Below are 122,930 nucleotides of genomic sequence, written 5' to 3'. Positions count from 1 at the left end.
ATCTTGTGTGTTAGAGTGACAGTCAATTTGCATATTACATCTTTATTATATAGGATTGTTATACAAAAGCTTTCAGCCAGTCCCTTGAAAGTCCCTGGTTCCTTCCATCTCTGATTTTCTCACTCTGCCCAACTACTATGTGTGTGTCTCTTGCTGCAAGACTTACATGTGAGAACAGACAGAGGGGAGGACAACCCACATGAGCCACCAACTTGATCAGCTGGGCATTTCCTGGTGGAGAAAATCAGGGCTTCCTTTCCCTTCTCTGCCCTCAAATTCACCCTGTGGCCTGCCTCCCAACACTTTTGGAGTACAGCCCTGTGGCCCCACTACCATCGTGGCAGGCACCACATAGGTAGGAAGTAGGGTCTTCTGGATAGGATGGGTGAATGAGGTTTGGGTGTGGAGCTGAGTATGGAAAAGGGAGTGGAGTTAACGTATTGTAATAGACAGCTTCTCACATCTAGGTTACAGTATCTGCAAACCTGTCAGTTTGACCCCACCCACACAGCCCACATCCTGTTGACTCTTTTATTTTTATTTTATTTTTTCAATAAAACTTCTTCAGTTCAGGCCCACCTTTCCCTTCCTTAGATCCCTGTCCTTTCTGAGGCCTCACCCCACCCTTCCCCATATTGCACCAATCTTCCCTGCTCGCACACACCTCTCCACCCTGCATCAAAATGGCCTGTTTTTTAAGTTTTTAACTGTATTAAAGATAATCAAAAGATAAGTTTTTAAATTCAAACTGCACAAAGGTGTGAAAAATCTGTCTCTCTCTCCCTCAAAATTCCCTGTTCCCCTCCCCAATTTTTAATGTCTCCTTCTGATGGTATTCTCTGTATATAAGAGCACACAGGTGCCGGTGTGGGTCAGGTGGTTGGAGAGTCGTCCACTACACCAAAAGGTCTTGGGTTCAATTCCCAGTCCAGGCACATACTTAGGTTTCGGGTTCAGCCCTCAGCCCCATCGTTGGGGCATGTGCGGGAGACAACCAATCGATGTTTCTCTCTCTCTCCCTCCCCCTCTCTCTAAAAAAGTCAGTGAACATGGCCTCGGGTGAGAATGAAAAAAAAAAAAAGCACACAGGTACATCTTACGTACACAGATGGGATTACATTGCACACAGTCTACACTTGCCTTGAACTCAGACACCTCATGAATGGTTAAATAATGTATTAAAGAGCTCTGATATCAAAAACACTTCACTGTCCCCCAGTAGCCCATCTTCCAAAGGACAGGCAGGGATTAGATGGTGTACCTCTCCCTGCTGAAAATTCATCAGTGTCTAGACTAGAAACCAGTTCACAAAGCCCTGCATGACCCTCTCTGCACCAAGTTCACTTTCTGTCTTCCACATCCCGCCTCCACTCTGCTGGAGCGCACTGATGTCGCTGTTCCCTGAAAAAGACAAGTCTGTGCCTCCCCATCTCAGGACATTTGTACCAGCTACCTACCCACTTTTCCCAGCGTGCCCTGGCCCCAGGACCTTCCACTGGCTCACTCCTTCCTATCAGGCAACAGCTCAGAAGTCCCCTCACAGAAAGGCTTCCCTGACCCATCACTGTCACATCCTTCTGTTTGTTTGTTTGTTTGTTTTTGGTAGCACTTAATATAACCTAAGATCATTTTCTGCATTTGTTGTTGTCTGTTTTCCCATTTAAAAATGTGAGCGGCTTCTGAGGTCAGGGACGTCTGTCGGCACTGTCCGTTTCTGAGTCCCCAGAGCCTAGCACACAGTAGGTTGGACAGGTGACTCAGTCTGTGCTGCTACACTCAGTGCCATCCTCCAGGAAACACACCTCTCCTGACCGTTAGCTTGCTTCCCACCCTGAGCTGTCACAACGGACCCCCTCCAACCTCAGAACTAAGTGCACTGAAAATGTTTACTGCTGCCCTGGCCAGGGAGCTCAGCTGGTTGGAGTATGGAACCTATACTTCCAGGTTGAGGGTTCCATCCTAGGGGCACATTCAAGGGTCAACCAGTGAATCATGGATTGGTGGAACGACGGATGGATGTCTCTCTCTCCCTTCCTCTAAAATCAATCAATAAAAATTTTAAAAATGTTTTTATTGATTTGATAGAGAGGAAAGGAGAGGGGGAGAGGGAGATATCGATGTGAGAGAAACTTTGATTGTTTGTCTCCTGTAGGCACCCCCACGGGGGATCAAACCTACAACCTAGGCATGTGCCCTGACCCGGAATCAAACCAGTGTGACCTTTCCGTGCATGGGACGACGCTCAACCAACTGAGCACACCGGCCAGGGCAATAAATAAAATTTAAAAAAAAATGTTGACGACTATTGCCAACTTCCTTCAAAGAGGGTGCCCAGTCAACACCACCTCTTCAAAAAGGAGAAGCGTTGTTTATCGCCATTCGAGGGCTGGTGATGGTACGGAATGGGATGGAGATACCCATTTTACAGACGAGTACACGGGCCAGGAAAGGTTTTAATCCTGGATCTCAGCGCACTGACTGTTAACATCGCCCTCAATTTGCAAATCCGCTCCGGGGCTGTTCTGTGGTCCGAGAGGACCCAGATCGCAGGCCCCGCCCCTTCACGGAGCGCCCTGCCCAGGTCCCGCCCATGCTCTCGCGAGAGCTGGGAGGCGGATAATGGCGCCGACGTTAGCGTGAGCTCGCGGCCGCCCAGGGAGCCGCCGCAGCCTCAGTCGGAGCCGCAGGAGCTGCGGGAACAAAAGGCCTAGCCGGGCCCAGGATGGTGAGCGCGGCGCCGGGGACGCGGGTGCGGCGAGCAGCGGGGACTGGAGGGGAGTGGTCCTGTCGCGCACACACCCTCCGGCCAACCCCGCCCCCACATCCGGGTACTCTCCCCGTCACTAGTCATTTGGCTATCACCCTACCCCTACTTCCGGGCCTGGTTTCGACTGGGCCACCCACACTGAGCTCGGGCTCCGCCCCCGGTCTTGATGCAACCGGCCCCCAACACCTCCAAGTTCACCTGCACAGCTCCAGGGCGGAGGGTGTGTATATATATGTATATATATCTACGTCCTCAAACAATCCACGTGGCCACTTCCGGCCTCACCAGCATCTTCCTAACTCCACTCTGTTCAGAGCCTCGCCTTCACAGCCTTTGTCCCGCCTACTCCCTCTAGGCCACGTAGGGGGCCTCCCATCTTCCTAAGTTGGGGAGGAGGGACAGATGTCCACTTCTGCTTTTGGAACACTTCCCAGCTAGCTCCCTGCCCTCCCTTGTGGTAACTCCTTAGGATGGAGCTGACTGGCTCTTGTCTCGGGAGCATTCGCTGCTTCAGGAGTGCACAACGGTCTTTGTGGGGAGGGAGGGTTCCCCTGGCTGGCCCCAGCAGACCCTGGGCCCAGAGGGGTTCTCCCCACTTCTTTTTTCCACCAGGAGGAGGAACCCTCTGTGCCCAGCCCGGACATGCTGATCAATGCGGAGCCCAGCTCCAGTGAGACTGACAAGGAAGTGTCCCCAAGTGTGGCTGCTGCAGCCACCTCCTTCTCCATGGGGGAGGAGTCAGGTCCTGACCAGACAGCCACACCCCCATTGTGGGATCGTGGAGGGTCTGGAGGGGCCCAGCAGGGTGCCTCCTCAGCCCCAGACAGTGGCCAGCCTGGCCCTGGACCTAGCCTTGGCCCAACCAGCACAGTCTCTGGGACCAGTGAGGACCTGCGGCCTCCCAGGCGACGCCCACCACCAGGTGACCTGTGATAGGGCCTAATATGGGGTCACAGGCCCTGGAACCACAGGAGTGAGGAAAACAGAGTATTTCCATACTTGGTGATATCACTGAGTGTGTGCCAGGCTGTGGCTGCTGTGATGAGCCAGGTCAACTCAGCCCCTGCCCTCTGGCAGCTCAGTCCAATGGAGGCGGTAGATGGTAAAGACCCCAGTAGGAAACCATAGGGTAACTCCTGCCTGGTATATGCATGCCTCTCTGGGCAGAGCCCTGGACAGCATGGGGGAGGGCAGGGGAGAGATGGGTGACCTTGCTGTGTACATCCAACAGGAAAGCAGATACCCTGCTCCAGCCTTGGCTGCTGCCTCAGTTTCCCAAGCGTTCGTGACTTGGCACAGCATCTGCGTACCCACTGCCCACCCACACAGTCCCTGGAAGGTAGGGTCAGAGTAGGTGGTGGGAGGCAGGCAGAGTTCCCAGGCTGACCCTTGGCCACCCCACTCCACTCCTCTGTCCTCCACCCCTGCCTTGCCAGGCAAGCTCTTCCGCTGTTCCGCCCTGAACTGCACCGAGACCTTCCCCAGCATGCAGGACCTGGTGGCACACGGCAAGCTGCACTACAAACCCAATCGCTACTTCAAGTGAGACCCTGACCACCCCAACCTCCTTTGGTCCTTGGTGACCAGGCCCTAGGCAGCTCCTGCTCCTGGTGTGGTAGCCAATACCTGGGGTTCGAGCCTTTCTACTTCCCAGTCAGGGGGTGAGTGGGGGAGGGGCCTGGGTCTGAAAGTGGGTGTGGCCTCGGGCAAGACCTGTCCCAGAGAGACTGGTACCTGGAGCAAGTCCCGGGAGGGGTGGGGCTCATGTGGGTGTGGTTCCTCCCAGTCTCTCCTTACCTTCTAAGAGGAAAGCTGATCGCCTAAGTCAAGATTGAGACCTCTTCGTTTTCCCAGGGCTCGGACAGAGTAGGGGGCACTGAGGACAAGCTCCTACCCCGCAGATGGGGAATCTGTGATTTGGGTCTGGGCCCCCTTCCCACGCCCTCGGTAGGCCCCTTCTTGGTCCCCCAGGAGACCCAGCCCAGTCCTGTGTTCGTCCTCAGGTGTGAGAACTGCCTCTTGCGCTTCCGCACGCACCGCTCCCTCTTCAAGCATCTGCATGTTTGCGCTGAGCATGCGCAGAGCCCAGCCCCGCCGCCAGCTCCTGCCCTCGACAAGGAGCCGTCCACGCTCGAGCGCCCCACGGAGTCTGACCCTGCGCTGGGCTTGCAGTACCCGCTACTCGAGCCCCACACGACCCCCGCCCCTGCCCCCACCGGGCCCTTTCTGCCCTACTTGAACCCCGCGTCCTTTGGCCTACACCCCGCGCGCCTGCGTCCCTTCCTGGCTGCCACTCCTGGGCTGCCGGCCTCCAGCGCTGCTGCCTGGAAAAAGAGCCAAGGTGAGTGTGGTGGCGGGGCCGCCAGGAGGGTGGGCTGGGTTTGCTCCATTTATGACCTTGACCCGCCTGTTCACCGCAGGTGCCGGCGGCAGTCCTCGAAGACCCCAGGGCGGCTCCGACGCGCCCGCAGGTGCGTGCAGGTGACCACCAGGGCGGGATGGAGGGGGTTTCTGTCCTGCATCCTCCCAGGCCCAGGAGATGCTGGGAGGCAGCAGTGCCAGCCCCGAAATACAGGATTTTGCCTTTAAAATTACTGGCCCACGCGCCTTCATCTGCACCGGCGTTACCGTGTAAAGCTCGCGCTCTGCGGGGATTCCGGGGATGGGAATGGGGGACACAGAGAAGTCAAGCTCAGTACCCCCAATTTCAGGGGGCACACACCCGGGGGAAATGGATCAGGCAGGACAGACCCTCGGTACCCGCGAGCCGATGGGAATGGATGTCTGAAATGCCCTCGCCCATGACCACCGTCCTCGGTGATGGACCAGACCTCTGGGCTGGGGTCGGGACTGACAGGGTCCCGCCTGCCCGCAGGGCACGCGGCCTCAAGCCGCATTTTGTGGGAGCACACGCGTGGTCGCTACTCGTGCATGCAGTGCACCTTCTCCACAGCCTCGCGGCCCACCATGACCCTTCACCTGGAGGACCACCGCTCCATTGCCCCCGGGGTGGGTAAGGTCGGGGAGCACCAGGGTGGGGAGAGTGGAGGCCCCAGCGGCGAGGGGCGGAGCTGAGGCTCAGCCATTTCCTCCTCTGCCCTACCCAGACCTGGCCCCGTTTGCACCCAAGGTGTCGCTCGCTGCTCTACGAGGGGGAACGTGCAGTTTTCTTGCTCTGAATGCTGAGTAAAGAGTGGGTCATGAGATGCGGGTAGTTGTGTATTTTAGTGGGGCCTGAAATGGATTGGGAGAGGAAATAAAAGAGGCGCAATGAACTGGCCTATGCTGTCTGGGTCGCTTGCCCTCTGATGCTCAGCTGCCTGTCCAGCAGTCTTGGGCACCCCCCCATCTTGAGAAGGGCAGGCCTCCTCTCACGCACGACCCACTTATATCCCACCTTCCCTGTTACCTCAACCCTGGGACCAGCTTCCAGCTCAGTCCTGCCACTGCCTGCTGTCCTGTCACTTCCGGAAACCGGATGGGATGGAAATTTCCGGGTTTGTTTGTTTGTTTATTGTCTTGGGAGTCAGTGGAGAGGACCGGCAGGGAGGCTGGTCCTGAGAAAGTGCTGAGGTTGGCCCAGCTAGAGCCCTCCAGGTCCTTAGGCCAATGATAATCCACAGGGAGGTGACAGGACAGAGGGCAGTGCCAGAGCTCGCAGAGCTGGGCCTTCTATTGCAGGCTAGGACTCAGGCCTCAGCCTTGTCCTGGGTTTTTCCCCCTGCCCCAGCCCTAAGGAGAAGAGTGGGTCAAGGTCAGCCCTGGAGAGCCTGGGTTCCCCCCCCCCCTCCTTATCCCTCCCCATCCTGGTCCTGTTTCCCTTCCTTCATGGGGAGTCAGGCCTGGGCCAGGGTTGGAATTTTGGTGCCACACTGCTGTCTCGGCCCTGCTGTCACTGAAATCTGTGGGCCAAGCTTCCTGGTATGGAAGTCCCAGGTGTTATTGGCAGCCACCACTCAGGCTGGTTCTACCACCTTCCAGCCCCATGGTACTCCTAGCCCAGGCCTCTGCCCTCTACCCTTCCTGGGCACCAGAAGCAATTCCTCCTGCCCTTCTCTCCACCCCCACCCCCTGTCTGAATACCCTGAAACGGTCTCTTCTGATTGTGCCTCTCCCCTTCCTATACCCTTCAGTGGCTCCCTATAGTTCTCTAGATGAAGATCCTGTTCACCTAGTAGCTCACAAGGCCCCCATCGTGAACCTTCCCATTCCCTCCCAGGGCCACACAGACCATCTTCTCCCTTCTCCTCCCTGAATACAGACTGCCTGTGAGCAAGCACATGAGTGAACACCTGCAGTCCCCTGCTGAGATGGTTGTTACTCAGCACCAGCTGTGGAGTTAGATGGAGTCAGGGAAGCGGCTCCAGGGCCCTCTGGGCTCCCCCTTCTCAGCTAGAAGCCTTATAGCCATGACTGGTGGCCCTCAGCTTCCCTACATCTCACTTGTTTCGTCTTATAATGAGTGCCTTGATGCTCATCCCTGGTTCCCTGGTGAGGATTCATAGAGGGACTGAGGAGAGGGGGTGGGGACTTGGGAAATGTTTGCAAGTGATTCACATCTCCAGCCGCCAAGCCCATGGCTACCTCAACCTTTGCAAGAGCCTGGGGAGGAGGTGGGGCAGGGTCAAGAGGCCCATTTTACCGATAGCGAAGGTGAAGGTAGGTGGGTGGGTAAGCTCACTCTCTAGCCAGGCCCAGTTTCAAGTCACTCGCTGATTCTGCACCCTCCTTGGAGCTGGGCACAGTTACTACCAGGCAGCAGGGTCCACATTCCCAAAGCCCTAGTCCCAGGCTTTCCCGTATCTCCAGGGACAGGACTTAGTGATTCTGGTTCCCTAGGACCCCAGGGTACCAGCCCCCCTAGCTTTCCTTCCCCATCAAGTCCCTCATTTAGCCATCCCCAATTCCAGTCTGTCAGGACTTTTCCAGAGAGACCAAGAGCCAATATCTTGGTCCAGTTCCCCCCACACCCACCATACCCAGCCCATCACCCATATAGATGCAGCCACCCCTCCCATGAGAACTAAGGGCCCATAGCTACTACTGCCCCTTTGGAGGCAGTGGGAACTGCCCTGAGGCTGAGAGAGCCGGGTCAGCACTTGGCCTGGGCACCCTGACCACTCCAAAGCCGACTTCCTCCCTCATCCCCTTCCAACTCCTATACTATCTTTTGTCTGCTCACTTGAAAAGTATCACTGCTCCCAGTGTCCCTTCTAGGCTGCTGCAGCCCCTGCCCTCCTGCCTAACCTATGACCCCTCAGAAGGTCCCCCTACCCCACCTCAACTCCAGGATGCCTGAAAGCTGTCCTCTTAGGCCCAGGCATGCCCAGCACGGCACCCAGGAGTGTCAGTCTGAGGGAGAATGAGAGGAGGCCAGCACTCGCCTTGTACAGCTGCCCCCACGGAGGCAGGTGGGCTAGAGACTGCAGGTTCATGTTGAACAGGCTGAGCCACTCCAAGTGTCCATCCACCGCCTGGCAGTTGTCCAGCACCAGTTCGGTCGCTGGTGTTGCTGGTGGATGTCCCCTCAGCTGGGAAAGGGGAGGTAAGATTCCTGACCTGGGCTGAGCACCCCCGTCCAGGGCTCCTGACTCCTTGTGGCCTCAGGACCCACCACCCACGTGCTCAGTCCTCTAGGTCAGTGGTCGGCAAACTCATTAGTCAACAGAGCCAAATATCAACAGTACAAGGATTGAAATTTCTTTTGAGAGCCGAAAACCGACTTCTGCGCATGGGCCACGAAGTTTCAATTCCACTGTACGTGCACGCCCGCACGCGGTATTTTGTGGAAGAGCCACACTCAAGGGGCCAAAGAGCCGCATGTGGCTCGCGAGCCGCAGTTTGCTGACCACTGCTCTAGGTGGCTGCACCAGCTGCCAACCCTCAACCACCCACCACCCACCCACATTAGGGAAGGCAGGTACACTGCTCCTGGCTCTTGCACAAGAACTGGGTGCACCAGCTTCGATTCCCCATGCACGCTCAGAACCCCAGCTCACCTCTCTGGCCCTCAGAGTTCCACACACTTGCCTGACGAACCCCCACCAACACCAATTTCCCAAGGCAGACGCTGGATTAGGTTCCCCAGCTAGCTGCAGGTCCATGTTCAAGGCTTCGTGCCTCCAGAAAGTGCCGAACATACAAAGAGGACTGGGGGTCATGTGCCCTCTGGGGACTGTGCCAGGAGCCTGTGGGCTCTCCCCACAGGGACTCAGCCAGGGAGGGACCCTCTAGAATTCTGTGCTGAAAGTGTCCACACGCCCAGGAGTCTTCCCGGAGCCTGGGGAGTCACTGGCTGTCATTCATTCAATTCTTCAGCTTACCTTATATGCTCTCAGCCAGTCAACCCTGTTCTTTCATTCATCCTTTCCCTCTCACCAAACCTGTGAGGTGGTGGCTGGTCCTGGAGACCCAGAGAGGACCCAAATCTCATCATCCCTGGCTTCCTGTGACCCCTGTTCAGAGGGGGACCCACATCTGGAAATGTGACTAAGAATGCATGTCCCTGTGCAGGGACAGGGATTCACAGACCAAGTTCCAGAATCCTCAGGCTGTACTCTTAAGGCAGACATACAACAGGCAGTCATTTCCAGATGTGCTGCCTGTGGCCTTCATGGCAGGGCAGGGCAGGCAAAAGAAGGGCTCCGGCTGGGAATGCAAGTCCTCAAGACAGAAAGAGCCTCCTTCCCTGTCTCCACTAAATCTTTCTGGATCCTTTTGGAAATGTCCAGGATCACCTGCCAGGTGTGATCTGTAAACTAGCAGCATGGGCCTTACCTGGGATGTTGCGGATACTGAGGCCTCACCACTGACTGGAAGCAGACCCTGCATTTTAATAATGGGGACAGATGGGCAGGTGACTGATGGGCACCGGTGTTTCTCAATTAGCTGCACATTAGAATCACTCAGCAAGTGTCTAGGTGTGGCCACACCCAAACCAATTATGTCAATTTCTGGGTGCTTCTATGTCTTTGTGAATTCCTCAAACAACCCCAATGCATGGCCAAACAGAACCAGGGCTCTGCACTCTCCCAATGAACTGACCTCCAGGGGGCCTTATCTGGCTGGGCCCCCCATCCTAACTGCACTGGTCTTGCCCACTACCTTTACCCCATCTTCCTTGGCCTCCAAGCTGTCTTGATTTTCTTCCCATCCTCTGTCCACTGGGAACCTGGGGTGTCCTCAGACTCCCTCCCTAGGGCCAAAGCCTTGGATACTACTACCCACCTTCAAATCTGCCATCTCAGTGGGCCATCCATGGCCCCATGTAACATGTGCCCCTGCAACAGGGAAGTCTTGCTCAAAGCTGGGAATTGGACCACAGAGAAGTGTTAATATGAGGAAGGCAGGTGAGGTAATGAGCAAAAAGGCTTCACCTGCCCTAGCTGATTTGGCTCAGTGGATAGAGGGGTTCTGGGTTCGATTCCTGTCAAGGGCACATGCCTGGGTTGTGGGCTTGATCCCCAGTAGGGGGCATGCAGGAGGCAACCAATTAATGATTCTCATCATTGATGTTTCTATCTCTCCCTTCCTCTGAAATCAATAAAAATATTTTTATTTACTTTTTAAAAATATTTTTTATTGATTTTTTACAGAGAGGAAGGGAGAGGGATAGAGAGTTAGAAACATCGATCAGCTGCCTCCTACACACCTCCCACCGGGGATGTGCCTGCAACCAAGGTACATGCCCTTGACCGGAATCGAACCTGGGACCCTTTAGTTCACAGGCCGATGCTCTATCCACTGAGCCAAACCTGTTAGGGCTAAAAATGTATATATATTTTAAAAAGACCTCATGCCAAAACTAGTTTGGCTCAGTGGATAGAGCATCGGCCTTCGGACTGAAAGGTCCCAGGTTTGATTCCAGTCAAGGGTATGTACCTTGGTTGCGGGCACATCCCCAATAGGAGGTGTGCAGGAGGCAGCTGATCGATGTTTCTCTCTCATCGATGTTTCTAACTCTCTATCCCTCTCCCGTCCTCTCTGTAAAAAATCAATAATATATATATATATATATATATATTTTTAAAAGTCCTCACCCATCACACTCACTGGACTCCTTGGTCTCCCGCCCAGAGCAGACTGTGCCCCCTCTCCACTGAGAACTCCCCTTCTGGAGGCTCTGGCTGAAATTGGCCTCCGCCTGTCTCTGCTGGCAGGAGGTCTGGCACCAATTAGCCGGGCATGTGGTGGGACTGAGGGGGAGAGACACTGCAGAGAGCCAAGAAACTGGTGACTGTGTTGTGAATGCGCTGACCTCCAATGCATGAAGTGCAGAGACAGTAGCAGGCAGGTCAGGAACTCAAGAAGTGCTGGACAGGAAGGATCTGGAGACAAGCCCGGCTGTCCCCGCCTCCTTTCCTTCCTCCTCTGCCCTCTCCACCTATGGGGCCTGTGGAGCAGAAGCCACAGTCACTTCCTGAAAGCAACAGCCCCAGTTCAGTTCCCACTCTCACCGTAACCCATCACCTGCCTGCCGCCATGGTAAGTGAGTCCCCAAGCCCTGGGAGAGCCCCCACTGGTTGGAGGCAAGGGGTGCCATGGGTGAGAATTGGGGGGCATATTCCAAGAGTACAGTGGCAGAGAAAAGCCACCTGGGAAACAGTTAGGACCAGCACCAAGGCCCAGAGATATGAAGCAGCCGGGACACACAGTCCAAGCTCCAAGGGGCCCAGGCTGTGACTACAATTATAGGGGGATTAGTGGGACTGCTCAGACAACGCCCCCTCGGGTCGGCATGAACAGCAACCTGGTAATGGAGAGGTAGGGTGAGCACACCCAGGGTGAGCACAGGGGTTTCCAGTGGGTGACAAAGTGGGTCTGGCACCCGCTGCTTGCCCCCACCCAGTCACCCAAGGTGTGACCTGGCCCTGTGGGTCACCTGGGAGCCCTTGCTCCAACTCACCAGGTAGGGGCCTTTCACAGAGGCATTTCAAGCCAGAGTAGTGGCCTTTTCTCACATTCTCTGAATAGGAAAGTGAAACATAACCAGGGGGAGAGGCCATGCTTTTCTGACCTTCCCTTCCTTCCCCCAATCTCCTTAACCCCAGGTGATTCCAGGTTTCGGGGAGCCTGTGGCAGGGCCGCCTCTGTGGGACTTGTCATTAGAGCAGGCCTGGCCTAGTTTGTGCATCTGTCTGTGTATAACCAATGGTATGGATGATCAGCACTAGACCTAGGACAGACTGTGTGTGCCATAGATGACAGTGCCTGACCGTGCTTGTGCTTGAGGGTGGGGAGGGGGTCTGCCTACCATTTCTCATGGGCATTATTGACTGAGTGTCCCCGGCCATCACTATGGGCATCTGGGACTGAGAAACCCTGCACCACATTTGCCTCCAGGTTCCCAAGTATCTCTGCATCTATCTATGTGAGTCTGTGACCATCAGATTGGATGTGGCTGAGTATATGCCAGACTTTGTGGCCTCTATGTTCTTTATTTCAACAAATATTTACTGAGCACCTACTGTGTGCTAGGCACTGGGAGGACAGCAACGAAATGAGCCAAGTCACTGCATTTAAAAAGCAATAGAAGTACAAAAAACGAAAGAAAAAGGAAAAAAATAAATCTAAGTGACATAAATATGATGATACATGGTGGCAGGTACTAAAAGAAAAATCGTGCAGGTTGGAGACTCAGGGTTAACAGGCTCCCTCTGGCTGCTGTGGGGGTACTAATCAGAGATGGAGGGTGGGCAGGAGTCTAGGGAGGAGGCAATGGGAAGGTGCATCTAATGGGTGACAGTGCTGCAGACAGTGAGAAGTGGTTGGATTCCGGATGTAATTTGCAATTAAAACAGAAGGAACTGGAGACATGGGGTAAAAGAACAAGGAAGGGGTGTGTGTGTGTCTGTGACCATGTCCATGTTTCTCCATGTTGGTTCTTTACACAACTCCTGTGTGTACCAGACCCTGACTGACTGTGTCCTCTAGGGGAGCCATCAGGACTTCCGGAGCCTTCAAGCAAAGTTCCAGGCCTCTCAGCCTGAGCCCAGTGAACTCCCCCCAAAATCTCCAAAGCCTGAGTTCAAGAAACTCCTCAGAAAGTTTCCACAGCCTGAGCCCACTGAGCAGTCTAAGAAGCCCCCACAGCCCGAGTTCACTGATCTGCCCAGGAAGCCCCCACAGCCCGAGTTCACTAATTTGCCCAGGAAGCCCCCACAGCCCGAGTTCACTGATCTGCCCAGGAAGCCCCCACAGCCCGAGTTCACTAATTTGCCCAGGAAGCCCCCACAGCCCGAGTTCACTGATCTGCCCAGGAAGCCCCCACAGCCCAGGTTCACTGATCTGCCCAAGAAGCCCTCCAAATCTGAGTTCAGTGAACTCTACAAGAAGTTCCCACCACTGGAGGCCACTGTGCTCCCCAGGAAGCCCCTGCAGCATGAGGTCAGTGAGGCCCCTCAGAAGGCCTTACAGCTGGAGCCCAGTGCACTTGCCCAGAAGCCCCAGCAGCCTGACCTCAGCAACCCCACCAGGCCTCCCACAGAACCCAAATTCACTACATTCCCCAGAAAGTCCTGGCAGCCCGAGTCCAATGAGGCTTTCCTGAAGGCCTCACAGCCCGAGTTCAGTAACTTTCCAAAGAAGCCCCCACACCCTGAGTTCAGAAAGCCCCAGCAGCCTCAGATGCCCCCCTGGAAGCCTGAGACCAGTGAGCCCCACCCCAACTTTTCACAGCCTGACTTCAGTGCCTTTCCAAAAAAGACCCCACCACCTCAGCTGAGTAACCTCCCCAGGACGTCCTCAGAGCCCGAGGTCTGTGTGTTTCCCAAGAGACCCCAGCAGTCTGAATTCAAAGCACTTTCTAAGCCCCCAAAGCCCAAGCTGGACAGCCTCCCCAGGACGTCCTCAGAGCCCGAGATCAGCTTATACCCCAGGAAGTTTCCACAATCAGAGGGCCAGGGCCCCCCCCGCAAGTTTTCACAGCCTGAAACCAATGCTCTGCCCAAGAAGCCCCGGCAGGCAGTGTTCTTTGGGGATCACTCTAGAAAGCCCCCACTGCCTGGCTCTGTTTCGGAGAGCTCCCTGCCCAAAGCTGTTGCGGGCTCCAGCCCCAGATTCCCACTCAGCCCAGGGTTTGGAGTGAGGCAACAGAAGTCAGGAGTTCTCATTCATGGTAGAGGGTCAAGGCTGGGCCTCAAACCCGGCCACCCACCACGGCAGAGGCCTCTGCCTCCAGTCAGCAGCCTGGGACCTCCGCCAGCCAAACCCCCGCTGCCCCCGGGCCTCAAGGATGTCCAGAGCTTTCAGAGACCCTCAGCAGCAGTCACAAGTGAGTCGGGACACCCCAGGCTGAAAGGAAGGGGGCAGAGGCTCCCTGGCCGTGCCTGCCTCCTTCCTGCTCTCTTCTTTCCACAGCTCTACAGAAGACCTGCTCTTCTGCTGGAATCCACTTCCAGGCCAGACAGCCTAAGGCTATCCTGCAGTGAGTGTGGAGAATAAGGGGATACATACAGGTGCCAGTCATGGGCCTGAAAGAGGCCCTTATCTCAGGTACCCCTGCAGGGACTCAGAGGAGATCTACGAGCTGTACGATGATGTGGAGCTGACAGACTCCAGCCCCAGCCCCAAGGGCAAAGGTTTGTTGGCAGCGGGCTGGACACAGCCAGCCTGGGCACTGGGGACCTATCTGCTGCAAGGGCCTTTTCTGCCATTCTGTTCCCTGGCAGAGCAGGGGAGCAAGCAGAGAGGAGGAGGGGCTTTCAGAAAGTTCACACCAGTTCCTGATGGGCAGCACAGCATAGTGAAGCCAGGATAGAGGCCAAGAGCCAGTGAACATGATGTAGCCAGGGCAGAGCGGTGGCCCAGGATGGTGAGAGTGGAAGAGTCGGGTAAAAAGCGGCAAGAGGACTTGGCAGTGTATTACACAGGAGCGAGAGGGAGCGAGGGAGCTTGCCTTGGGCCTGGTTGTAGAGGGAAACCGTCCCTGAATCGGGTAAAAGAAAGGTGTCGGGGTCCCTCATAGATCTGTTGTGTTGGAGGTGCCTGAGGACTTGGGCCTGGACACAGGGTATGTCCCTGACACCTCTCTGAGTGCTCTGGGTTCCAAAGGCCCCTTCTCTCTCCCTCCTTCCAAGTCTGCTCCTGGAGAGCAGGAGGCTAGCCTAGCAGGCCCACACCTCCAGCCCAGCAACAGGTTTAATGCCTTCACCAACACTGAATGAAAACAAAAAGTGCTTCCACATAAGCACTTCACATGTGTGTCACTGAACCTGCACAGACCCCTACCCAAGGCAATGTCATGCCCACTTTACAGATGGGGAAGCTTGAGGATCTGAGGAGTATCTTGTTGCACTTACACAGCCAGAACACACAAGTTCAGGCCCCCTGCTTCCAAATTGCTTCCCTGCCCTGGCTTTGGAAGGGCCTCCTGTGGGGGAACCTTCCATCAGGGGTGTCTTTAGGATGCTACCTCTCCCTCCCCGTTAGGACCTCCCACCTGATCTGCTGCTTCTGTGGCTACTTCTCCTGAGCTTTCTCCAGGGGCTGCTTACAAAAGCCCTCGTTAGCAGTTAGCAGAGCTTTCTCACAGGGCCCCTCATTCTGCTCTAAATGTGGCTCTGTGGGGTCTGTTGGGGACATGGACATGGGAAGGGAATGCCTGTGGCCACTCCACTTCCAGCAGCCTTGCAGGCATGGCCCACACCTCCCCCTTCCCCAACTCCAACCACCCAGAGCAATAGCTGCTCCACACCCTCACACAGCTGAAGGTCAGGCCCACCTTTTCCCCAGGATCCAAACAGGAGCCAGCCTTTCCCCATGGGGCCTGCTCAGGGTCACATTGCCAAGAAGCTTGGGTCACAGGTCCACCAGGTCCATCCCACACCCATGTTCAGTGATGTGCTCTGTGCTACAATGGGTTTGTAGACTGCACCCATTGGGTGACCATCCCTGGTCTGGGCAGCCTCTGGAAGAAATAGCAGCAGCTGGAGGGGGTATTCTGGGTGGGACCATGGATGGCACCATCAACTGAGCATCAGGTGGAGGCTGGAGGCAAGCTCAATGCCTGAAGGGGCAAGAGCACCAAGCAGATACCCTCTCAGTGTGCTGCTTGAGCCTTCACTCTCCCGTTCATGAGGCTCCCATGTAAGCCAATCCCATGACCAACAGCCTCCTACCGGGAAGGCTGGTCACTTGCCAGAAGTCTGCCCCACCCTGGGAGACCCCTCATAGTCCAGTCTCATTATTAGCTAGGCCAGTCCAAGAAATGCAATCCATTGGCCCCTTCTTAGAGGCTTAGTTTGCCTCCAGGAAATGCTTTTGCCTCATTTTTAACCCAAATTTCATAATTCCCACAACCCAATCTGCTCTAGGCACCAGACATGAAATGGCCTCAAAAGCGTACAAATCCTGTCTCTCTACCACTTACCATCTGGGTGACCTTAGGCAGGTTACTTTACCTCCCAGAGCCTTGTTTCCTTATCAGCAAGTTGGAAATGACATGAATAAGGGGGAATGTCTTGAAAGCTGACAGAGGGAAGGCTCAACTCACGATCAAGTGACCAGGGTTAAGAGAGGCCAAGCCAATGGTCTGTCCTAATATGGTGTTCTGACTGCCCCCAGGTGAAGTGCCATCTATCCAGCAACCCCCCAGGAAGCCACCACAAGACCCTGAGCTCAGGTACCACAGGGCAAAGCAGGGAGGGGCCGAGCTCTGGAATAGCTGTGGAAGGGGACCCCTGAGGTGCTCATAAGCACCTAATTCCCTGAGGGACTCAGGAAAGAAAAGGCACCTCAGCCACAGCAGTTGCTGCCTGTGGACCCTAAGGCCCTGAAGAAAATCCGGAAGGCTGCGAAAGCTGAGAGGGAATTCCGGAAGAAGTTCAAGGTGTGGCAAGAGCCCTGGGAGGGCTGGGGTCAGTCCTGTTGCCCAAGGCCCCTGGGGTTGGTGGGGGAGTGTGTGTGTGTGCGTGTGGGGGGGGGGGGGGAGCGGGGGGGGGCGATCAGCACAGCCAAAGCTCTAACATGCCCCTCCCCAGTTTGAGGGGGAGATTGTGATTCAGACAAAGATGATGATTGACCCCAATGCCAAGACACGGCGTGGGGGTGGGAAGCACCTGGGGATCCGGCGTGGGGAGATCCTGGAGGTGATCGAGTTCACCAACAAGGAGGAGATGCTGTGCCGGGATACCAAGGGCAAGTGTGAGTAAGCTGGGCTGGTAGCCCTGGGGAGACAGGCCCTACACTGCCAGACCAATAATTCACCCATCCCTGCTCTTTCTGCAGATGGCTACGTGCCCAGAATTGCATTGCTGCCCTTGTGAGTGCTGCTGTGATTGGAGGTGGGGTGGGTGTTGATGGGCCCAGGGGTGACCTCTGCCTCTGCTAACCCAACTGTACTCTCCACCAGGGAAACGGAGGTGTATGACGACGTTGGCTTCTGGGGTATGTAGATGTTCAGGTCGGGTTGGGGCGGGGAGGGCACAGCATCTTAGGAAGGGGTAAGCCCCCACCCTACTTCCCCAGGAGATGCTTATGAGGGGTCACTGGAAGTCACCCTTCCTCTGTAGACCCTCTAGAAAGCCAACCATTCCCGAGAGGACAATAAAGCCTGCAGGTGTGGGGACCCAGGACAACCACCCACTAACGCAGGATTCCTGGATCCCAGCTTAGAGGCCACAGAACTGCCAAGGCTCACGCCTGACCACATACATGGACCACATAAAGCCTTTCTTTAAAGTGATCACTGCTTCTTGTTTTTTCTTTCCCACTTGACAGGCACACAGTGTAGAGACATGATCAAACACTCAGGGATCTATGGGGTTGACCCCCTCCTTCATGTTCTCACCCCTCAGGGATAAAGGCTAGGAGAAAAGTGTGGCAGGGAGAAGGTGGCAAGGAAACTAGTACCCTGATAGACTTCAAGGTTTGAATTCCTGTGACAGCCCTGTCAGCTGCCAATCATGATTGAGAGGGAGTTGGGCAGGACACATCCAACACTGCCCCTCCACATGCAGCAACTGCTGCTCCTTATAGGCTGCAAGCAGCTGCCTAGCCCAAGTGGACCCATGTATGAGGTCACATTTTGGTGGTGGTAGCCCAGTTTTTTTTTGTGTTTTTTTTTAATATATTTTTATTGAATTCAGAGAGGCAAGGTGAGGGAGAGAGAAACATCAATGATGAGAGAGAATCATGCATCGGCTGCCTCCTGCAGGCCCCACACTGGGGATCGAGTCCACAACCCAGGCATATGCCCTTGGCTGGAATCAAACCTGGGACCCTTCAGTCCGAAGGCCGATGCTCTATCTACTGAGCCAAACCAGCTAGGGCGGGGGGGAACCCAGTTCTGATACAGCCCAGGAACTAAGTTCAGCCTGAACCTCTACGGGGCTAAACATGCTCAGAAACTCACACCCTGCTTAGTCTGTTTTAGTGAAGAAAAGCTATTATGAACTGAATATTTGGTGTCTTCCCCCTCCCCCACTCCAATCCTAATGCCCAATTTGAGAGGCAATTAGGTCTATTATCTCTAAGAAAGCTCTTTTGTCCTTTCTACCATGTAAGGTAACAGAAGGCTTCTTGAACCAGGATCTGGCTCTCTCACCGGACAGAGACTGCCAGCATTTTGATCTTGGACTTCTGAGCCTCCCGACTGTGACAAATCAATTTGTTGTTTATAAACCACCCAGCTTATGGTATTTTTGTTATAGCAGCCAGAGCAGACTAAGACAAAAGCTGAAATGGAAATGAACCTGATGCAGTGTCTGTACCCCTTTAAGAAACTGCACAGAAGGGAGACAGGACAGCTAACAGCCAAGTCTCCATTACCAACACAAGGGATTTCAAGTCCACTCAGGATAAAGTTTCCATAGTTAGTTCCTAAAGGGGCAGGGTCCACAGAGAAGCAAGAATGGGGATGAGACTCCTGGTGTTCACAGCTCCAAAGGTAGAAAGGAGACTGAGTGGTTCCTGCTCCCCAAATGTCGGGTGGTGGGCCCACAATACACACACACACACACACAAAAGCAAGCAGCTTTCAGGAACTGGTATTTATTATCAAAGTCATATTTGATGTCAACAAGATGCCACAACTACAAAAAAAATTGCGCACATTGCAATCTCAATGCAAACAGTCAAATGGAACCCCAGTCATTAAAAAAGTAATTCAAATTACCCCAAAAAGCAACTGAATTTTTTAAACATCTTTATACATCCAGCCAACAAATTAAAATGGTTAACAAGAAAAAATACAAATTCAGAGGTCTGGTATCGATGTTTAAAAAAGGCAACTGCTTAAGCATTTCTATCGATTCGAACATCAATCTCTCGGCCACTCAGCTTCATCCCATTCATCATCCGGCAGGCTCTCTCAGCCACCTCTGGAGATTCAAACTTAACCACACCGCACCCCTTGGACTTCCCATTCTCCATCTTGATGTCCGCATACAGCACGTGGCCTGTGCACAGGGAGGGAAAAAGAGACCACAACTCATCAGGCAAACCAGATCTCAGCCTCAGTCTGGGCTCCACTCAGTCCAAGTCACCTGTGAATTTCGGTGGTCTGAGTCACAAGGGAGAAGAGAGTACTCCCCACCCCTGTGCATGAATGCCCAGAACACAGTGACTGGGACCCAACTAGTATAGCCCTCAGCCCAATTCCCATTCTTCTGCCAACAGGAAAAATCTGACCAGCCCCGTGATAAGCCTTCCTGACAGCTTCAAATGCAGGTCTTTACACTGAAGAGTTAGCCAAAATGGGTGGGAGGGGAGGGGGGGGGGGGGGGGCGCGTGAAGCCAAATTTATAAGCAAATTTTAGAGTCTTCATTTTTCACTACACCAAATCACCACGTTTACAAAGCCATCACCAATATGATGGATACTTTTGCACTATCCAAATATAAGCTGTGTAATAATTAGCAGTTTTCACATATTCATTCATTCAAGCACTGATTTAGCATCCAGGTATGTGTCAAGCACTGTGGAAACAAGTGCACAGGAGAAAAGCCATAGAAAGACAGGGCTCTACTTCAGAGACTGCCAAGGACATGACAGTGTAGCCGGTGCTAGGAGACCACAACTCTAGAGCCATTAACTAAGAAAGGGTCAACATCCTGCAGGGCTTCTCCTGGGAAAGTTCTGAAACAGTTTAAGTTCACCAGAGGACTTGCTGATAACAGCTCTTAACAGAGCACTTCTGGAGAACAACACTTGCCAACTCAGGATTCAGAGACAGGAGGGAGATGAAAGAGGAAGGAACCAAGCTATACAGGGGCTTGTGAGTTTGAACTTTTCTTTTGTCAGCCCAGGGTCACCTCCAGATATGAGGCCAGGGGGAATTGCATGATCCAATCTGACTTTTCAGACTATCTACTACAATGTGGAAGCTAAAGAGTGGAGACAGAGGGCAAGAAGGAACGCTATGGCTCAATAGCTAACCCAAGAGAAGAACCAGGAGAGCAGCATCATGGTGAAATATGAACCACTACTGAAACAGGAAATGAGAACACTGGAGGAAGCTTTGATCTAGCAAGCCAAAGCCACCTAGACTCTGGCTTAGGGCTAGGCCTCCATTCTACATGGTTAAAAAAACAGAAGTTGCCCCAACCAAATGGCTCAGTTTGTTGAAGCATCATCCCATACACCAAAAAGGTGGCGGGTTTGATTCTTGGTCAGGGCACATATATGAGAAGCAACCGATAAATGTTTCTCTCTCCACATAACCTCAGGTGAGAATTAAAAAATAAAACAAACACACACACACAGAACAGAAGTGGTGGGGGTGAGGGATGGGTAGGGTGGGGGTCACCCAGAGACAACTCACTTTCAGCCAAAAAGTGAGCCTACCAGAATGGCTGCCTGGTGTGCCAGGAAACCACAATCACAGACCCTCAGCTTCACCCACATATAAGCTACTGCATACCCAGAGCCTGGCAATGCCACACTCGCAGGACCTGCTGGGTGAGTGCTCTTTGAAGCACAACTCAAGTAGGTTTTATGGTAGAAAGAGACCTTGTCTCAAATGTATTCATTTTATTTAGGTCTGTTACTTAGAAGCCATATGACCTTGGGAATGTGACTTTGCCTGATCATCTGTAAAACAGGGACCATGCTATCTCCTTTCAAAAACCATAAAAGGAGAAAAAAGATTAAGGGTAATATGAAAACACAGGTGAAAAGTGTCTGACACATACAAGGAAACTCAACCTGCTTGAATATTTGCATAGGCAGAAAAATGGCAAGTCCCATCAGCCCTCTAGAGTAAATAGAAAGTGGCTTTTAAAACTAGGATAGAAGGTTCATTGCATGACTCAAATGCAACATCAACAAGCTAAGGTTTCTGAAGCCACAACATATGGAAGCATCTAGAAAGCATTTCTCAAACACTTACCACATTCGTTGAATTTGTCCTTTAGCATCTTCCATGTAAAATCAAATGGGAGCTGGGGGGAAAAAAGAACAGACTAATGAGTGATTCAACCAAATCATAATGTACAAACATTCCCATTGTCTCTAAGGGTGACTTAACGGATTTCCTATTACACAGAGAAACTGGCTGACCTCCCAACTGAGACAATCAACAGAAAACAAACTGGTCTGGAAAGAGTTTTTAAACCAGCACACCAGGTTTACTCCATTGTAGCTTTTTCTGTCCGTGGGAGCATCATTCAGAGAGCAGAATGCACAGCTGCCTATGGTTCAGGCCACAGAACCACTGAATAGGAGCTAAAGGCAGTCAATTTGGTACAGATAATTCACATACAACCACTTTTTCCTCTGTATTGTCAGGCCAAGGTTTAGTGGCTCTTCAAGCCAAGAGATCAGAAAACTAGAGTTCTTCATCTCACTATTCCTTCTAGTACTTGGAGAAATCCAGTGTGTTCACTGAACCTACTATTCTTGCTGGAGAGTCTTATAAGCTGTCACATTTCCTCCTCATCCTACCAGCACCAAGCTTGGGACAGTGACAAGGCGGCCTTGATGCTACTCAGCTCCCTTTCTGAAGAGAACATAACCTTTGACTTCGACTGACCACCATTCGGTCCTGCTGACTTCCTGTCTCCCCCTTTCCTTGTGCCTACCATTGAGAGGTTCCAGGTGATCCACTTACATTTCTCACAAATATCTGGCAGGCCTTTCTGGCCACCCCAGGAGCATGGCCTCCAGCTCCGCCAAAGGAACCTGCGAAGCTTCCTCCAAAGTTGCCACGCTCCATCTCGATGGCACGGTCAAAGCTGGCACTGCCACCGCCACCCATGGCCAGGCCCATGCGCTCAATGCCAGCGCCCAGGGCCGGGCCCATGGCGGGACCCATGCGCTCCAGGCTGTTGGCACCCATGCGCTCCAGGCCCATGCGCTCCAGACTGTTGGCGCCCATTCGCTCCAGGCCCATGCGCTCCAGGTTGTTGGCGCCCATGCGCTCCAGGCCGGTGGCCATGCGATCCATCACAGGGCCCATTCGCTCCAGGCCAGCCCCCATGCCTGCGGGCACCATGCGATCCATGCTCAGGCCCATGCGCTCAATGGCAGGGCCCATACGCTCCACACCAGAGCCCATGCGCTCAATGGTCTGGCCCACACGATCGATGGGTGCGGCCATGCGCTCCAGGCCAAAGCCCATGCCGGCACCCATGCGCTCCACGCCAGACCCAATGCGCTCCATGGTCTGGCCCATGCGCTCGATGCTGGAGGCCATGTGGTCGAGGCCCAGTGGGCCCATGCGCTCAATGCCAGAGCCCATGCGCTCGACGGAGCCCATGCGGTCCATGACCAGGCCCATGCGCTCAATTTCAGAGCCCACACGATCCATGCCATGGCCCAGGCCTGCGCCCATGCGCTCCATGCCAGCACCCCCAATGCGGTCAATGCCGGGGCCCATCCTCTCGATCCCAGGGACACTGCCTCCACCTCCACCTGAAAGAGCGACACAAAACACAGGCAGATGTCAAGGACTTGTGCCAGCAGGGTGACCTGGGTGCAGAGGGCTAGGTACTTCACAAGCTCACCCACAATTCAAAAACTAAGCCCCACAATAATTTATCATTTAGAGATCCCTCCAATGTTGACAACTATTAAAGCTGGGTAGTAAATAAATACTTCATTCTTCCTACTTCTGTGCCATGGTTGAAGTTTACATAATAAAACTTTTAAAAGGAAAAAACGCACTCTGGAGGATTTATATTGACAATGTTGTCCATGTTACTTTGGAAGTGCTAGTAGTTGTGACAACCTTTTTGAGACATGGCTGTCGATTCCTGAGAGCTCTGCAGGTTTCCCACCACCAGAGACAGAGAAATGCTCTCAAGGCAGAGGCTCAGAAATCCCACCCTCAGATGGTCACCAGTTGTAATAATGGGTTACAAGGTGACAATTCAAAATCACTCTCAACACCTTTATCCTCTCCCAACTTGTCCCTTTAAGATGCCCTGTTGGTGGCCAATCCGGCTGCATTTCCTTAGCATCTCCAGAGCATAGAAAAGCTATAATATAGCCATACAAGCAAGAAGAGGCAAAGAAAACAAATACCAACACCAACACAGGTCCTTCTGTATACAGACAACCACTTCCAGGGAACCTTACTCTGTCAGAGAAATCGCCAACCAACTTGTGTGTAACTTTGCTGGCTTTGGAGGAAAAGAAGCCTGTAACACCACAGAGTGGATTCTGGAAGAGGCCTAGGATCCATCCCTCACAGTTCAGCTGGACACATGCCAGCAGTCAGCAGTGCACAGTGACCCTGTGACACTTGCAACTCTGGACAAGGAGGATCTGACTCCCACCACCAAGGCCACTGCCCTCTACTTTTCCATAAGCAGAGCTCGTGGGGCCCTCTCACTCAAGCTTCACCACCACCACCACTGTCACCATCTGCCTCTGAAAACGGGCAACTGAGCCTGCAGCCCAGTACAAGATGCAAGTTAAGAACAGCAAAGTTAGCAGTTTCTATAACTGATTCCCTAACTGAACAATATAGTGAACTGGCATGAGTCATGCTCCTTCTCCATACCTGTTTCCATGGGTAAGTAACAAAACACCAAGTGGCAAAATATATGCATGATTTTAAGAATATTAGACTTTCAGAGTAGACATTTCTCAGAAACTATAAAAAAAGGCAAAAGACTTCTAGAGGGGAGGTTGCGTCCCAAGAGCATCAGAAATGAGGCCAATCTCCCCCTCCACCACTACCAACAGCGACAGAGAACTGGGAAAAAATGAGTTCTAGAATCAACCCACCACAGAAAGTGCTTGCAAGTGGAGCCACCAAGGAAATGCCAAGACACTCAGAGCCATGAGGACAAATTGGGTTGAAAATAGTACATTTAGTTTTAAGTACACATTTAAAAAAGTGTATTACTGGGAGGACATATTCTAAAATGTTTACAGCATTCATCACTAGGCAGTGTAATTTCAGATATTTATTTTCTCCATAATTTTCATAGTTGCTATGAGTACATGCATGTATTTTATTAAGCAATTTTATGTATCAGGTGGCATATTTTTACAATCAGATAAAATACTTTCAGGAATTTACAATTTCATAGTATTGAAATCAAGAAAGCCCCCAAAGTATATAAGCACATTATAATAACAATGACAAACACAGATCACATAGCACTTAAATACTCTTTTACATGTATTAACTCATTTATTCTTCAAAACAATCCTATGAGGTAGTAGGTTCTATTGTATCCACATTTTACAGAACAAAAATTAGAGACGTTCGGTAACTTGCCAAATGTCACACAGCTAGGCAGAAGCTGGTTCCCACCCCAGGCAGTCTATTTTAGAGCCCATGCTTTTCATCATCACACTTTACTATCCCTGGTAATAACAGCCTATTCTAAAAATCAAAACAGCAAAACTAAGCGTTTCCTACCTCCTCCCTGCTTTGCAATGATCTCTCCTCTCTTCAGTGCATTACTTAGGATTTCTAAGGAAATCAGGAAGAAAAAAAAATTAGCCAAATTTCTCTATGGTTAATAAAAATTTGTTTATTACAGATTTCAGAGGAATACTACTAATTACAAAATTTAAAAAGGAAAGTGAGGGTGGGGGGTTGAGAAACACACATAGACAAGATCATTTTACTAGAAAATTGCAAAATCCTTGATAACGGGTCATGATGGGAGGAGCCCACATAGCTCCAGAGTGAGGCCCAGTTGGGAGAGCCATCTGGGAATGTGCCCAGCAAAGCCCATGTATACCCATGAATTGAACTTGGAAAGTCAGATGAGCAAGAATGGAGCCAGTGGTCCAGACCCTCAGTACTCATAGATGAAAGTCTGCACTCACCCACACAGATCCAATCAACACATTAATGTTATCCCGTAGCAAAACTAAAGCTACATTTACAGCCCCAAACCCTGCAAACCAGCAGCAAGTGCATGCAGTGCTGGAAATGTGACCTAGTTAACAAGCTGTGAACGGAAGGATTTCAGCAAGCTAAGCCCACCAGCCTCACATGGAAGGAGCTGGGTGTGAGGGTGACTAAGTGATAGACAAAGCCTCAGGAAAATAAAAACCCCAACACATTCAGCTGTCTAAGACAGAAAACACTGCTGCTTGCTTGACAATGGTTCAAAGTTTGTGGAGTGCTATTATTAGTGGTAACTTTTACAAGTTTACTCTCAGTCTTTCATTATGTAGAGGAAACTTGGACTGTGCCACCCCAACCTGGTCTTGAAGTGAGCTCAGTAACATGGATAATAGCCACTGGTCACATCAAATATTATGGTCATGACCACAAAGAGATTAAACCCTACCCCACAACTGTTTCTAGTACTGCAACTACCTGCTAAAGGAAGGAAGTGCACCAAGAATAATAGACCTCCAGCCTGCCTGCAAGCCCAATACAGGACTTATTCTTCCGTCAAGTCTAAGATCCTGCTCAGCAGGCCCAAGCCTACTTTCACGTTCCTAAAACAGTGCTTAGATCAAACCATTCCTGGCAAAATGGCTCCACCACTGATTTAAAGGACAAATTCTTTTCACTGGGCATTCAATCACAGGCCTCCCTGCTCTAACTCCCAACTTGAATCTCTTCTTCCCGTCTCAGACAGATCATCACCTCCAAGCCTCTACACCTGACTAGCCTCCTCTGTCTTCCAGCACACCTTCTACCTATGCTGAACCCCCTTGGACACCAGTCCCTCCAGTTCAAACCACATTTCCTGCTCAGATCCAGGGCTCTTTCAGCAGCATGACATCTAGGGCAGAGCTTTTCAAAATCCAAACACTGAGAAAATCATCATCTTTGTGTGGTGCTTACATGGCTGCCTAGGGCTCAGGAATCAATAACCCTACCAGCTCCCTTGCTAAGCCACTTTTGTATATTGACCTCCAGTGCTAACTGGAGCCACTCTTAGCATTATCTCCTCCCCTTCAGGTTCAAGAACCACGTATCTATCTATATCCCTGTAGCATCAAGTACAGTTGTTTGCACAAAGAACTGCCTTGACAGGAGAAAAGGGACATTGAGTAGCGAGGCACTATAGAAAGTAGCACCAAAATAACTGAACTGTCAAATAAACATCAAAGAAAATTAAAATCAAGAATGGAATCTGGAAAACCAATCCAGGCAACTACTCTAAAAACCTGACAAATATTTTATTTGGTACAAAGACCTTTTATCTAACTTAGTCTGATGATAAGTAGCAGTAAGGAAATCCAGACAAAGCCCCTTGTTCTTGTCACTTTGGGAGGCTTCAGTACAGATGACAAACTCAATCAGAGAGATGGTACCAAAGCAGCAGGAGAGAACAAGGCCCACAGGTGATATTTTTATCCAGGTCAGGACAGGATGAGTTTCCTGTTGCCACATGAAGTAACCTCTCCAGATCTACTGTGTCACTGTGTCATCACAGAAGCACCACAGAGCAGCAAAGGATTAAGGGCTCAGAGCAGAAAAAAGTGCTCTGAAGAACAGTTACATACCACCTGTTCTTCTCACCCCAGGTAGACACAAATTGGTATTTGCAGCTAAATGACAATCAATTTTTAAAAACATATTTTTACTGATTTGAGAGGAAGGGAGAGGGAGAGAGAGATGAGAGAGAATCATTGATTGGCTGCCTCCTGCACACCCCCTTACCGGGGATCCAGCCCGCAACCCAGGCATGTGCCCTTGACTGGAATCAAACCAGGACCCTTCAGTCTGCAGGCCGATGCTCTCTATCCACTGAGCCAAACCGGCTAGGGCCAAATGACAATAAATTTTAAAACATTTAAAATACACTTTACCATTTCAAACACAAAATCAAAGCCAGTCATGGAAACAAAAAACTTTTAACTGACCTAGTCACATACAAATTATAAACTCACTCCCAAATTCTAAAGCTCTGGAATAATCTAGAATCATATTGGGCAAGTACAGGGGGGGGGGGGGGGGGGAGTTTTCACTACCAGCCTAGTAAAATATGAGGAAGTCATTCTAGTTACTTAACCATAGACAGGAAAAAAGTGAAACAAGTCTCCATCAATAACAGTATCTATCTACTCCGAGTGAGTTTCTACTAGTTCCCGATCTTCATGAAGAACACAAAGACAAGGTCCTAAAAATAATGAACAGAATTAAGAATTATGCCTTGCCTGGCCAGTGTGGCTCAGTGTTTGAGCGTCAACCTATGAACCAGAAGGTCAGTTCGATTCCCAGCCAGGGCACATGCCTGGGTTACAAGCTCAGTCCCGGGTGGGGGTCATGCAGGAGGCAGCTAATTGATGTTTCTCTCTCATCAATGTTTCTATCTTTCTACACCCCCCCCCCTAAAAATTATTAAAAAAAAAAACAAACCCTGTCTCACTAATGTGCTGATTGATGACTCTTTCTAGGGCAGTGATGGGCAACCTTTTGAGCTTGGTGTGTCAAACTTCGCCAAAAAACTGAGCATAACTCGGGTAGTGTGTCACTTTGAGGAAAAAACTAACTCCAAGACTCTAGTCGCAAATGTTTCATCCTCGGCATGCGGCCGCGTGTCATCAGAAATGGCTACGCGTGTCAGTGCTGACACGCGTGTCATAGGTTCGCCATCACTGTTCTAGGGCCTCCATAAAGTCTAATATAGTTCAGCTCATACAAACTAGACCCAAAAAGCCCACAGTGTCCCATAAAGACAAAGGCTGAGCGCTTTGAGGTTGTAACCTAGCAGTCTCTTATCTGCAGGCGAAGATGAGTTAGAGCAGAGGCAAATCCATGCTCTAAAATACCTTTAAGAGAAACAAACTTCTGAGTGCAGGAATAGATAATCTCCTTGCAACACACTAAAAAGGAGAATTAAGCTGACAGTAATAGAAAAACCTAAACTTCAAAACAGGGGGAGATGTCCATGTAAAAGTAAAGAAGAAATTGCTTTGTAATTTAACTAAAACTAAAGTGAGTTTCTCTGCATTTAGGCAGGCCCAATACCTAAGGTCTTCCAACGTTAGGAAACTTCTCTAGTTCCTCAAGCTCTATCGAAAGGCATCAGAAAGCACACCATGCCATTCTTGCTGACTGGAACAGCATCCTGGCCTAAGCAGACCTACACCCCACTTGGCAGGGCCTTGACCATCTCTACCAGAATAGAGCACCAGTTATGTAAGTACAGCAGTTTCAACTCCCACAGACAGCAAGTATCTCATACCAATGTTGACAAAGAAGCCACCAGAAAAGACTAAAAGTAGTGCTATACACAGCAATAAAAAATTCTAGGACCAGAAGTTTTTATCTAGGTCTAGAAAACATACAATTTTTTTTTCAGACTAAAGAAGGAAACCAGCAGACTCTGCCTAAGAAAGAACCTCCAACACCAGAGTGCTCCTGCACCTCCAGGGGGCGGCCCCGCCACCACGGGGGCCCACAGGGCCTTTCTTACCCATTCCTCTGCCAAGGGGCTCTCCAAAGCTTCGAGACATTCCCATCTCGTTTCTGGCAAAGTCTCTTTCAAATCCTCCACCCATGCCACGCTCCATCTCTGTGGAAAAAAATATTACCCTAGGCCTTTCCAGGAATATCATCATATTTTAGACTTTAACAAAACAAAAAACTCTATTATAGACACTACAGCAGCCACCACCAAGTCAGTATATTTCGTTTTTCTATACAAAACCAACATTCATCCTTTATTCCTAAAATAAAAAGTCACCTCAAGTGAATCCCTGAAAGCAACCTACCTTACTCCATGAAGGACTAATTTACAACGTCCATTACAACCACACAATGGGCACACCAAGCACCTGCTACTAGTAACTGACCTGGGGGACTGCAGAGCATATTGAGTCCAAGGTAGGCTGCAAGACAGCCTGTTTATGTACCAGCAGCAGCATGTACCATTTCTGGTGCACTTGCCACATGCCCGGCCCTGCCCTGCCAAGGGCTTTATGTATGTTACTATTTCATGGAATCCTCACAACCAGCCCCCCTCACCCCCTGCCCATATTACATTCCACCATATCTGCCCCTTTACAAAGAAACTGAGGCTCAAATGACTTCGTAACTTGACCAGGGTCACATTCCTGGTAAGGGGTGAGGTGAAGGGACCTCAATGTAATGTAAAAGCCCCACTGTATTACATAAGCACAGCCATTTAAATATATATGTATGTGTGTGTACACACACACACAGTATTATTAGAGGCCCAGTGCACAAAATTCGTGCGGGGGAGGAGGCGCGTGCACGCAGGCGGGTTCCCCTCAGCTCAACCTGCACCCTCTCCTATCTGGGAGCCCTGACGGCTTAGGCCCACTCCCCATGATTCTCTGCTCTCTGCAGGGCCTGGGCCCTCCATACCCGCGGTGGCGGTGGGCAGCTCATCTGCCTGACCCCCCAGGACTGGGGGACTCTGGTGGGGCTGAGGGGACTGGGCATCGCCATCTTTGTGGCAGAGTGATGTTTAATTTGCATATTACCATTTTATTAGATAGAAGGGCTAGAGGCCCTGTGCAGTGGCCTGCGGCATTGGGCTGAAACCGGCTCTCTGACGTCCCCCGAGGAGTCCTGGATTGTAAGAGGGCAGAGGCCAGGCCGAGGGACCCCACCAGAGCACAACTGGGGCCGGGGAGGGATGCAAGAGGTTGGCCAGCTGGGGAGGGACAGTGGGAGGGCTCCAGGGTGTATCCGGCCTGTCTCGCTCAGTCCCAATCAGCCAGACCCCAGCAGCAAGCTAACCTACCAGTTGGAGCATCTGCCTCCTGGTGGTCAGTGCATGTCATAGCAAGCGGTTGAGCGGCCTTAGTGTATCATTAGCATATTACGCTTTCATTGGTTGAACGGACAACTGGACACTTAGCATTTTAGCCTTTTATTATATAGGATATGCCCAAGTGTAATAGGACATCTCTACCGACAACTGGAGTGGTTCCATCTACATAATGGAATTTAGGTAACTTCATTTTTTTCTATGCTGACAGCAGGAGTATTTATTTTTTACAATGTCTTTTAAAAACAAAGGTCTTACTGTCCCAAACTCCATCCTATGGGAATGGAAACCAATGTCCCTGGTAACTGCTGTCAGTGTGGACACTGAGCTAGTTGTATATTCTAAAGCAGTGGCCGTCAACCTTTTGGACTTCACAGACCACCAGTGGTCCACAGACCACCAGTTGGCGACTGCTGCTCCAAAGGTTTCCTTAAACCAGCAGTCTCCAACCTTTCAGACCTCACGGACCACCAGTGGTTCATGTTCTAGTCGGTTTTCACTGTATGCTTTAAAACAACAGAAAACCCTTTAACTTGTAACTTGCAGGCAAAAAATAAAATGCAAAATCACTTTTTCTCCTTCCCATATTGAGAGGTCATTGAAAAATCTAGTTTATTATCTTTTTTTTTGACATTGGATTTAATATTGATTTTAAAAAATATTTTATTAATTTTTTACAGAGAGGAAAGGAGAGGGATAGAGAGTGAGAAACATCGATGAGAGAGAAACATTGATTTAGCTGCCTCTTGCACAATCCCCACTGGGGATGTGCCCGCAACCAAGGCACATACCCCTGACTGGAATCGAACCTGGGACCCTTGAGTCCGAAGGCCGACACTCCATCCACTGAGCCAAACCAGTTAGGGCTCTAGTTTATTATCTTGCTCCCTAGAAATATCAGGCAGTCAAGTGCTATTTAAAGGACATCTTTTATTGCACAACTACAAAATAATGGCTATATCCTTATGATTTCCATTGGAAGGAGGCTAGAATTAGTATGGAAATCCAACAGTTTTGGCAATGGTGGACTTTATATTCATAGCTTGAATCAACCCAAATGAATCCCATAGATTGGTGGCATGCTATCTGCTGGAAATGTAGGTAACCTGTCCAAGCCTGTGTCTGGTGGGCAGAAAAGAAATCCCAGAGTGGCCTGTAACAGATGGAGCTCTCCAACACTATTTTAATCCCTATCATAAGCCTATGAAGAAGGCAGCACCCACCCCTTTTCAGATAAGAAAGTCATATGCAGGCATTAATGCATTGGCAAAGGCCTAAGAACTAATCTTCCCAACTATCAACAGGCCATAGAATTCAGGAAACCCTGTGTGAAGTCCAATGTGAGAGAGAGAGAGAGAGAGAGAGAGAGAGAGAGAGAGAGAGAGAGAGAGAGAGAGAGAGAGAGAGAGAAAGAGAGAGAAAGAAAGAGAGAGAGAGAGAGAGAGAAGGAAGAGAGATATATTGATTTTTCATTGCCAAATACTGCATCAAATCAGTCATTATTTGATATGATTATCTTCCAATTAAAAATTTTTACATCCATTCTATCAAGATTTAACAATCTACTGGTTGACTGGACCAAAAAATCTGATTAATGTCTAATCTGTCTAATGTTATCAGCACTGTGACCATAATACTAGTATATGCATTGTAGTCATCAACTAAACATTAAATTAAATCAGAAACATCTTCAATTTTTTCCTAGTGATTAAAACTTTCCTTGGATCCAGCACCCCAAGAGATCTAGAGTTGATCCCACCAAATTAGAACACAGTTCAAATAAAAGAAAGTCTGCTCTCTACTGTAGAGAATGGAGGTGGACTCAAGTATCTATACCTCAGAACATCCAAGAACACAACCTAAGAACACATCCTCCACTGTGACTCTCCACGAGAATCAGCACTTTAAACCTTTAATCACCAGACTCAAAACTAACTGTGGCATTCCAGCTGCCAGGTCATCAAGGACTTTGTCCATCTGGCCCAGCACAGCGTCCACTGTTCCCAACTACTTCTATATCATTTCAGTCTACTCAGAGTAACAACCCAAAACCCCTTTCTAATGACTCATCTACTCTAAATAAATACTTTATCAAGCCAAATTTCTCCAACTTTTATTTTTATTAAAAATCCCATGCACTCATAAGCCACAGGCAAGCCTGAGAACATACTGGCAACACAGACCTTTGTCCCTTCATTCCTAACTCATGGTGAGGGCCTTCCTACATCTTTTTTCCCACCATGTAGAACAAGGTACCTCATGAAGAACACTTTATTCATCAGGAACATCGTTTTCCAGTTGACGTCTGATGTCTATCCTAGTAAGGTATGATTGCTCTATATATCCATTATTACAGACCAGCAAAGAAAGGTTAAGCCCAGATCCTTAATGGCTTTCCATTCCAAGGAACTTTATGTGTATAAAGGAAGCAGTGTTCCCAAAGGTGAGGTCAGAGTCTACCAACACCCAGAGGATTTAAAAAAGATATAGATTGCAGGTTTCTCACGGCACACTCAACAGCCCTGCGTAGTGAGGGAGGCTGCTTGCAGCTAGTGCTAGGCGCAATTCTAAAAGGCAGGATTGCAGCATATTATAGAGCCAGACTCTGGAGCCAGAAAGCCCGGGTCCATATTCCACCATTACTAGCCATGTGACCCTAGGCAAGTCACTCTCTGGGCCTCAGTTTCTGCTCAAATGGGGATAACAGTACCTATACATCATGTGGTTCTTACAAAAACTAAATGACACAACACACTGTCATAATTAATATTATCATTATAGTTCTATTAAGAGGTCAGAAGGGCTGTAAGATTTGAATGATGGTACACAAAAATTTGTGTTATGTAAAAACTAAATTAATGCTTCTGCTTACAACTCAAGAATCATCAGGGCAAATGATCAAGAACTCATCAGTCCAGCACTCTAGGGTAGACATGAACTTCATCAAAAATGCTGAAGAAACTAATCCCTTACACTTGGAGACTATTTTAAAGGGTGCAAAACATAAGCACATGTCATCTACATGATGCTTGCTAGTGTTGCAGGCAATAAGATAGCTTTAAATTTTTATTGAACTGTTACTGGAGAAGATTCAGAACATAGGATGTCTCAAGAGTTTAGTGACTAAGAGAATAAATACTTACCTACCATTATGTCTAGCTTCTAAAATACAAACTTACGGTTTTACTGATATTTAAGGCAATACAAAGACATTTGATTCGGTAGAAAAGTGGAAGGGGAGAATAGTGTATTAAAAATGGGTCTACTGCCTAAAGGTCACACAAGACCCAATAGCCAGCAAAAAGCAAGAGGCAAGCAGGAAGGCAACACTTGTCTTACCGTTTATTCTGCCCATGTTCATCCCAGATCCAAATCGACCCATGTTTTCCATACCACCACCAAAGGGACCCTCCATGCCTGAAAGAGAATTCACATTTCAGCACCATCCTTATGAGACTGCTTAGACCAGGCGTCCTCAAACTACGGCCCACAGGCCACATGCGGGTTGTTTTTGCCGTTTTGTTTTTTTACTTCAAAATAAGATATGTGCAGTGTGCATAGGAATTTGTTCATAGTTTTTGCCGTTTTGTTTTTTTACTTCAAAATAAGATATGTGCAGTGTGCATAGGAATTTGTTCAAGTTTATGGACTTTTAGAAAAAATTAAATGTTAGTCTTCTTGCTTAAAAATCAGCACCCTCAAAAAAGCTGATCTGATCCACCCCTTCCATGAATCACTAAGAGAGGCCCAGAGAGATGAAGTGATTTGCCCAAAGACATAGAGCCAGTAAGTAAGAAACCCAGAATCAAAAGCCAAGACACCCACTGGAAGAATCGACAGGTTATTTTCAAGACTAAACTTTTTGAAGTCAAAGTAAGAATTTCATGCAGGGCTTCAGAGAAACAAATAGGAAAAAAAGAGAGAAAACCACACCTAAAAGCATTCATACATCCGTACTTCATTTTAAATTTCTTACCTCCCATTTTATTTATTCCAAATCCTATGCCTTCCATTCCCATTCCTTAAAAAAGAAAAAGTCAATGCAAATTAAAATGTCAAAGCAGTAACATCTGAACTTAAAACAACACACACACACAAGAAATTCTAAACCAGCAAATGTAGAAATAGCACTGATTATGAATATATTTTCATTGTCAAGAAAAGGGGAGGTGGTGGGGGGTACCATTTCAACTGTCAAACCATCGCATTCCTAAAAAAGTGTTTAAGCCTTTAACAAAATAATCGCCATGTGACTAAAAACTTATGTAGGGTTCACATAGTTTAATTAAATGCTCAAGACAGTTTTAAACGTGAAATCTAATTATAAGATACAGATTAGGTAACATTCATTAAAAGCTTATTTTAGGGAGCAGAGGTATATTTAAAAATCTCTTTGAAAGGTAAAATTCTAAGTCAGGGGTGGGGAACTTTTTTCTGCCAAGGGCCATTTGGATATTATAACATCATTCATGGGCCATACAAAAGTATCAACTGAAAAATGAGCTTGCTATGTTTGGTCAAACATTTAATTAACTCACCCGAATGCCTTGGCAGGGCCAGACCAAATGATTTCGAGGGCCTTATACGGTCCCGGACGGACATTCCCCACTCCTGCTCTAAGTAAAAAGCAGTTCCTAATAACACTGAGGCTTCCCTCCCCCAACACAAGCTGCCTTTCCTCTTAGGTGTCAGGCAGGAAGGTGTGGTGGTCAGATTAGTGGAGCCACTTTGAGGGGTTGGCTCAGGCCTTAGTTAAGCCCAGAGTTTAAACTGAAAGAAAAGGGACATACAGAACTGATAATAGCAAGGTAGAGGTGCACCAATCTTGAAATTCAAAAAATTTCAAAAAAGAAAGACTTAAGTCTGAAGTCATAAAAATATTTAATAGTATATAAATGCCTCACTGCACAGAAATGAAAATGCTAAGTTTAAAATTTGTTCTACATGCCAAAACCTTTATTCATTAGCTATTTCTTATCTTCTTTGAACAAAAACAAAACTGTGCATCACATGTCCTATGCTGTCATGTAATGAGGCCCCCCAGGCCTTTTGGCATCCATCAATGCCCCTACCTCCGGAAACCGTTATCAACACCAAGGCGTGAGCCCAAGGGGGTCTGATTAATAGATTGTGGCAGCGTTGTGGTCCCATGATCAGGAGACCTACAGTCTCTGTCACTAACTGATAGTGTGACCTTGAGCAAGACCAACTCTCCGGCTTGCCTCCTTTTATTGAATAGCTTAACTGTGTCAGCTCAGAAGGTTATGCAAGGATAAAATGCTAAGGTATGATGGCTTTAGGAGGGAAAAAGGAATCAATTCAGGAAAAATACAAAAAAGCAGGGGCACTGGCTGGTTTGATCAGTGGTTAGAGAGCCAGTCTGTGGGCCAAACGGATGCAGGCTTGATTCCTGGCCCTAATCGGGGCATGTGCAGGAGGCACCAGCCAATGTCTCTCACATCAATGTTCGTATCTCCCTGTCCCTCCCTTCCACTCTCTCTCTAAATATCAGAAAAAATATCCTAGGGTGAGGCTTTAAATAAAAAAAAAATAATAAAATTTTAAAAAGGAACTTTGTCCCAATTAAATCTTTATTCCTTTTAAACTACTCAATGTCCAATTATCTCAATAATTAATTTAATTATATATTGTAACTTTTCACTTCCCCATAAGTCCCCAATCAAGGTGCACTGTAATTCTCACCTGCAGGTCCTATGTTCCCCATGCCAATGCCTTTATTTAGGTGATTGGCATCAATAGGCTGCCCTCCTGGTCCTAACCCCATGCCAATACCACCAAGTCCATCTGAAAGGAAAAGAGAAAATCAGAAGTGTAAATTCAACTAACTTAGAATAAACCATGACTCTCAACAGCAAAAAGAGTCCTAACTGTCAAGCTCCATTTCCACCCACCTCTACAACAAACACAGGTTCTAATTCATAACTTAACAGTGGTACACGTGAGAGCTCTCCTTTTTAAGGCTAACCTTTTACAGATTAGAGTTTGTGAAATGTAGAAAGGTGCAACTAAAAATCAGTTCACTTGAAAGTTACAGAGAACTAGGAACAGCTCACACAATAAAAATTATGAATACCTATTTGTTTCCCTAAATAAATAGGCAACTCAAGCCCTGGCCATTGTGGCTCCATGGTTAAAGTGTCACCTCGAGCACCTAAGGATCACAGGTTCGATCCCAACCCTAATCAGGGCACATATGGGGGCAACCAATCGATGTCTCTCTCTCGCCCCCCTTCTACTCTCTCTCTCTCTCTCAAAAAAAAAAAAAAAAAAAGGGCAACGGAAAAGGGTGAGGATTAACAAAAAAAATGGGGGCAACTCAAGACATTAGGTGGCCCAATCTCTACCCACAAAGCTTCCGAACCCATGAATTGATACCCAGCCCACCCTCAACTCCACATGCTGCACAAACGGGGACCCAAGAATACAGACTGGTCTCAAAAAAGCAAACAAGGTTTGCCCTGACTGGGTGGCTTAGCTGGTTGGAGTGTCATTCCGTACACCAAGAGACTGCAGATTTGATTCCAGGTCAGGACACATACCTAGGTTACAGGCTCAATCCCCAATCGGGGCACATATAGAAGGGAAGCAATCGATATTTCTCTCTCTCTAAAATCAATAAAAATAGCCTGGCTGCTGTTGCTCAAATTGGTTCAGCATCATCCCAGACCCCAAGAAGGCCAACGGTTTGATTCCTGGTCAGTAGCAGACGTGTAGGAGGCAGCCAATAGATATTTCTCTCTATCTATGTTTCTATCTATCTCTCTCCCTTCCTCTCTTAAAAACAAAACAAACAAACAAAAAAAACCCTTAGCTGGTTTGCCTTAATGGATAGAGCACCGGCCTCCAGACTGAAGAGTCCTGGGTTCAATTCTGGCCAAGCGCACATGCCCAGGTTGCAGGCTCAATCCCCAGTAGGGGGGTTCAGGAGGCAGCCAATCAATGATTCCCTCTCATCATTGATGTTTCTATCTTTTTTTTCCCATCTCTGAAATCAATAAAAATATTTTTAAATAAATAATAAAAATATTTAATAGATAAAAATCAATAAAAATTTTAAAATTTAAGGATAGTCAACAAGACCTGAGATAGTGTAAGACACCTGCAGTGCTCTAGTTGACCATGGTCTGAGGCTTAACCAAGAACAGGCAACTGTTTTTTAAATGGAAAAAGGTTCATTAGAAAGGGGAATGGAGGAGATAAAATAGGGCATGGGGGGATAAATGGCAATGGAAAGAGACTTGCCAGGGGTGTTAAACCTACAATACAATATATACAGATGATGATTATAGAACTGTACACCTGAAACCTATATAATTTTATTAACCAATGTCACCTTCCCTCCCAAAAAATCTGACAGAGCTTCCAATTATTTATTCTGATTAACATCCCTCTGTTTTTAAATCACATAGAAACAGTAGCAGGAAATCACCAAGGTTACTTACTCCCCAATCACTGAAGACTTTCAAGTCAACCCTCTGAAATGTGCTCAGAGACCAAAAAGCCATGGATAATGGGCTCCCTGGGGCCCAGTGCCTGCCTGCCAAAGTTGCCATTCAGCACCACCCCCCTCAACCTGCAGAAAGTCAACAAGAGCTACCCCCCTTGACCCTGGATGACCACTGCAAATGATCACATTGATTATGACAAAAGAAATGTGGTCCTTCAATAAATATTAACTTTCAATAGATAAGCCAATTCCTATTCTTGAGGCCATTGGCTTCCCCTCAATATGTGCCTCTTTTATGCTTCTGTAACCCTGAACTGCAAAAGCACTCAAGAGTTAGCATTCTAGCCAAAACCGGTTTGGCTCAGTGGATAGAGCGTCGGTCTGCGGACTGAAAGGTCCCAGGTTCGATTCCGGTCAAGGGCATGTACATTGGTTGCGGGCACGTCCCCAGTGGGGGATGTGCAGGAGGCAGCTGGTCGATGTTTCTCTCTCATCGACGTTTCTAACTCTCTATCCCTCTCCCTTCCTCTCTGTAAAAAATCAATAAAATATATTTAAAAAAAAAAAAAAAAAGAGTTAGCATTCTAATCTCTGAGGGCTGGACCTCAAACTTAAGTCACTGCTCCAGACTGTAGGCATTGACTCCAACAGCCCCACCTCAACTGCCTTTTCTGGTAGGAAGTCCTTCCTAGCAAAGCATAAGCAGTTCCCACCCTCACCCACCTCATCTTCCCAGTCTTCCACCAACACACTAGCCTGGGTCTGCACTGCTGATTCCCCAACCCCCTTGCTACAACAGGCTCTCACTCCCACTGCTGTCTGTGCCAAGGCTCAGCTTACCCCTGTGGGCTTGCCAGATGAAGTGCCGGACTTCACTAATGTGTGCCATTTCCATCTATGCAGTGACCTATCAACTAGCCTTCCCAGTTGCAGCACAAATTTTAACCTGGATATTGCAAATAACCCTATATAAAAATTTTGATTGATGCACTTCACATACAATAACATTCATCAATTTAGAGTGTAAAGCTCAGTTCTTTTTAGCACATACAAAGTTATGCAATTACCACTATATAAATCAGTATATTTTCATCACCCCAAAAAGAAATCCTATCCCCATTAGCAGTCACTATCCCAGCCCCTGGCAACCACTAATCTACTTTCTGCCTACAGATTCACCTGTTCTGGATGTTTCCTATAGATGGAATCATCCGGCATTTCATCTGGCAAGACCATAGGGGTAAGCTGAGCCTTGGCACAGACAGCAGTGGGAGTGAGGGCCTATTGTAGCATGGAGGTTAGGGAATCAGCAGTGCAGATCCAGGCTAGTGTGTTGGTAGAAGTCTCAGCCATGCTATTAACATGTATTAGTATTTTGTTCCTTTTTATGGCTGAGTAATGTTCCACTGTACGGATTTACCATTGTACTTACCCACTCATCAGCTAAAATGATGCTATATATGAACATCCACATATGAATTTTTGTGAAGATTAAGTTTTTTAGTTCTCTGAGAATGTACCTAGGGGTGGAATTGCTAGGTCATATGGTGATAACCAATCTCTTCTGGACCCAAGTGCAGTCTAGCTTTAAAAATTCCCTTTGCGTCAGGCCTGCGTGGCTCAGAGGTTGACCTATGAACCAGGAGGTCACAATTTGATTCTTGGTCAGGACACATGCTCCGGTTGTATGCTCGATGCCCAATAGGGGGCGTGCAGAAGGCAGCCGGTCAATGATTCTCTCATCATTGATGTTTCTATCTCCCTCTCCCTTCCTCTCTAAAATCAATTAAAAAAAAAAAAGAAAAAGAAAAATTCCCTTTGTGATTTTGGCTTCTTCCTCCCTCCCCACCCAGGACACTCTTCAAAATGCCCAAATACATTCTTTATATCCTGGACAGCTAGTCGGTCTCGCCACAAAACAATCCTAAAAATCTTAACTAAATTGTGAATCTCTGCTCATTTTTCACCCTGAAAAATTCTATAGGAAACAAAAATACCTTTTGAACATTTTCTTCAAGAATGATCAAGGTACTGCAGGATAACATGGCACAAGTTCAAGAGTAATTGTAGTTTTCTGGTTAATATAAATCAAATTCAAAATCTCAACCATAATAAATGAGACACTTACGGGGAAGTTGTTGTGGACGCTCAGGAGGGAAAAAGTCTCCCTTTGGTAAGGCCCTCTCATCCTGAAAGAGAAAGTAAATAAATCTCAGTATTCCTAGAAGACTGTTGGCAAGAGCAAAAGACAGAAACAATACCCATCAACAGACGACTAGTTTAATAAATTATGAGACACCCTCACTATAGAATACCATGCAAGTATCAAAAAAAGCATTGAACCCTGGCTGGGTAGCTCAGTTGATTAGAGCATCGTCCAAATATGTCAAGGTTGGGGGTTTGATCCCCAATCAGGGCACATACAATTGTCTGGACGGCATGGCTCAGTGGCTAAGCGTCGACCTGTGAACCAGGAGGTCATGGTTCGGTTCCCAGTCAGGGCACATGCCTGGGGTGTTGGCTCAATCCCCTGTGCAGGAGACAGCCAATCAATGATTCTCATCATTGATGTTTCTATCTCTTTCCCTCTCACTTCCTTTCTGAAATCAATAAAAAAATATTTTTTAAAAATTAAACCAATAAATGTATAAAAAGTGAAATAAACCTTTCTCCCACTCTAGCCCTCTAAAGAAAAATTCAATTTAAAATTTAAATTTCAAAATAATCTTTAAAAAAAAGGAGTATTTCTTGCTAAGAGGAAAGGATTAAAATATACACTCAGGTGTATACTGTGGGGGTGGACAGGACCTGGACATGAAGCAAAAGCAAGACTTATATTACCCTTTTTATGCTTTTGAAAACACATGAACCAATTTTTTTTGGCTTGTATAGAAATTTAAAAAATTTTTATTGCTGAGTCTTACAGATGTCCCCCGTTAGCAATTATCTATTTTTAAAAAACTGAATAATTAAAAAAAAAACTCCTATAGTCCCTTTTATTTTCTTCCTGAATGTGAGTGCTAACTACCTTGCCCTCACCACGTTCTAATCATGCTTGTATTAACCATTGTCTTTGGCACAGCCATAGCAAGGCTAAATTGAAGCACTTCAACAGAACTTTAAAGGCTGTCTGAACCCAAGATTTTAATTAGGTTCACAACAGATATAATACTAACACATACTGAAAACTGGAAACCCAGGGTATGTAATCATTCCTTAAAATTGATCACTTGTTCAAGCAGGATACTCAACTGACCTCCTGACCCTGTCAATCAGCCAACTATGCAAAGAATAATCTATCTGAAACTGGAGGCCCGGTGCACGGCATGCGTGCACTGGTGGTGGGCGTGGCCTGCAGGGATGGCCCCCTGTGGGAGCACTGGTCATCCTGGTCAGCCGAGTGGCGCTCCCACTGTGGGAGTGCACTGACAACCAGGGGGCAGCTCCTGCGTTGAGCGTCTGCCCCCTGGTGGTCAGTGCACGTCATAATGACTGGTCATTATGTCACTGGGCTTTTATTATACAGGATAGGATAGGATGAGAGCTGCATGAGCAAAGATTATTTCTGTCATAAATGTGCTCACTATTTTAATTTAGACCAGTGATTTTCAACCTTTTTCATTTCATGGCACACAAAATAATTACTAAAATTCTGCGGCATGCCAAAAAATGTATTTTTCGCCAATCTAACAACAACAAAAAAGGTATACTTTTGATTCATTCACACCAAACAGCTACTGTTGTGTTGGCTCTTGTCATTTTTTTAATTTAATCTAAAGGAAGAGGTTTGTTGAAAGGGGGTGGGGGAGGGCAGTAAGAGATTAACCAAAGAACTTATATGCATATATGCATAACCCATGGACAGACAAAATAGTGTGGTAGGGGGTCAATGGGGGAACAAAATCTGTAATACTTTCAACAATAAAGGTAAATTAAAAAATAAATAAGGGTCAAGAGTTCAGTGCCCCTGACTAAATAATCAGGTTTTAGATGTATTCTAGAATTGTACACCTGAAACTTATATAATTTTATTAACAAACTAGAGGCCTGGTGCACATTCGTGCACTTGGGGGGGGGGGGGAGGGTTGTCTTAGCCCGGCCTGCGCCCTCTCACAATCTGGTACCCCTCGGGGGGATGTCTGCTGCAGCGGAGGCGGGAGAGGCTCCTGCCACCACCACTGTGCTCGCTAGCCATGAGCCCGGCTTCAGGCTGAGCAGTGCTCTCCCTGTGGGAGCACACTGACCACCAGGGGGCAGTTCCTGCATTGAGCATCTGTCCCCTGGTGGTCAGTGTGCGTCATAGTGACTGGTCATTCTGCCGTTTGGTTGATTTGCATATTAGGCTTTTATTATATAGGATATCACCCCAACAAATTCAGTAAAAATAAATAGGTATTGCATGTTTTAAAAATTCTTGTGGCACACTGTGTGTGCATAATTAATAATCCTATGTTTTTGCTACACTTGAATGTATTTTGGAGAGATCCTATTAACTTACCATTTTCACGTGCATTGGTCTATCAAATAGCAGTTGTCCATTAAACATAGCTGGTATTAAAATTAAGGCAATTTCTTACAATTCTAAAAACATGCACGGCAGGAAAGAAATAGATGAGAAAAACAATGCAAATGCTACCAGTCCCTCTAGTAATGAAGAGTGATTCTGATTCCTCATACACTTTCAGGTAACTGTATTTGGTTCTCAAGTCAGCATAAAAGGAACAATAAATAAAGCTCATTCAAGGGGGAAATAAGTAAACCTCAGCTTGCAACTTAGGTGTAGAGCTTCATTCATACAACTTTACACTTCTCATCAAACCATCCTCTTAAGCACGCACTCGCATCAGTTTTCAGTATGCCTCCAATGAGCCAGGTATCCTAACATTTTTGAAGTACCATGTTTTCTGGGCAAAATACTCAGTGACAGTCTTGCCTACATTTAGTGACTGTTCCTATAGTCTCCATTGTGGCTACAAAAATGTAACTCTAGGGTAAACAGCCTATGGTGAGAGAGAAATGCTTCTAACAGAATGATGTCAATCCACTGGAAATAGGGCCCTGCAAAGGCTTATTATATGTGAAATAACCGAATTTTCCTCCAGTGGCACATTCATTGGGCTTCCCATTTCAAACCAGACTCCTCTAAAAAGAAATCATTGGAAAAGACCACTTATGGGAATGTGCCTACTTTCTAACCAGCCCTTTTATCTACACAGGATTAGATCAATTCCATTACGGAGAACTTTTCCAATTCCACAAAAATACTTTCCCTCTAGTCACTCAGGAAACAGATATATGCAAAGTTAACCACTTTCCCCACACAAGCCTATATTACTATTCCCCAAGAGTTGAAATCCAATAAAAGGATACATATAGCTTGCACAGCTTCAATGGACTGTTCAAAAGTAACAGTGCCTATTCCACGACTTTTTCCATCTTTATCCTCAAGAATGTCTGCCCGGACCACCACACCAGCCATACTAAAAACTTCCTTCAGTTTCTTCCAGCCAACTTTATAATCCAGCTAATCAGGAAGGGGGAAGAAAATCTCAATGTAGACATCTTAAGAAAATCATCGTTTGTATTACATGCATGCAACACGCTTTGGTTGGAGACAAGCATTAGAAAAATTATGTCCTAAAAACTTATGGACTGCAGTAAAATTTCCCAAATAGGATTTATCGCCTGGCCTTAACTGCCATTTACTGTTTCTTCTCTGAAGAACAGCTTAAGTCATCATACATTTCAAAGTAATGCTTTTATTTAAACTTTAAAAAAAAAAAGCCTCCCCAGAATGTGTCATCTCACCCTTCCCACCCACTTTCTTTTATAAAAAACATTTCCCTTTGCAAATGACAAAGGCATTACCATTTATCCCAGACACAAGAGGGAATGTGTCAGTACATAATCTCTGCTCAGAAACTTTTTCACCCTGGACCTAAATAAACCCACCAAGAATGCAGACTCAGCCACCGCTTTTGTAATAAACACTAATAACCACCACCCCCATGGGACCACAGTCAAACCTGTAACTTATGATTGCGGTGGTCATTAGGGAACAAAGCCTAATCCCAAAGCTGATTTTTAAAAAATAGGTCAAGAATATAACATAACCCTCTGGTAAGTGTTTCTTCCCAAACATCAAACCTACTTTTATAACACATTGATAAGACTGTTTCATAAAGTTCTGATTTTTTTTCTACTTCAGACACTGTTTCATTTACTTACATTTGCTACAAATACTGTGCTTCCAAGTCTTCCAGCCTGTAATGCATGGATAATCTCATTTGGGATGTTAGGATTATTTAGGATACTGGGTGGGATATTAATCATTCCTGGGCCACCTGGTCCCATACCCATCCCACCAGTCGTAGCCATCACCTTTTGCATTGCTCTCCTGGCATGTTCACCATCAGGATCCTAAAACGAGCACAGAAGTGTTATATTTAACTGACCCGGTAGCAACTAAACACATGCTCGCATTGTAAGCGATATCCCCAAATTTTCAGAAATTGAGAGGTAGTTTGGAAAGCATTTCTCAAAAATTTTAACAAGAAATTCAAATGAACTAAATCACCAGGCCAGGAAGAATCCCAGCCAAAGAAACAAGGAAGAAAGAAAGGATGTAAAATTTAGCTCTCAACTGAACTAAGTAAACAATAAGCTCTGGTATTGACACTATTCTTGAACTCTGTCTTTTTCTGTATCACCTTCAACACACAAGAGAACTTAAACCCTACCACACTTTCTCCCTGAGCTCTGAATATACTGATCTTCCTCCAAGAAAAACAGATTTTAAAAAAGTCAAGGAGGGCCCTGGCCAGTGTGGTTGGCGCATCATCCTGTACACCAAAAGGTGGAGGGTCATTCTCCAGTTGGAGAGCGTGTGAGGCAACCAGTCAATGTTTCTCTCTCACATCAATGTTTATTATCTCTCTCTCTCTCTCTCTCTCTCTCTCTCTTACTCTCTCCCCCTCTAAGTAAAAATCAATAAAACATATCCTCAAGTGAAGATTGAAAAAAAGTCGAGGGATTAATAAAAATAAATTTAAAAAAACCCAAACCCTATTCCTCAAGGGAGAGAAGGTATTTGATTTGGATTAGATATGAAAGAGGATTTGAGTCATGACAAACTCAATTTAAAAAAGAAAAAAGGAGGGCCAAGAATAGGGGTCAAACTGGGTAAAACTACAGGTATAGAATCCTTTAAAAACAATAGAAAACCACAGGCTCAGTTTGAATGCCTCTGAGAACATGAGGCAGACTGGTCTAAGATCACAGATGTTAGAAGACAGGCAGCAGTCACTCAGGATGTACTCAGCCACTAATTCAAAGTTCTTACAGAAGTGCCTATTGAAGCCTGTGATTGACCCTTTTCATGAAAAACATAGGTTGGGCACTAACTGGTTTGGCTCAGCAGATAGAGCGTCGGCCTGCGGACTCAAGGGTCCCAGGTTCGATTCCGGTCAAGGGCATGTACCTTGGTTGCGGGCACATACCCAGTGTGCAGGAGACAGCTGATTGATGTTTCTCATTGGTTTCTAACTCTCTATCCCTCTCCCTTCCTCTCTGTAAAATATCAATAAAATATATATATTTTTTAAAAAATAGGTTGGCCCTAGCCGGTTTGGTTCAGTGGATAGAGCACTAGCCTGTGTACTGAAGGGTCCCGGGTTTGATACTAGTCAGGGGGACATGCCCAGGTTGCCGGCTCAATCCCCAGTAGTGGGCGTGCAGGAGGCAACCAATCAATGATTCTCTCTCATCATTGATGTTTCTCTCTCTCTCTCTCTCCCTCTCCCTTCCTCTCTGAAATAAAAACAAAAACAGGTTGGCCCTAGCTGGTTTGGTTCAGTGGATAGAGCTTCGGCCTGTGGACTAAAGAGTCCCAGGTTCCATTCCAGTCAAGGACACATGCCCCGGTTGCAGGCTCGATCCCCAGTGGGGGGCCCTGCAGGAGGCAGTTGATGAATGATTCTCATCATTGATGTTTTTAATCTCTCTCCCGCTTCCTCTCTGAAATCAACAAACATATATTAAAGAAAAACAACATCAGGTTGGCCTGCTCCATAAAACATAGCCCAGGACTATTTTTGTCTTTTCCTAACTCCTAATAGTGTGACAACTTAACAATTACAAACGATATCCAGTGTTTTAAGCGCTTACTTCTTTGACTTTCAGTGGTCTTCCACTCAGACTATGCTTGTTTAGAACTTCGGCAGCTTTTTTCATGCTCTCTTCCATCTTGAATTCAACAACGCTAAGAAGAGTCAAAAGGAAATCAGTGAAACCAGTCCTACAACTTAGAAGGCTCAATTGCCAATAAGTAACTAGACAATACTTACGCACATCCCTTTGGAAGAAGCCACAGACCAATCAGAAGAGCAAGGAAAGGGGAAAAGAAAAGAAAAAAATAGTAAATATCAATGACAGTTATAAAAATGATTTATGTAACAAAGTTAGGTTGTTGTTTTTAATTAACCCTTCTAAGAGGAAGCTGACAGAAGTGTCTTGGCTAGCATTCCTTATTAAGAGCTGGACTCCTTATTATCTCCTTTTCCTGCACGTTACCAGCATTGCACTAGAGTTGCTGAAGTTATAATAAGCAGACCTAAATTCAGGTTCTCCAAGAAATCACACAAACTTTAGATCTGCTTCCCTCTGTACTCAATCAATTCCTTACCATACTCCTCTTAAATCCATCCCTTCCATAAACTGAGCTCATCCTTTTGATTATTCTAAGCCATTCTATTGCACAACAGAAAATAGTTTATTTTCTCTTTAAACGAGGCCAATTTTAAACGTTCAGATTTTAAATATTTGTTTTACAATTTACTGGCAAAAAGGCAATCTTTTCGGAATCTTTGGTTCACACAACTTTCAAATTCAGCAAACAACCAAGAGTAACATTTTCTAGACAAGAACACACGTTTTACATTAATATACCACCGCTAAAATTCCATGCATAATTCACACACAGCCCACAGCCAATTCCTCTGTTAACAAAGAGACAATGCTACGATTGGTCCCCAGTTATCAAAATTGGGCATCCAAACAGAATACCAAAAAGCTCTTTGGCCAGCCATTTGGAAAAGCAGGACTCCCGTTTGCAAATCCCTTCCCACCCCACTCAAATGTTTGGCAAAATCAAACATGGCTACTATAACATGAGCACTCACTGCCTTCCTGATTTCATTCGATTCCACGCCACCATACAGTTACATTTTTCATGTAGTAAATCCACAGAAGAAATTCTCTCAGACACTTACCCTTGACTTTCCTTCAGCGTCCATTAAGAGCTCCACGTATGTTACCTCACCAACTACAAATCAGTTTCCAGACGACACATAAACCAAGGGAGAAAAGCCAAGAAAACAATGGGAATTTAGAACAATCATCAGCAACCTTGTATGGAGCCTCTGCCTTATAAGAAAGCCCAGAAACACTCCATATTCTCTAAACCACAGAACTAGGCATTACAGGTGTGCAGTAAAGGTAAGTGAAACTCATTAACAATGTCCTTGATGTTCCTCCCACCACAAACAGATTTCCTTATCAATTTCCCTGCCTGGACCTCTCATTCATGACTAGAGGCAATCCAAAACTATAGGAAAGAAGTCTGCGTGATTCACTTTCTGGGTAAGGGAAAAGTTTTACACATACACTCTTACTAGTGAAAGCAAGTAAACAGCACACAAATTGCAATGCCACTAGACTGAGCTCAAATGCTATATCAAGGATGTGTACATGCTCAAAGGCTTACACATGGTGTTGCATGCTACATGGGTAAGCAACCTGCATAATCCAGGGGCCCAGCGCTTAGAAGAGCCACGTGCTTGGTTTAATACTGTTGTCTTGAAATTCCTAATTTTTAAACAAATTCCTGCATTTTCATTTTGCTCTATACCCCACCAATTCTGTAGCTGGTCCTGCACAAAGCAGTGGGCCCAACAACTGTCAGAAGTAGGATGTTTGAATATTCAATCACAACACCAGAGCAGCACCTGGATTCTCCTCAGTCCATTAAACCAGGTTTTATTCTTGCTGCTTTCTCAACTTCCTCAATAAAGGATACAGATTAAATGCAAATTTAGATCTCAGTTTGGCCTGGCCAGCAAGGCTCCGTGGTTGAGCGTGCCCTATGGAACCAGGAGGTCACAATTCAATTCCTGGTCAGGGCATATTTCCAGGCTACAGGCTAAATCCCCAGTGTGGGGTGTGCAGGAGGCAGCCGATCAATGATTCTCTCTCATCATTGATGTTTCTATCTCTCTCCCTCTTCCTCTTTGAAATTAAAACAACAAAAAACCCAGGAACTCAGTTTGTAACTAAACAATTAAACAGACTCACTTGCTTCTAATCTACACAAAAGGGGAAAAACAAAACATTTCAAAAGGTTCTGCAGATTTTCCTAAAGGTTTGGATTGCCAACTCATGACCACCATGACCAGATGTTAAAACCCATCAAGTCAACCATTAAAATGGCTGCTGAACTTGAAGATGGCACACAGAAATTTAAAGGGTTAATTTGGAGAAAATCTCTAAACAGGCTATTTTTTAAAGTATTATTTTTATAATGGTAAAGCCTTCTCCAACTGTTTTCAAGTTTGGTTTAGCACTACAAGAGTAAAAATAACCCTCCTAATGGCCACAACAAGTCCTGCCTATTCTACCTCCTTTGCTCAAAAAACATTAAAATAATTATTGAATTTTAAAATATTGCAAGGAGATATTTAAATGTAAAATAAAATTACTTTTTTAAATTAACAATTTGAAAGGCATATTTATTAATATATTTGCATGGCATTGACACCAAGAAAGCCAAGTGTTCAAAAGTTAAGTCTACAGCCTTGCCTTCCTTGTCCTTTCCCGAAATGTTTACCAAACCAGGACTTTACACAAAACAGGAAGGAGAATCAGTGCAAAGATGAAGAAAGGAAACAGGAGCAACTAGTAAATGTAACGTTGTTGAGGGGCAAACTGAAAATGACCACAGACAAGGGACAGTCATACAAACTGTCTTTATTTCACCCATATAAAAGTAAAGCAATTCCAAAAAAGTTGTGGCCATTCCTGAAGCCATGTTAAGCCATTTTTTTTTTCAATAGCAGCAGCAATTTGAGGACCAACAGCCCTTTGTCTCCACTTAAATGAAAATGCCAAGTAGTGTCAAGCCAATGAATAGAGAACCCAAGTTTATTTGCTATGAGCTATGATTGTGACTACTGCCTAATAACCTTAAAAAATAAATAAAAGAATCACAATATCTAACTCAAGGACAACTGTAACTGTTGTCAAAAGTCAAATACTGTTGCATTTGGACAGTTTCTAGTCTGTGCCCATAAAGACACTTTATCAAAAAGATGTCATTGCAACCTAGAAACCAAGCCAAGTCCCAACCAAACTTTTCTCCATGGTCATAACCATTTTAACAAAAGCCAGGTTTAGAAATTAGGACTTTTCACACTTAACATTCTAGTGATGAAACACACCCAACCTTCAATCCCTTGCTTAAAAAGTCCCCCCCTCAATTACATTAAACTAACCCTCCCTCCTCTCAGTTTAGTCATAAGTGAGGCAGTCACTGTGGCTCTAGCGTGAGCAGTGCTGTTCCCAAGGATCATCAATTAGCAACTGCTGCAGAGCTTCTCACAGGCTCTGCAACAGATGCTAATTTATACTTCCCTATAGGAAGATTATAACAAAGCCTGTAAAAGACTACTGATCCTTTAGCTCTAAATACTAAATAAAGCAAGACCTGTCAATTCTACTTATCAACAAAACTTTCAAGGCAAAATTTGTTAACTATTAATCTGGCATCATTCAACGAAATAAATGAAAGAACCAATCAACCAGTGCAGATCACAGAATTGAAGGCAGAGTTCATAAATTGGCTGTAGCAACAGTGTCACAAAAATGGAATTCACAGGTATTAATGAAAATTACTGTTGCTCCCCACACCCACTGTTGAACATGGGTGTAATCCCAAGAGGAGACTGCTAAAACAAGTTCTATTGCAGCTTAAAAATCAAAATATCTGCCGAAACCGGTTTGGCTCAGTGGATAGAGCGTCGGCCTGTGGACCGAAGGGTCCCGGGTTCGATTCCGGTCAAGGGCATGTACCTTGGTTGCAGGCACATCCCCAATGGGGAGTGTGCAGGAGGCAGCTGATCGATGTTTCTCTCTCATCGATGTTTCTAACTCTCTATCCTTCTCCCCTCTTCTCTGTAAAAAATCAATAAAATATATTTTTTTTAAAAAATCAAAATATCTGCAGGAAAAAACTATGACTCCGAAAAGCCTAATAATGCCAAATGTTATCACCTACCTTTACTTTAAAATGCTCCAAGAAATCATTTTTTACCAACATTTAGGTGAATTATTAAAAATACTGTCTCAAGAAAGGAGAAAAAACAAACAAACAAAAAATACATATATATTGCCTCAAGAATAAAAGGTACCAAGAGGTTAAAGAGATGAACAAACCAAAATTTAGGCAGTCCTTGGAGCTACTTTGATTTAACACTTCTGAATGCATTTTTACCACAAGGAGTATTTGTTTCTGTTTTCATTTACTGCTCAAGTCTGAAATGGACCAAAAAAATAAAAATAAAAAATAGAGTAGTACTGAGGTCCAAGTCACTGAAGAGAATTCATATGTAAAAAGGCCTATAATTTAAAGGGGGGAAGGAGACCAGGGCATGTTATCAAACATATTCACCTCATAATAAGGTAGACACTCTAATGGAAGGGTACACAGGATACATATTTGAATTGGAAAGGCTTGTTTAATATATATAGGCCAGTGGTCGGCAAACTCATTAGTCAACAGAGCCAAATATCAACAGTACAATGATTGAAATTTCTTTTAAGAGCCAAATTTTTTAAACTTAAACTTCTTCTGCCGAGACAGGTTTGGCTCAGTGGATAGAGCGTCGGCCTTCGGACTGAAGGGTCCCAGGTTCGATTCCGGTCAAGGGCATGTACCTTGGTTGCGGGCACATCCCCAGTGGGGGTTGTGCAGGAGGCAGCTGATCGATGTCTCTCTCTCATCGATGTTTCTAACTCTCTATCCCTCTCTCTTCCTCTCTGTAAAAAAAAAAAAATCAATAAAATATAAAAAAAACTTCTTCTAACGCCACTTCTTCAAAATAGACTTGCCCAGGCCGTGGTATTTTGTGGAAGAGCCACACTCAAGGGGCCAAAGAGCCGCATGTGGCTCGCGAGCCGCAGTTTACCGACCACTGATACAGGCACATATATAGGTTGTTTATATTTATAGCTTGTTTCTCTTATATATGGCAAAATAATTATTCTACACAGTGATTATTAATTTATAGACAAGTTAGAAACTGATTGAGACCATTCTTCTTTCTGACTCTGTGGTAACAGCAGAAGAGTATTGAAAGTAAGTTCTGCTCCATAGACCCTCCATGAAGATCATCTCCAAGAGGCACTGGAGACCTTCTACTGGACTACACATGCCCTCTGGGACTTAGTTTTGTGTTAGCTGGAATTTAAAATTTACTTGAAGTGATGCATTAAATAAAAATAGAAGGATTAAGTGCTTAACGAAATCTTTGCTTACATAAGTTAAACTGACTGCTGCTAACTTGGGATTGATTGAGAGTAAACTACATCACTGACCTTCCTTTTCTTCCTCACACTGTGCTCTGTGCTTAACTGCTGCTGCAGCTCAGTCCTGCTGGCTCCCAGGTTAGGCCAGGAGAACAAGCAGCCCCATGCCAAACTTTCTTCTTCTATACAGGACTTCCCAATAATGTAGCACAACACTGCTTAAGTTTAAAATACCCAAGATCAGCCGGATAGAGCGTCGGCCTGCGGACTGAAGGGTCCCAGGTTCAATTCCGGTCAAGGGCATGTACCTTGGTTGCGGGCACATCCCCAGTAGGGCATGTGCAAGAGGCAGCTCATCGATGTTTCTGACTCTCTATCCCTCTCTGTAAAAAATCAATAAAATATATTTTTAAAAAAATACCCAAGATCATCTTTTGCTCACAGAAATCTTACTTCTTTGCCCAGTCCTTATGGACAAACACTTTAAGATGTGTATCCTAATTAGACAGCTGTTGAGACCATTAAGTCACTCTCAAACTTGGTCTGGCTATCTCCAAATTTCATATTACACTGGCTCTCAAAAAAAGTTTTTTTAATCCAGTAACAATTTGGTCTTCAGAGCTGCCACTTTTCCCCCCATGCATTATCTCCATAAAAAATAAGCATAGTCAAAAGGAAGGACAATAGAAACCTTTCTTGTGTCCCATAGAACAGGAAGGGGAAAGCTCAGGGAAAGAGGGCATTCAATTCTAAGGACTGTGAAACGCTTTAATTCATGTCTCTAACTGATATTGTGGGGGTGAGCAAAAAATCAGCAATGTTGATTTCATGACAGTGCCACCAAAAAAAGCTGGGCACCAAATAAGCTGTGATCCCACAAAGGGTTTTGAAAAAGCCAGGGGAAAAGTGGCCCGTTGACATAATACATGAATTATTAGTAGGATCTTCCAGAATGCTGTTAAATGCTAAAATTCAAGACGAGTACTATAAAATACACTGATGTCAAAGAAGGGGAAAGACAGGGAATTAGGGAGTGGTGCGTGAGGCAGTCTCAGGCATGATTAATGATTAGGCTTAGAAAGCTCCTGTCCTGCCATCTCAGAGCTGCTACACCTTAATTCTGAGACGTGGCAGTTAAGACGGTGCTGCAATGATATAACATTATTCAGATCTTGAGGACAAATTATTCCACTAGTTTTCTGAAACAGGACAATTTCATCAGGGAGAGACTCTTAAAATGCAGACTGATAGAGTGATTGGGTTATGACAGCCCAAATCTCTGTTGTGCCCATAGTAGAGATCATTTTGCGACTAATGCTTTTAGGATGTGTCTCTCAGACACTTACCCTTGACTTTCCTTCCCTGTGCAATAACAAGTCTTCAAAAACCTTAAAACATATTTGCAACGGATTTCACATAAATATTTCAGACTTCAAATAACTATTTACTAGGTGTACCAGTTAATAATGCGGATTTTTTTCAATAGATGGAGTTACACATATGTTGATATAAATGCATTTGATATGTATGCTATTTTGTTGTACTGACAGCAAGCTTCAAAACTTTTTATGTCAAATTTGCTGAAGGTGTTAACACATATTTTTACCCTTAAAAATGTCAAATTTCGTGCCAAAAAAAAAAAGAGCATTTGCGGGAAGTTTTAATTCATTACTTTATTTTGAAGAAAAAGTTATCGTATACTTCGGGAAGCTTATGGTGAACATGCTCCATCTCAAGATACTTGTGAACGCTGGTTTAAACGCTTTAAAAGTGATGATTTCTATGTGAAAGACAAAGAACGTCCAGGTCAACTGAAAAAGTTTGATGACCAATAATTACAAGCATTATAGGATGAAAATGTGTGTCAAACTAAAAAACAACTAGCAGAAAGATTAAACGTTGCTCAGCAAACAATTTCCAGTCGTTTACAAGCAATGGGAAAGATTTTAAAAGGAAGGAAAATGGATGCCACATCAACTGAACAAAAGACAAATGGAAAATTGTAAAGTCATCAGTAAAATGTTGCTTCAATGGCACGGAAGTCTTTTTTGCATCGAACTGTGACTGGCGATGAAAAGTGGATTTATTTTGAGAATCCCAAACGCACAAAATCATGGGTTGATCCAGGTCAACCATCAACATCGACTGCAAGGCCGAATTGCTTCGGAAAGAAGAAAATAGTCTGCGTTTGGTGGGATCAGAAAGGTGTGGTGTAGTATGAGCTTCTAAAACCAGGTGAAACCGTTAATACTGATAGCTACCAACAACAAATAATCAAATTGAACCATGCTTTGATCGTGAAATGACCAGAATGGGCCAGAAGACACGGCAAAGTAATTTTGCTTCATAACACACCATCACACACTTCAAAACCATTAAAGACATGTTAAAAAATCTTGCCAGGGAAGTATTAACCCACCCGCAGTATTCACCAGACCTTGCTCCTTCAGATTACCACTTGTTCTGATCAATGGCACACACACTTTCTGAGCAGCACTTCAAAACATACGAAGAAGTGGAAAATTGGGTCTCTGAATGGTCTTCCTCAAAACAAGAAAAGTTCTATTGGGACGGTATCCACAAATTACTTGAAAGATGGGGGAAATGTGTAGCCAACGCATGGACATTACTTGAATAAAGCACCTTTGATGTTTCTCTGGAAATTATCATGTTTTCTTTTATTACAAAATCCGCCATTATTAACCAGTATACCTGGTAAACTTATTTTTGGTATATCAAGACATGAATAAAATATTATGAACCCAAATGGTGTGGTTCAGTGGTTGAGCATCAACCTATGAACCAGAAGGTCATAGTCAGGGCACATGCCCCAGTTGCAGGCTTGACCCCTAGTGGGTAGATTGATGATTCTCATCACTGATGTTTCTGTCTCTCCCTCTCCCTTCCTCTCTGAATCAATAAAAATATTATTTTAAAAATATATAGTTTTTTGAAAACATAAAAAAAAGAGTAAGAACATTTCTTAAGGAGTCATATGTATGCAAACAGTAAATTTTTTTAGAGTTCACATACTGTATATAAGCATTACCATAAAAAATATTACCTTACTCTTATGAATCCTTTATTCACAATCTAACATAGCTAATAATTTAATTAAATGGAAAAGTAATTTAACCTGTACAGGGGAGATCTAAGCAAGAACATTTTAAGGTTTGTTAAAAATAACTAATTTACTGCACACCTGTAATTCTAAATTACACCACCAAAAATACACTGAAAGGGCTGAGCCAGGGCATTCATAGCAGTATGCCAGAGGAATATGAGAACCAGTTTGGAAGTATCCAAATAAACCACCAGGCTGGCTCCACACTTAATACAGTTCAATAGGAAATTGAGGTGAACTGCTTCTACATCCAGAAACGTCATGGCTGCTGCTGCTACCAGCTTTAAGGCTTCCAAAACTGAATTACTGAATGGTAAAGCAGTAAAAATGTCACCTACTTTAACCATCATGTCCCAAAAACTGGTTCACACACTCCTTAAAGTGAAAAAATAATTTGGCCTGCAATCTCTTACAAAATTCTGCATTTTCAAAGCCACATTCCTGGTTCTTGGAACTACTATACCTTATTATCAATGGAAGTATCCATTCAGTGGTTCAACCAAATCACAAGAACACAAATTTGGGGATATTCCAAAAACTAATTCGAATGAGACCCAACTTTACCGTACAGAAATTCTAAACTTATATTGAAGCAGCAGTCCCAAAAACCAAGAACACTGCATCTGGGATGCCACATGACACGCCCTTCAGACAAAAAGAAGAAACTTCACTCTTGCCCTAGGAGCATTGGCAGGAATGATTTGGCTGATCAAGGCAGGAAAACAAATCTCGCACCAAAACATTTTCCATCTATATTATCTGGAATAATACTACATGGGAACAGCATACATAACTGTACAAAGAAGTTCCAATGCCTAGTGCATGTCATGGTCAAATTGAAAGATGGGACAATGATGGCAGTGGGCCATTTATATTTTCAAAACCCAATGCTGGGAGCACCATACACATACCAAAATAACCTATCCAAGTGGCATCTCTGTCACTGAAATGTTAATCATTTGACAAATCAAGCTCAAATCTCTTTTCATTATGAATGCTCAAAAAAAAAAAAAAAACCCACAAAAAAAACAAAAACAAAACACCCAAGGCCTTTCAGTCCTTCAAAAAAAACCCCTGCATTTAAGAGTAATTTGAGTCTCAGTTTCCCTTGGGGTTGTGGGGTGAGGGGAGACCTCAAGGCATTAGACAAATTGTTCTCTATCAACAGTTTTGTCTAAACCAGGGCTGAGCAATCTCTTTAGCCGAGTGCCACCAGCAGGGCCAAGAATCAGGAAAGAAAGGAAGACAGAAGAAACAGAATAAGAGTGGGGGAAAGAGAGGACACCTGGTGTGTGCAGGGGATAAGGCAGAGGACCATGGAGGCAACCGACCTCCTCGGACCTCCTGGTGGCAGCAGAGCTTCTGTTGTTGTCCCTGCCCTAAGCCCAAATTTGGACACCTGGGCTGTTACTGATTGCACCTGAACGCTCTGCATTACACAGGACAGGCCTTATTATGAGCTCTCCAATTGCCAATCTAAGAATTTTCCCCTAGGGGGGGAAAGTCTAACAATTTTAACGCAAGCTAATGTTTTATAATTTAGAATCTGAACAGCACAAGTTCCAGCTACCAAATTTTGATCTCAGAAAGACATCCACAAAATTTAAACAACTACCTTCCCACAAGAATTTAAAAGCTTAAAAATAAAAAGAGACAGAGATCAAGAAAATGTAACACCTCTCCCACCTATTATGAAAAATTCAAAAAATGTCCTCACCACAAAGAGGCTCCCCTCAAGCTTAACTGAAGCCCTATCATATTAAGCCAATAAAATCATTTATAGGCCAAGGGACCATCAAATCACCCTATTTGACAAACAGGTGCACGACCACAAATAAAAGTAGGGTGGATAGGAGGGCTTAACTCTCAAGCCTGGACAGAACACATGCTCTACCCAGACAGCTTCCACTGACAAAAAGTAACCAAGGAATTAGCCACAGAAAAGATGACACACCAACCTTCTTACCCTACTCAACCACCAGTACCATTACCTTTTTCTTTAACCAGGTCTTTAAGTGACTGCCATTTCACATCAAAAGGTATGTTTGTAATGAAGGCTCTGTATCGTTTGGTTGGATTGGCATATGGCTCAAAGCGATTGCCCCCTCTTTTTATGTTTTTCTCCTTTCTCTTCTCATTCTGAGTAGGTCGTTCTCCTTCACTGAATTGAAAAGAAAAAGAAAAGAGGGTCCATATGTTAGCACAATATGAAAGATAGTATTTCATTTGTCAGGTTACAGTTCACACAAAACTAATATTAATTTTGATGAGACATTTAAACTAAAGTGTTCCATAGAGCAGAAATCTGCAGTAGTGTACCCCTTACACCCCACCTATCAAGAAACTGGTCCCAGCACAGCCGGCAAGGCTCAGTGGTTGAGTGTTGACCTATGAACCAGGAGGTAACAGTTCAATTCCCAGTAGTGGGCTCAATCCCCGGTGTGGGGCATGTGGGAGGCAGCTGATTAGTGGTTCTCTCTCATCATTGATGTTTCTGTCTCTCTCTCCCTCTCCCTTCCTCTCTGAAATCAATAAAACATATATTTAAAAGAAGAAGAAAAAAGAAACTGGTCCCAAGAAAAGTGTGCTTTCCAGCCATTCATGCATTCCTATGGGGCATAACAGAAATGGGAGTAAGAGGCCAATTCCCTGCCTGAGGTGCTTTAGTTCCAAGACAGAAATAGAAAAGAGAAGGAAAGATTGGGCACGGTTGGGCACTGTCCCATGCACCAAAAGGTTGCTGGTTCCATACCAGGTCAGGGTACACACCCAGGTTGTGGGCTCAATCCCCTGTAGGAGATAGCCTATCAATGTTCTGCTCTCACGTCGATGTTTCTCTCCCTTCTCCCTTCCTCTCCCTCTTAAAAAAAACACAAAACTTCAAAAAAAAGATTAAGATCTCATGGAACAGAAATGAGGTGGTACACAGAGACCCAATCAATTTTAGCTTCACAAATAAAAGTGCCTTTTGTTGTGTGTGTATGTGTTTTTAATTGTTTTAAGTGGGAATGTAAGCCCTAAGTCGGTTTGGCTCAGTGGATAGAGTGTCAGCCCACAGACCACAGAGTCCTGAGTTCGATTCCAGTCAAGAGCATGTACCTTAGTTGCAGGCTTGATCCTGGGCCCTGGTTGGGACATGTGCGGGAGGCAACCAATCGATGTCTCTCTCTCACAGAGATGTTTCTCTGTGTCTCTCCCCCTCCCTTTCCACTCTCTTAAAAACACACACACACACACACACACACAAACAACAATGGAAAAATACCCTCAGGTGAGGATTAACAACAAAAAAGATACAGCTGCTATATAAAAGTGTGGCAGTTACTCAAAAAACATATAACCACACTCTGGCTGGTGTGGTCCAGTGGGTAGAGCATCAGCACTCGCACAGAAGGGTCTAAAGTTCTATTCCTGGTCAAGGGCACCTCTCCCTGGGTTTCCAGTTCACTCCCTGTCACCACTCCAAGTGTGTGTGGGAGGCAACCAGTCCATGTGTCTCTCTCACATGGATTTATCTTCCTTCCTTCCTCCCTTCCTCTCTCTCTCTCTCTCTCTCTCTCTCTCTCTCTCTCTCTCTTTCTTCTCTCTCTCTCTCCCCTCCCACCCCACTATCTCTGAAAAGCAATGGGAAAAATATCTCCAGTTGAGGGTTAACAAAACAAAAATCTTTTTAAAATATAATCATTACATATCCCAGCAATTCCACTCCCAAAGAACTGAAGAACTGAAAGCAAAGACTCAAATACTTATATGCCACTAGCAGTATTATTCATAATAGCCTAAAGGTGGAAACAACCTAAGTGTCCACCAACAGATGAACAAAATGAACAAAATGTAGTATATAAATCCAATAGAATATTATTCAACCATAAAAGGGTATGAAGTACTGAGACATGTTGTAACACAGATGACGTTTGAAAATATACTAAGTTAAACAAGCCAGAGTTTCTGTTTAGGATGATAAAAGCTCTGGAAGTGGAAAGTAGATCATGGTATAATGTACAACATTGTACTTGATGCCCCTGAATTGTACACTTAAAATGGTTAAAATGGCAACTCTTACATATATTGTACCACAAAAAAAAATTTTAAGGGAAAGAAACCATTCTCTACACAACCCAACTTTGACGCTAGGAAAACCAAAGTCTGAGCAACCCTGGTACATTAAAGACAGCACACAAACAATCCCAACTTTTGCAAAGAAGCGTGGATGCTTTTTTTGAGCATGGCCTTTCCTGTAATACTTTTCACCTTGGTGTGTTAGGTGCCTCTATGTTGTAACATTTCAGTTCTAAGCTCCATACATACAAATTCAGCTTAGATTAGGAAATAAAAAAAGCTTCACAAGAAATGCAAACTTCCAAAGCACGAAACCAGACATCAGGCCGGACAGGCCACAGCCTAGGGACAACAGGCCAGTGTGTGCGCAGCCAAAGTGAGGCTGTTCCCTGAACTTCCTGTTCGGTTCAGCCCCCTTTGACCACAGGCAGACACCTGTAACACCTATAAGCACTGATCAGGAACACCTGGGGAGCTGGCTGGTAGCCACAGAAGTTCTCAAGGCACTGAGTATACTTTCTACTTCATTAACCCTGATCTTTCCACTAGTGAGAATCCTGAGACTCCCAAACCACAAATTCCAGCAGAGGATTTGTGATCCATGGCACAAATGGAAAAAAACAAAAAGCCAAAAACTATGGTATAGATGATTTACAAAACTACCTTCACTGAATAAAAGGGCTGATCTTTATTCCAGGATTCTTACTTGTGTTTGGGAGGAATGGTGTTCAAACACTGGATGGTACATGGAGGACTTTCTTTTAACATACTTATCTGGAAAAATTAGAAAGTGGTGTGTGTGTTTTTTAAACTAGACCCCTCACATCCAAATAAAAGGGTGCCAAGTGGGAACCCAATGAAGGTATCATCCTAAGCAAAAATAAGGAAAGCAGCTTCCTACAAGATCTGAACTATACAAACATAAAATAGACTTCCAGCTGGTAGATGTGGGAGGTATGGCCACTCGAGTTCTCGGGATCCCTAGAACTCTTTACTCTGCCCACTCAGGTTCACAACAGACCTTTCTCAGGCTGGCTGCACATCACAAACAGACTTAGAAGGAACCTGTCTACTTCACATGAAAGTCATGCACCAAAATCTGCCAAACAGCATATCTGCCAATTGCTTCCTTTTTTTAAATATATATTCTTATTGATTTCAGAGAGGAAAGGAAAGGGAGAGAGAAAGAAACATCAATGATGAGAGAGAATCACTGATCAGCTGCCTCCGGCACATCCCCCCACTGGGGATCGATCCTGCAGCCCAGACATGTGCTCCCGACTGAAATCGAACCCTGGACCCTTCAGTCCACAGGCCGAAACCAGCCAGGGCCAACTGCTTACTCTTGGCAGGTGAGGAGGAAAATCCATATATATAAAAGGCTAATATGCAAAGTGTCCTCTGGGGAGTTCAACCAGGAGACTGGGAGTTGGATCACTCACTATGATGTGCGCTGACCACCAGGGGTGTTGTGGGATGAAGGAAGGCCCTGATTGTGGGCCAGGCCTAGGGACCCTACCTGTGCATGAATTTCATGCACCGGGCCTCTAGTTTCCAATATGTGTTTATCGTGCCTATTATACAACACTATTTTTTAAAGTTTCTTCTCATAGTTATTAAATTTCAAACTTAATCCCCCAATAACTTGACTTGTAACTCCTACATAAAGTAACAAATTTGTAATCTTTTTTTAACATATAGTTTTAAATATATTTTATTTATTTTTTACAGAGAGAAAGAGAGGGATAGAAAGAAACATCCATCAGCTGCTTCCTGCACACCACCTACTGGGGATGTGCCTGCAAACAAGATACATGCCTTTGACCAGAATCGAAGCTGGGACCTTTCCGTCCACAGGCTGACGCTCTATCCACTGAGCCAAACCGGTTAGGGCAAATTTGTAATCTTTCAAAGAAACTTACTATGAAGCCATAGTAAGTCGTCTACCTAGGCTAGCTAAAACGTCTTACCAATCAATATTCTCCTTGCTATCTGGCTCTCAATTCCCAATTGCCAATGATTTTGATTTCATCTGATTCTGACACCCACTCACGCACCGAAGTTTTAAATAGAACCAATATAACCAAAACTTCCTGAAATTCTATAAACCTATTTCACAATACATTGATAAAGACAAGCCTAAAATATCTGAAAGCACCTTCCATATTAGACATAATTAATCTTAATTAAAATAAGATTATGTCTAATATGCTTTGGAATTGTTTCACTAACTGCATTCTTTGAAAATTGATAATTTATCATGTCACTGCTCCACAACACTAGAATTATACTATACATAAAGATCACAACTGGTCCTAGCAGTGTGGCTCAATGATTGAGCATCGACCTATGAACCAGGAGGTCTTAGGTTTGATTCTGGTCAGGGCACATGCCCAGGGTTGCAGGTTTGATCCCCAGTGGGGCGCTTGCAGGAGGAAGCCAATCAATGATTCTCTCTCAACATTGATATTTCTAGCTCTCTCTCCCTCTCCCTTCCTGTCTGAAATCAATAAAAAATATACGTATTTTAAAAAAAGATCACAACTAAAACAATTTTTAAAGTTCCTACTCCACAAAGGACTGCTACATTCTCTGTTTATTTTTTGTTTGTTTTTTGTTAATCCTCACCTGAGGATATTTTTTTTCATTGAGTTTTAGGGAGAGTAGAAGAGAGATGGAAAGACAGAGAGAGAAACATCAATGTGAGAGAAACACATCGGTTGGTTGCCTCCTGCACAAGCCCTAACCAGGGCCGGGGCCAGGGAGGAGCTCAAAACCAAGATACGTGCCCTTGACAGGAATCGAACCCAGGACCCTTTGGTACGCAGGCCGACCCTTCATCCACTGAGCCAAACTGGCTAGGGCTCTGTTTAAAACAGTGAATCCCTAACCTCTCATGCCTCCATGGCATTCTCATGAATAATACTATTACTTGTAGAGTTCTTCAATCAAGAGTGTAGTCTGCAATGGCAACCCTAATACCCTAAACACATCTCCGGAGAGAAAAAGAATCCCCATCCCTCCTACCCCTTTAAAACTATTCCTTACATAAATGATTCTTCACAGAAACCCTTTCAAGCCTGAGTTCCTCTAACGCATTTAACCAGTTAAATGCCACAATTTTAATTTTAAAAGGTCCACTGTTTGCGTCTACAGACACTTATGGCGTACAAATGGTTAAGATGTGAGAGCACAGTTCATAACACTATTCTAGCTCCAGGCCCACTTAACCACCCACATTAACTCAAGCTCTTTTCCTCTCTGGTTGTTTACCAGCATAACCTGTATCCACCTAGCTCAGAGGATGCAGCGAGAATCAACAAACAACCTAACAAAAAATAACAACTTGGTAAACATTAAGCGCAACATTTAAGGGAACAGTAATACAGGTGACTTAAGAGGTAGGGTCCTACTATTGAGACCTAAACCCCAATGACACCTTTGCTAAGCAATTCCTTCATCTGTAAAAGGTTTAAAAAGTGAGACTTGGCACACAGTGACTTTGCAGTGATATATTTTCCTACCAATCATTTTCTTAAGGGAAGGAAGGGAAGGGGACTAATTCACTCCTAGCTTTCTACTGTTGTATATACCTACTAGGCTTTCAAACAAGCTCACCAAGGCAATGGCTGAGGAAACACAGGCATTGTGCTTACAGACTACTGAAGGAATAATTCAGCGTTCAACTCTGTAATGAGAGAACCCACTTGAGAACCAGAAAACAAGCAACCTAATGTTTGCAGTCTGTTATCGCTTGCGTAACCATGAATAAAATCCCAGACCAAAGTGAAAGCAAAAAAATGGCTGCAGGCATTCAAACAACCCAGAGCCCCTATTCTAATCCAGAGCTCAGAATATAATGTACCTCAAAATTCTTTTTTTTAATCAAGTATAGAAACACTTTTTAAAGTACAGTGCCCAAAATAACAACAAAACCCCACTCAAATCATTATTATTTTGCCTGGCCGGCATGGCTCAGTGGGTGAGCATCGACCTATGAACCAGATCACAGTTCAATTCCTGGTCAGGGCATATGCCAGGGTTGTGGGCTCGATCCCCAGTGTGGGGCATGCAGGAGGCAGCCGATGAATGATTCTATCTCATCATTGATGTTTCTCTCTCTCCCTTCCTCTCTGAATTCAATAAAAATATATATTTTCTAAAATCATTATTTAAATAATAAACTTCAGCCCTAGCCAGTTTTACTCAGTGGTTAAAGCATAGGCCCCAATACCAAAGGGTCTCGGGTTCAATTCCCAGTCAAGGACATGTACTGTACCTAGGTTGCTGGGATGCATGAGTGAGGCAACCAGGGGTGTGTGTGTGTGAAGGAGGCAACCAATCCATGTGTCTCTTATCACTTTGGTATTTGTTTCTCCCTCCCTCTCCCCACCTCCCTCCCCTGCACTCTCTCTAAAAATCAGTGGAAAAAATATCCTCCTGTGAGGATTAAATATAAATAATAAACTTTGAACGGCTGCATTTAGTGAGAGGTTACCAGGGTAGTGTCATGTAAGTGGAAGACTCTTTGGATCAATTACCTTAACCTGAGTTTTCTAAATGGTAAAAAAAAAAAAATTTTTTTTTCTTGCTTGCAAAACATAGTTAACACAAACATTACCTTCCCGATAATCTAAACTAAATATACATTTTTAAATTTATTTTTTAACAGCGAGCTTTGTTTTTGTCCACCTCTGTTCTGAAATGGTGCATGGGTCAGAGGCCAGCTGCAAAAGGATTCAATGCAGAGTAAATTTTTATTTTTAATAGTTCATGTTATATTTGTCAAATGAATCAGCCACAAAATTATTTGAAAATGAACAGTGAAAAATGGGAAATTTAATAAAGTACCCCGGACGCTATATAATCTATAACGAATTCAACTTCTCACCTAACTAATTTGGCAGCGCTCCATCCTGTGATTAAGTGCTTTGAAAGAAAAGATTCAGGATATAAATGTACCTTAAAGGCCTCCGAACATGGCCCTCAGAAATCCAACTAGGATACCCTAGAGCCCTAGACAGATGATGAAAAAAGTCTAAAATGAACAAATCCCTTTCCAGAGTTTTCAATAATAAAGTGTTGAGAGTATTTCCAAAATGCCTTCCTCTTGATTTCTGAGGACCAGTAACCATCGTATTTTTTTCCTCACCTAAGTTTACCAAACCTAGTATTTAGTAAATGCTCATTAACATAAAACGCTTTTCACTACATTCATTTTAACCCCCACAAGTTGTAGTTACGCACATTAAAAATTTGGGCAGAAGGAAAATTCATAACAAGGAGTTGGGGAGAATCGGAAGTTATTGGTTAGTGGCTACAGTTTGGGATGTTGAAAAAGTTCTGGACATGGATGGTAGTAATGGTTACATAACACTGAATGCACTTAATGACAACGAATCTCACACTTCAAATAGTTAAAACTGTAAATTCTATACTATGTATATATGTGTTACAATTTATAAAAACGTGTGGGAAGTCAAATGTGTGCCCAGCTTTTTCCTCTCCTCCCCCCACCAGTGCTGGTCAGAGCCAAAACGCTTTTCTTTCAGGTGACTGCAGTCAGAATGAGTGGGCTTCACAGGGGAAGATCAGGCTTTAAGGAAATTTAAAAAACCAAGGATCCGAGACAGAGCCCCAAGCAGGACTCAAAAAGATGACGGAGTTTGGAAGAGGGTAGCCAGCCAAATGATGGAAAATCTCTCCCTAGAACACGGAAACGGATGTTTTCTCTTTTTTCCCCTGTTTGTTTCTAAGGGTGAACACGAAGCAGCAGGCCCGATTGCTCTGTGAATACCTCCTGCACACCTGGGGAGGAGTGAGCCAGAGCGTGGGGCGAGGGGCGGTTCCGACCCAGGCACTCGGCGCGGAGGGGGGGGGGGGGGGCGGCGGCGCTCGCGGAGCGAGGAGGGGAAGAGGCGGCGGCCGGAACTGTCCGCGCGGTCCCAGCCTACCTACCCGCCTCCGCTACCGTTTACCGGGGCCAACCGCGTGCCAAGTCCTGCACGCTACTTCCCCTCCCCCCACCCCCCCGCTTGACCGATCGGGAAACTGAGACCCCAGGTAAAAGGGGTGGGGTTTTGGAGGGAAATAAGAAACCCCGCGCCCAAGGTCACCCGACAGGTGAGGGGGCCGCGGCCTCGGGGAATCGCCGGCTCTGGGGCCCGCGCCATCATCCCCGCGCCCAGAGGCCTGACTTGCGGCCTCGGGGACGGACCCGGCCTGGAGGAACCGGAAGAGCGGAGCCCCGAGGTCTAGGACGAAAGAGCAATCTTGGAGGCGCTCCCGGGGCCGCCCGGCTGCACTCCTGACGGCCGTGGCCGCCCCCACCCTCGGCAGACCCGCGGGGAAGGCCTAGAACGAGGCCGCGCCAGAGGGAGGCGGCCAACAGACTTAACGGAGCCGGCGCCGCGAAATGCCTGACCCGGGCCAAGAAACCGTGGAGTACTCACCCTTTCGGACCCGGAACCCCGTTGCCGCTTGGCGCGCCGGGCGCGCCGCTCTCCCCCTCCATTTTGGGCTCCGTCGCTGCCACCTCGGCCGCCGCCTCGACCCCCGCCGCCATTTTCTCCGCGTCTGGGCTTTGTGTGAGGGAACAGGCTGCACGACGCTGCGCCTGCGCGCTCACGTGACCCGGCGTGACCGGTAACGCCTGCGCGCGTTGCTGCTGGCTGCCACGCCCCTGCTCCCGGCCACGCCCCCTATGCCCACAGGCTGGGATCAGCAGTTGCTATTTATTTTTTCTTTTGCTAGAGGCCCCACGCACGAAATTCGTTCACTAGTAGGCCTTCCTTCCCCAGGCTGCCGGCACTGGCTTCCCTCTGGCACCCAGGACCCAGGCTTCCCTCGCAGCCCCGGCTTCGTCCAGAAGGTCGTGGGGAAGGATGCCTGGTCTAATTAGCATATTATGCTTTTATTATTATAGATTCTCGCAGCAAACTGGAATTAGACACATCTACTGGGTCATCCACCCGCCCTTGGGGTCTATTAGGAAGAGGCAGCTCCCTACTCCCACCCTGACCTACTCACTTCCAGCTTTCTGTAATCAGAGGGAGCAGAGAGGCAGCGGAATTTATGTTTACCAGAATATAAAGCAGTTAGCCAAGGGCAGAACACAGACGGGCCAGGCTGTAGGACTGGTGAGCAAAATGCTATGCCTCTAAGCAAGTATCATCCTGCACCAAGATGATCTCGGCACTGTCCGGTCGTCTCCCCACCACGCTGGGAGCTCCTGGGTGCAGAGCTCATAGCCTGTGTTTTTCAATGAACCCATCAACCCATCACCAAACGCATAGCTGAGGACCTAGTTCCTAGTACATGCTCATAGATGTTTGTTGAGTGAATGAACAAGCAAGAAGCCCAACGTGATGGAAGAAATGAGCTGCAGCTCAGTGGATAGAGCGTCGGCCTGCGGACTCAAGGGTTCCAGGTTCGATTCCGGTCAGGGGCATGTACCTTGATTGCGGGCACATCCCCAGTAGGGGGTGTGCAGGAGGCAGCTGATCGATGTTTCTCTCTCATCGATGTTTCTAACTCTCTATCCCTCTCTCTTCCTCTCTGTAAAAAATCAATAAAATATATTTTAAAAAAAGAAAAAGAAATGAGCTGCAGGCCATTTCTGGGGCTCTTCTGCCTGACCCTGAGTCCCTCTGCCCTGTGGGCTTGTCCCTACTTCCATCTGGGTTATTAAGGCTTTACAGGCTGTCAGAGAGGGCACAGGGAGAGGCCAGAGTCTAGGGGAGCGTTCAGAGGTTCAGGCCTCTTTCCCCAGCAGCTCCCCACCCCTCTGGTGTCTCTGGAACTTTGAAATGCTTCACTGAATCTTGCAGGAGTTCTCACCTAACCACCAAACTCTCTCTAGGCCAGTGGTCTGCAAACTGCGGCTCGCGAGCCACATGCGGCTCTTTGGCCCCTTGAGACAAAGGCCAGCTTAGGAGTACCCTAATTAAGTTAATAACAATGTACCTACCTATATAGTTTAAGTTTAAAAAATTTGGCTCTCAAAAGAAATTTCATTCGTTGTACTGTTGATATTTGGCTCTGTTGACTAATGAGTTTGCCGACCACTGCTCTAGGCTCACAAAGGGAAAGTGGTTGGGTGTTTTTTTTTTCCCACCTCTCTCACAGAATGATTGCATTCTATTAGGCTCTGGGAGAATATATCACTTGCCACACCCTCAAAGCTGCTTAATTCTGCCTGGTGATTCTGATCCAGGTTCAGAACTCTGGGCCCAGAGATAAATGCATCTGACAGCCTAGCCTGACAGGAGGCTATGCCTCATCCTCCCGTTCCAGTTCCATTCCTACGTCCCAATCTCACCTGTCTCACAGAATTCCCTTCTCCCATCCCTCAAGTCCCTCTCCCACACCCCCTCCTGAAATCTCTACCAAAATCCACTGTGCACACCAACCCTTCTCCCATGACCCTACTGGAATCTATCTCAGTTTACCTTCCTCTCCCTTAGACTTCTCCTACACTAGAGGGAGGCCTGGAACAGAAGAAGGCTCACAAACCTCTGAATTTCCTTACCCAGCAGGGCTCAGAGATGGGGAAGACCACAGCAGTCTGTCAGAATCAGGGAGAAAAATCCAAATGCAAAGCATCAGGGACAAGAAGCTACTTCTCTGATCTTTCTCCTGCAGTGGGTGTGACTGGAGATTAGTGAGAAACCAGGCCCGGGCTGAGGAGACAAACTCTTCCAATCTGAGGGCTCCTACAGGCTGGTGACCTGACCCAACACTGCCCAAATTCCTGGGCTTTGCCATCTTCTGAACTAGTATTTCCTTCACACTTTCCTTTAATTAATACACTTTATTTTCCTTTAAAAGCATATGTTTTAAATTGTGCTTTATGGAGTTTGGGGATCTGGGTAAAAAAGTAAAAAGATCAAGCCAACACAAACAAACAAAAAAACTCAGGCACACTCTCCATCTGGGAAACTCACCTGTGCCTGGCCTCCCCCCCCCCCACGCCCCCCCACCCCCCCCCCCCCCGCACCCCGCACCCCCTTACCTTTGCCTTTCTCTCTCCTAAGTGCCAAAGGCCCTTCTGCCTCTGTAACTTGTTTACTGAGCCGTAAGCCCAGCTGGCTCCCTTCTACTACCTCTGTAACTTTCTAAATAAACTGTCTTATAACTTGAATTAAAAAAAAAAAAAAACAACAAAACAACAGCCCTGGCCCGTTTGGCTCAGTGGATGGAGCGTCGGCCTGCGGACTGAAAGGTCCCAGGTTCGATTCCGGTCAAGGGCATGTACCTTGGTTGCGGGCACATCCCCAGTAGGGAGTGTGCAGGAGGCAGCTGGTTGATGTTACTCTCTCATCGATGTTTCTAACTCTCTATCCCTCTCCCTTCCTCTCTGTAAAAAATCAATAAAAAAAAAAAAAAAAACAACATAGACACCGACAACAGTATAGTGATTGCTGGAGGGAAAGGGGGATGGGGGAGGTAGAAGAGGATATAGGGGAGATAAATGGTGATTGAAGGATACTTGACTGGGTAGTGAACACACAATACAATATACAGATGATGTATTATAGAATTGTACACTTGAAACATAACATTTTATAAACTAATGTCACCCCAATAAATTCAATTTAAAAATTGCCCTGGCCAGGTAGCTTAGTTGGTTATAGCATCGTCCTGATTGTTTCAATCCCAGTCGGGGCACATATAAGAGTCAACCAATGAGTGCATAAATAAGTGGAACAACAAATGTCTCTCATAAATAATTTTAATTCAGTTTTTAAAATCGTGCTTTTACATCATAGCCCATATTGTAAACTTGCTATAAAGAGCTTATTGTATGCCGAGACCGGTTTGGCTCAGTGGATAGAGCGTCGGTCTGCGGACTGAAAGGTCCCAGGTTCGATTCCGGTCAAGGGCATGTACATTGGTTGTGGGCACATTCCTGGTAGGGGGTGTGCAGGAGGCAGCTGGTCGATGTTTCTAGCTCTCTATCCCTCTCCCTTCCTCTCTGTAAAAAATCAATAAAATATATTTTTAAAAAAATATGGAAGATCAAAAAGTCATATTTAAAAAAAAAAGAGCTTATTGTAAAAAATAGCTTATTCCTACCCATTTCTTTCTCGGGCATGGTTTTTTTTTTCCTTCCTAAGTTTTAAGGGTCCCAACCAAGGGAGCAATGGCAGCGGCAGCTCCTCCTGGGCTTACCAGCTGAACCTGTTTCCAAGACCCCCTTTTCTCTGACTCTTCAGTGAGCCAACAGCAGCCCTGCCTGGGTTTACTCCGGTCACTGTGACTTTACTTCCCAGGGAGCCAAAGCAGCCTCACTTAAGCCCTTCCTTGTTTCACTGTCCCCAGCTTTAATAAATGTACTCTCAAATACATATATTTGCGGATATATAAATAAGAGATTGATGCTATATAAATATGAGGATGACACTCTTAAAGTATAAATTCAGTATGCATGCTGCCAAAGGCTCTGAGCCTACGACTTGCTCTCCTTGCTAAGGTTAGGGGTCATTAAAGACAGCCTAGCACCAAGCTACAGCTTTCTCCTATACCCAAATGAAAGTATCAGAAGAGATTTGTAAAAGAAACGGCTTTCTCATTTCATGATGATATATCCTGGGGCTCCTTTGCATTATCTCCAATGGTACCACACTCCAAGTGCTAGGCCTGGGCAGAGAGTGAGCGCTGCAGAGGCAAGAAAGGTATAGCTCGGCCAGCGTGGCTCAGTGATTGGGCATCGACCTATGAACCAGGAGGTCATGGTTTGATTCCAGGTCGGGCACGTGCCTGGGTTTCGGGCTCGATCCCCAATGTGGGGTGTGCAGGAGGCAGCCAATCAATGATTCTCTCTCATCATTGATGTTTCTAACTCTCCCTCTCCTTTCCTCTCTGAAATCAATAAACAAGTATATTTTTTAAAAGGTATAATCCTGTTTCTGCAGACCACCAGATGCTTACAAAGCCCTACTTGTCTTTCTAACTACCTCTCTCCTACCCCTCTGCCCCTCCATCACATTGCCCCCGCACCATCTACCATGCTGCTGCTTCCACAGGCCACACAGGCTCCAGTCCCCAGGCCTCTGCTCTTTGCTGTTCCTTCCACTCCACTGCCAGTCTGGTCTCGAGGAGCCACAGACCAGACAGAAATTCATGCAGAAAACAAAAGAACCGTGCTAGGACCATCATGAATGAATGACATTGGGCAAGTGTCCCATTGCTCTGAGCCCCACTTTGCTCACCTGTCAATGAGATTAATGAGAATACAGAACCTACCTTATAGGGCTGGTCTGAGTATTAAATGTGAACTGATGCAGAAAGCCCTCAAACATAAAAGGTTCAGAAAGTGCTCATGAAGTGAGTGGGTGCTATTGCCCAGCCAGAGTAGCTCAGTTACTTGAGCGGCAAACTGTGCACCAAAAGCTTGCCAGTTTGATTTCTGGTCAGTACACATGCCTGGGTTGTGGGTTTGATCCCTGGTCGGGACACATTTCAATGTTTCTCTCTCTATCTATCTCTCCCCCCCACTCCCCCCCCCACCGCTTCCTCTCTCTAAAGCATGTCCTCAGGTGAGGATTAAAAAAAAAAAAAGTGGGTACTATTATTGACATGTCATCTTCTGCTTCTTTCCTGAGTCCTCCTGGAAGGGAAAGCACGAAGCTCAGTACTGGGGCCATGCAGACCCATGGTCAATCCCAACTCTGCGTCCTAGAACTGTGGGATCTCAGATAGAAGTTTCCCTGCTCTGGGCCTCAGTCTTCTCATCCGTAAAGTGGAGATAACAGCCATTCTTCCTGCTGAGAATGCTAGTGAGAGTTGGAGGAAGCCTGTAAAGATTCTGAACTGAGCCTCATCCTGGGTGACCCTCGATAAGTGTGTACATTATATCTGGCCCACAAATACGTGGATGCAAAATAAGTGGAACCTGTTATGTATATTTATTTTAAATAATTTATTATATAACCATACTACCTGCTCTTCACTTGAAAACTCAGATTTAGCTGCTTCTGCCGTGTTTCACAACAGATCCTTCAAACCAGACTAGCGCATTTTTTTTTAAACCTCTGTGTGGTCCCTGACTCCCCTTGGTCCCATGTCCCTCACTTTGAGGCCTTAGTTCTAAATACAATTGACAAGTCCATTTTATCCAGCAAGGGCTCCTTTTATTCATTCAGGGTGGGTTTTTGAAACTCAGTGCAACTTTATAAAGTCAAGGTGCCAGGAAAGTGAGCCTGCCAGGTGCAGGGAAGCATAAGAAGCTTGTGGAACCTCTAGCCCCATGGACACCCTCAGCGTATGGCCATGGCTGCTGGCCTGCAAGGAGCGTATGGCCATGGCTGCTGGCCTGCAAGGAACGTATGGCCACGGCTGCTGGCCCGCAAGGAGCTGAGTGGACCTCAGAATGAGATCAGGGTGCCTGCTCCATGTGAAGCTCAGGACCACTTCCACCTGTCCTCCTCATATATAACAGTGTGCAAAACAATCTGAAAACATCTTCACACAGGACCACAGAATCAGCTCCACTGGCCATCTCTGGGCCTAAGAAGCATTCTGGCCGTGCAGGAGGGTTGGGCAGTTTCCCTTCTTCCAAAAGCCAGGGCATCGTCAGCTGCCTCTGCTGCCAGCTCAGCCTTCACACAGGTGTCTCCTCTGCCACCTTCTTCAGGAATCCTGCTGCCAGCAGGGAGTGCTGGGGAGCCTCGGAGCCATCCGTGTCCCGGATCTGCAGGTGGACTTTCTGGTTGGTCCTTCTCCATTCAGTGTACAGCTGGTAATGATAGCGGAAGGAGACCTACGGGGCAGTGCAGAGATGGGTGGGAAGGCCAGCCAGCAGGCCTCCACCCCCAAGGGAAGAAAACTGGACTCCTGAGACTCTGGCCTTGGCCCGCACCAGGGCCGGGCTCAAACTTCCAGAAAAAGAGGCAGCTGCCAGGTATTTTTCATACCGACTGTGCACACGAACCCATTCACTATTGTGGGAAAGTCTCCTCCAGCGTTCAAGACCCTGCAAATGTGAGGGGTCTCTCAGAGGGTGGAGTGAAGTGGTATAGCCTCTTGGAAGGGATTATATAATCGTCAAAACTTGGAAACCACCAAGATGTCCTTCAGTAAGTGAATAGATAAATAAACTGTGGGACATCAGACGATGAAATATTCAGCACCAAAAAGAAATGAGCTATCCAGCTATGAAAGGACATGGAGGAACCTTAAATGTATGTTACTAAGTGAAAGAAGCCAGTCTAAAAAGGCTACAAACTGCATAATTTCAACACTCTGACATTCTGGGAAAAGGCAAAACTATGGAGTTGTCAGGAGTTGAGGACAGGAGAGGAGGGATGAATAGCAGGGGCACAGAGGATTTTTAGGGCAGTAAAACTGCTCTGTATGATACTGTCATTGTGGATACATGTCATGATACATTTATCCAAACCCACAGAATGTACAACCCAGGATGAACCCTAATGTAATCTATGGACTTGGGGTGATAATGATGTATCAATGGAGATTCATTAATTGTAAGAAATGTACCCTCTGGTGCCATGTGGATAGTGGGGGGAAGCTGTGTGTATGGAGGAGAATATATGAGAACTCTCTATACTTTCTTATCCATTTTGCTTTATTTATTAGAATCTTAAAATGTTCTAATAAATAAAGTCTATAAAAATTATTTTTAAATAAATGTCAATGGTTCATACTCTTTGACCAAGCAAGTTCCAAGAAACATTTACATGGATTGTGCCCAAAGCACTGCTCATAACAGCATGAAAAAAAGGAAGAAAAACAACATCAGAATACATCCCAGACCCTATCAAAAGGGATTAGTTAAGTCAATATTATACACCCATACAATGAATGACTGCTGGATGGCTGCCCTTTTTATTTAAAGGACATTAGCAAAGTTAAAACAAGCAGACTGCAAATCAGTACCTGTGTCATCCTATTTATATATTTTTAAAATATAATGGTGAATGCAATGAAAAATAATTGAGGAGGGAATGTCCCACAGGCAGGCAACAGTGGTTATATCTGAGGGGTAAGACTTTGGAGGCCCTTTCTCTCTGAGCAAGGGTTCCAATGCCTGCCAGAGGCCTGAACAACTCCTCCACCCCAGTCCCCCTCTCTCTCTTTCCATAGCTTTTTTTCTCAGTCACTTGATTTACCCCCCTCTGGGTCTCCCGTTTTCCTGCTCTTTCTGTCGTTCGCTCTCTCTCTCTCTCTCTCTCTCTCTCTCTCTCTCTCTCTCTCTCTCTCTCTCTCTCTCCCCCTCTCTCCCTCCCTCCCTCCCCTCCCATTCTCCCTCCCCCCTCTCTCCTTCCCTCCCTCTCTCTCCCCCTTTCCTGCCAGCCCAGTCAAGTCTTGGTGGGCTCCTGGATGGCAGGGCCTACACTCAGCACTGGTGATCAGGTGCCCTGGTCTCCTTGGAACAGAAGGCTCACACCCAGCTCAGGGAACTAAACCTTGGTTGGGTTTGGAATCTGAAGTTTCACCCAGGGCTACACGGAGAGACAGGAAGGATCTCCCCACCCCAAGCCACTGACCAAACCCTGGTCTGGCTGCTCTAAGCCAGAGACCCTTAGACAACTGCCCTCTGGCTGATAGCCACTCACCAGCGTCCAAAGGACGTAGATGGTGAAGAGGGCAATGGTGAGGGCAATGAGCCCCATAGCCTCGAGCCGGCCGTGGAGCTGGAGGTGATCCTGGGCCCCGCGCAGGCACAGCCAGCCCGAGATAGCGGCTAGAGGAGTGATGAATAGGAAACACACCACGTCACAGCACAGCGTCCGCTTCTCTGTCCGAGGCCCCGGGTCCTTCAGCCACTGCCAGGGGTAAGGAAAGGAGGGAGCTGCTGAGAGAAGTGACACACCACCCTTCAGCTATTCCAACCTAGGGATGGGGTGCAAGACCTCCAGACCCTGTGCCTCCCTCTGCCGACACCGACACCGCTTGTGACCACAGGGCCCTGCAGGACCAGCCTCCTGCTGGCACCTCCCTCACTCCTTTTCTTCTTACAAATACTTAATGAGCCTATAATAACCAGGGCACTGCTGGGCATCTTTGCCTTATTTTAAAGATGGGGAAACTGAGAGGCACAGAGGGGCTGACTCATTTGTGCAAACTTACACAGCTAATTGCTCACAAAGCCAGGACTGGGAGCCAGGAAGTCTTGCTCCAGGGCCTGTGTGCCCTTGAACGCTGTGCTACACTGCCTGTCACAGATGAGTGGGCAAGAAAAATGGGCTTCGCCGAAACTGGTTTGGCTCAGTGGATAGAGCGTCGGCCTGCGGACTACAAGGTCCCGGGTTCGATTCCAGTCAAGGGCATGTACCTTGGTTGCGGGCACATCCCCAGTGGGGGGTGTGCAGGAGGCAGCTGATAAGTGTTTCTCTCTCATCGATGTTTCTAACTCTCTCTTCCTCTCTGTAAAAAATCAATAAAATATATTTTAAAAAAAGAAAAATGGGCTTCACTCATGAAATTCTGATGAACAGGACATGAAATTCTGATGAACAGCCTTCCAATGCTAATTGGGGTGGGTGCTCAAAGAGGGGAAGGCCTTGCTGAGGAGGTGACATTGAGGACCAGATGAGCAGAAGGAGCCATGTGAAGAATGGGGAGCCCTAACCGGTTTGGCTCAGTGGATAGAGCGTCGGCCTGCAGACTGAAGGGTCCCAGGTTCGATTCCGGTCAAGGGCATGTACCTTGGTTGCGGGCACATCCCCAGTAGGGGGTGTGCAGGAGGCAGCGGATCTATATTTCTAACTCTCTCTATCCCTCTCCCTTCCTCTCTGTAAAAAATCAATAAAATATATATTTTTTAAAAAGAATGGGAGACAGCACTCCAGGCGGCAGGAACAGCTAATGCCAAGGCCCTGAGTTGGGAGTGTGTGACCAGGACAAAGTACAGTGGGAAGGAGGCCCATGTGGCTGGAGCATGAGGGAGAAGGGGGCTACAGGCAGGGCAAGCTCTCCTTCCCCTGCTCTAAGAGCCCAGTTCCCACGTGTGCCAGAAACCTTTCCAGAGCCCTACCTCAGCCCACTGTCATCACCCGCTAGCTCTCAGCAGCCCTCTGCCACACTGGGCAGAGAGGAGCATCAAGAGCATCCAGGTGGTCCGCAGAGCTCTAGGGAGCAGGGAAACAGCCACGCCCGGGAATGCCCTATCTCAGCCCAGACACATCCCACTCAGGCTAAATTCTAACCCCCCAGCAAGGACCACAAAACCCAGTGTGGCTGCTACCACCTCCTTCTGGGTTACTCTCCTCCTGCTTTATTTTATTTCTATTTTTATTGATTTCAGAGAGGGAGAGAAACACCAATGATGAGAGAGAATCACTGATTGGCCGCCTCCTGCATGCCCCTCACTGGAGATCGAGCCCGCAATCAAGTTATCAAACAGTGATCTCCTGATTCATAGGTCAATGCTCAACCACTGAGCCATTCTGGCCAGGCTCCCCTCTGCTTTAGCTTGTTCCACTCTAGCCACTTGGGCTTTGTCAGACATACTTAGCTCTTCCTGTTTTGGGGGCCTTTGCACTTGCTGTGCCCTCTGCCAGGACTGCCCTTCCCTGGGTTCTTGGCATTGCTGGCCCCTTTTCATTCCTCCAATCTCAGGTTCAGAGGTCACTTAAAGTGACCAATTCGGGGAGGGGGCACAGGGTTTGTCAGATCTGGAACCTTAGGCCTAGTTCCCTCCCCCCATCAGTGGACTCTACCCTAGAGTGGAGGAAGGAAGGAGGTTCATCCTATAAAGAAGCTGCTTCCTCAGCCCACCAGGATCCCCCGGGTAGGTCCCTCCTCTGGACCATGCCTGCCTTCCTCCCTTGCCCCCTCCAACCTCATGCTCCTGAGCATACCTCTGTGAGGGGCCGAGGCCGCTTCTCCACTGCGAACTCTGTGTGGCACAGCTCACAGTAGCTGGTGTTGGATGAGGAAAGCCACCTCTCCAGACAGCTCTTGTGCACAGCGCCCAGTGTGCCGGTGCAGCCACATGGAGACAGCAAGCTCTCCCCATTCGCTCCCTCGTGGCAGATCCGGCAGAAGGGACCATCGCTGGACACAGAGATGGGACATGTGAGCAATGATCAGGCTTTCTGCCTAGATGCCTGCTTCACTACCCATTGGATCGCAAGCTACTTGGCAAACTCCTATTTATCCTTCAACACCCAGCGCCAAATGTCCTTTCTTTGGGAAGCCGTCCCAAATCCCCTAGGTGGAGTGATGTGCTCTCTCCCCAGGGTTTCTGCAGCACTTTTTAAGGCTCAGGGTAAGCATCTCTCTTTTTTTAATTTATCTTTATTATTGAAAGTATTACAGATAGCCCCTTTTTTCCCCCATTGACCCCTTCCACCCTGCACTCGTCACCCCTCCCAGGCCTTCACCACCCTGGGTGAGTATCTCTTATACCTGTCTACCCAGAGTCCACTCCTTTTCCTGCAATAACATTCTCATTGTGCAATACCACCCTGACTGTCCTGGGCAAGCACCCCACTCTTTTTTTGTTGTTGTTAATCTTCATCTGAATATATTTTTCTATTGATTTTTAGAGAGAATGGAAGGGAGAGAGGGAGAGAAAGAAAGAAACATCGATGTGAGAGAGACACATTGATTGATTGCCTCCTGCATGCGACCTGACCTGGATCGGGGAGCAAACCCACAACCCAGATATGTGCCCTGACTGGGAATCAAACTGTGACCTCCTGATTCATAGGTTGATGCTCAATCATGGAGTCACACCAGCCAGGCTTCACTCTTAATTCTTGGTCTTTAAGGACTAGGACAGAGCTGATGATACCCCTGATGACCTCAGTCCTGACCAATCAAAACACCACACATCACTGGGCACAGGACCAACCTAGACCATGTGTGATACAATCAAAGCCACAGGGAATTAATTTTGAAATTCTGCCCCTCCCCCCCCCGCCACTCCCCCAAACTCCAGAACTACAGGCAGCACCATCGATGGAAGTCTAGAACTTCTGGTGGCAGCCCGGTCTCCACTTGGCATCTTTGAATGATGCCAAAGACAGAAAAACGGAAGAAAGCAGAGCCAAAAGACAGGGAAGGACAGATTTTTAAGGAGATCAACCAGAGGCACTGGATCTAGGCATACCTGAGACCAGGCTACCCAAAAAACCTATGTGTCCAGGGAGAAGAGCTCCTTTGCCCCTCTACCCTGTGAGGCTCAGAAAACAGACATATAAAACATCCTGGAGAGCACCTTCGGGGAAGTCTCAATCCTAGCCTGGTCTCTGGGGATGCTGGTGCTTCCTGGGGTAGCTTAGGAGACCGGGGACATGGCATTGGTGCGCCCAGAGGCTGTCTAGCACATGAGTCATTGTTTTCCAGCCATTTCTGCCCAGAGAGGACTGTGGAACATACAAAGGAGGCGGAACAAGAGAGCAGTTGTATTTTTGTTTTGTTTTTTTAATTTTTATTTATTGATTAAAAATTTTTTAAGTTAATTCTTACCCAAGGATATTTTTTCCATTGATTTTCAAAGAAAGCAGATGGGAAAGAGAAAGAGAGAGAGAGAGAGAGAGGGAGGGAGGGAGGGAGGGAGGGAGGGAGGGGGAGAGAGAGAGAGAGAGAGAGAGAGAGAGATTGGTTGCTTCCCACATGCACCCAACAGGGCCAGGGATCAAACCTGCAATCCAGGTATGGACCCTTGACTAGGATCGAACCCACAACTCTTCAGTTCTCAGGCCAATGCTCTAAACACTGAGCACACTGGCCAGGGATTATTTATTGATTTTAGAGAGAAGAAGGAAGGGGAGAGAAGAACATTGACCTGCTGCTTCACTCATTCACGCATTCATTGAATCTTTTTTTTTTTTAAGTAGAGCTTTTTATATATATATTTTTTATTTATTTCAGAAAGGAAGGGAGAAGGAGAGATACAAACACCAATGATGAGAATCATTGATCAGTTGTCTCCTGCACGCCCCTACTGGGGCTTGAGCCCATAATCCAGGCATGTGCCCTTGATCAGAATCGAACCCAGGACCCTTCAGTCCACAGGCCGATGCTCTATCCACTGAGTCAAACCAGCGAGGGCTATTGGTTGATTCTTGTATGTGCCCTGACTGAGGATCGAAACTACAACCTTGGCATATTGGAACAACGCTCTAACCAACTGAGCTACCCAGCCAGCGCAAGAGAGCAGTTTTCCAGAAAACAACAGTTTTCCCTTGGGAACTGCTTTCCATTCTTTACTCAGCAGCTCCTGCTGGGGGGCAGGGCCTGACTGCTTTGAAACCAAAGAGCTGAGCTGAACCCTCATGTCTGCTTTCTGTCACCAGTCCTGTGCAGGGTGCTGCTTTCTCACACAAGGTCAAAAGGGTGTTCCTGTCTACACTCTCACTCCACACCCTGATTCCACCACCCCCCGCCACACACACAAAGTTCACAGGAAAGGAACCCCAATTCTGGAACCCAACTTGGGATGAGAACCCTCAGGAAGAGCCCCATCAGTTTGGGGTTGTCCTGGAAAACCCTACTTTGGAGGAGCAAGTTCAGAGAGAAAAACAAAACAAAACCAGATTTATGATTGAGTACTTATGTACTGAGCACTGTTTGAAGTTTAACATCTTGGATTCATTTGTCTCGTTCTCACAGGAAGCCTAGGGGGAAGGTGCCCCCATTTTAGAGATGGGGAAACTGGAACTTCAAGGGGTAAACTCAATTATGCAAACTCTCACAGCTAGGTATCTGCAAAGCTGGGGTTTGAACCCAGGAAATCTTGCTCCGGGGCCTGTGTACCCTTGGCCACTATGCTACGTATATTGCCTGCCACAGATGGCGGGGCAAGAGAAATAGACTTCACTCAGGAAAATAATGCACATAATACAAATGGAAAGGAAATGGAGTGGGGAAGTTGGTAATATATGCACAGATCCCCAGTGGGCTGCCCAGAGAATGCTCCAAGAGCAAGAGGAGAAGGGAGAGTGTGACCAAGGAAGAAAACAAAGAGGCAGTAGTAGAAAGCCTGGGGATGCAGAAATGCTCTGGGAAGTTTCTAGAAGGACCTGGGCCCACTTACAGCCTAGGCAGAGCACTGAAGGCTCAGGGGCTAGAGGGGCTCCAGATGCTCGCCCTAAGCCTGAGCCTTTGTGGATTGTGTTGGGCCCTGGAGACACCACCTGGGCCTTCGTCTTTGTCTCTACAGGTTTAAGAGTCCAGAACTTTCTGCCTCACCTAGTCTCCGCCATGGGCCCCCAGGAATCAGGGTCTCCCTTGAAACAAAATGAAAGGCTTGATTATTATGAAGGCATTGGATACTATATCTTTGAGCCCCACCCCACTGCTCTCAGATGACAGAGGGCGGCTAGGAGGAGGAATTACAGGGAAAGGAGAGGGCAGACAAATGATCTGGTTGCATGGCCTATTCCGATCCCCAGAACCTGATGGCAGTGGTGGGAGGTTCCTCATTTACTCCTGAGAGACTGGCCAGGAGGCTGGAGGGAAGGCCACATCTCTGGATAATAACAGCTCTTTGGAAAAACAGCAGCCTTCCCTCTGGGAAGGGCCAATCTGCCCTCGCCTTCAGCCTGGGCACATTGGGATTGAGTTGCATCAAGAAACAGAGGGGCGCCAAAACCGGTTTGGCTCAGTGGATAGAGCGTCGGCCTGCGGACTGGAGGGTCCCACATTTGATTCCGGTCAAGGGCATGTACCTTAGTTGTGGGCACATCCCCAGTAGGGGGTGTGCAAGAGGCAGCTGATCGATGTTTCTAGCTCTCTATCCCTCTCCCTTCCTCTCTGTAAAAAAATCAATAAAATATATTTTTTTAAAAAGAAACAGAGGGGAGGTCCCTGCTGCAGAGCTGCTTTTGGAGAAGTGACTTAAAGGGCCCACTGCGCGCAGCCGTCCCCTCGGCCCGCCATGCTGCTACCCATGCTGCTCGGCCTTCTCGGCCTGGTCGCTGCCAAATCCGTGGTCTACTTCAAGGAGCAGTTTTTGGATGGAGACAGGTGGACCGACCACTGTATCGAATCCAAACACAAGTCTGATTTTGGCAAATTCGTCCTCAGTGCCAGCAAGTTCTATGGTGACCTGGACAAGGATAAAGGGCTGCAGATGAGCCAGGATGCCGCTTTTACAACTTGTCTTCCAGATTTGAGCCTTTCAGCAACAAGGACCAGACGCTGGTGGTGCAGTTTACTGTGAAACATGAGCAGAACATCGACTGCGGGGGCGGCTATGTGAAGCTGTTTCCAGATAGTTTGGACCAGACTGAGATGCACGGAGACTCTGAATACAACATCATGTTTGGCCCTGACATCTATGGCCCTGGGACCAAGAAGGTTCATGTTATCTTCAACTACAAGGGCAAGACGTGCTCATCAACAAGGACATCCTTTGCAAGGTTGATGAACTCACACACCTGTATACACTGATTGTATGGCCTGATAACACCTATGAGGTAAAAACTGACAACAGCCAGGTGGAGTCCGGCTCTCTGGAGGATGATTGGGACTTCCTGCCACCCAAGAAGATAAAGGATCCTGATGCTTCAAAGCCTGAAGACTGGGATGAGCGGGCCAAGATTGATGACCCCAGACTCCAAACCTGAGGACTGGGACAAGCCCTGACCCCGATGCTAAGAAGCCTGAGGACTGGGATGAAGGGATGGATGGAGAGTGGGAACCACCAGTGATTCAGAACCCAGAATACAAGGGCAAGTGGAAGCCCCGGCAGATCAACAACCCAGATTACAAGGGCACTTGGATTCATCCAGAGATCGACAACCCCGAGTATTCATTCTGATAGCAATATCTATGCTTATGAAAACTTTGCCATTCTGGGCCTAGACCTCTGGCAGGTCAAGTCTGGTACCATCTTTGACAACTTCCTCATCACCAATGATGAAGCGTATGCCAAAGAGTTTGGCAACAAGACGTGGGGAGTCACAAAGGCAGCAGAAAAGCAAATGAAAGACAAGCAGGATGAGGAGCAGAGACTGAAGGAGGAGGAGGAAGCAGACAAGGACGACGACAAGGACAAAGATGAAGATGAGAAGGATGAGGTCGATAAGGAGTAGGAGGAGAAAGAAGATGCTGCTGCTGGCCAGGCCAAGGATGAGCTATAGGGGCTATACCATCGCTTCCAGGGCGGGACTGAGGCCTGAGCCCTCCCGTCACAGAGCTGGCTGTGCCAAATATTGTCTCTATGAGACTGGAGAACTTTCCTTTTTTCCAGGCGGGTTCCAATTTGGGGTAGATTTTGGTATTGTTCCCGCCCTCCCCTTTTTTTATTGGTATTTTGTCTCTGATTCTCCTTTGGCCCCCATCTTTTTTGACATCTTTGCCTTCTGTTTCCTTCTCCCCCTTAGGTCCCTTAGTTCCCCCTCCAACCTTGGGGCATGTGGGGTGTGGAATAGTCCCAGGCCCAAGATTTCATGTGCTCTCCTTCCTGGAGCCCAGAGGATGGATCCCTCAGCCCCCCCAGCACTGAGGAAGATTGGGGCTCCTAGGGCCTGGCTCTGATACCCCCACCAGCTCCCTTTCTTCCCTGCCTCCACTACTGGGCCACTTGGTGGGACAGTGGGTTCCAGCTCAGCTCACACTGAGAATGTAAGAACTACAAACAAAATTTCTATTAAGTTTTGTCTTAAAAAGAAAATAAGAAACAGAGGGGAGGCCCTAGCCGGTTTAGCTCAGTGGATAGAGCGTTGGCTTGCGGACTGAAGGATCCCAGGTTTGATTCTGGCCAAGACACATGCCCAGGTTGTGGGCTCGATCCCCAGTGTGGGGCATGCAAGAGGCAGCCGATCAACGATTGTCTCTCATCATTGATGTTTCTAGCTCTCCCTCCCTCTCCCTTCCTCTCTGAGATCAATAAAAATGTATTTTAAAAAAGAAACAGAGGGGAAGCTGTTTTGGCTCAGTGGATAGAGTGTCAGCCTGCAGACTGAAGGGTCCGAGGTTCAATTCCAGCCTGTGGGGGGAATATATATATATATATATATATATATATATATATATATATTAATAAAAGGGTAATATGCTAATTAGACCAGACATCTTCCAGACATCCTTCCTGAAAAAGCTGTGGTGGCGGGCCAAGGCAGAGGAGGTTAGGGGCCATCAGGCAAGTAGTGGAGCAGTTAGGGGCCATCAGTTCGACAGGCAGAGGTGTTTAGGGGCAATCAGGCAGGTAGGCAGGCAGGCGAGAGGTTAGGAGTCAGCAGCCCCGGATTGCAAGAGGGATGTCCGACTGCCGTTTTAGGCGTGACCCTGAGGGGTCCCACATTGGAGAGGGTGCAGGCCGGGCTGAGGGACACCCCCCCCCCATGCATGAATTTCGTGCACTGGGGCTCTAGTATATCCCATCTAATAAAAGAGTAATATGCAAATTGACTGTCACTCCAACACACAAGATGGCTGCCCCCATGTGGACACAAGATGGCTGCCACAAGATGGCCAGTAGGGGAGGGCAGTTGGGAGGGACCAGGCCTGCAAGGAAGGGCAGTTGGGGGCGAACAAGCCTGCAGGGAAGGGCAGTTGGGGGGACCCAGGCCTGCAGGGGAGAGCAGTTGGGGGAGACCAGGCCTGAAGGGGAGGGCAGTTGGGAGGGACCAGGCCTGCAGGGGAGGACATTTTGGGGAGACCCAAGCCTGCAGGGGAGGGCAGTTGGGGGGGGGGCAGACCAGCAGGAGAGAGCATTTAGAGGCAATGAGGCTGGCAGGGGAGGGCAGTTAGGGGTGACCGGGTCAGCAGGGAAGGGCAGTTGGGGGGGACCAGGCTTGCAGGGGAGGGCAGTTGGGGGCGACCAGGCCGGCAGGGGAGGGCAGTTAGGGGTGACCAGGCTGGCAGGAGAGGGCAGTTAGAGGCAATTGGGCTGGCAAGGGAGCAGTTAGGCATCAATCAGGCCGGCAGGGGGGCAGTTAGGCGTTGATCAGGCTGGCAGGGAAATGGTTAGGGGGTGATCAGGCTGACAGGCAAAAGCAGTTAGGGGCAATCAAGAAGGCAGGCAGGCAAGCAGTTGGGAGCAATCAAGCAGGCAGGCAGGGGAGCAGTTAGGCATCAATCAGCCTGGCAGGGGAGTGGTTAGGGAGTAGTTAGGGGGTGATCAGGCTGGCAGGCAGAAGCAGTTAGGAGCAGTCCTGGATTGTGAGAGGGATGTCCGACTGCCCGTTTAGGCCCTATCCTACTGGGATCGGGCCTAAACGGGCAGTCGGACATCCCTCGAGGGGTCCCAGATTGGAGAGGGTGCAGGCTGGGCTGAGGGACACACACCCCCCCATGCACAAATTTCTTGCACCCCGCCTCTAGTGTGTGTGTGTGTGTGTGTGTGTGTGTGTGTGTGTGTGTGTGTATTTTTTTTTTTAAAGAAGCAGAGGGGAGCCCTAGCTGGTTTGACTCTAAATAGAGCATCAGCCTTCAGACTGAAGGGTCCTGGGTTCAATTCCGGTCAAGGGCACATACCTTGGTTGCAGGCTCCTCCCTGGCCCAGGCCCTGGTTGGGTGCATGCAGGAGGCAAACAATCAATGTGTTTCTCTTACATCAATATGTTTCTCTGTCTTTCCCTTTCTCTTCCACTCTCTCTAAAAAAATCAATGGAAAAATATCCTTGGGTGAGGGTTTAAAAAAAAAAGAAGAGGAGAGAAGCTGTTAGCAAAGAGGTGGAGGGGCAGATCAGGAGGGCCTAGTGGTCTCAGAGGACATGACTGTCCAGGCCCCCAGTCTGAAAGCAGAGGGACTTGCCTGGGTCTGAGGACTGTAGGAGAGCTGGTGGGACCCATGAGCATCTCCCCTGCTTCTCCCTCACCCTAGCAGGAGCCCTGGAGTCAAACCTCCGTTCTGCTGTGTCTGCCTCCCTCTGGCCTGTTTCCTCATGTATCAAGAGGGAGGGTGGGGCAAGGTGGGGTCAACTCATTCAGTGCCCCTCATGAACCCATGTAGGGAGACCCCAGCTTCAGTCAGCTCCTTTCCATGCCCCTGCCCAGGTAGCCCTGGCTTGCCAAGTGTCCCCTTCATGCCAAGCCTATCTTGACCAGAACACAGTCTGCCTTCAACGGATCTGATGGAGATACAGACTTAAAAACCAACACCCTATAATTGCTTCTTGTATAAATACAGTGTTAATTCCACTGGGGGGGGAAAAATCAACATCTTGTAAAATGGTACAGCCATTATGGAAAACAATATGGAAATTTCTCAAAAAATTAAAAACAGAGCTGCCCATATAACCCAGCAATTCTATTTCTGGGCATTTATCTGATGGAAACAAAAACATTAATTCAAAAAGACATATGCACCTGTACGTTCATTGTAGCATTATTTACAATTAGACGCCCGATGCACGAAAATTCGTGCACTGGGGGAAGGGGGTCCCGCAGCCCGGCCTGCCTCCTCTCACAGTCTGGGAGTCCTCAGGAGATGTTCTACGATGGCTTAGGCGACTGGGCTGATTAGGGGAAGATGCTGCCCCCATCATCCCGCTGCTGCTGCCACTGCTGGCCATGGCGGCTGCGAGGCCTGAACCCCAGGCCTCGCAACCACTGGGGCTCAAGACTGCCTGAGCCCACGGCTTCCTGAGCCCTGGGCCTCACAGCTGCTGTGGCTTTGTCCAGATGGAAGTCCAGAAGACATCAGCCCTAATTAGCATATTACCCTTTTATTAGTATAGACTAGTAGCCCTGCACACGAATCCGTGCACGAGTAGCTTGCTGACGCTTGCCTCAGCTGGCTCCACGCCCACTGCTGCTGGTAGCTCTCTGCTGCTCTCCACCCGCTGCCCCGCCCTCCTGAAGCTCCCCCCGTCCCCCTCCCTCCTCCCCGACTCATAGCTTGCTGCCCTGCCCCCTCTTGTAGCTTTTGCTGTCCGCTTGTGGTTTGCTGCCCCACCCTCCTGCAGATCCATGATTTGGTTGTTATGTAGTTGGTCGTTACGCCTCAAGGTGTAACGGATAATTACCATATTCCTCTCTTATTATATAGGATAGCCAAGACATGGAAGCAATCTAGGTGTCCATCAACAGACAGATGGATAAAGAAGAGGTGCTGCATATATACAATGGAATATTACTCAACCATAAAAATGAAATCTTACCATTTGCAACAATGTGGAGGGTATTATGCTAAGTGAAGTAAGTCAGACAGAGAGGAACAAATACCATACGATTTTACTTATATGTGGAATCTAAAGAACAAAATAAATGAACAAATAAAACAACACAAAAAGACCCTCATAAATACAGAGAACAAACTAATGGTTGCCAGAAGGGACTGAGGTGAGGGAATGGGTAGAAAAGGGGGGATTAAGAAGTACAAACTCCCAATTATAAAGTAAGTCATGGGGATGTAGTGTGCAGCATAGAGAATCCTATCTAATAAAAGAGTAATATGCAAATTAACCATCACTCTGCTATACCCACAAGCCACTCTCACCAGCCACGCCCACCAGCCAATCAGGAGCAAATATGCAAATAAACCCAACCAACATGGCTACGGCCACAGAGAGCAGGAGGGAGGCTTGGGTTTCCCTGGCAATGGAGGAAGCCAAGCTTTCCGCCTGCCCTTGCCAGCCTAGGCCTCCACTCAAGGCTACAAAGTTTCAATGATAGAAGATACATAAATCCAAACAGAAATGGCAGCAGCCACGGAGCTGGAAAGAGCAGGAGGCTAGGGTTGCCCCCGGCGATGGAGGAAGCCAAGCTTTCCGCACACCCTGGCTGGCCCAGGCCTCCGCTTAAGGCTACAAAGTTTCAATTGTAGAAGATAAATAAACCCTAGATACCAGGGCCTCCGCTTGGGTCACTGGGGGACATGGCCGGCCTGCAAACCACCACAGGCCCCTCGCCCAGGCTGCCCCACACCCCAAGGGAACCCCCACCCTGAACCGGGACATCCTTCAGGGCAAACCAGCCGGCCCCCACCCGTGCACCAGGCCTCTATCCTATCTAATAAAAGAGTAATATGCAGATTGACCATCACTCTAACACACACAAGATGGCTGCCCCCATGTGGACACAAGATGGCCACCACAAGATGGCCAGCAGGGGAGGGCAGTTGGGAGGGACCAGGCCTGCAAGGGAGGGCAGTTGTGGGCGATCAGGCCAGCAGGGGAGGGCAGTTGGGAGGGACCAGGCCTGCAAGGGAGGGCAGTTGGGGGCGATCAAGCCTGCAGGGGAGGGCAGTTAGGGGTGAACAAGCCAGTAGAGGAGGGAAGTTGGGAGTGACCAGACCTGCAGGGAAGGGCAGTTGGGAGGGACCCAGGCCTGCAGGGGAGAGCAGTTGGGGGGGACCAGGCCTGCAGGGGAGGGCAGTTAGGGGTGACCAGGTCTGCAGGAGAGGGCAGTTAGGGGCAAATAGGCTGGCAGGGGAGCAGTTAGGCATCAATCAGCCTGGCAGGGTAGTGGTTAGGGGGTGATCAGGCTGGCAGGCAGGCGAGCAGTTGGGAGCTAGCAGTCCTGGATTGTGAGAGGGATGTCTGAGATTGGAGAGGGTGCAGGCTGGGCTGAGGGACACACCACCCACCCCGTTCACGAATTTTGTGCACCGGGCCTCTAGTACAGTCAATAATATTGTAATAACTATGTTACTAGACTTGTTGTGATGATCACTTTGTGTAAAGCACATAAATATTGAACCACGATGTTATACACCTGAAACTAATATAATACTCTATGTCAACTATAATAAGAAATAAAATGTTAAAAACACAATAGCTTGCTCTCCCTCCCGGGAGCACACCCGTGCCTTTCTTCCCTCTCAGGTGTGCATCTCCTAAAGGGTCCCCATGAGACTTGCAACCAGGGGAGCAATGAATAGTGGCATCTCCTCCCGGGATAACCCCCTGAATCTGTCCCCAAGGCCCCCTTTGCCTTTCCAGTGAGCCAAAGCAGTCCTCCTAGGCTCATTTATTTCCTGTAACATTTCTAGGGAGCCAAAGCAGCCCCGGGTAGGCCCTCTCCTGTTGCTTCTTCTATCCTAAGCCCTTCCTTGTTCCACTGTCCTCAGCTTTAATAAATGTACTCTCAAAATAAAATAAATAAATAAAATTTCAACTTAGAAAGGCAACACAAAAAAGTGAAATAAATAAATAAAATCATGGGAACAAAAACTGCCTTGGAGAAGGTCAGAAGGAAAAGTGCTAATCTCATCTGGGCTCAGGCAAGGCTTCCTGGAGGAAGTGACACCAGGCAAACTTAGTGAGTGGCAGTGAGCTCCCTCCAAAGCCCAGCAAAGCTTCCATCTGCTTCATTTTATGTTTGAATGAAAAACTTACAAATTAATTCTGATACTTACAACAACATGGATGAACCTTGGGGACATTAAGCCAGACAGAAAGGACAAATACTGTGATAATCCACTTATATGAGGTGTTAGAGGAGTCAGATCCATAGAGACAGAAAGTAGATGGTGGGTGCCAGGGACTGAGGGAGGGGGAGGGAGAATGGTTGTTTAATGGGGATAGAGACTCAGATTTACAAGATGAAAAGAGTAAATGGATGATGGCGATTGCACAACGAAGAGTAGGAATGGATGACGGTGATTGCACAACAATGTGAATGTACTTAGTACTACTGAACTATGCACTTAAAATGGTTATGATGGTAAATGTTATGTTATGATATATATATACACTGAGTGGCCAGATTATTATGATCTCTGAACGCATAATAATCTAGCCACTCAGTGTATTTGTATCTCAAATGGGTACCAAAAGTATTTTAGACTTTTGCTGGTGATCAACCACCTATTTGCCCTGAGCTTTTTATCAGCCAGTGCAAAGGGGAAAACTGATCAGATGCACGATTTATAGTATCTTTGATATCAAATAAATGAGGTACTCAAAAGAAGTACACTGAGTGGCCAGATTATTATGCGTTCAGAGATCATAATAATCTGGCCACTCAGAGTGTGTGTGTGTGTGTGTGTGTGTGTGTGTATTTTAAATGATTTCAGAGAAGAAGGGAGAGGGAGAAAGAGATAGAAACATCAATGATGAGAGAGTATCACTGATCAGCTGCCTCCTGCACACACACCCCTGGGAATCGAGCCTGCAACCAGGACATGTGCCTGACCAGGAATCAAACTGTGACCTCCTGGTTCATAGGCAGATGCTCAACCTCTGAGCTACATGGGCTAGGCTATGTTCTGTGCATTTTAACACAATAAAAAAATTGGGGGGAAAAACTTACGCATTAAATCATATCAAATAAACAATACATTAAACTTGAAAAACTGGTGGCTATTTTAAATTTGAATGAATTCAGATAGATTTAAATTTGTATGGGTTTTTTTTAAAAAAATTCTTTCCTTGGAACTGATGACAAATTGGCAAACCAGGCAGATTTAGCTCACAGACGGGTCCGGAAGGCCAGCACCAAGATTTAAACATATTTATCAAATGCGGGTGAGGTGGTAAACCTACCTGTGTGCACCACAGCAACGTACTCTCAGCACAACCCAACTGTGTCTCCAGTTTAGAGATATGGGGGTAAAGCCACTTGCCCCAGGTCTCACAGGGAGGGAAGGCTCCCTCAGCACTTCAGCCCAGGTGCTGCGAGTCACCCTCTGCACTTCGAACCATTGCCTCACACCGCCTCTCCAAAATATGAGCTACCTGCCACGTTTCATCTTCCGATTTCACATAATAAACGGGACTTCTGGCCTTTCCTGAAGAATCAGACCTTCGCAGCCTGGGCTCCTTTCTCTGACCCGCCCAGATGGTCGATTTCTGACCACAGTCTGGGAGGAAATCCCTGGGCCCAGGAGTGAATGAGTGGAGATAAATACACCTGCTTGGTCACCACTCACCCCGGAGTGTCCAAGACCCGGATGACAGTTGAGATGAGGCGGCCGTCCCTTGAAGTCACCTGTGCCACATACTGGGGTGGCCCCAGGCCTGTGGCCTCCACGACCTTGGAGAAGGCAGGGCTGCTGGAGCAGTCACACAGGGAGCCAGGGAGGTGGCAGCAATCACCCGTCGTCATGGCCACAAGGAGCACCACGTCCTCAGGGCCTGAGGCCCATTGTCCCAGGAGCCTGGGGAGAAGCCAGCAGGGAGGTGAAGGGCAAAGTTAGTGAGTAGGACACAGACCAGGGTTTGAATCCAGCTCTCTCAGCCTCAGTTGCCCAATCTGTAAGATAAGGCTTTGTAGGGGTTGTGAAGATTCAAAAAGATCACACATGCAACTCAGCCCAGGCCTAGCACACACCAAGGACTTGGTTATATTACCTCTAACTCTCCTAAAAAAAAAGCCAGCCTGGTCAGAGCTTCCAGGCTACCCAAAAACTCACCTTAACAGCATCTAACAATTACTGAGCACCTACTGTGTGGCATGCCCTTTACTGGGGGCTTTCCAGTGCCAGAACCATGCCCACCAACCATGTGGAGAATGGTTCTCTGTGGACTGAATTCCTAGGACTGGGCTCAGAACAGATGAACCGACCTCTGAGTGGGGCAGAACAGAGCTAGTAATTTGGCCCCACAGACAAGGATGGTGAGTCACCTTGACCCATCTGGTTCACAGCCTCGTCTTGCACAGCTCTGAACTCCTTGGCACTTCAGGCCATCAAGGAAGCGGCCCAGGCTGGGGAGGACGTTGGCAGCCTCTGTCCCCACCAGAGCAGCTGCTCTAAGCCACGCCTCTGTTCCGAGGTGAAGCCATGGGAGATAGCTGGAGCTTCAGATAGCAATCAGAGCTCACCTGGGTAGGTGACTTTAGCAGGATTTGGCCCCCCTGAGTCCGGGGTCTAACCTGCCAGAAGGAACCCTTGGCAACCCCTTGTCCCTTCCAGAACCAGCCAGAAGATGTACGTGTTTCCCTCTGGGAATTTCGTGAAAGTACTAGTTGCCCCTCTCGATGCCTGTGGAGGTCAGTACAGGTGCCCTGAAGCTAAGGGTCTGTCCCCAAATTGTCTCACCCTTTATCTCAGGAGCTTTGAGCCAGAGACCCCAGAAATACTCACTGATGTACCCCACAGTCAGCTTTAACCAAATCCTGCCAGTTAAAATCTGAAACCCAAAGAGACAGAGTCAGAGGAAAGCAGCATAAGTTATTGACTAACTTTTTGCACCAGGATAGCCTGTCAGCGGATCACTGCCCTCTGAACAGCTCGACCAGCAGTATCCTAGCCCAACATAGGCTTCTGAGCCTCCACATCGAGGCCAACCAGTATGAGCCAGAGGCAGGAGGAGCCAAGAGGAAGGGTGCGTGACAGAGATAATACCTGAAGGGCAGCGAGCGGCCTGCCGTGTTGTGTATGCTGCTATCCCTTCCATGTGCCTACAACCAGAACTTCTGGCCCAGAGGTCAGCAGGAAAGTCAATGGCCTATCCAAGAGAATGTTCCTGCCTCTCCAGGGATTGACCTTAACATTCCTGCAAGGAATTGGGCATTACAAGAATAATCACAGCTCCTATATATTAATTCTACCATTTCTTTTACTATCGGGGGGGGGGGGGGGGGAACTCACTGGTATATCTGCTAATGTAAGGCCTGCAAATGGCCAAAATAATAACAGTAGTTACTCTTTCTTAGGGACTTACTACATACTAGTACTGTGCTAAGCTCACTGAACTCTAAAAAATTAAGTGTCCCCTTCAAAGGTCACCTCCCCAGAGAGGCCTTCCCTGACCATCCTGGCTAAAGTGCCATTGATGTCCACATTATTGCCCTCATAGAATGTGCCCCACTCTGAGATGCTCTTAATTCTTCGTCTACTTGTGTAACCACTTCTGTCTTCCACGCTCTATAAAGAGGGACTGAACTGGACTTGCTCTCTGCTGCCCCCAGCACCTGACCCTGTGTCTGGCATAGAGTGGCTGCATTAATTTCTCAGTCCCTACTCTGTGTAAGAGCAGACCTGTGTTATTAAGAACAAGGTCCCACCCTGCCACCATGGCTCAGTTGGTTGGTTGTCATCCTGTGCACCGAATGGTTGCTGGTTCGATTCCCGGTCAAGGCATATACCTGGGATGCGGTTCAGTCCCGGATCAGGGCACCTAAAGAAGGCAAAGTTTCTTTCTCTCTCTAAAATCAATAAAAACATTTCAGAAAGAGAAAGGAAAAAAGAACAAGGTCTCTTGATTTGCCAGTGCCCATGGAGGGAATCAGATGTTTAAAGGCTAGAGGTCCTTGCAAACCACAGAGGTCTGGGCTCAGAAGAAACCAGACTCAAGGTTGGACACAAGGATAGAATGGCTGCAGGCTAGACTCAGCTGTGGGCTGCTGGGATGGGAAAGGAAGCCAGTGTATATGGCAAACTTGGTTGAGTGCTCTAGAGATAAACTTCACCGAATCTTCACAATAGACCTATGAAGTAAGTCCAATAATTACCCCCATTTGTGACTAAGGCTCAGAGAGGGGCAGTTACTTGCTCAAGGTCACAAAGTGAAGAAGGCACAGTGCCAGAATTAATTTAGTCCAGCCCTAGCTGGGTGCTCAATGGTTAGAGCATCAGCCCATGGACTGAAGGGTCACAGGTTCTACTCTGGTCAAGGGCACTCCGTTGCAGGCTCGACCACCTGCCTCTGTTGGGGCACATGGGGGAGGCAACCAATCAATGGATATTTCTCTCTCTCTGTCTCTCCCCTTCCCGTCCACTCTCTCCAAAAGACCTGACTCTGTCATCGATGATGTGTGTCCTAGGACAAGTCACTTTGCTTTTCTGGGCCTCATCCTTCTCTGTCAGATAAGTTGGAGTTGGTGGACTGTGTCTGCCGAGGCTCCGTTCCTCCAGTGAAGCTTGCCCTTGGCTAGGCCTGTCTCAGTGGCACTTTGGCACCACAACCTTTCCACATCTGCCCCCGTCTCCTTTACTGAAGGAAGGAAACGAAAGGAAAAGAAGTCAGAGGGCCCTAACTCCCTACAGTGTGATCTCAGGCCAGCTGCTTTCGTCTCTGGCCTCGGTTTACTCATCTGTAAAATAGTAGTCAACATGAAACCCAGCTCAAAATTCCATAAATATTAAGAAGTCAATAAATAGGCCCTGGGCTGGACAGTCCAGTTAGTTAGAGCATCATACCATTAAACAAAGATGGCAGGTTGGATCCCTGATCAGGGTACAAACAAGAATCAGCCAATGAATGCATAAATAAGTGGAAGAAGAAATCAATGTCTCTCTCTCAAATCAATACATGTTTTTAAAGTTAAAAAAAAAGAAGTCAATAGCTGAAACCGGTTTGGCTCAGTGGATAGAGCGTCGGTCTGTGGACTGAAGGGTCCCAGGTTCGATTCTGGTCAAGAGCATGTACATTGGTTGCGGGCACATCCCCGGTAGGGGGTGTGCAGGAGGCAGCTGGTCGATGTTTCTCTCTCATCGATGTTTCAAGCTCTCTATCCCTCTCCCTTCCTCTCTGTAAAAAATCAATAAAATATATTTAAAAGAAAGAATTTAAAAAAAAAGAAGTCAATAAATATTACCTCTTATTATAATTGCCAGTTTACATACAGAGTTGTTGAGAGGGTTTGATGAGACAAGGCACAGTGTGGCACACAGTAAGTGCTCGATAAAGGCTCACCTTTAAAAAAATAAATAAATGTAGAGCCTGTGAAATGCATTCATTCCTCTTCACTCACCATAAGAGAGGCTCCTGCTCCTATGTGCCCTTCAGTAATTCCCAGGCCCTGCTCTGGAGGTCAGGTTCGAAGCCCAGTTCTGGTCTTATTTGCTGTGTAACACTGGGCAAAACCTTGACCTCTCTGATCCTCGATTTCCTCTTCTGAATACAGGGAACATTTCTAATACTTGCATCTATTATGGTCCCTAGAAGAGTAAATGAGCCAATCATATAAATTGTTTGGAACGCCCACTAACAACCAGGCACTCTGCTAAGCATGTCCTTTCTACAGGGTGCCTGGTTTACCATTATTTACTTTTTTCAGGCAGAACCCCTTTGAGAAGGAGGTTGAAGAAGGACATTGGTCACTTACTGACCGCCTCCTGTGTGCCTGAAACTCTCAGCAGCCACCACCAGAATCAGCCCTATTAGATTGACGCTGGGATGATCAGTTTCACAGATAGGGAAACCGAGGCTCAGAGACCTCCCGCTGCCCTCGAGACGGGACCTGCAATCCCCTGGTCCTGGGAAAGGTTGAGGCCGAGGGTCGGAACCCGGCCGCTCCGCCAGGGGCCAGGCTCCGGCCTCGAACCTGGGGCCGGCCCGCGGACCGGCGTCCTCTGGCCCCACCCGGTCACCCGTGCGCACCTGATCCGCGGCCGGGCCGGGAGGCCGCGCAGAGCCCTCCTCTCGCCCCGGCCCCAGCCCCGGCCCGGCCGGTCCCGTCAGCACCTCTAGCTCCGCTCCTCCGGCTGGCACCTGCGTCCCGACACCGCCCGCCAAGCAGACGGAGCCGGGAGCCAATGGTGTCCGCCTCTCGACCGCGCCGGCCAATATCTGTGCACGTCCAACCCTGGGAGGCGGGGCCGAAGGCGACAGGGCATCCTGGCCGCACAGGGCGCCCCGCTTTGCTGCAGCGGCTGGCTCCGCCCCTGCCGCGCCCTAGCTCCGCCCCCTGCCCCAACCCCACCACCAGCCTTGGCCCCGCCCTAATCCGGCAAGGAGCACGAGAGGGGCTGCTAACGCCACCTGCCGGCGACCAGTGCTTGTTAATAAAACCGTTACAGAATTTGAGCGTCATCTGCCTTAAGCTTCCCATCAATCCTGGGGGAGGGAGACACCATATGGTCTCCCGAGGAAAAACAGAAGCCTAGAGAGGTTAGGAGACCGTGGAAGAGCCAAAGCCAACATCATTCATTCATTCATGCAATAGAAGTTCATTCACTAGATGTAATATAAACATCAATAAGAGAGCCTATGAGGCCCTGGTCAGTGTGACTCAGTTGGTTGAGTGTCGTACTCTGTACCAAGGGGTCGCTGGTTGGATCCTGATGTTTCCCTCTCTCTAAAATCAATTAAAAATATTTTTTTAAAAAGGAGAGCCTATTATGAGCAGGCACTGTGCTAGGCGCCAGGGACACAATGTTGAGTAAGAGAAATATTGCTCTTATGGACCTCAATCTAGGGAGTGAGAAAGACATAAAACAACCAATTATGTTATTATTAATTTACAGGGTGATAAATTTTAGCAAGTGAGGGGGGCATTTCATGGAATAATTTGGACAATCCAAACTTATATCCTTGAAAAAGAAGCAATTGAACTTGACAAGGTGTGAGTGAAAGTTAACTAGAAGAAAAGAGGGGGGAATCCTAGGCACATGCAAAAAGCCTCAGTACTCCTTTGCTCCTCCCACCCCTCCTTTATTTAATATATAGATCAGCTCAATTGTCTCCATTTAATTCTATTGTTATATTAGCTTATATATATTTTTAGTGAAAAAAGAAACATTTTTTATTTTTTAAAATAACTTTTATTGATTTCAGAGAGGAAGGGAGGGAGAGACAGAAACATCATGATGAGAATCATTGATTAGCTGCCCCCTACATGCCCCCTACTGGGGATTGAGCCCGCAACCCGGGCATGTGCCCTTGACGGGAATTGAACCTGGGACCCTTCTGTCCGCAGGCCAACGCTCTATCCACTGAGCCAAACCAGCTAGGGTTATGCAAATATTTTATATAATTATATAAAACAAAATTCAAAGATACCCCTAAACACAAAAATAAAACGAAATGAACCAGTGTATCCAGTTGGTGACAAAATAACACAAAGATGAATTCCTAGGGACTTTTAAAACACAACAATTTGTACATGCCATTACTATATTGGTGGTGGTGATGGTATCAAAATTGTTCTAAGTGTCTACGTGTGTAATATGAGATAATACAAAGGAGTAATTATGTTGGTGTCAAAAACTGGGATTTTCAGAGGGAGTGAAGGAGGTACAGATACAAGATTGATTTCAATAAGTAAAACCCTTATAGTCTTGAATTTGAATTGGGAATATCATGATATATGTTTTTTAAATATTTTTATTGTTCTTTAAAGAGAGAGGAAGGGAGAGGGAGAGAGAAACATTGATGTGATAGTGAAACAATGGATTGGCTGTTTCCTGCATGCCACCTACCTGGGATTGAGCCCATAACTCAGGCATGTGCCCCGACTAGAAATCAAACCAGCAACCTTTCGGTTCACAGAAAGACACCCAACTAGCTAAGCCACAGTGGCCAGGGCATCATGATATATTTTATCTTTATAAAAAGAAAACACTGCCCAGCTGGCATGGCTCAGTGGTTGAGCATTGACCTATGAACCAAGAGGTCGGGTTTCGGGCTCAAACCCCAGTAGGGGCTAGAGGAGGCAGCTGATCAATGATTTTCATCATTGATGTTTCTCTCTCTTCCTCTCCCTTCCTTTCTGAAATCAATACAAATATATTAAAAAATAAATAAAAAGCAAACATTCTTTAGTTTTGTCCACTAAAAAGGTCAGAAACAAAGACCAACCTCATTGCAGTGAGTGTTCCTCAAGCTTGTGGACTTTAAGTATCATTTCCAATGGAAAGAACCAGGGAACCTTGGGGAAATGACTGATTCTTGGTCTGGTACAGGAAATGTACAAAATAAACTTGGCACATCGTGATATACCAGAAAGCACAATAGTTGTCAAAGACATTACCTACTAATGTAGTGTCAACGTGGGCCAACTAAAAGAAGATCCCACTGGCAGCAAGGTGGACAATTTGGCCTCCTTTAAGGATAATGATTGCAAATCAAAACACACCAAATGTTTAAATCTATGCACTTGGGTTAAATTTTTTTAAACTTTCTACTTATTGATTTGAGAGAAGGGGCAGAGAGAAAGAGAAACATCAATTTTGGCCCAGCCGGTGTGGCTCAGTGGTTGAGCGTTGACCTATGAGCCAGGAGGTCATGGTTCAATTCCTGGTCAGGGCACATGGCCTGGGTTGTGGGCTTGATCCCCAGTGTGGGATGTGCAGGAGGCAGCTGATCAATGATTCTCATTATTGATGTTTCTCTCTCTCTCTCCCTTCCTCTCTGTAATCAATAAACATTTTTAAAAAGGTAACATCAATTTTGTTGTTCATTGGTTGCTTCTTCTATGTGCCCTGACCAGGCATTATACCTGCAACCTTGGTGTATCAGGACGACAACTGCCAGGGCTCAGGTTAATTTTTTTTTTTTATAGAGTGGCTTTGTGTGCTAGGTGTCCCTATAGGGCCCAGTGGTTAAAGTTTTTTTTATGTTAAAATAATGTCCAATAAACATAAAAGTTGCAGAAATAATGCACAGAGCTCCCATAAACTTTTTGCCCAATTGTTAATATTTCAGTCCTTTGAGTATCAGGTACACACATGGTATCTCATTAATCCTTAATACTTCAGTGTATTTTTCTTAAGTATAAGTACACTCTTCCACTTAATCTCAGTGCAACCTCAAAAATCAGGAAATTAATATTGATCCGATATTACCATGTCATTCCTAAATATTATTTATAGTTTCAATCAAGTCCTTTAAAGTTCCAGAATCCATCCCAGGATTAAATATTATATTTTGCCATCTAATTCAATCTCCTTCAGTCTAGAACAATTCCTCAATCTTTCCTTGTCTTTCATGACCTTAATACTTTGGAAGATTATAGGCTAGTTATTTTTAGAAAGCCCCTGAACTGATGTTTGTGTAGTATTTCCTCATGATTTATGCATTTGGGACAGGAACCACAGAAGTGATGGTGTTCTCAGTGTATACATATATCAGGAGGCATAGAATGTTGATTTCTTCCATCACTGATTATGCTAACCTGATTAAAATCGTCTGCTAGGTTTCTCCAGCATGATTTATTATGTTGTACTTGTTAATAAGTGAGTTATGGGAAAATACTTTGAAACTAATTATCCTGTTACTCAATAAACCTTCACCCACCAGATTTAATGTTCATTGATGAGCCAATTTTTGTTAGTTTCAACAAGAATTCTAGAGGAGGATGGCTGCTGGCATTGGTTTGGTCAAATGATGATAGGGTCAATGACTGAGATCCTCTTGGCCTTTTTCTCATGGTAGCAAGATAGCTGCTAAAGGGTGTAATTATACTGACTGAAGTTGGATGGTGGCAATGTAAGGGTTCTTTTGACATAAGAAAAGCTCAGCCCTGGCCGGTTTGGCTCAGTGGATAGAGCGTCGGCCTGTGGATTCTGGTCAAGGGCACCTGCCTGGGTTGCAGGCTCCATCCCCAGTGTGGGGCATGCAGGAGGCAGCCAATCAATGATTCTTTCTTATCATTGATGTTTCTCTCTCTCTCCCTCTCTCTCTCTCTCTTCCTCTCTGAAATCAATAAAAATATATATATTTTTTAAAAAGCTCAAACTTGTAGAGAATTTTTATGAGTTTACTTGAGCCAAAACCGATGCCAGGGAGTAAGATCTAAAATGCTCTGCCAGACAAGGCCACAGCATTAGGTTGTTGGTGAAGCCCCAAGCAGTGACGCCAGGCCTGGAGCTTAGTGAGCCGAGGCTGGACATCTTTCATGGAGCAAGTAGTCCTGGTGTTGGCAGATAAACATTGTGAATGCTGAAAAAGTTAGAAGAATGAATGAAGCTTTTGTGGACATACAGAAGGAGCTTGCTCACTTCTCTCAAGGCCTTTCCCTTGAGCCTCTGCAGAAACAGCTGGCTCCTCAGCCGAGTCCGGAAAACAGACCAGCGAATGTTGACGAAGCTACGAGATTAATGGCTCAGTTGTAATGCACCTGGTGATGCATCAGATTCCCCCAAAGACCAATAAATTAAATGCTCTATACAAAAAAAATAATAAATAAATAAAATAAATAAAATGCTCTGCCAAAATAATAATAATAATAAATAACAATAAAAACAAATAAAATGCTCCACAAAATAACAATTGGCAGTTTCCTTTATGCATTCAAAATTAAAGAAGGAACACAAGGAAGATTACATGAAAGTGTGAGAAAGCAAGGTAGAGATTGGATTACAGAATAGTTAAGATTGTGCTCCTTTGAGGATGGTTATACTTTAGAGGATGGGTCTGAAAGAGTGGTCCACATTAAAAAGGTTTTAAAAAGAGGCATTTCAAAGGTTAATCTAGATGCACAGAAATAAACCATTTACTAAAAAGTTATATGCCTGGGATGCGACTACCCACCATGACCTGCCCAGTTAGGAATTATAATCAGAATACCCTGTAAGGTTACTTTTCATAGAATTCCTTTTTTTAAATTTATTTTTAAATATATTTTTATTGATTTCAGAGAGAGGAAGAGGGAGAGAAAGAGAAACATTGATGAAAAACATCAATCGGCTGCCTCCTGCATGCCTCCACTGGGGATCAAGCCCAAAACTGGGACATGTGCCATGATCAGTAATCGAACTGTGATCTCTTGGATGACACTGGCTGGGACATAATAAAATTTTGTTGTTAATCATTCCCTGAGGATATTTTTCCATTGATTTTTTTTTTTTTTTTTTTTGAGAGTGGGAAGGGGAGACACAGAGAGAATCCTCAATGTGAGACACATCAATTGGTTGCCTCCTGCACACACCCCAACGAGGGCCAGGAAATCAAGCCTGCAACCAAAGTATGTGTCCTTGACTGAAATCGAGCCCTGGACCCTTCAGTCTGCAGACCAATGTTCTATCCACTGAGCCAAACCAGCTAGGGCCATAATAAAATAAAACAAAAAATTATTTTTAATTTTGGTATACTTCTTCCCAGTCTTTTATCTGGGCATTTTCTTCAATTGTTAGGGCTTTCTGGCACATAGTAAGCACTCAATAAACATTTGGAGAAACCTGCTAGCTAAGTGGTTACTATATAGCTCTGGTGTGGAAACTTGCTTACTTATTAACTGTGGGACCCTGGGAGAGTCACTTTTTTGAAAATATCCATTTATTTATTTTTCCCATCAATGACTTCTGTTCCGTCTATAAATTGAGGATGGTAAATTATGCCCACCTCCTGAATCACATGGTATTCTATATTTAATTTTTTGAGGAACTGTTATGACATAAAAGATTATTTTTTTGTGGAACTATATTCTTTTATTGCATAATTTATTTAGATTAACAGTTACTCAAAAATATGAAACACAGAATTACCATTTGATCCAGCAATTCCACCCAAAAGAATTGAAAGCAGGGATTCAAACAGGTATTTGCACGCCATTCATAGCAGCGTGATTCCCAGTAGCAAAAGGTGGAAGCAACCCAAGTGCCCATCGACAGAAGAAGGATAAACACAATGCGGTCCATCCATACAATGGAATACTATTCAGCCTAAAAAGGAAGGCCATCTGGATACCTGCTACAACATGGATAAACCCTGAGGACAAATACTATAGTATTCCACTTTTATGAGGTACCTATAGGAGTCAAATTTGTGGGCAAAAAAAAGGGGGGGGGGAATTCTATCGAAAGTGACCTCGCACCGAAACCGGTTTGGCTCAGTGGATAGAGCGTTGGCCTGCGGACTCAAGGGTCCCAGGTTCGATTCCGGTCAAGGGCATGTACCTTGGTTGCGGGCACATCCCCAGTAGGGGGTGTGCAAGAGGCAGCTGATCGATGATTCTCTCTCATCGATGTTTCTAACTCTCTATCCCTCTCTCTTCCTCTCTGTAAAAAATCAATAAAATATATTATAAAAAAAAAAAAAAGAAAGTGACCTCGCTGGGTGGTCTGATCATAAGTTGCTAACTGGGTCTTGGCTGGTGTTGCTAGGTGATTAGAGTGTTGGCCCGCTAACCAAAGGGTCCAGAGTTTGATTCTGTCAAGGGCACTTACCTGGGTTGCAGGTTCAATCCCCGCCCAGGTCAGGGCACTTGCTGCGGAAGGCAAACTATTGATGTGTCTTTCTTACATCAATGTTTTTTTCTCTCTCTCTCTCTCACCTCCTCTCCCCTTCCCTTCCACTCTCTTAAAAAAATAAAAAATCAACGAAGTCCTGGCTGGTTTGGCTCAGTGGATAGAGTGTTGGCCTGAGGACTGGAGGGTCCTGGGTTCGATTCCAGTCAAGGGCACATGCTTGGGTTGGGGGCTCGATCCCCAGTAGAGGGCGTGCAGGAGGCAGCCGATCAATGGAAAAATTTTATTTATATTTTTTAAAATCAATGGAAAAATAATTCTTGGGTATTAACAAAAAACTAACTAAATTGCTAACTGGGCAGTTCATAGTGGGTAGTCACACCTGACATAACTTCTTTACTAAATAGCTTATCTTTGCCTTCAGCAAGACCTGTTCATTGATCCTGTTAACCCATCTTTGAAATGCTCTTTCAGATACCTCCTTCTAAAGCATACGAGAGCACATGATCTTAACTATCCTGTAATTTGATCACCATCTTGCCTTCTCACTTTCATATAGTCTTCCTCCTTAATCTCAAATGCATAAAAGAAATTGCAAATTGTTATTCTCCAAAGCATTTTTCTCAGACTGTTGAAATTTTGCTTCCAGGTGTATCCTCTGATAATTTATCCTCAAATAAATGTTTTAAAATTGATTTTCGAGAGAGGAAGGAGAGAGAGGGAGAGGGAGAGAGTAACATCAACGTGAGAGAAACATGGACCAGTTGCCTCCCAAAAGCACCCTGACCAGGATAGAACCTGGGTATGTAACCTTGATCGAGAATCGAACCCACCACCTTTTGGAGTACAGAACAATGCTCCAATTAACTGAACCACACCTGTCAGGGTTATCCCCAAATACATTCTAATAAAAATTCTCTACATGTTTGGACATTCTTAGGTTAACAAATTCATAGAGACTGAAAATAGAATGGTGAGTGCCGGGGGATGGGGGAGGGAGGTGGGGGATTAATGTTTAATGGGGACAGAGTTTCATTTTGGGAAGATGAGAAAGATCTGGAGATTGATGGTGGTGATGGTAGTACAACAAATGTGAGTGTACCACATTAATGCCACTAAACTGTACTGTTAAAAATGGTTGAGATGGCCTTGGCCAGGTAGCTCAGTTTGTTAGAGCATTGTCCCGATAAGCCAAGGTTGGGGTTTGATTTCCAGCCAGGGCACATACAAAAATCAACCAATGAATGCATAAATAAGTGGAAAACAAATCGATCTTTCTCCTTCTCTCCCTTCCTCTCTCTAAAAATCAATTAAAACATTTTTTTGGTAATGTTTATTTTACCATAAAAAAACAAAACAAAAAACTCTGAAGAACAGTGCTTAGCACAAAGCCAGCATACTGTGCTTATTAAATTACTGAAATTAGAGTAACTGAAATAGTATAACTGGACTATCACCCTCCAAGGGGACAGAGTCACATCAGTCTAAATACTGGCATGTGCCCAGGTACGGTCAATCTGTGGCTTCACGAAGATTTGATCTTTGACTGCTTGAAACCCTTTCGCGTGCCTGAGTGCTTCACTGGTCCTCCTGAAGCTCCCACTCACCCTCTGCCTCTCCATAGCACACCCTACCCAAACCCAGGGGACCTGGGATCCATGTAAATGGGCCCTAAATTGTGCACCCCACCAGATCCCCAGCCCAGGGTGCTCCTCAGCCTGGAGCATGGGCTCTGGCTCACCCAACTCCTGTGAGAACAGCCCCTATGACTCAAGAGCTCTTTTGGAGGGATGTCTGGGCAGGGCAGCAGAGCCTGGAGTTCCCCTCTGGTGGCTCTCCTAGGGGTCAAGGGCACAAGGGGTTCAGCCAGAGGCTGGAGCTTCTAGAATAGCTACCAACACTCAGGTGAGAGGGAACACCCATTGGGTCATGTGATCAGTGCAGGGACAGGACTGGGCATACCTCCTCCCCCTCCACTTTGGGAACCTGCCCTCAGGCCAGTCCTGCCCCTGTGGACAAGCATCCCATTCAGCCCTCCTCAGAGGTCAGTCTGGGATGGGACTGGTACTGCCAACATGTGGGCCAGCCCCTCTTACTAGTCCTTGCTGGGACTTGGGGAAGTGGTGGCCAGGTGGGGAACAGATGGAAGCAATGAGCAGTCCAACTGCCAGAGCTGGGAGCTGAAAGCAGTGGACACAGCCCACCTCCTCCTGGAGGGCCACACTCAAGTCCTAGAGCTGGTGGTCCTTGCAGCAAGGAGTTTAAAGTCAACCCCTCACCCAGCCTTCCCTCCCACCCTTACCCCGCCCCCCCAGGGCCTCCGTGGTCAGCTCAGTGGCCTCTGCATGGTCCTGAGCAGGGGTTCAGGCCTGGTGTTCTAGCTCCCTGTGAGGCTGAGCCCGGTGGTGCAGCCCAGTGAAGGATGTGTGCAGCAAGGGGCCTGGCTCAGGGGTGGCCACCTGGAGGAGAGAAAGAAGACAAAAGTGCAGCAGCAGGTTTCTGTCCAGGAAGTCGGGTTACACATTTTAGTAACGGGACAGAGAAATGAGGCATCGGGGCAACAGGGGCCACAGGGAGAATAAGAGATCTGAGAGCTGGGGTTTGGCGTCAATCTTACAAAGTGTATAAAGAATCTGTTTCTCTACAATAACAAAAAAAACAAAGGCTACAAGAGCGGTTGTATATACAAAACACTGAGATATTGCTTCACTTGCAAACAGTTCCTGACCAGACAGGGAGACAAGACAGAGAGAAGGGCACAGGGAGGGGTGGGGAGTGCGCTGCGTGCAGAAAGGGGGGGAGGTCTTCTCCCAGCATATATCTACAGGCAGGAGCTGGATTCACGCACGCACAGGAGAGGCCGAGGTCAAAGGCATATGCCGGTGCTGGCTGTATGTGGGTGGTAGGGTGCCAGGAGCCTCTGTCTGCCTGACCCAGTCCCCTGGTCACTTGTTCTTCAGGCTTCAGCCCAGAGGGGGTTCTGGGTGGGGACCAGGGCTAGCTGGGACAACTGGCCAGAGAGGAAGGGAGGTAATTGCTCCCTGGAGTCTGCTGTGGAAAATTGAAGCCTGCTTGGTGTGCCCATCCTCTTGCCTCTGGCTGGCCTGGTCCATCTTGCCACCCTCCCCACCTTACCCCACCCAGAGGCCCACTGGGACCCAAGAAGAATAGGTGCAGCAGCCAGGTTTCAAGCTTCCCTGGGGCGGGGGAGAAGGACAGATGGTGCAGCTGGACTCCTGTTCTTCCTAAGCCCCAGCTGACTGTGCAGAGCTCAGTGGAGGGGTAGGAGCCAGTCGCAGAGGGACAGAGAGGGTCGGGTCAGAGAAGACATCATGGTGAGGGGCAGGCGAAGGATGAGGATGTGCACGCACGCATACTTGGACGAGGCACGGGGCAGTCACAGGTTCTGGCAGCACTGCAGCTTGCTCGGTTTCTGTCCATCAGTAGTGGGTGGCACACTGATGTCCACCACGTTGTTACCAGGGGACTCGTCATGGGCTGCGCGGTCTGCAATTTGCTTCTGTGACACGATGCGGTAGATCTCTGCAATGGGGGGATGTGAGGTGAGTGCCGTGCATATTCTTGCCTGTGGTGACTGGCCCCCTGCAGGACTCATCTGGATGTCACCTCCTCCAGGGTGTGCCCCTAAGGTTGTGCCCCTCCCAAAGGCCCCCACTGTGGCCTACCTGCACCTCTGACATAGGATTCTCTCCTGTGCACTCAGCAAGGGTAGAACCCACATCTGGTCACAGAGATACCCTCCCCAGCCCAGGCCTCTTCTTCATAAAGATCAGAGACCCCTTTCTCCTCAGAATAAACTTCCAGAAAACCAGGAGCTCTGGGCCTGAGGCCATCTGCAGTCCCCTCTGGCTGTTCCCTGGTGGAGCCATGGGTTTACCCATGGAGCTGGGTGCCAAGTGCCAGTACGGGTGGGATCTAGCCTGACTTCACAGAGTTTGCCATGTCTGTCCTCCTGCCCAGACTGACCAGCAGGTTTAAGAAATGAAGGGTCAGGGGCTGCATTCTGAAGCATGCAACCAGTGTAGCTGGTGCCCTTCCCACACCACCGTTGGTGGGCCTGCTGGGGGTTCCTGTGGCCCCCACCAGACCCTGGGATAACCTGTGAGAATGTTCTTGAAAGCTTCCTCTACGTTGGTGGAGTCCAAGGCTGAGGTCTCAATGAAGGACAAGTTGTTCTTCTCTGGAACAGAGAGAATATTGCCCAGGTGAGCAGGGGGCTCTCCTGCATCCTCTAGGGGCCCCTGTGTGCCTAACCACTCAGCTGGCCCAGGGAATGAAGGGCTGGGCCAAGAGGGTAGGACTGAGATGCCCACTCCTTGAAGAGGGAGGATGGCACTGTGGCCATGCTCACAGCCAGGGAAAATGGGAGGACCTGGAGGGGGCTGCTGGCTTTCCAGAAACTTCACGGATGCCTTAATCAAAGTCCCGCTCTCAGGAGCTGGCCCCTGTGGGAGGGCCCTGACCCTAAGTGAAACCCTTCGCCAACTGGTAGGTGCTCACCTGCGAAGGCTCGGGCCTCATCAGTGGGCACAGCCCGCAGGTGGCGCAGGTCGCTCTTGTTGCCCACCAGCATGATGACGATGTTACTGTCAGCATGGTCCCTCAGCTCCTTCAGCCAGCGTTCCACATTCTCGTATGTCAGGTGCTTGGCGATGTCATACACCAGCAGTGCACCCACTGCACCTCGGTAGTACCTGTGGGGACAGGGGGCAGGGCCCAGGAATGAGCTGCCTGCCAGCGTCCCAATGCGGCCCTCAAGATTCTGTGGTCAGCAGCTCCTGGACCCACACAGAGCCCAGCCGAGGGGCGACCTTCATGGCCTTGCGAGAGGACTCTGTGCCCCAGATTCAACTAAAGACTGTGGGGGCCTATCCTAGCCGGTTTGGCTCAGTGGATAGAGCGTTGTCCTGTGGACTGAAGGGTCCCAGATTCAATTCCGGTCAAGCCCTACACATGCCCAGGTTGTAGGCTCGGTCCCCAGTAGGGGGCGCGCAGGAGGCAGCCGATCAATGGTTTTTGCTCATCATTGATATTTCTCTCTCTCTCTCCCTTCCTCTCTGAAATCAATAAAAAATATACATTAAGAACATAAATAAATAAAAAGGCTGTGGAGGCCTGAGGTCAGGAGACACCCACAAAAAGGGAGGAGGAAACAGTGCCTATGCAGGAAAGGGCTGCTGCTCGGCCAAAGCTCCAATGCCTGCTGTGGCCTGGCGCACCAAGAAGACTAACGGACACACATCCACCCTGAGGGATTAAAGAGAGGAAGAGGTAACCAGGCTTCAGTGGAAGGCAGTGAGAGGAAAGCATGACCAATGGGGAAATGGCCAAGGCGGCTGGGAGGAGGCAGCTCCAGTCGGTCCTGATGGCTGGGTGGCCGTAGGGAGCTGAGAAAGAGGAAGACTTGGAACATAGCCAGGCAGGGCAGGCCAAGCAGGCAGGACTGAGGGGTGGGCAGAGTAGAATGGCCCACTCCAGGGGTCCGAGGAGCCATTGGACATGCCCATATGAGGTCACAGAGTGGTCAAGAGTGGGCACTGGTCTTCCCGAGGGTCCCACAGCTCCTGGGGGGCGTCTCATCCCTCCACCCTGGACCAACTGCTCTCAGGGCTGTGCTCTCCCCTTCTCCTCCTGCCCAACTCCTACCCCTCCTTCAGAGCCCCTAGCCCTATGTCCAAGACCTACATTTCCCCATCCCTGCCACTCACGCGGAGGTGATGGCACGGTAGCGTTCCTGGCCAGCGGTGTCCCAGATCTGCGCCTTGATGGTCTTGCCGTCCACCTGGATGCTGCGGGTGGCGAACTCCACGCCAATGGTGCTCTTGCTCTCCAGGTTGAATTCGTTGCGGGTGAAGCGGGACAGCAGGTTGCTCTTCCCCACACCCGAGTCCCCGATGAGCACCACTGTAAGGGTGGGGAGGGATATAGGTGCGGCCCCACGGGGCAGAGCAGGGGAGCCCACCCAGCAAAGACCCACACGCCACCCACGTCCACCTGCAGAGCCTTCACAGCAGTGCCCCCGGTTCTTCGGAAACGTGACAGCTAACAACAGGGTGGAGTCAGAGCTGTCTAGGCCCCTTGCCCAAGGACCACGTTTCTTGGTGCAGAAGCAAACAGTGGCTCCAGGTTTCCAGAAACACAGCCACTGCAGACAGCACAATACCCTTGCCTATGTCTGGTCCTTCAGAGCAATGCTGCCCCAGCTAAGGCATAGGGACCCATGCATCCAGGCAGGCAGGTGACTTGGGGATCCATCAGCCCCCAAACTTTCACTGCAGCCAAGTAAGCGCTGGGGTGGGTGACCTTGGGCAAGTCACTTAACCTCTCTGGACTGCCTTTTCCACAGGTGTGAAAAGCAAGACAGGGACAAGAGCCAGTTCAGGGAAGGGGACACAGGAGCTTGCAGGATCAGAACTCAGCCAGCATCCAGCCAGCTAAGATAAGTGGGAAAGCAATTATTATTATTGTTCCACCACGTTCCTACCGACAAGAATCTGGCTCCAGAGTTTTAAGTCACAGGAAATGAGAAGCCTCATGTCCCATGCCTACCCTGTTGCTTCTTCATGGAAAGTGGCTGCAAGCAAACCAACATTCAGCCCAACACAGCCAACTTGCCCATTCAAAAGAGAAATGTGCCCTCTGCATGGAATTAAGAGGGAATAGAGCCCGCTAACCCTCCCATCAGCCAACCCCCAGGGTTGGACCGCCCTGCAGGAACAGCCAGGACAAGAGCCCTCCGGAGCAGGGCAAAGCAGTCCTGGGGGGTCTTTCCCATTAGGAGTGGGGCCACTCGAGATGATCCAGGAAGGTCCTAGGCCCGGGAAGGCTGGCCTCAGCCCAGGGCACACTGGAGGAGCATTGTGTCTGTGTGTGAACACATGCCTGGGTGTATATGCAGCACAGAAGGAACAACACACACAGAGATCAGACGCCCCAGCTGGAAACCACATGGACCCCCAAGTATGGGCCTTGGGCTCTGGCATCTGAGTGTGGATCTGCCCGGTGGAGAGCTGTCAGCACTGCAGGCTTGGTCACCCTCGGCCCGATGAAAAATTTCTCCTCGATGAAAAATGTTATGTGTGCATGTCCAGATTCCCCCAACTTCTTACCACCGTCTCTGCCCCAACCCTAGGTAATCCAGGCAGCCTCCTTCTTTCCCTGGGTGGCAGTGCCAGCCTCCCCTCTAGTGTCCCTGAGTTTACTCTCATCTCCAACCAACAGGCTGTTCTCCCGAGGCAGCCACCAGGGGGTACTTGTGAGCACCTGAGTCAGGTCCTGCTCCTCTTCTGCCCACAGACCTCCAGGGCTCCCAACCTCCCTTGGGGTAAAAGCCTAAGTCCTCCCTAGGACCCACAAGGCCCTGTATGACCTGTCCCTGTCCCCTCCCTGCCCTTACCTCCTCTCTCTCCCCTGCTTGCTGACTCTGCCCCTGCCACACGGGCCTCCTCGCTAGGACTCAGAGATGTGCAAGTGCACACTGCCTTTTGCCTGGAATGTTCTTCCCCAGGTACCCACCTGATTCCCACCCTCATCTCCTCCATGTGGTGTCTCAGATGGCACTCAATCAAGGTGGCCTTCCCTGCAGTCCTCTTAAAACCCCTCTCCTCCAAAACTCCCCACCACTCCCACACCCTGCCTTTCCTCCATAGCTCTTACCACCCTCCCACACTTGCCAGGTTTCACTTATTTGTTTCTCGTCAGTCTTCTTCAAGGGTATGATATCAGATGGTCTCATTCGCTGCTGTATCCCCAGGCCCTGGCACAGAACCCCACACATAGGACAGAGTGAACAAACAAATGATAAAGTGGCTGCAAGAATAGGACGAGGGCCTCCAGCCATTGCCCATATAAATGTTGGAAAGGCCAGGATGCCTGGGCACTCCCTGGCACAGGTGCCCACTGCAGAGAGATGGCCAGCAGGGCAGTGGCTGGGTTGGCTCTGGGTACATTGTGGGAATGAGAATGGCACTGTCAAAGGCACAAGCGATCTATTGTCTCGGGGAAATAAAGGGCCCTTGTGGACACGACCCTAGCATTTCCACAGAAGGTGGTGGCAATGCTGGCCAGGAAATGGCCTCCCCAGACACACCACTTGGCTGGCAGGGCAGGCAAGCCTAGTTGGCAAAAACAAAGAACTGGCAACTCTTGAAGGCCTGGGTCCTCTGGCCTGCCCCATAACAGTGTAGCACCACCAGGGCCCACACTCAGATGCTCAGGCAAACTGAGTGGCCACTTGGGTGGGGAGCACACTCCCCTACTTCAGGCAGAGTCCCATCTCTCCTCCAGGAAGCAGACCCTGATTATCCCAGGCTCCAGGGACCAGCACTTGGGGGCAATCTTACCACAGCTAGTCCCCTGGAAATGAGAGAACCAAGAAGAGGTGTTTGAAGCTGGGGCACAGCAGGACCACCATGTGCAATGGGAGAAGATGGTGTGCTTGGTTCTGGGACCAGTGGGCCTGGCGGAGTCCTGTACAGGCGGCAGAGCCAGGAGGCTGCCTTGGGAGCACTTGGCAGAGAGAGGTGAACACTGGGGCTGGCAGTCACTCTCTCCTCGCCCCCTTTCCCAAAAGTCCTTATAGATGGGGCAGGGGTGTAAACAACCCAGAGGACAGGGCTCTGGGCCACCGTGGAAGCTTCCCACATTAACCACGTCCTTATGGGCCAGGTGAGTGGCTCTAGAAAGGCCTTGGTGGCCCTTGGGGACACCACGGGTCCCACTATAGACACCACAGCCTGGTCGATCAGAGGAGAAACCAGGGGAGCCTTAAGGGACTGATGGGGCTGGGAAAATGACCCACAGTTGACAGGATAAATGTGAGAATCTATAATTAGGTACAAATAAACAACCTCACTCCTGGGGAAAGGGGAATGTGCAGCAAAGAAAAGAAACACCACGTGGGGAAAACACCCAGGAGGATCTGCTGGCCTTGGGGTGGAGGTCAGGAGAGCCAACATGTGATATGGCTGCCAACACAAACAAGACTGGTGGGAGGGCTGGACAGGCGGCAACCAGTGTCCCAAAGTGAGAGGTTGGCCCCTTTGTGCCAGGACAGGGCCAGAGGAAGGTGACAGAAGCCTGAGGAAGGTTGGGCATAGGATGGGGTGGGGTGGGAGGATGATTGTCCCCTTTTTGCTAAAGGGTGGCCTTTACCAGGTGGCAGGGTCAGGGAGAAAGCTGGCCCTGGTCAACCCTTCTGATGCAGTCATGTCTTGGATGTCTCTCTAATGCCCAGGCCTGACCCTTTGCAGGCCACGGGGTCTCAGGAGGGGCTGGGACGGGAGGGTGTGCAGCATATTTATGTATCTGTCTACCCACCATATTTATGTTATGTGGGGGTTGTGGCATGCCTGCTGGCTTCCCTCCTCCCTTCTTTATTTGCCAGAGCCAAATAGACTTTGCTTTTCCCATTTAAAAGAATGAAAACCTGAGTAAATTTAAAGACAAACATTAAAGGATAAAGGTGTGTGTGTGTGGTGGGGGGGGGGGGGGGGGTCCTCCAACAAGATTTAAGTGTGAAGGGAAGGTCTCAGATGACCAAAGTTTGGAGAGCCCTGACCTTGTGGACTCAGAAAAGGAGGTCAGTGGGGGAGGGAAGCAGGGCAGGCGGGCACCATCCCCCCATGCCAGGTGCCACAGAACTGGAATTAGTTTCCAGGAAGTGGACTAGACACAGCTGCTTCATTGCCCCTGACCCAGTAACTGAACTTCTGGGAATACACTTCAAGGAAATAACCCAAAGGCAAAAGATGATTTGTGCAAACACTTGGAACTGGATTACTTGTATCAGCAAACAAATGAAAATAACAAGCAAATGACCACAGAAACATAGAGGGGGTAGCAGGGGGAATGTCCCCTGCCCTGGCAATGCCAGGGCCAGGTGTGTGCCTCACCTTGATCCAGGAGCAGCCACCCAAGGGCATACTGGGTAGCAGTATTGGAGTCCAGACCACCTGTCATCAGTCCCCAAAACCCTGACAGAACTTCCCCTGCCTCTAAGGTGAGACCAACCACAAGGCTTAGTCTGCACCAAGGCTTGACCTGATGCCTGCTGACCGCACAACCTCAACTGCCAGTGACATATCAGCCTGCAGGCACCTCCCAGAGCCCATGGTGCTGTGTGAAGACTCTGGGGCTCAGCAATGGGCACTCTCTCACCCAGGTAGGGAGTGCTCCACCCACTCTCCACACCTCCCAAGTTCTCAGGTCGCGTGCCCCAAGATGCTGGATGGTCACCCAATAAGGAAAGATTCCAACAGCTAGTGTGGCAGGCAGACCCTCACATAGCAGGCAGCAGAGCAAATGTACCCCATGTGGACCTGGCCAGTTTGGCTCAGTGGTTATAGTATCGGCCTGTGGACCGAAGGACTATGGGTTCAATTCCCATCAAGGGCACATACCTCAGTTGCAGGTTTTATCCCCGGCCCTGGCAACCAATCAATGTGTCACTCTCACTTGGATGTTTCTCTCTGTGTCTCTCTATCTCTCTCTCTTTTTCTCCCCCCACCCTTCTTCCCTACCCTCCACTCTCTCTCTAAAATAAATAAATAAATAAAAGCAATGGGAAAAATATCCTCAGGTGAGGATTTTATTTTTATTTTTTTAAAATATTTTATTGATTTTTTACAGAGAGGAAGGGAGAGGGATAGAAAGTTAGAAACATCGATGAGAGAGAAATATCGATCAGCTGCCTCTTGCACACCCCCTACTGGGGATGTGCCCGCAACCAAGGTACATGCCCTTGACCGGAATCGAACCTGGGACCTTGCAGTCCGCAGGCCGATGCTCTATACATTGAGCCAAACCGGTTTCGGCAGGTGAGGATTTTTTTAAAAAGTACCCTGTGTGGGCCCAGGAGTTAGCTCTCAAGGGCAGCCACTATCAGCCAGCACGGACAGCAGAAGGCCTGACCAAAGTCCAGGTTGGCGCAGAAGGCACTATAAAGCCAGTGACCCCTAAACCAGCTGAGCTGAGAAATGAAGGACTCTAGCAACATGTAGCACGTCTCTTCAGCTTGGGGCAGGGTGAAGGAGTTTCCCAACTGGCTGCAGGCCAGCTATGGCTGCCTGACCTACATAGGCCATACTTGAGGCTCACAAAGCCCTCTGTCCCTCCGGCTGGGAAAATCCCCCAGCAGGTTGGCCTGGACCCAAGCCATCATCGTGCTGTGTTGAAGGAGGCTGTCTGATACCTTAGTCCCAGATCCTGGCCATAAGCTCCCCCAAATACACTCCCTAAGTGGTAAAGCCAACAAATGGCCTGGTTTCAAATGCTGCTCTAACACTTATTCACTATGTCCTTGTCTCCCTGGGCCGGTTTCCAGGGCTATAAAAAAAGAGGCGGGATAATATTGACCTCACAGGGTTGTGGTGAGGATTTCAATGAATTCTTGTGTGTAAAGAGCTTATAAAAGTGCAGGTTCTTGGGTAGTGCTATTAAGAGTTCTAAGTGTGTGCTTGCTTCCGAAGCACATATACTAAAATTGGGATGATAGAGCTTAGCAAGGCCCCTTCGAAAGGATGACACGCAAACTCATGAAGGCTTATGAACCAGATAAAATTATAGTTGGGAATTTTTTGTGCATCATCCACTATTATGTGTAATCATTAAACGATTTATATATCCTCTTGAAAAAGAGTCCTAAGAGTTAAGAGAGATAACTGTTGCTGTTAACCACCAGGATTGGGTCCAACACACACAGTCCCCCCATCCCCACGCCAGGCACCCCTCCACGCAATCTGGTGTCCCCCCACAACACACATCTCAACCCGCAGAGTCCACGCCTCCCTTCTCGGCCACGCCCCGAAAGGTGCTCACACTAAATCTAACCACGCCCACCCGGTGAAGAGCACCGCCCCCACCCGTCCGCCCTCGTCTTGGACACGCCCACCACATCCTAGCCCCGCCTCCAATGGTCCCACCCCCACCCCTACTGGAGCTTTCCACCCAGACCGGCCCTCCAAAGATGGGGCGGTCCCGTTCCCTCCCGAGGCCTCGCCTCCAACGGCCTCTCCCACCGCCGGGGGCCCCACCTCCTCTGGGCTCCAGCCCTGCCTGGGCGCATCCAAGGAACCTCGGGCCCTCAGGTCTGCCGCGTCTGCAGGGTCGCATACGCCGGCCCAAAGCTGTCGAGACCGGCCTGCCCCGGCCTTCTCGACTGCCTGTCCCGCCGGACCCCAAGTCCTGGGCTCCGACCTGGGCCCAGCGGCCTGGACGGAACTTCGGCCCGTTTGTCGGCCGCCGGCACCTCGTCCATTTGTGCCCCACCGGCCATACCTTTGAATAGGTAGTCGTACTCGTCGTCCCGGGTCCCCATTGTCCTGGCGCTTCCGGCGGGATCCGCGGCTCCGCAGCCCCACCACAAACACCCGACGGGGGCGGGGCCGGCGCCGCGCAGAGCGGCGGCAGGATAGTCAATCAGCGCCGGGTGGCGTAGCGACGGGCACCCAGAGCAGCCAATCAGAGGCGGAAGCAGAGCCCCCGAGGTGGGCGCCGCCTAGGATCCACCTTCCTCGCCTCTGGTCGGCTGTAGAAAGGCGGAAGGAATGCGGACCTTTCTGAAGTGACAGCCGCGTCAACCTCTCAGAGACTGGATCGGGAAGGCGGGGCGGAAGGCTGGTATAATTAAACGGATTGACGGAGCGAGTAGCCAATGAGAGGCTTGATACAGACCGTGCCGGACCAACAGCGGAACTCTCCGGGAAGGAAAGTGGGGCTACGCCCAGGTAATGTTACGCTATCTAACGTCCGGATGACATCATAGGTCACTGTGTGGGCCCACGGGCTCCGCCCCCATTAATGACCGTTTCCCGAGGCCTCTGCGCGAGGTCTTTTTCACTTTGAGGTCCCTTCTCCTCTCTCGGTGCAGTTTTCATTCCTTACATTGGCGACTCATAACGTTAACCCTCTGCCTCAGTTTCCCTCTTCTGTATAACAGGAAAGAAACCCATCTCATGGAAACTTTTGACGATATCTAGATCTTTTCCCTAAACATGTACTAAATCAACCACCCACTTTCTGTCATTAAGGTGTTTTTAAATATATATTTTATTGATTTTTTTACGGAGAGAAAGGGAGAGGGATAGAGAGCTTGAAACATCGATGAAAGAGAAACATCGATCAGCTGCCTCCTGCACACCCCCTACTAGGGATGTGCCCGCAACCAAGATACATGCTCTTGACCAGAATCGAACCTGCAGGCCCAATGCTCTATTGCACTGAGCCAAACCGGTTAGGGCTAAGGTATTTTTTTAAATTGTTGACATTATAGATGTCACCTATTCTCCCCTTTTGTCCCCCTCTACCCAGACCCTGACCTCCTCTCCCTCTGGCTGTATCCACATTGTGTCTGTGTCCATGGAAATTCATATATGTTCTTTGTCTATTCTCTTATTTCCCCCAGCGTCCCCCCCACTCCCCTCTAATATCTGTTAGTCTGAACCATCCTATATAATAACCTTTTTAAATATATATATTTCTTTATTGATTTCAGAGAGGAAGGGAGAAGGAGAGAGAGATAGAAACATCAATGATGAGAGGGAATCATTGATTGGCTGCCTCCACTGGGGATCGAGCCCGAAACCCAGGCATGTGCACTTGGCTGGAATCAGGCTGACACTATCCACTGAGCCAAGCTGGCTAGGGCTTTTTTTTTTTTAAATCTATATAATAATCTTATCATTCTATATAATCCTATCCTATATATTAAAAGGCTAATATGCAAATAGACCAAATGCTGGAACAACCAAACAACTGAACAACTGGTCACTATGACGTGCGCTGACCACCAGGGGGTGTGTGTGGAACATGGCGGGTGTTGGATGCTGCGAGATGGTGGAGCAGGTGAGCAGGGGCACCAGACCAAGGCAGGGTGCGGGTCACTGTCATCAGGGTGAGCCTCTGGTGGTTATTGAAAATTCTTTGCTCCCACGTGTCACGGTCCCGATCACTCAGCGGCTGCTGCTGGCCCTGATGGCCCCTGAGGGTTTCTCCACCTCCCCCTGCTCCTGAGGGGCGATCCGGACAACAGCAGCACTGGCCCTACTTGTACCCACTGCCAGCACCAGCCCCAATCGCTCAGGTGCAAGCAGGGCCAGTGCCGTCAGTGTATGGGAGTGACGGTGGTGGGAGCAGGGCTGCCAACAGACAGGAAAATGGGAGCGCAGTGGGAGGGGCCGGGCAGGGGCACGGAGGATGGGCTGAGACCCACCCCTGTGCCTACCGCAGCCTCGCAGCCCACAGTTCCTTTCAAGATGCATGAATTCGTGCACTGAGCCCCTAGTATATAATCCTAATATATAAAAACCCTGGGTCCTAACGACCAGTAACGACTGAGGCTCGACCAACCAGAAGTCACTGGGTTGCCGGAGCAACCCAGTGATGACTGCTTCTGCTGCAGGCATGGTGCCCCAGCACTTACTGCTGAGGAGGCTGCAAATCAGGGCCAGAGAGAGGCCTGAAGGGAGAAGCAGGGACTGATCCATTGCCCCTGTGGCAGCTTTTGATCAGCACTTGCCTCTCTCTTTCTCTCCCAGTCTGGCCAGCAGCCACGCCTCCATTTCTTTCCAAGCCTCCACTGGGCCTGCTGATCAGCCCCGCCTTTCTGATCAGGCCTCGTTGATAGGCCCAGAGGCACTGACTGGCATAGAAACTGACCAATCAGCCCTGACTGGTTTGGCTCAGTGGATAGAGCGTCAGCCTGCGGACTGAAGGGTCCCAGGTTCGATTCCGGTCAAGGGCATGTACCTTGGTTGTGGGCACATCCCCAGTAGGGGGTGTGCAGGAGGCAGCTGATCGATGTTTCTCTCTCATTGATGTTTCTAACTCTCCCTCTCTCTTCCTCTCTGTAAAAAATCAATAAAATATATATTTTTTAAAATAAAAGAAACCGACCAATCAGAACCAAATCTGGATGAAGTATGAGGAACCAATGGCTAACTAGGAGGCAGAGCTTTTGATGCTGACTGGCATAGAAACTGACCAATCAGGACCAAATCTGGGTCAACTGTGAGGAGCCAATGACTGCCCAGGAGGCGGAGCTTTTAACACTGACTGGCATAGTAACCAACCAATCAGAACCAAATCTGGGTGAAGTGTAAGGAGCCAATGGCTGCCTAGGAGGTGGAGCTTCTAACGCTGACTGGTATAGAAACTGACCAATCAGAACCAAATTGGCCAGCAGAGGAGGGCAGTTCGGGCGAGATCAGGCCAGCAGGGCAAGGCCATTGGGGGCGAGATCAGGCCGGCAGGGGAGGGCAGTTAGGGGTGATCAGACTGGCAGGCAGAGGCAGTTAGGGGCGATCAGGCAGGCAGGCAGGTGAGCAGTTAGGAGCCAGCGGTCCCAGATTGCGAGAGGGATGTCTGACTACCGGTTTAGGTCCAATCCCTGGGATCGGGCCTAAACTGGCAGTCGGACATCCTCCAAGGGGTCCCCAATTGGAGAGGGTGCAGGCTGGGCTGAGGGAACCCCCCCTCCATGCACGAATTTCGTGTACCAGGCCACTAGTAAAAGCATAATATGCAATTTGTTGGATGGGGGAACGACTGCTTGCTATCATGCACACTGACCACCAGGGGCAGACATTCATGCAGGACTGCCCCCTGGTGGTCAGTGTGCTCCCACAGGGGGAGCACCACTCAACCAGAATCCAGGCTCAGGGCTGGCTAGCACAGTGGCGGTAGCGGGAGCCTCTCCCACCTATGCTGCAGGACCGCAGTAAGGAGTGAGGGGTCCCACACTGCGAGAGGGGGCAGGCTGGGCTGAAGGACCTTCCCAACCCCCGTGCATGAATCTTGTGCACGGGGCCTCTAGTATATCCATAACTCTGGTTCTATTTTGTTCATCAGTTTATTCTGTTCATTGGACTCCACGTATAAGTGAGATCATGCCTTATTTGTCTTTCTCTGACTGGCTTATTTTGCTTAGCATTATAATCTCCAGATCCATCCATGCTGTCAAACGGTGAGAGTTCCTTCTTATTTACAGCTGCATAGTATTCCATTGTGTAAATGTACCACAGCATTTTTATCCACTCATCTACTGATGGGCACTTGGGCTGTTTCCAGATCTTAGCTATCATACCTAATAAAATGGTAATATGCAAATTACCATCACTCCGCTACGCCCGCGATTGGGCCAGCAGGAGACACAGGGGGCGGGACTCGGGGTGGCTGGGGTGGTGATTGGGCCGGCAGGACGCTGAGCTCGCGTTGCCAGCGGCGACGTGAGCTCAGCGTCTGCGCCATGGCTGTGCTGCAGCGAGCCGGCGTTTTGGAGGTTTGGAGGCAGCGCAGGTGGGTGGGCGGCGCGGCTCCTGGGGGAGGAGTCTGGCGGCAGTTGGGCCGCAGGAGCACGCGGCGGTGTCCTGGAGTCCGCAGAGGAGGCGGCGGCGGCCCCAGCATTCCTGGGTGGGAGGCGAAGGCAAGACCCCGGCCTGGGCTCATGCCCCTGCCCCGCCTCGCCCTAGGGGCCCAGGGACTTCGGAGCTGCCGGCCACACCAGCGGACAGACAGCCTACACGTGCATGATTGAATCATGCACTGGGCCTCTAGTTGTAAATAACACTGCTATGAACATAGGGGTACATGTATTCTTTCTGATTGGTGTTTGGGGATTCTTTTCTTTTTTAAAAAATATATTTTTTTATTGATTTCAAAGAGGGAGAGAGAAACATCAATAACGAGAGAGAAAGAATCATTGCTCGGCTGCCTCCTGCATGCCCCCTACTGGGGATCAAGCTCACTACCCGGGAATGTGCCCTTGAGCGGAATCTAACCCAGGACCCTTCAGTCTGCAGGCCCACGCTCTACCCACTGAGCCAAACTGGCTAGGGCCAAATATTTATAATCTTTACTGGACATCAGACTCTGTCCAACATAATCTCTCCTCTCTGTCACTTACCCTATTTTATTACACACACGCACACACACACGCACACACACACACTCCCCACCCCAGGATTTCTCACTACCTAACCTTAACCTTTTGCACTCGGATGTCGAGTGTGACTCGACACGGTTAGCATTAGAATAAAGGAATCGAGAAAAAAGCAAGCGAGTGCAAAGGGTTAAAGTATGTATTTCTTTCTTGGTCCATTAATCGGTTTAGTTTCTGTCTCAAGTCAATAAAATTATCAGCCTCATGAGGGCAGAGACGTGTCTGTCGAAATCACTGCTGTTCTCAATAAATATTTGGGATATGTGATGAATAATGTAAGCATAGATCTCATGTACTAGTTATAGCTATAACTATAATTACTTTTTATATAACTATAATTATTATTATTGCCTCCTGGACGTCATCCCTGCTATGTCCATCAGGCATCCTAGATATTAATTTGGCCTTTTTGCTCCTCCTCCGGTGTCTTCATTCTTCCCACCCCCACTCCATGATCAAAACCAGAGGTCATGTACTTTTCTCTGCTTCTCATCCTTACTCCCCAGGCCCTGCCTCCTTACCCCTCTCTTAATTGCCTTTTTATGTCCCTCCTTCCTCATATATTCTGACTACTTCTCCACTGCCACCACCCTGATTCTTGCCCCATCATCACTCCCTGGACCTCCCAGATCTCCCCGCTCTGCCCACACATACACATGCTGTTCTTCCCACAACAGTCAGAGGGAGTCTTTTAAAACGAGTCAGATTTTCTCGCTCCCCTGTTTAAAAATCGTTTCAGTCCTTTCCTTAATAAGTATTTACCTAGCACCTACTAAGTGCCAGGCAGCGCTCTAGGTGCTGAGGACACACTATTGAGTAAGATAGTCCCCATCCTCATGGAGCTGACAGTTCAGTGGGGACAGGAGACAAAAAGCAAGTAAACAACACACACCGTATTGGTCTTTCTCTGGCTGGCTTATTTTGCTCAGTATTATAATCTCCAGGTCCCTCCATGGGAGGCATGCGATGAAGAAAATAGCCTGGGTTATTGTCAGGAGCAGCAAGAGCTCTGCACAGCACTGCTGCTCTGAGTCCATATATCCTTCTGAATTCTCCTCAGCTACGCCAAGTTCCAGGGCAGGTTCCTTCTCAAACCCTGCCCATTGTACTAACTGTTGGGGCCGAGCCCCTTTGCCAGGGTCTGGACCTTGTTGGCTGCCGGGTGGTAGACAGAGAAGCCACGAGAAGTTGTGGGTCTATAAGAATGAGTCTTTATTGCAGAAGCCGTGGCCATATAAGCCATCAGACAAAGCAGTCCTTCACAGCAACCCCATATAGGCAGCCACACACTGGCTGGTAAACATGTATTTTCCCCACACAGTAGTAGCAGTCTCTGTACCCACAGTTATTATCTGAGCAGCTGCATGCTGCCCCCTAGACTCACCACCTCACATAGTAACGGCACCTGAGCTCTCTGCCTCAGCAGCTCCTCCAACCTCTCCAGCTATAATCAATCCTCTGTGCCCGCCTCAGCTTCTCCAGCACACGCCTCTGTCCATTACGCTGGCTGGCCTCTGTAGCCTCACACAGTAACTACCTCTGAGCGTCTCTCCCAGCACACTGGCTGGTTAATTACATGTATTATACTCCTTAGACCAGTGATCGGCAAACTGCAGCTCTGTTGACTAATGAGTTTGCCGACCACTGCCTTAGACAAAGAAGGCCAGTTACCAACAATGACATCGATCAATTTGGCTACAGAAGGGCACAGTGACCGTGAGATTGCTGTACTTGCTGTGCACCTGCACACAGTCCGTGGACCTGTGTATGGTATCTTAGCCTTGAACATTCTGATTACGAGTCCCAGGCTCAGCGTGGCCTTGACCATCCGGTGCACTCTGAACAGGGTCCCCACAGTTATGTGATAGTGGAGCTCCTTAATTAGGGAGTCAGGGAAGGTATCCAGAGGCAGGTGGCATTTGCATTGAGTCCTCAGGTAAGGGAGGAGATGGTGGATGCAACAGCAAGTGAAAGAGAGAACCTGATGAGTCTGAACAGCCAGGACATGGTGGCTGGAGAGTGAGTTCCAGGGGCCAGAGGTGATATTAGGTGAAAAGGAGAGGCTGGAAGAAAGCCTTAGTCAGCAAGCTCCTGGGCAGCTGGCTTGAAACCCTGCACATTCAGGCCAAATCCCCTCCCGACCTTACCCAGTTCACCATCCAGCTTCCTGCTCCATGCTGCAGCCAGATGGGGCTGTGCACTTCCCTCCCAGACCACTAGGCTTTTGCTCTCACAGTGACCTCTTTCTAGAATGCCATCCCACCCCCACTGTCTTTGTAGAATTTTTATCCTAATTTGAAAACCGACTCATAGGCCATGTTCACCAAATGAGGTCTTTTCTCCTGTTTTGGTCATGCTCCCTTCTCTGCCCTACACCCAGCATGACTTAATGTGGTGGGCAGTTAGACCTGAGCAGAGCAAGGATGATGGGCCAGGTACAGAAGGTCACCGCGGTGGAAAGCCCCAAGTTCCTAGCAATGGACAAACAATTGCAGGGTGGAACCTCACCCCAGGGTGGCTTTTGGATGTGGTTTGGACCCCCTGACCATTCCTCCCTAGAGATAAAATCTAGGCCTCAGTTGGATTTCTGCTCCAGGCTCAGATAAGCAACAAAATCAGCCTCAGGACCAGCTGCATTGAATAATGACCTCCTGCCCTGGTGCTGGCCAATCAATCAGTGGAGACCACAACCCTGAACGGACACACCTGGAAAACTGCTGCGATCTATTGAGATCTTCCCCTGGGACCTCCCCTAAAATCTCCACCCTTAAAACCCTTAGGACAGAGGACCCAGAGGCTCTCCCTCTGGGGAGTACCTGGCGCCTTTCCCTCCCCCCTCCGTCTTCCCCTCCTGCCCAGGCACATTACCATTAGCTTCCTCTAGAACTTTACCTCTAGAACTTCTTTCCTAAGCCCATTTCTTCTAGGAATTACCTCTGTGATTTTTTTTTCTCTTTTTTTCCTTTTTTAAAAATAATTCTTTATTGTTAAAAGTATTACATATGTCCCCCTTTTTCCTCCATTGACCCCCATCAGGCCACTCCCAACCCCCCTACCTCTGTGATTTTATAAATAGAGGCCTGGTGCATGAAATTCATGCACTCGGGGGGCGGGGGTCCCTCAGCCCTGCCTTATCCCTCTCGCAGTCTAGGAGCCCTTGGGGGATGTCCAACGGCTGCGAAGGTGGGAGAGGCTCTGTGGCTGAGTGGGCGCTCCCCCTGGTGGTCAGTGTGCACATAGCGACTGGTCGTTCTGCCATTTGGTCGATTTGCATATTAGCCTTTTATCATATACTAGAGGCCCGGTGCATGAAATTCGTGCACGGGGGTCCCTCAGCCCAACCTGCACCCTCTACAATCCAGGAGCTCACAGGGGATGTCCTACTGATGGCTTAGGCCCACTCCCCATGGTTCTCTGCTCTCTGCAGGGCCTGGAGGTTTCCCTGCAGCCATGGAGATGAAGCCCCCATGCCCTGCTGTCCGCTCTCTGCCTGCTGCTGCCATGCGCTATGCAAAGGAAGCCCCAATGCCCTGCAGTGTGTTCTGTCTGCCAGGCCTGGGGGCTTCGAGGACACCGACACACTAAGGAAGCACCCATGCCCTGTTGTCCGGGCTCTGTCTGCGGGGCCTGGGGGTGTTCCCGCCACCTCTGCTCTAAGGAGGCAGCCATGCCCTGCTCTCCGGGCTCTGTTTGCAGGGCCTGGGGCTTCCCTGCTCCCAAGCTAAGGAAGCTGCCATTCCCTGCTCTCCGGGCTCTGTGTGCAGGGCCTGGGGCTTCCCCGCTGCCTCGCTAAGGAAGCCGCCATGCCCTGCTCTCCGGGCTCTGTTTGTTGGTCGGACAGGCCAGACACTCCAGCAGCAGGGCTGGGGGGACTGGGCGCCGCCATCTTGTGGCTATGGGGGCCACCATTTTGTTGTGGAGTGATAGTTAATTTGCATATTACTCTATTATTAGATAGGATGACTAGAAGCCTGATGCACGAAGATTCGTGCTAGAATGGGCTTTCCTTTCCGTGGCTGCCAGCACTGCCTTTCCACTCTGGTCCAGCCCCTTTCCGCTCAGGCCCCGGAGCTGCCTCTTTCCGCTCTGGCCTCACCTTCCCACGCTGCCCAGAGGCCCTGAGAGACCGGGGGTGGGGCAGAACACCTGCGTCGTCGTCATGGCGATGACGCAAGCGTCCCACCCCTGTCACTCAGTGCCTGTGTATGCAAATTAATTTCCATCTTTGTTGGGTTAATTTGCATATCACTCCTGATTGGCTGGTGGCATAGTGGAGGTACAGTCAATTTACATGTTTATCTATTATTAGGTAAGATATTCTATTACAGTTTGGGCCTTAGCTCTGAATTCTTTCCTAGCCAAAACCCAAGTACTGAGGTTGCTGAACCCAGGTTTGGCCTGACTCCACAGGTCAGACACCTGATGCTGTTGCCACCTACAACAGTAATAATAGTATTAGTAAGGATGGCTAATGTTTATATTGGGTGCTGTGAGCCAGATACTCACTGTTCTGTGTGTTTTTCATGTAATGCTACATGAAATCCTCACACCATCAGGAGAACAGGAAGGGTGGTATGGGGTGGAAGGGTGGGGTATCAGAACCATCCCCATTTTCCAGATGCAGGAACTGAGGCCACAGTCACTTAGGAGATGGATATGCTTAAGCGCTCCAGCTCTGGAGTTAGACAGGTCTGGATTCACATCCTAATTCTTGTTTGGTTCTCAACTATGGTGGTTATTTTTTGTGTTGTTCCTGGGCGTGTAAGGGCAGAAAATGTTGTGTTGGAGGAGGTGGTGATAGCAGGAGAAGGGACAGGTTGGGAAGGTGAGCCCTCTTGGAAGAGCTTGAGAATTAAGAGGGAAGAGCTGGCCTGGCTCGCATGGCTTAGTGGTTGAGCATCAATCTATGAACCAGGAGGTCATGGGTTTGATTCCTGGCCAGGGCACATGCCCAGCTGAGGGCTCGATCCCCCATTGGGAGAATGCAGAAGGCAGCTAATCAATGCTTCTCTCTCATCATTGATGTTTCTCTCTCTCTCCCCCTCCCTTCCTCTCTGAAATCAATAAAAATATATTTTTTTAAAAAAGGGAAGAGCTGGGGGGACCACCCCTCCACCAACACAGTTGGAATTTCCTACCATTTCCAGCCACACACAGTCTCAAGGGAGACTCTCCAAGCCTGCCTGGTACAGGACACCCCCAAACAAGGAGCCTGGAGAGGGCCTGGCCCACAGTGCTGAGGACTTCATGGCCCATTCTCAACCAGGGCCCCAGGGAAGTTACTGTGTCCCCAGAATGTTCTAGGAAGAGGCAGCTGGGACTCAGGGCATAGGCAAAAGGTGTTTTCCTCTAACATGTGTCCTGGAGACAAGAGATCACATTATTCCAGGCCATATTGAAAGGAGTTTAGAAAAAGAACAGGCAGTTAGGGAATAAGGGGGGTCCCTGGGAGAGGAAGACATACATTCACAGAGGACAGAGGAATGTTACAAGATAAGGGGAAGAGGAAGACCAGGGCACCAGGTGGGCTTTGGACTTTGAAACTCATACACTGGCCAAAACCGGTTTGGCTCAGTGGATAGAGCGTCGGCCTGCAGACTGAAAGGTCCCAGGTTCGATTCCGGTCAAGGGCATGTACCTTGGTTGCGGGCACATCCCCAGTAGGGGTTGTGCAAGAGGCAGCTGATCGGTGTTTCTCTATCATCGTTGTTTCTAACTCTCTATCCCTTTCTCTTCCTCTCTGTAAAAAAATCAATAAAATATATTAAAAAAAAAAAAAAAGGAAGAAACTCATACACTGCAAAAGAGTGACCAATTAGGAAAGCACTGTGTCATAAAATGGGAAAGGGGTCCAATTAGAAAGGAGCGTAGATAGACAAAGAACTTCCAGCCTTTAAAAAACTTAGACAAAGGGGCTTAGTTGGTTACCCCCTTGGGAGCCCTTCCCTACGTGGGAGTTTGTGTTTGATCACAATAAATTTCCACACTTCTACTAACAAGTCCTTTTAGTCCACGAATTTTATTCTTCAAACTTCATAAGACAAGAATCCAAAAGAGAGTCTGCTCACCAAACTCCACGTTACAATATGATCTGGGTGATAATTTCAGGTGGTGCATTAAATAACATTGAACCACACACTGAGAAAGTCCTATCTTTTTTTCTTTTTTCCTCTTTTCAACCCTTTATTACCTAACAAGGAGAGAGGCTTACTCTCTGTGGCTAATATCTCTTGAACAATTTTCTAACCCTTGTCTTTCTAATTTTAAGAGCTGGGGGGACCACCCCTCCACCAACACAGTTGGGACTTAGACTGAGAGTCTGCAGAAGGCAACAGGATCTGGCTAGGATTTTCTTCCTTACATTTGATTGTGAAAATTTTAAACATTTAGAAAAATGGAAAGAATTGTACAGAAAATATCTCTGTACTCATATCCCTACCACCTGGATCCCACTGTTAGTACAGCATTTTGTTTTATCACATATCTATATCTCTATCCATCCATCCATCATCTTACTTTTTAAAAAATATAGTTTTATTTATTTTAGAGAGAAAGGGAGAGGGAGAGAGAAACATCAATGATGAGAGAGAATCATTGATTTGCTGCCTCCTGCATGCCCCCCACTGGGGATCAAGCCCGCAACCCGGGCATGTGCCCTTGACCAGAATCGAACCCAGGACCCTTCAGTCTGCAGGCCGATGCTCTAACCACTGAGCAAAACCAGCTAGGGCTCTAGCTGGAATTTTAAAGCATTGGCTTTGTTTTATTTTCATTGACGTTAGTTTTACTAATCTATTTATGGCAGGTGATATTGGCTTTCCATATGTAGTAGAGATATGTGTGTACATTTTTTCTTATCTTTGTTATTTATTTGTTTTGTGTTTACATTTTTAAAAACGGAGTCAAGGCCCTAGCCAGGTAGTTCAATTGGTTAGAGCATCATCCTGATACACCAAGGTTGTGGGTTCCCTGTTCAGGGCACATACAAGAATCACTCAATAGCCCTGGCCGGTGTGGCTAAGTTGGCTGGGCATCGTCCAGTGCACTGAGAGGTGGCTAGATGAGTTCCAGTCAGAGCACATGCCTGGGTTGCAAGCTCAATCTCCAGTTGGGGGCAATCTCCAGGAGGCAGCCGATCAATGTTGCATTCTCACATTGATGTTTTTCTCTCCCTTCCTCTCTAAAAATCTTTTAAAAATTTAT

At 47.8% G+C, this 122,930-nt stretch overlaps 5 protein-coding genes and 1 pseudogene across 11 annotated transcripts; 3 read left to right on the top strand and 3 right to left on the bottom strand.

Annotated features, from left to right (window-relative positions):
• The first annotated feature begins 2,481 nt into the window (after nt 1-2,481).
• Nucleotides 2,482-10,441, top strand: ZNF414 (zinc finger protein 414). Of its 2 annotated transcripts, XM_079770916.1 has the most exons (8): nt 2,482-2,725; nt 3,380-3,689; nt 3,999-4,106; nt 4,204-4,309; nt 4,771-5,108; nt 5,188-5,238; nt 5,643-5,776; nt 5,875-10,441. In XM_079770916.1, exons 1-8 carry the CDS (start codon nt 2,723-2,725, stop codon nt 5,944-5,946), a joined length of 1,122 nt encoding a protein of 373 aa, XP_079627042.1. In that variant the 5' UTR covers nt 2,482-2,722; the 3' UTR covers nt 5,947-10,441. The 2 variants fall into 2 exon arrangements, with proteins under 2 accessions (XP_079627042.1, XP_079627043.1); XM_079770917.1 differs by having other exon boundaries at nt 2,489-2,725; nt 5,721-10,441.
• Nucleotides 10,442-10,624: 183 nt separating this feature from the next.
• PRAM1 (PML-RARA regulated adaptor molecule 1) lies at nt 10,625-18,601 on the top strand. The gene is made up of 10 exons (XM_079770911.1): nt 10,625-11,251; nt 12,701-14,039; nt 14,126-14,192; nt 14,261-14,346; nt 16,331-16,388; nt 16,487-16,595; nt 16,747-16,909; nt 16,994-17,027; nt 17,118-17,152; nt 17,278-18,601. The coding sequence occupies exons 1-10, from the start codon at nt 11,153-11,155 to the stop codon at nt 17,313-17,315; spliced, it is 2,028 nt and encodes a 675-aa protein (XP_079627037.1). The 5' UTR covers nt 10,625-11,152; the 3' UTR covers nt 17,316-18,601.
• Nucleotides 18,602-18,737: 136 nt separating this feature from the next.
• HNRNPM (heterogeneous nuclear ribonucleoprotein M) lies at nt 18,738-64,718 on the bottom strand. Of its 4 annotated transcripts, XM_079770915.1 has the most exons (16): nt 64,560-64,718; nt 56,040-56,209; nt 46,616-46,668; nt 45,692-45,699; nt 45,513-45,606; nt 43,575-43,766; nt 42,717-42,870; nt 41,845-41,894; nt 39,475-39,535; nt 35,582-35,683; nt 33,855-33,899; nt 33,218-33,295; nt 24,583-24,636; nt 21,817-22,619; nt 21,097-21,148; nt 18,738-19,164 (listed from the first exon to the last, which is right to left on the bottom strand). In XM_079770915.1, the coding sequence occupies exons 1-16, from the start codon at nt 64,670-64,672 to the stop codon at nt 19,001-19,003; spliced, it is 2,193 nt and encodes a 730-aa protein (XP_079627041.1). In that variant the 5' UTR covers nt 64,673-64,718; the 3' UTR covers nt 18,738-19,000. The 4 variants fall into 4 exon arrangements, with proteins under 4 accessions (XP_079627041.1, XP_079627039.1, XP_079627038.1 ...); XM_079770913.1 differs by lacking the exons at nt 46,616-46,668; nt 56,040-56,209; nt 64,560-64,718 and adding an exon at nt 28,556-28,654 and having other exon boundaries at nt 45,692-46,554; XM_079770912.1 differs by lacking the exons at nt 46,616-46,668; nt 56,040-56,209; nt 64,560-64,718 and adding an exon at nt 28,556-28,654 and having other exon boundaries at nt 45,513-46,554.
• A 5,476-nt stretch (nt 64,719-70,194) lies between these two features.
• MARCHF2 (membrane associated ring-CH-type finger 2) lies at nt 70,195-92,367 on the bottom strand. The gene is made up of 5 exons (XM_079772962.1): nt 92,244-92,367; nt 87,848-88,075; nt 74,934-75,129; nt 72,687-72,896; nt 70,195-70,870 (listed from the first exon to the last, which is right to left on the bottom strand). Exons 2-5 carry the CDS (start codon nt 88,021-88,023, stop codon nt 70,712-70,714), a joined length of 741 nt encoding a protein of 246 aa, XP_079629088.1. The 5' UTR covers nt 88,024-88,075; nt 92,244-92,367; the 3' UTR covers nt 70,195-70,711.
• Nucleotides 78,962-80,474, top strand: LOC307100117 (calreticulin-like; annotated as a pseudogene). The gene has a single exon. The product of its transcript is annotated as a calreticulin-like (transcript).
• A 4,342-nt stretch (nt 92,368-96,709) lies between the features above and the next one.
• RAB11B (RAB11B, member RAS oncogene family) lies at nt 96,710-111,304 on the bottom strand. Of its 2 annotated transcripts, XR_013813565.1 has the most exons (6): nt 111,068-111,304; nt 104,500-104,695; nt 103,292-103,485; nt 102,891-102,971; nt 98,632-102,313; nt 96,710-98,390 (listed from the first exon to the last, which is right to left on the bottom strand). XR_013813565.1 is itself a non-coding variant. In XM_079771891.1 (5 exons), exons 1-5 carry the CDS (start codon nt 111,105-111,107, stop codon nt 102,168-102,170), a joined length of 657 nt encoding a protein of 218 aa, XP_079628017.1. In that variant the 5' UTR covers nt 111,108-111,304; the 3' UTR covers nt 98,413-102,167. The 2 variants fall into 2 exon arrangements, 1 of the variants encoding a protein (XP_079628017.1); XM_079771891.1 differs by lacking the exon at nt 96,710-98,390 and having other exon boundaries at nt 98,413-102,313.
• Nucleotides 111,305-122,930: the final 11,626 nt, after the last annotated feature.

This window comes from Cnephaeus nilssonii, assembly GCF_951640355.1.
Source record: "Cnephaeus nilssonii genome assembly, chromosome: 5".
Classification (NCBI taxonomy): domain Eukaryota; kingdom Metazoa; phylum Chordata; class Mammalia; order Chiroptera; family Vespertilionidae; genus Cnephaeus; species Cnephaeus nilssonii.
This window is presented reverse-complemented; position numbering and strand designations above follow the sequence as displayed.

Bases quoted from the DNA above. Each gene is read 5' to 3' on its own strand.
- ZNF414 (XM_079770916.1), top strand. The intron at 4,310-4,770 runs GTGAGACCCTGA...GTTCGTCCTCAG, and splicing joins AAACCCAATCGCTACTTCAA to GTGTGAGAACTGCCTCTTGC. The intron at 5,239-5,642 runs GTGCGTGCAGGT...GCCTGCCCGCAG, and splicing joins CGGCTCCGACGCGCCCGCAG to GGCACGCGGCCTCAAGCCGC.
- PRAM1 (XM_079770911.1), top strand. From the start codon at position 11,153: ATGGGGCCTGTGGAGCAGAAGCCACAGTCACTTCCTGAAAGCAACAGC. The intron at 11,252-12,700 runs GTAAGTGAGTCC...TGTGTCCTCTAG, and splicing joins ATCACCTGCCTGCCGCCATG to GGGAGCCATCAGGACTTCCG. The intron at 17,028-17,117 runs GTGAGTGCTGCT...ACTCTCCACCAG, and splicing joins AGAATTGCATTGCTGCCCTT to GGAAACGGAGGTGTATGACG.
- HNRNPM (XM_079770915.1), bottom strand. From the start codon at position 64,672: ATGGCGGCGGGGGTCGAGGCGGCGGCCGAGGTGGCAGCGACGGAGCCC. The intron at 39,536-41,844 runs GTAAGTTAATAG...TTTCTCTTTCAG, and splicing joins GACCAATGCACGTGAAAATG to GATGAGAGGGCCTTACCAAA. The intron at 33,900-35,581 runs GTGAGAATTACA...TTCTTTTTTAAG, and splicing joins GGGGAACATAGGACCTGCAG to GAATGGGAATGGAAGGCATA.
- MARCHF2 (XM_079772962.1), bottom strand. From the start codon at position 88,023: ATGACGACGGGTGATTGCTGCCACCTCCCTGGCTCCCTGTGTGACTGC. The intron at 72,897-74,933 runs GTATGCTCAGGA...TACCCCTGGCAG, and splicing joins GGCCTCGGCCCCTCACAGAG to TGGCTGAAGGACCCGGGGCC. The intron at 70,871-72,686 runs GTGAGTGGCTAT...ACTGCCCCGTAG, and splicing joins TCTACGTCCTTTGGACGCTG to GTCTCCTTCCGCTATCATTA.
- RAB11B (XM_079771891.1), bottom strand. From the start codon at position 111,107: ATGGGGACCCGGGACGACGAGTACGACTACCTATTCAAAG. The intron at 104,696-111,067 runs GTATGGCCGGTG...CCACCCTTACAG, and splicing joins GTACGACTACCTATTCAAAG to TGGTGCTCATCGGGGACTCG. The intron at 102,314-102,890 runs GTTATCCCAGGG...CCCCCATTGCAG, and splicing joins TTTCAAGAACATTCTCACAG to AGATCTACCGCATCGTGTCA.